The sequence below is a fragment of the Cydia splendana genome, chromosome 8, assembly GCF_910591565.1.
Source record: "Cydia splendana chromosome 8, ilCydSple1.2, whole genome shotgun sequence".
NCBI lineage: Eukaryota > Metazoa > Arthropoda > Insecta > Lepidoptera > Tortricidae > Cydia > Cydia splendana.
In genome coordinates, this window is record NC_085967.1 from 14,792,559 (window position 1) to 14,936,737 (window position 144,179).

A 144,179-nucleotide genomic window follows, 5' to 3' on the forward strand; every position below is an offset into this window, starting at 1 on the left:
AGCGACGGCGAACCTCGACGCTTGGTCGGGGTTCGGACACGCGAAGTAGATGCATTTGCGTCATCTATGGTATATTTAAGTCTGTGGTGCTAACCCGTTATACTTACTTGCGTATTTTTATATGCAATTACGTTTCCCACCCTCCCACCGCAAAATTAATACGCAAATAAATATAACAAAGCACCACCAACAGTACAAAACTCGACACGTGTTTCGCTAATCTACGAGGCATCTTCAGGAGATGTTGCCGAACGTCAGAGCATCTCCAGCATCTCAAGTTTCATTGACTTCTTAATTTTGAAAAATATCCTTCTTTTCCGTCTCCTAAGCAAAGCACATTTTGCCTAAACGTTAGGTATGTAACTTTTTATTCCCCAATCAACCCCGCACAGACTCTAAGTTGGCAGCGAGCTTGATAGCACAGACGGTGCCATTATTATTTTGAAGTTTGGCGTTTAAAATAATACTTGCACAGTCTGTGCTATCAAAATCACTGCCAACTTAGCTTGGTCAAATAGGACCTTGTTTGTCCACGACCACGAACTCATGTTTATCGACTCAAGACCAAATGAACAGCTTACATCAGTTCAGTCAATACCGTTGCAAAATCGAAGTGTCAAGCATATGGAGATTCACTCACAAGTGCCTTTAAGTTTTTCGCAACGTTTTTCGTTGGCGCGCCTCCTACCTGCACCAGTATTCGCGTACCGAGATTATTCGAGTGGTAAACTAGAGTAAATGTGACCTCTGAGGGCATATCGGGAAAATTGAAATTTCGTTGTCTGTCTGTCATATTCGAGTGAGGTATAGACACCGAAGTTCGAGTAGACACTCAGATTGCCCGAGTGCAGATCTACGTATCTTTGCTTCAAATTGCGCGCCTCATTCTAAGCTAGCATAAAGTACGCAATGTACCTACAGCGAGCTGCAACATTGCATGGACATATTTTGGACACAATCGAATTAATTCATAAAGTGCTATGCACTTTTACAGCTGGCTCTACAGCAAATTAGTGTGCGCACTCGCACAGAATAAATAATAGTACTACCGTACAGAAAGGAAACTTCCTACAAAACCGAAGTTTGACAGCGGTTCCGGGTCGAATCATGCTGACCCTTTCTAATATATGGCACTATCCCTTTCGGCTATTTAGGGCTGTCAAAATTCAAGCCATTATCTTATCTGTGTGTCTAATTGCTCGGAGCAATGCTGAGCCGAACGGAGCCGAGTTTGCCCGAAGGGAGGAATTTCGCACCCCTGCTCGCGGTTCGTTCGTTTGTTTTGGATGCACTTTTACGTATTTCAAAGTTCACACTTATACTGGTTCACCCGAACCAGTTGTTGTTACATTGGGTAGTGAGAGATGGTAATACAGAGCCGCTGCGTAAGCGCAGGTCGGGCTGTCGTTATACAACCGAGTTAGTCGGCGCATACGACGCTCCTCGTACAGACAACCGCGCAGCGTTCAAGCGAGAAATAGAGATCGCGGGTAAGTTTTAACTTTCCTCTAACTTGTGAATCGAGGTATAAACAAATATTTAATGTATTAAAATGTGGTCGTTGGTATTTGATTTTAAATCAGAATTGTAGTTTTATAACGAATTTAAGTGTTTTGAACTAGTTTTGTCGCGGTGTATGCATGTGATAGTTGAAATGTTTGTGTTGTGTTACGTATTGAACATTACCGATAGATGTGCAATTAACTGTAAACTACAGTATAGACCTATAAAACATGTTTATTTTAAATGTTTACCCCTTTTTTGAAAGAATGGATGATAGGTGAGCAGCAAGGTAGAGGATTACGAGTAGTAATACAATTAATAAAAATGATGCTTTATTCGATAGACTCCGCAAGACATCCGTATATTATTTATAGTTTGGTATGTTCGTTACTAATAGAAGATAAGGAGTCAGTTCATTAACTGACTAGCAGGTGCTTACAATATTTTCATAGATAGGTAACGAATCTCAGTGACAAAGTAGTGACTAACAAATCGCGTGACTGAAATCAGGCTGATTAGCAAATGACCAGGATATGACTCGCGAAAATGAAGAAAGTGCCTGCAATTACCAGTTTAACCGCCTGTCACCACACAGGTTTGTCATATCATCTCATTGTAGGGGCTTTAATATTAGTTACTTACTACTTTTGGGTCTTACTTATGTTTAAGTTTTGTCAGTAGTCAATTCGCCGTACGAGAACTTATAGCCAATATGAAACTTTAAAAATGACATCATTGATATGAAATTATTTGGCCTTTCTTGCGGGGAATCACCACCAGTTATCGGTCATGAGTATCATGACATTTATTAACAAAGCTTCACGTCTTCTATACGAGATGTATGCTATAATGAACCATTGAACTGTATAGGCTTAAATTCTAATCTAATCTATATCTCCAAAAACAATAATTAGTATATTTGTAACTAATAAGAGCAAGAGGTTGCAACAGAAGAAAGCCTCCAACGAGATTGATGGCTAATCTGTTTTAAATCGCATTGAACAATTAGATACGGGCAGCGCACTACCAGTCGTGGATGTCGTGTAGTGGAGTGGGATGTCGGTGGTGATCCTTGAGGAGATCTAGATTGACTCCAGCAGTGTAGGTTTTATGCTCAGCTAATATGACGATAATGATGAATTTTATCTGTGTGCTCTATTTGTTATTGTAGTCTGTCATTAACAGTGATCGTACATTTTCCAGTATTTTTGGTGCAGCAGAGTGGTGTTAACGGAATTGGTATAGATAATTTCAACTGAAATGGTAAATTAAGGTTAATATCAACGTAATAAACGCTAATTAATCATTAGGGTTGAAATTATTTATACCAATTCCGTTAACAACACTTTCTGCACCAAAAATGCTGGAAATTGTACGATCACTGGTCATTATAATCATCTGTAGAGTATAACTTTTTATTTACTTCTTCTGCAGAGTTCTTCCTATTGCAAAAAAATATTATACAACAAAAAAACAAAAGTGCACTTATAGTTTCCTGCTCAATGGCCAAAATGACCTTAATTCCGTTAGCCGCTTGCTTCACAGTTGATTATGCATTTTTAATTTGCATCCTTCAATTAGAAGTCAAATTACTGTATAATAACTATCGCAGTGTCTATCATTGACTGAAGATTTTCCTTGTTACATACCTACATTGTTACCTTTTATTGGAATTGTAACGTTTGTTGGCGTCTGACGGTTCGATTCGAACTTTAGGATACGTCAAATATTACGACTAGATTAAGGAATGCAAATCGGTTATTTTTTGTATGGAAATAACCGCGGTTTCGGTTAGAAACCGATTATTTCCATACAAAAAATAACCGATTTGCATTCCCTAGACTAGATACGATATGGATTATCAATATCATTATCATCAAATATCTTAAAGTTCGAATCGGGCTGTCAAACAATATTTTCAGAAGAACTTTTGCGCGGGCTACATCATTTATAACACTGTAATATTATAAAATAAGTTAGTTTAATGGGGTTCCTAAAAGATCAATTGCGATCGTCCAGCAGACGTCGACAATAACATAACATTTCAGCGGGCCTTGCCAAGATGCCAATCTTTTGCGCCGTAGCGAACGAAACGCTATCTCGCAAACGATTGGTGCCTTGTGTCTTGGCTAGACCGGGCGTGGGTTTAGCCAAGATGAATATCATTTGCAGAAAACGAAATGATTAGCCATTGTATCTCTATCACTCTTCCATATTAGTGCAATGGGATCCCTTTGTTTCCCATAAAGTTATTGTTTCGAATTTCGATAGTCAGAAATTGATATCCATATAATTTATGGACATAAACATCAAAAGTCATATTTTTTGTTAAGTATAACGTTTCATAGTTCTAATGTTAAACATCTATAATATTAAACGCTATAATCACCAAAGTTATAAAATTGATGAGTATAACATTCAAAGGTATATCAATAATTATTCAGAAATATTTTAAGGCATATATTTTATCGGACTAATGGTCGTTAATCATATCGTTTTAATGTCATCCCTTTGTTTCCCATAAACTTACTGTTTCGAATTTCAATAGTCAGAAAATGATATCCTCTAATATTCTAATATTTAGGAGCTATAATTAGCAGAGCATTATGACTTTCAATAATTATGTCAAACAAAGGGACCCCCATTTTTAATGACTAAAGTGAATTACGTCTAAGAAACCAAATCAATAACATCCTTCATATAAAGAAAAAAGAAATCTGTTTCCTCAGGTAGGTTTGTTAGTTACCTTGTGTCCCTCAGAGCGGAAATAGGAGCCCCGCGAAGCGGGGCTCCGTCGACTCTTTGGCGGGACGAAATGGCTTAATAAGCTACATGAAAAATAAGAAATGGCGGGGAAATCAGTAAGCCAAACAATAAAAAATCTGTTTCCTCAGGTAGGTTCGTTAGTTACCTTGTGTCCCTCAGAGCGGAAATAGGAGCCCCGCGAAGCGGGGCTCCGTCGACTCGTTGGCGGGACAAAATAGCTTAATAAGCTACATGAAAAATAAGAAATGACGGGGAAATCAGTAAGCCAAACATAAGAAATCTGTTTCCTCAGGTAGGTTCGTTAGTTACCTTGTGTCCCTCAGAGCGGAAATAGGAGCCCCGCGAAGCGGGGCTCCGTCGACTCGTTGGCGGGACGAAATGGCTTAATAAGCTACATGAAAAATAAGAAATGGCGGGGAAATCAGTAAGCCAAATTTAAAATAATCCCCAGGTAGGTAGGCAAGCATGCAATTTGTATTGTTTAATTTTATAACTATTGACAATATGACTAATAAAAATTATGATGGAAAACGTTATGGTCTAAAAAAATCGGAACTTGAAATTTAGGGAATGCAATAGAGGCCCTACTTATCATTATAACCTGCGATAAAAGACCTTACAACGATTATTGTAAGCAAGTTTATTGCCTTCAACATTATGTAATAGTATACCTTCTGGACTTTGAATATTATGAGTAACAGATTTTATGACTAACAATAATAATGACCTGCAAAAATCGGAACTGCAATTTATATTGTTTAAATTTATGATTATTGACAATATGACTAATAAAAATTATGAATGGACTGAAAAAATCGGAACAAAAAATTTATGGGAACCAATAGAGACCCTAGTGCAATAGATAAAGATAGCGTTTTACTATAGTTCGTTTTTTTTTGCATTAGAAAGAACTTGAAAGAAGGTAAGCGATCTTGACATCTCTTTTAATTGAAAAACACTTTTTAAAAACCAATAACTATTACTTATGAAAGCAGAAGAATATAAATGATTGTATTAGATTCATAATTGTTACATATTTGCCGTAACTTATTTTTAAAATGTGTTTTTCAATTAAAAGACACGTCAAGATTGATTACCTTATTTCTAATGCTAAAAAAAACTAACTATAGTTTTAGAAACAGAAATTAAAATGAGAATCGGGATTCATGTCCTTACAGTATTGACAAAAGTTTTTCTTACTACAAACTACGTTATTGGCAAAGCTTGAAGTACGATACTTATAGATGTAAATATTTGACAATCTTTTTAAATCGCGATTCACAACATTACGTGTTTAACAAGCGCGTATTATCTCTGGTGGATTGTTTAATTACCCCGAAAAGTAGATGTTATTATTTCAAACATTTGGTCTCCGAGTAACTCAAAGTCAAAATAGAGTCAGACCGTGAAAAGTCTGCAGCGATTTTGATAGTCCTCGCAGTGTAAGTGTCATTTTAAACGTCAAACTTCTATGAAATTATGACGTATAAATAACACTTGCATTGCGTGGGCTATTAAAATCGCTGCAGACTTTTCTTGGTGTAACTCTACTTACTTGGAGTTACTTGGTGTAACATTTACTTACCTATAATGTATGTATTACCTATGTAAAGGTTAGCTTAGGTTAGCCACAGTAAGTCACGGCCCTTCAGGTTTGACTGGCATTGTTTTGTAAAATGACGTATTTCGCAGTAAACGCTAAGATGGACTACGTAAGGTGGAGGTACTGGTGCTCGACGCGGTCCCAGTACATGTCATCTTGAAACTTAAGTCAGTGTCAATAGAGGTGACATCTATTGGGCGTTAGCATATCGAGTACTATAGTACCACCACCTTATGTGAAGAAATATTACGAACTTTTATGGCATTGCTTCATAGTTTTAAGGTCAATTGAGTAAAAGACCTTGGAATATAGGCACACTTTTCATTTATCTATTTACATTAATAGGCCCACTTGCACCATTCCACTAACCCGGGATTAAGAGGTTAAACCGTTAACCTAGTGTCAAATTGTACTGGTAACCATGGCAACGCCAGGTTTTACCGGTTAACCCCGGGCTAGTGGAATGGTGCAAGTGGGCCTAAGCTTTTAATATCGAACCTTTTAACAGATTTGCGAATAAAATAAAACCAAATAAAATAACCTTAACGGTTATGTTTAGGCAACTAAGGTCCATAGACATTAGACAGCTCACAGACTAACATACATACGATAATAATAATCTTAAAACTGAGTAGACTAAATTTAGTTACCTATCATCATATTATACGACGTCATCGGAGATTTGGAGAGGGTGGCATATTCATACGAGTATATTTAATATCAATACGTCTTGTCAATAAAATATGGAATTTAGATATTTCCAAATAGGCCCCTTTACGAGTACTTTACATTTTAGTACTATTCCCACGTATTAGGTGGAACAGTAGGTACACTAGGTAAAGTAATTACTTCGCAAAGTTGAAGTCGAAACTACTTAAATGTATATTACTTAGGTATAGGACCTACGGACTTAACACTGTAGAAACAGTCAATTGTGATCATCGTTGTCTATCTTAATCTATGATATGGTCTATGAGTGTCTATCTTAATTTAAAGCTTAAGCCTTGACCGTGAAAAATAATAATTATTGCATTATAAGAAGTCCTGATTTATAAACAATTCGTTTACGCTAGATTTTGGTCCGTAGCAGTAGGGCGGTGAGGTTTGCGCAACCGTGTCACGATTTACCAGTTTGTGTGGCAAGCCGCAGGCACGCAGCCGTGTTATGTTGGTAGGATTCGTGGCTAAGCTACCAGCAAAACTGGGCCTATTCCACATGTGCGAATATGGCCGCCTTACGCCATTCGTAGTCGTACGCGCTGATTGTAGCAATAGTATGAGATGGGAGGGTAATTAAAAATTGGTCGCGATGGTCAATTGCAATCAAATAATTCGTTCAAATATTTCCTAAGTCAAAACAAGATTTAAGTACATGTTTTGCCTATTTTACAGTTTATAAAAAGTCAAATTCAAATTTGATCTTGAGCGTTTCCAATCTGATAATGATAAGATGCCGATTTGAAACCGTTATTCCAGCGAACATGCGAAATTAATCTCCAAAACGAGTTTGAGATGAAGTACTAATAGGATTATACTGCAGGTTAATAATGACTTAACTGGGGAGACTGTGTGTCTTCCGAAATTTTTGGGCTCTAAGCAAATGCTTTTCGAAATACTAGAAGCTGCAGAACCAGATGAATCAGTGATCTTTGGCAAAGCATACGCTCCTGCTGGACGTAGTCCTAAGTATATGTGGTAGACCACATAACAAGCTAAACCTACAACGCAAATCGGCGTTAAACCGGCGAAGATCGCCTCACGCACGGCACGGCACAGATACCGGCGCGGCGGCGTTTGCGTCACTTGCGTTACAAAATGCCGCAGGAAATCGAATGCAACTTGCAACAACACTTCCCTATTTGCGTTGCGGTAACGTTACATCCGATTATTGGCGATTATTAATCTTGAACTAAATCATGCGCCAATTTTTAAGTGGTTACGTTTAACTTTTCATAAATTACCCAGTTGCATGAAACGCATAGCCCGCATAGGTAGTTAACGTATCACCAGGGTATAACTTATTTAAGACGACATTTTTTTAAATAGGCTATCTTTATTAATGGAGCTTCCCATGCCTAATAGCGTTCCTCGTGTATGGACCCTTGAGACATCACAAATAACTACAATTTAAAACTTACATATCCACAAATGTATCACCCGCAATCGTAGTTTCAAATTTTTATTTCCTCCACAGATAAAATATGACGTCGGACATCAACGAGTGGTACCGAGGCCGCAAGGTCCTGGTGACCGGAGCCTCCGGCCTCATGGGCAAGGTGCTGATAGAGAAGCTGCTGTACTCCGTGCCCGACGTGGGCTGTGTGTACGCACTGGTGCGGAGCAAGCGCGGCAAGACGCCCGAGTCGCGGATCGAGGACATGTGGAAACTACCCGTAAGTTAGACAAGTGGTACCGAGGCCGCAAGGTCCTGGTGATGGCCTCTGGCCTTGTGGGCAAGGTGCTGATGCATTTAGAAGTGAGCAGCAGATAACTATCTTACAGTATCTGTTGTACATATTTATTTAAACTCAATTTTGGGCTTTAGATTATCTATCTATGTACTCACCTATTACATAATGTCTTAGCCCCAAAATTAGCATAGCCAATTTTATTTCAAGACATTCAATTCTAAAAAGGTTTCTCTAGTAAAAGGATATAAAAAATAGGTACTACCTACCGGATAACTGCGTTCTCCGCGAATCGTACACGAACCATTAAGTATGTGATAGCGAAGTGATCACTTGGCATTGGCTATATAACTATTACACCATGCTTAAACTTGTATTATTATTGCAGTCACGTTATTACTAGGTATTCGTTTCAAATAACCTTTAACCTGTAGGTATCACCTGCACATCCTATGCAAAACAGATGAAATGCGTTACATACATATAAGTATGGTATCTAGTGGTAGTGGTTAGGATACACAGTAAATGTACATATACTGCTACCATTTGATAAGCTAATAAACTAGATTTATACTGAATATTTTATTGACGCCATCTTTTTCTAAATGAGCACGACTGATATAGTCACTTAGAGCATTTAAACTACTTATATAATTAATAGACGATCAGAATTTGTAAAAAAGAGATATTATAAAATGTATAAATTAGTGATTTGGTGTGTAATGTGTAAATTTTATTATACATTATATTCTTATTGCCGTAGAAGCTTGCTATAGTTATTCTTCTCGTAACATACAGCTGTACATAAATTAAAGCAAGTTTAGCTGTAATTACTATGTGAAGTTTATTTTCCGTTACAGTTATTCTCAAGGCTAAGAGAAGAGAAACCACATGTGATGAAGAAACTGATTCCCGTGACGGGAGACATCTGCTACGATAACCTCGGGATCGAAGATCAGATGCTGAACAAACTTTATAACGAGGTAATATATTGTTATTTAATTTGAATTATATTTCAGGTGACTTTATGAGGTATTGGCTTGTGCACAAATCACGCGAGGTTTTTTCGGCTAATTTTGACCCCACCAACCTTGGTGATATTTGGTGAGGTTCTTGGCTACCGAATTGAACCTCGCGTGATTTATGCACAAGCCCTAAAATCAGCTTGGATGATAGCAAAAATACCTTACGGTTCTTCCTTCTCGTGCTCATAAAGTTTGTCTTTATGGGTGACTGTATAAAATATGTTCAAGTACCCATATAAAATAGGTATCAAAAAGAAAATGTTTACTTTAAGACTTTTTGTATTAGCAATAGAGTCCACTCCACAGTCAACACTCAGCGTAAAGTGCTGGTTAATTAACGAAAATTAACCTGAAACCGCACTAGACTAGCATAGGACCTACCTTTTCGTATTACTTGGGAAGTCCCTATGTTGATATTAACCCTAAAACTTTGCCATCATGGTTTTTTTTTTTCATATACTATTTGCACTTTCAGGTATCAGTAGTATTCCACTTCGCAGCCAGCTTGCGTCTCGAGGCACCGCTGAAGGAAGGGCTGGAAATGAACACGAGGGGCACTCTGCGTGTCATCGAGATGGCCAGGAGAATGAAGAACCTGACGGCTTTTGTGCATCTTTCGACTGCGTTCTGTTATCCGGACTACGAGAGAATGGCTGAAAAGGTACGATGCTACATAGCTACATATTACAAATCTAGTAGGTAGTTACCTAGTATATTTTGGTGAGAGCATATTTTAGTTAAAAGAACTGGTACATCCAGGCAAGAAATGGTGGTGGTTAAGATCTATATAAACGCTATTACTAAAATAGTTAGTAAAATAGGATGATAACGATAAAAATGTTTTTAACGATCACCTTATTTTAGAACTGAATTTGGCTGTATTAATCTATTACTCATTATCTCGAAAAAATATTATAGTCAATGAGATATATTTTGGAACAGACAGTGACACTCCGACAATCAGCAAGACGTCAGTATAAAGTTATAAACTCACTCTTTTCATTTTCCCGTAAGAATGTAAATTGCTAATCCACTTCTAACTTTCTAGGTTCACGACCCACCCCACAATCCTCACGAAGTCCTTCGCGCCGCGCAATGGCTGACCGAGGACCAGCTGAACCTCTTAGCCCCTTCCATAATGAACATGCACCCCAACTCGTACCTGTACTCCAAACGGCTGGCCGAGGCGTTGGTGAGGGACGCTCATCCCAAACTACCGGCGTGTGTAGTTCGACCCAGTATAGGTGAGATATCAGACAAGACGACCCACCTCACGACCCAAAAGCGCTTACAATAGCTGACCGACGACCAGCTGAACCTCTTAGCCCCTTCCATAATGAGCATGCACCCCAACTCGTACCTGTACTCCAAACGGCTGGCCGAGGCGTTGGTGAGGGATGCTCATCCAGAACTACCGGCGTGTGTAGTTCGACCCAGTATAGGTGAGATATTAGACAAGACGACCCACCTCACGACCTACACGTGGTACCTACTGCTCACAGCGCAATGGCTGACCGACGACCAGCTGAACCTCTTAGCCCCTTCCATAGTGAACATGCATCCCAACTCGTACCTGTACTCCAAACGACTGGCCGAAGCGTTGGTGAGGGAGGCTCATCCGGAACTACTGGCGTGTGTAGTTCGACCCAGTATAGGTGAGATATTATAAAAAATGACCCACCTCATAACCCACACGTGGTACTGCTCACGGCGCAATGGCTGACCGACGACTAGCTGGACCACTTAGCTCCGTCCATCATGAACATGCACCCCAACTCGTACCTACTTGTACTCCAAACGGCTGGCCGAAGCGTTGGTGAGGGAGGCTAATCCTAAACTATCCGGTGTGTAGTTCGTGTAAGTGAGTGACTAGGTACTGAGTAGAAATAATAATAGAATACTTACCAGAACCATAGGAAATCCGAATTCATACGACAGAAGTCCCTATTCTGCAGGGGCCTACACATTACCAAATCCTAATAATTGGCTAGATGTGACAAGAAAATATGTTAAAACCAATTGCAACAGAAAACTTAAGAATGAGTTTGTATGGTTAGGGTATTGAAACTACATTTTGCGTGGGTAAGCTATTCGTATCTGTCCCTAATATCATGGTTGAAACATTACCGTTTTCTACCCTTCTGCTTCTCAAGCGAAACAACTGATGTCAAAGACAATAAGACAAATAAGCAGCAACTGACTTTTAGCGTTTAATTTACTAATTATATACGCGCTAAAAGATGCCTAAGCTGCTCAAAGAAAGCACCATATTGAAGTGATCATACGTCTGTCGACGCTGCTGAACCTAAGTACTCGTTGAAATATGCAGCCACCACAGGACAATAACCATTTCTAGATAACAATCGCTATAATGCACTTTATCACTTGTCATTTCAGTCACGCCCTCATACAAGGACCCGATACCAGGCTGGGTGGACAACCTCAACGGCCCCATCGGGCTCATGGTGGGCGCCGGCAAGGGCGTCATCCGCTCCATGCACTGCTACGGCCATTACCACTGCGAGGTCATCCCCGTGGACATCGCGATCAACGCCATCATTGTCATAGCTTACAAGATCGGCACGCAGACGGAACGGTAAGGACACTAAGGACAATTTACTCCGGCCACGGTCGTTACCACTGCAAGGTCATCGCGTACAACATCGGCACGCAGACGGAACGGTATTAAGGACACTAAGGACAATTTACTCCGGCTACGGTCGTTACCACTGCAAGGTCATCCCCGTGGACTTCGCGATCAACGCCATCATCGTCATCGCGTACAAGATCGGCACGCAGACGGAACGGTAAGGACACTAAGGAGTTACTCCGGCTACGGTCGTTACCACTGCAAGGACATCCCCGTGGAGATCGGGAACATCGCGATCATCGTCATGGCGTACAAGATCGGCACGCAGATGGAACGGTAAGTAACATCACTATTATTGAGAGGCCATTGTCATGGAGAAATAAAAAAAAATCCTTTCAAGAGACGTTATTGCCAAGTACCTAAGTAAAAAAGTACATCATCAACCCAACTTTATACAATTTTTCAGAATTCAAGTCATTAAGCTAAATCAGGGGTGCGAAACTCCTCCCTTCGGGCAAACTCGGCTCCGTTCGGCTCAGCATTGGTCCGACTGCTCCGAGCAATTATTAGGGTTGACACAACTGGACGTCCATTTGCGTGCACGACCACAGATAAGATAATGGCTTGAATTTTGACAACCCTAAATAGCCGAAAGGGATAGTGCCATATATTAGAAAGGTACAGCATGATTCGACCCTGAACCGCTGTCAAACTTCGGTGTTGCAGGAAGTTTCCTTTCAGTACAGTAGTACTATTATTTATTCTGTGGCCAAACCCAACCTTACGTCCTTGTAACACAGCAAACTTTCCATTCCAGGTCTCCAGAGCTCCCGGTCTACAACATAACGACCGGCGACGACAGAGACACAACCTGGAAGCAAGTGCTGGACAACGGCAAGGCGACCATCCGAAAGTACCCCTTCGAGGGCCCCCTGTGGTACCCCGATGGCAACATTCGGCACAACAAGTTCATACATAGCCTGTGTGTATTCTTTTACCATCTTGTGCCGGCTTATTTGATTGATTTCCTGATGCTGATATTTGGACAGAAACGATTGTAAGTATAATTAGCATTACCCAATCCAATTTTAATGTAAGTGGGTATACATTCATGAAATAATGGAAAAACTTCGCTACAGATGAAGCTCCTTTTGTTACTGCATAAACATAACTATAAATGCCAACTTTGACATCATAAAGAAACATTAAAGTCCTAACAATTACCTACTGCATCATGAAAGTTTATTTTAAATTCACAGACTGTTTTTGGAATGTTACGCCCAAGAAATTTTATTTATCCCATATCGTACGGACCCAACGGCCCCGAACATGATTTTCGCTATCATTATAGCTGCAAAAACATAGTACATACCTAATTATAATGCAATCAAATAGATACAATTATTTGCAACAAGTAGATTGGCTGCTCGCTCGTACCCTGGTTCCTGGGACGGCCCCTGGCGTGGGATGTAACATGTGTTGATACGCTGGCCCCATCCCACGTCCTGGGCTCTGCCAGGAGGCCGGGGACGGCAGCAGACGACGCCCAAATTACCAAGTGTCGCAAATACGCATTCTTGAAACCGAATTATGTATTTGCGGCACTTGCAATTGAAACTCTCGGTCCCTGGTCGTCAGACACCAAAAAACTAGTAAAAGAAATTTCTACCAAACTAGTCTGGGTGTCTGGCGACCTACGAGCTGCCCCTTTTTTTGCTCAAAAACTCAGCCTCACTGTGCAGAGGGGGAACGCGGCCAGCGTCCTGGGAACAATGCCACAGGCTAATTTAGGGCTAGATCTATGATTTATTTTGTTATTTAATCTCTGTTTTATTAATAAAATAATTACGACAAGTAGATACCTAAATCACTGAAACCCTTATAATTTTCTTCCAGCATGGTTAGAATCCAAAACAGAATATCCGTCGGCCTCGAAGTCCTCCAGTATTTCACAACCAGGGAATGGTGGTTCGACACCAACAACTTCAAGGCTCTACCGAAGTCACTGAACCCTGAGGACTTCAAACTGTTCCCTATGGATCTGACCATTATTAAAGACGAGCCGTATATCGAGAGTTGTATGATTGGCGGGAAATTGTACTGCTTGAAGGAGAAAATGGAAAATCTGCCCAAAGCGAGGCTGCAGAATAACATGTAAGTTCAACTTATTTTACATCTAGCGGTCCATCCCATCATATAAGAAATATTGGCAGTCTTTGGTTCAAAAGTATTGGAAAATAGAATAGAACTTGTTTTGTTTTAAAATACGAAAAAAAAAGCAACTCTGTTCCATTTAATAATAATTTAAATTTCTTTTCATTTAATAAAATTTTACATTAAGCACCTGTAATGTGTCTAAAGTTAATTGATTCCATTTTGTTATGACAGTTAAGCCATTTCTATTTAAGTTAGATGCATGAAAGTGTGTTAGAGTATGCTATAGACTTATATGTATACGAATTAAGTACAATAAATACAATACAATTTACATAGTTAATTTTCGTAACACAAATGAATCAATGAAGTTAAGACTAATCACATCTTAATTATTGCTTATTAGCTGCGCTTGATAAAATTACGTACATTTTTTTTTTGCAATTCACTCAGATCGTACTTATTAGGATCGTGGGACGCTAGAGGCACAGAATAACTAATAGTACTCACTACCGTACTAGAGGTTAAAAAAAAATACCTATTATATAGGGTCCCTACTCGAACCTAGGGTGCGGGATACCTCCATTTCGTTTCAGATAGGGACCCTAAAACAATAGTGTTTAATGTACGAAGCAATTATTTTATTACCTCATAGATATTGCAATAACGAACATCATTGAACCATTAACTTTAAACGGGATTTCCTCTTGCAAAATGCACAAACATTAATAAACTGCTGTTATTGTTAGCCTTATATATCGCTCATTTTATTTACTTATATAAGGAAAACAGTGTTTAATAACATCATATAAGGCAGTACTTAATAAGTTGAAATAATGCACTTTATAAAGTGTATATATAGGTAGTTACGAAATGAATACTTTAGAACGAGTTTAGAATATAAATCAAATAAGTACCTGCCCTTGTTTGACCGAATTTGGTACTCGGTCAGGCGTGGCTCACTCCGCGATTTCGTCGCTTTGCAACAGGTAGCTACAAGTACATCCATTCCCCACCAATTTTGGTGGCTAGCCATAAGCCGCGCGTGGCGCTGTCGCCACCTAGCGGCCATATCTGTCCTGATCGTAACAGACGCGTTTTGTTAGAGAGTGAGTCTTCTGTACCTAGTATATACTATTATTTATTCTGTGACTCGGTGTCTACGACTATTTAGTGCCGTCAAGTTCACAAACTTCTTTACAGGCCAATATTCCAAAAATATATTTACACGACCTAATTGTCAGGGTCTCAGAGGCATATGTACTTAATGTTTCGAGATATATTATGTCGTTTGACTCTATAACACCAAATTGTGACCCACCCCTCGCCCCTCGCACGATTGCCCTGTCTAGACGGCTTAGTTGAATGACTGTATTGTTTATGTACGAGTACCTATATCACTCACATAACGTGCTAAAGGTCACAGTGCAGCATGATTCACGCCCTTCATTTGTCAAACGATAATGGACCTTCTGTTTAAGTGTTATTATTTTGAACCCTTGATGTTCTACTAGTGTACATCTTAAGACATTAAATCGATCGTTACTGTTATTCCGATTATTGATAAAGACTTCCTTTTCCAGTCTATGGGTGTTAGACAAGCTGGTGTCCGTGTTCTTCTACCTGGTGATCGTGTACTGGATCGCGTCCTACTTCGAGCCTGCACGGGAGCTACTCTCCTATGTCCCGCTGGTGCGGTATCTGCCCCTCGTCGGGAAAGTCGTGTTTCCTCAGTAGATATTAAGACGAAATGGTACGACACAGACAAGACATCCACCAGACTGAGCATAGTAGCGCTACCCCCTCTGCCACAAATATACGGTAGTTTTACTCCATTTTCGAGTCAAGTGTCCTTGTGTGACGCCCGTGTCTTTGAACGGACCAATCACGTCACGGGACTCGCTCACCTCGTCCCCCGCACCCCTGTATTTTGGCAGCATCGGTTTCATGAAATAATTGCTCTAAGCTCCGTCTACAGGATTCCTAGTCTATGGGGTACGACGTCACGACGCTTCTCCAGTCCCTATTTTTCTCTCTGGATAACATTGCTTCCTAACTCTTATAATAAAATAAAAAAAGTCAATAAGTAGGTACCTACTATATATTTTCCATAATATCAATATGCAGGGAGAAAAATGAGGACTACGTTTGTATGGAGAAGTGGTTGTCCATTATCCTCTTAACCAATATTCATAAAACTTAACGCTTCTTATAGTGCGCATAATGGTTGTGTTTACCACGTGATAAAGGCAATATACAGTACTTACTTTACTTTTGTTACTCGATAAGTACTACTAGGTAACCTTTTATATTAAATCGGTGACTTTACTGACGCAAATGACTTTGATAACCGTTCATATCCGAACAACTAATATTGGTTTGTAACTAATGAAACTTAATTCCGAAATTACTTGAATGTATATTAATAGGTTTATCGGTTATCTATTTGGCATAATACAGTACCTATAATGAGTAACATAAAAAGATTAAAAACTAAAATAAAAACTACCTAAAATTAAAAACTAAACTAATCTAGACTAAAGTAAATCTAAAAAAGGCCCCCGCGGCATTGTGCCAAAGATGCTGGCAGCATTCCCTCGCTGAATGGCAATACTAATGCGTTGCGAGAGAAAGCTGCCAGCTCTCTGGTCACCGGTGGTAAAAGTCAGTTATCTTAGTGTCAAAAGTAGCCAAAATAATATTTTTATCCAATTGTTGGTAAATGGGTGAATCAAGTTTTTCTTGTCACTCGTTGCCATAGTTATGTTCTCCTGGGTAATTCTTTAAAACCTGATTTTTAGGCATTTAAATTCATCAAACACGCTTTTTTGTGACACATAAACCCTTTCCATTGAGGGTCGTCTATCAAGCGTGTCAGAAGAAGGTGGTGTACAATGTCTTCTAACAAACTATGCTACTATTGTCTCTTGGCTGACCGGACAGAATAACAACAAGAAATAGTTGATCCACTCAAATAATTGACTTGCAAAAAAAGTGTGCAGTAGGTATTACATAAATAATTATGGGTAACTACTGTTTATTTTAATATAGTTACCATTTATAATAATTTTATATCGAATGTAAATACTAACTACTTAATTTGTTTGTACATTTGCTAGTATACGTAATCGATGTAAGTATAAGTTAATTACAGTTAAAGTTCTTTGTTTTTCCACATATTTTGGTGTAGCACATATAATTGTGTGTTTAATTTGAAAACTCAAAGTTACTTTTATTACCAGCTTTAATTATTATATCGTACATATTCTGTAAGCGTAGTATTTTGCTAGAACGCTATATGTTACGTTTCTATATTTTGTAATAAAGTATTCAAGTTATTGTTTTGAACATTATTTCAAGGCAAACGTATGGTTCTACCTATACATGTTGATATTATAAGTACCTACTAAATATGTGCAATAGATAAATACGCTAAATAAAAAAATTCACATACCGATACATAAATGAACCCTGATAAGCAAGACTCCATTTTTTAGGCAGACGTAAAAAAGTGAACCGTTTCGTAGACAAAATAAGACCTTCTAGGTACTTATATCGTTGGAATAAAACATACAAAAGATTAATTGTAATAAACAAAGTTTATCATTAAAATTATGTACATTTGGTTTCTACGATTAGGTATATTTTTTATTTGATAAACAGAGGGTCACAGTCGCGGTGCAACCAGCTTTTCTGATTACACCAAATTACAAATAATGAGATGAATAGTAAAAAATAAATGGGTACCTACTACCTACATTCCTAATCTAGGTACATTTAGCACCAAACTAAGCTACTTTTTACCGGGCGATTCGAAACAACCATCTACCACAAACCACGTTCGACGTGTTGCCTCCCTGTCACACTTAGGTACGAGTTTACAAGAGCGACAGAGAGGCAACACGTCGAACGTGGTTTGCGGTAGGCCCTCAATTACTTTATCAATGGCAATGAACGACACAAGTTCGCAATGCAGATACAAAACTTGTAACTGCTTAGTATTGACTACATTAAATTCTGTTTTACATCCCGTTATGCTAAAGTGCCAGATTCAGTGTCGATATTTTTTGAAGTGAAAACTTCTTTAGCGGCGCTGTGCACTTTTTGTGATGGGGAAAAAATGTTAATCTCGTAACAGGTGTCACGTGACCGGAAGACGTAAGACTGTCATTGAGCTTTCACTTCTGCCGGCACTCCCGGAGTGCAACCCGTTGTTTTTTTTTAACTTCCCAACGATTTGCAGTAAAATGACAGATTCGATACTAAACTTGGCAATCCAACTGTCATTTAACTTTTATAATTAAACTTTTTAAGTCAATTTGTCAAGTAGATAACTGGGATATATAAACAGTGCTTAAATACAGTCGGAATAAGCTAACTCTTCACCAACTTTGACTTTTCAAAGTATCATAATCATAATAATCATATATCGTCATATTTTCATAAAAAGACTATTACCCCATTTTGTCATTCCAAAGTATTAGTACACTAAACGAACACCAAACATTGCCAATCGGGGGAAATTAATAACTAGTGTATAAGCCAATTTTGGCATGGTTGTAGGGAATGGTGTATTAAACAAGATACTAAAAGTACCGGCGGGTGGGGGTGAAGATTAACGGGTAGGGGGAGTTTTAAGGTCCCTTTTTATAAATAACTCTTAAATCACCTGTAGCAAAATACGACGGTGGCTTATTTATACACGAATTTCCTCTGTAATTTCTTCGTTTGGTGGCCTATATGTGCAGCGTTAACTGGTCTAATTCTGCACCTCAGTCCCCGAATCTCTCCTCTATAGCGCCAGTAAGCAAGCCTATATCGTGTTCGCATATGAAGAAGCACCGTTGGAAGCAGCCGAGGTCGTTCAGCCGACCGTTATAGAACATGGAGCCGCAGGTCTCGTTGTCGCCGCCGTCTGGTTGCTGGTTGCCCCAGCCCGTGTAGCCGCTGTCTTCTAGTGAGGTGCCTGGAAACAATTGTTACAATTCGTGTTTTATATCGGATGCCTTTGTTTGACATAATTATTTAAAGGCATATTTAATATAATGATTGTCAGATTATCATTAGTTACCTATATATTCTGAAACCGTTAACTTTTCAGGATTTTCGTCCTCGATACTATATCCTATAAATAGGTTAGGTTAGGTTTGTTTTATATGGCAAATTTAGTTTCTGAGAAAAATCAAATTAGGACTAACAAAAATGCGGACAAACAATACATTATGTTATGACTTAAAACTTTATTGGAAACAATAGAGACCCGTTTTATATGATACATTGAATGTTTTCGCTATTGGTTAGACTTTTCATCTACTTAGGTACCTCAGGGTTGTCAAACTGATGAGAAAAAATTACAACCGAATAGAAAAAAATACTAGTTTTAGGATGGTATTCCACTTATCCAATTTCTTTGTCCAGTGTGTATTGCGTCTCACATTTTGCTTAATGAAAGAGTGAGACGCAATGACATTGGACCCTTAGGAATATCAAAGAGTCGTAATTCATAAGTAGACTTGTCTAATATTGTTGCTGTTAGTAGTATTTGAGTAAATAACGCGGCGCATATACATACAATAACATAAGTAACATGATTAGACCTATATTTACCCAATGAAAAGAGTAATTAAGAGGAAAATATTGTAACACATATTTTGTAATAACACAGTCATTTACTAAGTGACTTCATGTCTACAAATAAATAAGTGCGTCACGTCTTACTTAGATTATTTTCAATTCTACTCAGGTTTATTACATTGATTCTGTTGAAGTCACACAAATGAAGAATAATATTCCAACCTTGGAATAGGTGATAAGATAAAAAGAAAGTAAAGAAATTCATGCCCAGTCGTAACTTAGCTGTTAAAGTTTTGTGTAAAAATTATTATTCTATGTTAATGGTCCGATTCGAAGGACCATGTGTCGGAGCGTTCAGATCTTGGCGTGTAAAAATTTTGCGTGCAAAATCATGAAGTTCCTGCGCAGGGGCGTATTTACCCTAGGGCCAAGGGGGCCATGGCCCGGGGCGGCAGGCCGCCTTTTATAATCAAACTTAGCTATATTTTTTATTATATTTTAATTGACATTTAAATTAATAAACAAACGAACGCTTCAAACCCTACCAATTGCTAAAAATATCTACCAACAAGTACCTAAATTAAGCAACATTTTCGTTCAAGAAGTACATATTAGTACGGCGCAGTGCCGGATTTACCACTAGGCTGAGTAGGCTGAAGCCTAGGGCAGCAGATTTTAGGGGGCGGCAAATTTGGGTCAAAAAAATAGTTTTATTTGCTGTTCAGATAGGGTCGACCAGAATTTTGTCGCTCCCCTATTTATTTGTAAAATTTAAATAACAAGCCTTGTCGATTTTGCCGCCCTCTGTCATGTCAAGACCCTTTATATTGAGACAGACAGATGGCCGGACGGACAACAAAGTGATCTTATATGGGTTCCGTTTTTTTCCTTTTGAAGTACGGAACCCTAAAAATTTACCTACTATTTTCTCAAAAAAATTTCGCGCTCGCTACGCTCGCGTTTTCACTTACGTACCTAACATTATTTGTGACCCATCTGACTATATACATACGGGCGGTTCTTGTGTCTTCGTGGTATTGAATCTCACTAAATTGTTCCGATCCCATGCCGAAACTCAGTACAGATAGAGTGCTCTCGATATCAGATACAAATACAATACTTTTCATGACTTTCCAGCACCACAGAATGAGGGATAATGGTACGGCCTGTGTAATACGCATCCCTAATACTGTCGTCTGCATAGCAATGATTATCATTGATATGCAGCACAGAACCTAGTGCAACGCCAGCGGTAATGTCCACACTATCGGAGCAGCTTCCGTCTACTATACGGCTCATGTGCATCTACCGGAAAAAAAGCTAGCGATCCATTTGTATAACATAGTCCCTCGAGCAGACTCGATGCCAGACCCGACCGAACTCCTTAGCTATATCCAGCCTGACTGCCAATGTCTCACCTTGATTCTCAATGGCCAAAACCCAGCAGTACCCACTGGTCACCGATCAGATCAGGCAAATATAACGAGGTCGCATCGTCATTGAGTGACAAAAACGGCCCATATAAATCTGTATCTAGAATAGTGACATTAGTGACGTCACCTTTCTGCACTCAAAAGAATAAAAAATTATCTACGTTCCACTATCAGCGAAGAGCGCCTGAATAGCTTAGCTCTTCTTAATATAGAAGCTGAGCTGAAAAACGTTTTAAATTACGACAGCGTTATTGATGATTTTGTCAACCAATTTGTACATGGGAAAACAATGTATTGCCTATGTGAGTAAATGGTAAATGTTTATTTTTTTTTTTATTTCACACCCCAAAGGTACTTGTTGCAGGTTTTTTTTTTCTTAAATAAAATACTTTATCGTCACTGATGAAGGGGGGCGGCAAATCAAAATGGCCCGGGGCGCCAAATTTGTAAATACGCCTCTGTAAGTAGGTACCTAGTTAGTGGTAGGCAATGTATCTAGGTACAACTACAACTACATAGCTAAATCAAGTTCTGAACTCTTTAATTTAAATTAAAGGATCAAAATTGAAAAGCCCAATATCGCACTGGATTTGTACGGTCAAAATATATTAGGTAGTTCTGGTCGTGGTCCTTTTGGAACAGTGGTATAAAAAAACTTACCTTTAATAGTTTTCCACCCATCGCTTTCCCTATTGTGAAAACCAAGATACACCGCTCCGCTCAAGAAATTCCCTTTGACCTTGCTCTTCGGGGCCTCCTCGGTGATCTTGACCAGATAGTCAGCCTCCGATTGGCTGTTGATGATGGCTAAATACGACTGTTCTGCGCTGCACACGGCGTGGGCGTCCGTCCAGTTCATTGGGGAGAGGTGGAACTTGTAGCATTTGCCAAAATCCTTATTGTAGTGGTAACCTGAAATTGGGATCGTTATAAAAAATTGGTCGATTTCAAGAAAAAAACGTGACTTCATGCACGGAGAGTAGCTTATGCGAGTTATGCGTGAGGTGATGAAATTTAAGGCCTTAACGAGTATCAGCTAACAGACAGGAAGTACGAGTACCTACAGTACCTACACCAACTTGTGGTTTGCTGTTGTATTGTATATTATTAATGCGCTGTCGGAAAGTTTCCATTTTTGCGAAATTTCCGCATGGAATTTCAGAAACTCCATATTTTTGCATGGGAATTGAAATTTTCCATTTCCATAATGAAAGATTCCCTTGAGAAAGCAAATCAGGCGACGGGAATAGGGCTGCCACTTATTTTGACAAGCGACAAGCTCCATCAATTTAGTAGTGCGTAGAAAGATTTCAACTTACTGGGATCAGGCATATCACAAAGCGTGTTCCAATCCAGATCGAGCAGGCTTTTCTTGCAGATGAAGGGGTATTTGTGGTCGCAACGGTCGTCGTTGAGCGAGTTGTCGCGCCGCCAGATCACGCAGTCTTCGACGTTGTTCGCGTCGTTCGGCTCGCCGGGACCCCAGTTGCTGAACACGTCTAGTATTGGACGACCTGGGAATGTTGATTATGGTTACGTGAACCTAGACTCATTATATCATTGACGTATCTAAGGACGGACCTTACGGGCACTAAGAATGGTGCTAGGTCAGCGGTGTCACTCACAAATTCGAGCCAATTGTGCAGTCTAACGCACAGACTACTACGGGGCCAAAGCGATATTTTGCGCTATTAATTTCATGGTGGACATAAGTTGTTGTGTCTGTGACTTAATATTAGAACCAAAACGTTTTTTCCTGTTCTAGAGGTATTATCGCGCGTAATGTTGCCCATATTGTTCATCGACAAATTCTTGTTTTGTGAAAGTGGACGTGGAAAGGTGCCGGTGAAAGGTTTCATAACGCAATCACTTGATCGAGTCGAACGTTGTAACTAATCTCGATTTTCAATCGTTTTCATAGAGTGTATCGCGAAAATCGCCAGAATTCTCCCTCTCTCTCTCTCTCAGAATTGGGATAGCGTAGGAGCGAGCTCGATAAGTTGATACCCAAGTTTTCGTGAATTATTATAAGTAATCAAATTAAATGTTAGCAGCTATCCGCTACTTACAAAATTAAAATCAATCAAAAACTTGTACTTGTACCTAATACGAAAGAAGCAGGTTATCCTTATCTAAAGGTCAATATTTTTTTTTAAGTTTATTTAAACTAAGGCCTATACATATAAATAGTATATTATGTTTACATCAAAAACCAGTTAACTGATTATGATTATAATGTGTATATGTATTAAGTACCTTCTTAATTTGTTTATCAAGAGTTAACTAGCCTGTGATCCTTTGGTTGGTCGATCGTTAGGTATGTCTAGTTTCGTTCAATTAAAATAGGTACGCTGTACTTCGATGGCTGAACTTTAGTTGGTTACCTTAGTTACCTATCGTAACCCTGACGTTTACTCTTTATTTGATTAAATTGGCAAATCAAGCAATGCCTTAATTTTATGGGTGTTTTTATATTAGAATTGACAACATGTTAGTAGGGCACTCACCGTCAATTGTTTCCCAAACTCCTTTCGCCAACAAATCCGAAATTCCAACATACACCCACGAAAACGGTTGTGTCCTATTCCACAAACCCATCACAGCGTCCGCCTCAACCTCATCTTCAGCGTAGAACAAACTGGCCCCCTCCATGGCGCATCTCTTCCTCGCATCTGGCCATGTCCTGTGTATCGTATGTATTTTATAAAATGCCTGGGACTCCTCTATGAAAGTGTAGTCTTTCCGGAAGAACTTTGGCTTCTGCTGCCCCTCTAAAACCGAAATAAGTAGGCGCTTAAAAGATATAATACGCACTCATCTGTTTTGACTCATTATTTTTAACACTTACGTGAGCACTGACATATTAATTGCACTAATAACAACACTGAGAGAGTCTTGAGCGAGCTCATGATGAAAATCACAGTTGTAAACAAAGCACAGGCACGGCTTAGTCATAAGTTACTGGTACATGCGTGCAATCCGATGATTCGTACCGCAATGAAGACGCTAAGACAGGGCCACTTGGCCTGTGATATCGTCGGCTAAACTCGCAAACCTCGTAACTCCTCCGATGGAGTTACGAGGTTTGCAACTTTAGGTATTGTTGGCTAAGGTAGCAAGTCCCTAATGTGCTTAAAATGGAGTTACGATATTTGCGAGTTTAGCCGACGATATGTCGTCGCGACCACAAACGAGCATAACAGGAAAAACGCCCAGATATTCGCTTTGGCGAACCGGTTGCAATTAAATATATTGTAACTTATGTAGGTTGCTCACAAGATTTTAACATGGAATATTAAATTTAATTGTCTTTTTTTGCTTGTTAGCCAGGTCATGCATAAATACCCGTGAATTTAATAGAGTCCGTCCAACCTAACTCTGCAACGACCTTGGAGTGACAGCGGCACTTCAACATTTTTTTTAAATAGTAAGTTTGACATTTATTTGGTCACTTCCACATTGCCGCTTGCCAAATCGGTGCTGAGGGCCTACCGCGAACCACGTTCGACGTGTTGCCTCCCTGTCACACTTACGTACGAAATTAAAAGTGCGACAGAGAGGCAACACGTCGAGCGTGCTGGTTCGTGGTAGGCCATCTGAGTTTGGGTTAAGCCGACTCCATTTTATTTACAATCGGGGCCACCCTTGCATGCCTTACAGCGATATTTTACATCAAGTCGTGCTTGATGTATTAACTCTTTCAGTGCCAAGCGCTCCATTTCCAATACAAAATGGACACACCTTGTGTGTTCTTGGCAGTGAGTGTGTTAGGTAAGTCGCGAGTTGCAGCATGATGTGCTGTACCTGTACGCACTGAAGTTGTCATGCTGTTCTGCAACGCGCTGACGAGATTTTTGTGCTAACTTATATACCTACATAATCAAATTCGAAAGTTTATTTGGCACATCGATATAAAATTATATCTAGGTATACGTTGATGTACTCAGACGACTTTGTTATAAAATGAACTAGAAACAAAACATTTGCTATGCAAAACGTTACAAATTTGTCAAATATTTAGATGTCTGCTCTAATACATACTACTTAAAAACCTATCTATTCGATTTTTTTAAATTAAATTGTTTAATGTAGGTATACATTGACACTTAATGTTATAATTATCAAATTATCATTCGTTACGTCGTTAATAAATTACTAACAAATACTAGGATTACGCAATGTTTAAAAAAAAATTACTTTTACTCAATTTTTTTATACCTAACATGTAAAGGAGTAAATAAAAGACAATAATATTTTTTATAATTTTTAATATATTTATCTTGAGGTGTAAGTTTATTCGCATAACAATGTTTCATACAAATTTCCTCATTTTGTACACACCTTTTCTTGGTTTGTTTTGTAGTTATTATCTTTTATAAAAGTTGACTCTCTAAAATTTAACATATCGTCATGTCTGTTCCCTATATCTAATTCGCTCCACCACTTCAGTTAAATCATACAAAACAGAGGGTAAACAATTACTAAGGCAAAGTAATAACGAGGAAAAGAGTAATTATTGCGGACAGTAAGATACGAAATAAAATACGAAATTGTGTTTCGATGAACACGGAATGGGCCCTTATCGTTTACTATCAGCCTTCACATATCGTTCGACGTGGCACTAGAAGTGTGTTGAAGAGTGGCCTTAGCTGCGGCGAGCGGCCGCGGTCGCGCGAGGACGCACTTTTGTCAGGGTAGGCCGAGTTGTTACACTCACCTAATTCGCTATTGGTCGACCGTGTCCGCCGGCCGAGGTACCATCGTCGACACAGTTAACTGACCATTCTTAAACCAAGGAGGTAAGGTTTACTCACGGTCGGCCAAGTGTGTTGCTGTTAGTACCCAATTGTTCTAAACGACATTGCACAATCACACTGGTATCAGTGGACTCGAGCCCGTCCACGAGGCTGCCAGTTACACCTAATAAGACAATTCGTTACTAAATAACAACTAAATCACTTTAAAATCAATTCAAAATGTACATTATTCATCTTATACAAGTAAACAAATCTAATCTGCTACCAAAAATTAGCAAATTTAAATACAAAGATCACCTAGTCCATCTATATAAAATTAATCACTTAAGTTAGACAAACACAACAGTGAGAGTTGCACATCGCACCCACTTGTGATAGGTAGTTTATTATGCGGCCCGTGGCATTCAATAATGCTCAGCGATATTGCGTTGACACATTAAAACTAAAAATTGACTGTACATTATATTTAACATGTAAATATTTGTACATATTGCACTCTGAAGTAACAAAAATTATTAAGAAAAAATCCGTCGAATTGGAAATTATAATTATTCACGTAGAACAAAAATATCGCCGTGGATACAAATTAAAAAAATTTGCAATCACAATGTTCGTAGCTCGTTCACTTATCTAAGTCCCTATGGCTTACAAAGCTTACAAAAGATAAATACAGAGGTCATTTACAAAAAATATACTTCTACCCAAATTATATAAAAATAACAACAGCCATCTGTACTTTCTTAGATGAATAAAATTAAACATATGTCAAACATATGACGATAGAATCTAAAGGTACCTATGTACAACATTTCAATGGAAAGGACGTAGACTCCCCAACATTATAGTCCTCACTTTGTAATAGACTGGATGTGCCAAGCTTGGTCACTGATACCTACTCATACATATTTACTGTCAAACTAAATAGATCCAGAAAGGCAATGAAGTGCAACAGGTTGAATAATCCATCCTGCTCCCTCGCCCAGTCTTGTCGTCCTCGTCTCCCAACCTACCCCCTGCACTGTAACCACCATGGTGGCAAACAGGTATGCGATCCGTCTGATGGTAAGCGGACATCGTCCATGGGCGCGTTTAACCCTCTATCTATAGGTACTGTACTTGCTGCGACTTTGTCGCTCGAAATGTATCCATGCTTGTGTTTCGTCTCACTTTTACATTATTATCCCAATAAGCGATACAAACTTATTTTCATACTTATATTTTTTACCAGCTAAGACACAAATTATATTAGGGTATCTCATTACTTATTACTTTTCATGTAACATTATTACATACTTAATAAATCTATTACAATTTAGAAATCGAATAATATGTATCAAATACGACCGGCTGTGCACCGACGAAGCCGCAAACTACGAAGCTATCAGTTATGTGACTACGCGTCGAATCGAACCATGTATGTATAACTATTACTTAACGAATGGCAGTTATATTTGTCACAAACTTAGCTCGAGGGCGAGCCGTCGCTTCACCTCAGAGGGCCTACCGCGAAAATCGAAATTTCGTTATCTGCCTCTCTATCAATATTGCAAATTCGAGCGATATAGAGGTAGATAAGGAAACTTCAAGCTGTTTCCCACTGACGTCCAGTTTTTTGCGGGTACGGTTTTTTGCAGGATCCAGTTTTCTGTAGTATGCATGCATGATCCCGCAAACAAAATCCTCGTGTGAAAGTTACTATAATAGCACCTATACCACTAAAACGGGTTCCTGCAAAAAACTGGACGTCAGTGGGAAAGCGGCCTTCGATATACGATTTTCGCGGTAGACTCTCAGGCTGCATCTAGACTGGAGATGCGGCGACCCGCCCGCGCCTTCATAAGGCATCGTATAGCGTAAAGGTAGTCAATGACTGTCTTTTATATAACATTTCACAACAACTGAAAATCCAATAGAAAACCTGCTAATGAACTCACGCATACAATACCGCACCAACATACGATTACAATGGCAGTGTGTTCGTTATCAATTACGCCTTAGAGACACCTAAGACACTCCAATAAACATTTGTGCTTCGTTTTTATTAGGAATCGCCTACTACTAGAACAGAAATCGAATGGAAGCGACTAGCGCTTGGCCCGCGGTGCAAGCCCGATCGTCATGCAACTTCACATCATACTCGTACGTATATTAGAAATGCTTTTCCAAATCCCAGGCATACGTGTAATGTAGACTCACGACACAGTGGCATACTCATTAGTAAAGAAGACACAATCAACACGCACCTAGAGACACTAACATTATTATAACGCATTATGTACTCGTTATGTTGTTTGGTGTTCGACGATGATATGAATGTTGTGTGAACACTATGAATGAAATCGAACTATACTAACACTTGCAAACATGTTAAGAGACGGACACTGTATTCAAAGAACATGTACATTCAGCTACCAAAAACCTGCACTAAACGATTATTATAGCATGATCGCATTTATGTCTCACTTAAAAAATTCGTCCTCACTTTTGCATACTCGTTAGTAAGGGACGTTTACTTTATGTGGGAAACAAAAGCGACCACGCTTGCCCCTCTGATAAAAATAAGAATGCCCAGAAAACGACGAGAAAATGCCTAAAGTATGAACAACGCTTATGTGTAATTGAGATCTATTACTTTTTTATTCTCTATATACTATGATTTCATTCATCAACAATGTAGGTACGCAATACAGGTACCGCAAAATAAGGCATTTCTTTTGGATGTAGCTAGAATACGGGCAGTATCTTGTTGATCGAGTACTTAGAACATGCTTCGGTGAAGTGATGACTGTACAGATGTTACATTAGTTCAGCTATAGTCTGTATCTTTAGGTATTTAAATAAAAGTAAACCAAAATTTACCCTCAAATGGCTCTTTAAGCCATTACATGATCAAATAATGTACGTTAAAGTCAGGTCGTTAAGTGACGGATCCAGGCGGTTTTGTATTTGGTTGGTTAACCAATAACTGTAATAACTACCCGAAAATTTACAAATTGCTTGTTTTCTTTTATTTAAATACCTAAAGATATAGAGTATAGATATAGAGGCAGGTTAGGTTGTATGTACTTCACGTATCGCTGCGTGCATGACGACATATCTCGTCTACCTTATATTGTTCCCATAGAGTAAGCTCGGCCAAAAGTTCACTTATTTTCAAACTAACATGTTAAATAAGCTGCCATTTTGTACTTTTTTGTGTTAGTGGTGAAGGAACGTAGCTAAGCGAACGTAATAATTTATTTTGGAGAACATTTAAGGGCGCTACCTTTCTATACTTTCTATACAATTTCGAACCTACATAACAGCTGCCTTTATGCATGCACGCAACGCCATGTGTCAACTAATAAGTAGAAGATAATTTATGTATTTATTTAAGTAAACAAAAAATTAAGAAAACTGGGAATCGATAGCCAAACCTGCCTCTATAATTCTAAATTTAAAATAAATACGACACATTATTTCGTTTTAGGCACTACAGATTTCTTAAGCAAAATAATTGTAAAATGCTTATCGCAGTGAAAATACTACATTAATAATGATGTTTTATCCCTAATTATTGAGGTGTTACGAGTGAGAACGTTGTACTGTGGTCTAGGCTCCGAAGGAAGCGACTAGCTTCGCAGTTCGGTGCTCGCTGCGAACATGAACCAAGTGTATATCGTTATTTATTACAAAAGTACCTAAACAGAGAGACGAGAGACTCTTAATGCTTTTAAGAAAGCAACCGACGGCAGTAGAATTTTTATATATGTAATAAGACACACTTATTTTCGCCTAAGTAAGTTTAACATGTTATAAATGTAATCACAGCAATAAATTATAATTACTCGTGTAGGGGACGCGGGACAGGACAACGGAACTCGAATCGGAACGAAACCGGACACGATAATGCGTCAGACGTATACTATGTACAACCGGGCCGAGGGCCCGTCCAGATATATATCGATCGAAAAGGTCAACCAACGCATCGTTAATTTTGGTAAATAAACATAATTATTTATCTTTTCATCCAATAGAAACATTCTTCATATATTACTTTTTTTCTCTATAAACTCTCGTAGTGTATGTACGTATGATTATTTTAGGAGGTGTACTTATTGACGTAGTCTTATCATACAGTCGTATCCGAGTGACCGACTCGCCCGGGCTCGGAACGACTCCGCCCAACGATCAACACTAAATATATATTCTCCAAACGTTCAACAACACATATATTCACTAATCTCCCGCACATGTTCGTCGTCGGTCACCGAATACGTACGAAATGGGGCGCTCGCGCCCTTCTTAAGTGTTAAAATTTGCACAATCCTTATAAATACAATCATCACGTCCGACTAAGTGTCCGTGTCACTTCACTAAAACTAGCCAGTCTATTAGCGTTCTCTCCGAGTGTTCGCCGGCCGCAGGCTGCAGGCAGGCTACAGGCAGGCTGCAGGCTACAGCAGGCCGCGGCCGGCCGGCGAGCGTGGCGAGGGTTGCTAGAGCGCCGACGACTCCAGGACGGGCGCCGCCTGCGTCGTGGACACGTCCGCCACGTCCCAGATCTCCTCGAGGAACGGCGGCAGCTTCCTGTTCTTGAGCTTCAGCGAGATGCACATGTTGGAGTTCTGCGTGCCCAGGGTGCGCAGCTCGGAGAGGATGGAGAGGATCTTGCCGTACACCACGGACGTGCGCGGGGAGCCGCCCGTCTGGTTCAGGATGTACATGCGCAGCGTGTTCAGGTAGTACCGCTGGATCTCCTCCACCAACTGCGGCTGCTCTAGACCGGGCCGGTCTGGAAACGAAACGAAATATGGGGTCGGTTTAAATATAATAGCTAAAGTAGCCGATGGCTAGCTGAATTATTAGAGATTTGACGTGACAAAAGTAATGAACAATTTATGGATTTGTTGGATTATTCCACAGTAGTGTGAGTAGACTACACGTTTTCGCTTCCAAGTCTCAACCTTAAAAACGTCGTGAGTAACGCGTAGTGCACAAATGCTTCGACAAAAATGCAGTAGACCGATGACGTACACCATGCCAGCATTTCTGTAGTAAGTCCACATGTTTTGCTTTCAACGCTCGTCTAGTTACCTGAGAATATGACGACCGCCGTAAGCAACGCGTAGTGGACGTTGTCCATCTGCATAGAGTACATGCACCGGCAGAAGTGGAGGAAGTCCTCCATGACGTACGCCATGCCAGCTTATCTATAGTAAGTCTACATGTTTTGCTTTCAACGCTCGTCTAGTTACCTGAGAATATGACGACCGCCGTAAGCAACGCGTAGTGGACGTTGTCCATCTGCATGGAGTACATGCACCGGCAGAAGTGAAGCAAGTCCTCGATGACGTACGCCTTGCCAGCTTTTCTGTAGTAAGTCTACATGTTTTGCTTTCAACGCTCGTCTAGTTACCTGAGAATATGACGACCGCCGTAAGCAACGCGTAGTGGACGTTGTCCATCTGCATGGAGTACATGCACCGGCAGAAGTGAAGCAAGTCCTCGATGACGTACGCCATGCCAGCTTTTCTGTAGTAAGTCTACATGTTTTGCTTTCAACGCTCGTCTAGTTACCTGAGAATATGACGACCGCCGTAAGCAACGCGTAGTGGACGTTGTCCATCTGCATGGAATACATGCACCGGCAGAAGTGAAGCAAGTCCTCGATGACGTACGCCATGCCAGCTTTTCTGTAGTAAGTCTACATGTTTTGCTTTCAACGCTCGTCTAGTTACCTGAGAATATGACGACCGCCGTAAGCAACGCGTAGTGGACGTTGTCCATCTGCATGGAATACATGCACCGGCAGAAGTGAAGCAAGTCCTCGATGACGTACGCCATGCCGGCCTTGCGGTAGTTGTCGCGGGTGTACGCCTGGTTGTTGGCGAACAGCACGCTGTCGGTGGCCGCGTCGTATCGCCGCGCCACTCGGAGCATCATCACCTCGCTTGAACAGGCCTGGGGAAAAGAACGGTTTCAACATTAATTTTACATAGCGATTGACAGCTGATCGCACTCTAAAGGTTACGTCACACAGGCGCGTTTTCCGGGCGGGGCGTGACCGCGGCGTGATCGTTTTATATGTAAAAGCGGCGCGCCCCGATCACGCGCTGCCCGCAGAACGCGCCTGTGTGACGGAGCCTTAACATGACACGCCTAATTGTCTTATTAATACTAGCCATTATTACGTTTTGATTCTGATCACACTTTTTTTAACACATTCACTGCCCCCGACGCACATGTGCGTCCACCGTCATACAAGTTTGTTCCTAGGCCACGGCGGCCCCTGGCAGTGAATGCGTTAAAGATGAAGCTACGCTAGGCTAAAGCTGTTTTCCTAGGATATCGGTGCCGTCATATAACGGCCGTCTCCATACAAAATATATAGATTGAGTAGTATTTTGTACGGAGACGGCTGCTATATGACGGCACCGCTATCCTAGGAAACCAGGAGCTTTACACTGTAAAATGTATAATAGAAACCCGACGTATAAGACGCGTCATTGCGTGCGTATCCGCGGCGTCAAGCTTTCGTGTGGTCGGTCTTTTATGGTTGCTATAAGACACACGTGTAGTCGTGTACACGCTTTTAATATCACGTCATAAAGCGTACCGTCATTCAGCAATATCTGTATAATTTAAAGCAATTCATATAAGATACGCTCGCAGTTCAAGGTAGATAATTGGCTTGGTACATTTTTAATTACTAGTTGGATCTCCTAGGGAGCCTTGCCCTTGCACATTACGTCATAGTTTGTAGCGTAATCATACGGATTGTGCGTGTATAGAGGCAGTTTGCCGATTAATAAATACCCTATGGTCAAAAGCAGACTTTATCTATAGACTTGCGTGTTTGGTACAACTGTTCTGCAGATTTTCTATTCTTAAAACATCATACATAAAATGGCATCTTTTTTAAAAAACGAAAAAATAAAATACATATATAGCGTCTTTAAACAAGTTTAAAGGTTAAATCAGTTTAAAAATGAAGCCAAGCTATATTTTTTTTTTCTCGCAGCAAGGACTTATAGTTTGTTTTCTTAAAATACTTCATAAACAGTCTTCGAAAATGTCTACTACAGTGGAAACTGGATAAGTGGAATCGCAAGGGACCGGCTGTTTAGTTCCGCTTATCCAGGTTTTCCATTTATCCAGTTTTCCACTTAACCAGGTTCAAATAAAACGTTTTCTCACTTACAGAGGTTGTGTATGCTAGTAATGTCGCTTATAGAGGTCACGTATAGTATGGTAAAATAAAAGATCAAGACTTAAATAATCATCTTATATTAAATATGTATGTATGTATTAACAAAAAATAGGTATTGTAATCCTGACTTAAAAAAGCAATACTGTAAATAATCCACAGTACTCGTATACAATTTTCAAAATTTCAAAAACAAAATCACTCCTAATATTTATTTATGCAAGAGAAACCAGTATGGTTAAGTAAATCAATGTACCGATTGTACTTTAATGAAAAAAAATCGTCATTTTGGTTTGTTGACCTGTACGGCTACCACCAGTTTTGACATTGACAGATTAACTCGCGTCTACGTAAATTACTTTCTATACATCTCGCTTGCACTAATATGCGAGTACGAGCGAGATGCATAGAAAGTAAGTTACTTAAACGTGAGTGAATATGTCAATGTTAAAACTGGTGGTAGTGCTTCTAAGTCACATTTTACCACATTTCTTTCAATATCGAGAATATTGTCGAACACATTTTTGTCTACGTTTGTGATCGAATATGAACGATCGATGTGAACGATGTGCGATCTCATACAAAATACGTAGTAAAAACACTAACCCTAATGTTAACGAAACAAACTACCCTCCTTGTGACGGTTTATTAAAAATACAAATTTTATAACGCCGAGCTATTCCACTCATAGAGGTTTCGGAGACGGCTGCTTCCAGTTACAGAGGTAAAAATAAGAAATTTTCGAATAAATGGATTCCGCTTATAGAGGTCCCAAAATTCCACTTATAGAGGTATTTCGTTACCAAGGGACTGGAACCGAGAACTTGGGTCCACTTAAAGAGGTTTTCCACTAACCCAGGTTCCACTTATCCAGTTTCCACTGTATATCACATTCACATTAACCAATAATTCTAATAACGGGCTGAAATTATCAAAAATTAAGTACCAGAATCTCCTATGATCACAGAATATTGTCTATGGTATGGTATGGTATGGTATGGACATATTCCGTAACCCTGGATTCAGATGATACATTTTGGTTGGTATCGTCTTGGGTCGTCCCATTCGTTTTTCGTCACGTTCTTAAATTAGTCCTATTCTGCTTTCGTCACTCATTCTACACTCGTCACAATCGTCGGTGGCTTTCAATGTAGAATGAGTGACGAAATCAGAATAGGACTAATTTAAGAACGTGACGAAAAACGAATGGGACGACCCAAGACGATACCGATAATTTTTGCACATGTACTAGATATGACTTAAATGTAATGTACTTACATTATTTTTTATTTTACTGAAGGCTAAAGGCTCCGTCTCACAGGCGCGTTTTGCAGGCGGCGCGTAAGCGGGGCGCGCCGCTTTTACATATAAAACGCTCACGCCGCGCTCACGCCCCGCCCGGAAAACGCGCCTGTGTGACGGAACCTTTAAATTAAAAATAAGATAGATATTTTAACAAGTCTCTTCCAGCTTACCTTTAGCAGCGTGATTTGATCAGGCTGCGAGATCTTGGCGAAGCCCGGGAGGCCCTTGGCGAACTCCACGATGAGCTGAACGGTGAGGATCGTCATCTCGGTGATCTGTCGGAACGGCGCGTCGTTCTCTTCCTCCTCGTCGTCTGCTTGCTGCCACGTCTGTCAACAAATTGGAATTTTAATTATTCTCTACACATTCAATTGTACAGCCGACGTCAAAAACATATTTACAGTCCGTTAACTCTGAGAATGACCTTCGTTTCCCGGGTAAAATCGGACGTAATCGCGTAATAGAAATGACAGTGTTTTACTGATTTAGTTGCAATCCAATACCCAAACAGTGCCGTCGTCTTTTCAGCCTTAAACTATATAGAGTAGTTAATACCACCATAGCTAGTAGGTAAATATTTAATTTCATACATAAAATGTATAATTCTACCATATGAATTGAAATATGTGACTGGTATTACAACCTTAGGTATATATTTTCCGCCAGAAGTAGTAAATGACGGTGTGAGTGTGACGTTAGCGATGCGAATTATTTTAAGTAATTGCGCAAAAATCTTTCCAATTATTAATATCTTCAAGCAATGTGGTAGCTGCCAAGTGCAAGTTATTAACATCTTGCTTTGAAGGTGTAATTAACAGATTATTCCGAGAATTTCACGTTTGCGGATATTACGCTTTGTACTTGTGGTACTAAAATAGGCGTCCGGAAATTAAAGGAATATTATGTTCTAAGAAAACCCTAAATAACAGAATTATGTAGAAAAAATATTACATCGCGATCCTTTCATTTGGCAATGGCAAGCTATTTATTAAGATTACTTAAATATTTCCGCGATTATTTATTTTTGTGGCATATGAGATTGACGTACACAACTGGATCTAAATACATTATTAAAGTCTACTTTTTCAATCGACATTTTAACTTAGGCTATTTAATGTTGTGTTGTTAATATGACCCGGTATCAGATTTAAATTTCATGTTATGAAACGGTTATATGATTTGCCAGCTGTCAACAGGACATTTCAGGATCCGAACAGATGCAGAATGAGCTTAATTCAGGGCTAAAACCGCGAAAATTGCGGGCATTTTTCTCTGTCACTCTAATTAGGCTTTCATTGGAGTAAAAGAGAAAGATCCCTGCAATTAACCAATTTCGGGTTTCGCGGTAGCCCCTCTGAATCGGGCCTGAGCCTGACTCTCTTGAGACTAACATTTAGATTTGCGCCATATCTACTAAAGATGTTCCGTACCTGCGTAACCCTCTTGAGATCCTCTTCAGAAGGCTGCTCGTACCCGTCCTGGTACCACACCAGCCTGGCGATGAGGAACTGCTGGTTGGGGGTGAGCGGGGGGATGTTCTTCAGCCGGTTCTGCTCCAGGAGCTTGTCGGACAGGAACCGCGGCACCACTTCGTGCTGCAAACATTCCAGCTTCACGTAGGAAACATTTGGTTGGTTAGCGCTTCTGATGGAAACGGTAATTCTTCTTAACTCTAAGTCTAACCTCCGTAGGGCTCATTTAGACGATGCGAAAACTCGCATGCAGGTTTTATTATATTATTTCAGCGGCGGTGCATCGGAATACTTATACTCGCCCCATTCTTTGGAATATTGGTAAGTAATATAATTATTAAGTTAAGGAGAAAAATCCGATTCTCTTCCGAACAGAACACGAGTTGTTTAAACTATATCTTCAAGGTCTTTAAAAGTGCAAAGACTTTAAAATGTGTCTATGTATTCCACAAGTCAGATTCTCTAAAGGAAATATACTGGGCAATCGAGAATCAGGTTTTTGTGGTTTTTATGTTATGTAAAATTTCAAGTTATAATTAATCGATTAGATATGGGAAATAAACCGCTTGCAAATATGTAAGCTATTCGCACTGATTCAGTAACCATCACATGCTACAAATAGTACAAATACATATTTTTTATATAAATGTAATCTGTATTTTATATTATGTATTATAATATTTAAAACTTTTTTGAACACATATTAACTCACATTTATAGACGTTTCGACACAGGTTCGGTCGGTAAATAAAGGTAATAAAATAAATTCGCGATAGGATAGAGTTAATACTATGTATTACTTTACCGATTATAAAATGAAACTCTGAATTGAAAGTCAAATGTAGGGTCAACATACATAAGTATTTGTTGAAAGGTATGTAAACATATAAATAATTGAAGTTTCACGTAGCCTCCACATGCAATTTGCATTCCAAATTGAATTTAAAAATGTCTAAAATATCGTCAGCAAAAAACAGAATAAGTAAATTCGATTATTTCAATATGAATATAAAGATGATATCGTTGTTTTATATTCAGGCGGCCACATGATCTCAGAAAATGAAATCTGATCTTCCATTTCGGTACGTAAGGCAGACTTATGTTGATTTATCAGGGTTGAAGATCAGTTAATCTCCAGCGCGGTTTAAGTGACCGCCTTGTGTTTAATCACGGAGTTATATCTAAACAGACGTCGTATGTATCGTGTATGTATTGTATCCTATCTAATACCATTGTATGAGTATATAGTGTTTGTATTTGTAATAGCTCTCGAAAACTTTTTAACGATGAATATAAAATTTACAATATATGAAACATTACGAAAACGATCAACATCGGTATGATTTACTTTTAAGAGATATCGTTTTCCAGAGTTGTCTTTGGTAAACGTGTAAATATCTCAGTGACTATATGTGATTCTATGTCATGAGGTCACTAGGGCCGTTAATTGTTTGCTAAAACAATTGTTTTTAAACCGATTTTGATATCTAAAATCCACACACAGAAAGCGTCATCCATCATTGTTCGACGTAAATTTGTGAATTACGCATTCTAGCTTAGTGGATATAACCAAACGGAGTAGCCATTAACAAGCGTTCCCCTCTGTCGAAAATAGGCGGCCAATAGTCGTACACATTGTGTGGACTGACGTTACATTTGACGAAAATCGGCAGACTGTTTTGTACCGAAAATTACAGACAAGGCGTCTCCATTTGGTTATATCCTCTAAGCTTTCTAGAGCAAATTATTATATAATTTCTAGCGTTCTATTAAATATGTCTGTGTTACTAATAAAGATACGAGATACTTACAATTCTAGCTGCCTCCGGCGGCGGGGGATCACACTGCATAATGGGCGGCATGTGGTCGTCAACCGTCGTCGTACTGACCGGCAGTTTATCCTTCTCTCTCTGAGCTTTCTTCTCTTTCCTTTTTATCGCGCACTGGTTCTCGGGCACCACGCACTCTGGCCTCATGCCGACTCCTAGGCACTTCTTTAGACGACACTCTTGGCATTTCCGTCGCATATACATGTCCATTTCACACGAGTGACCGAATTTGCAAATGTATACAGCGTTTTTGGTGACACTCCGCCTGAAGAAACCTGGAACATTGCGAATGTATCGTCATTTTCTTGGTGTAAAGAACTGGTCATAGGCTAGAACTTGTTACTACATATTACAGACTTTATTTAATGGATTTAATTATTTTATCATGAGTTGCTGACTATGGCCATTTAGATTACTATGTAAATCGCCATAGTAGTACCTATACATGTCTAGTCTACTGAACCTCAAAAACATAAAATTTCGGAATCTCTAAGATTCTACGTGTAACAACCTTCTTAACTTCAGCCTTTTTGCCGAATAATTGACTTTTTGCTTTAATTTGCTTTTGTTTTTTTTTTTGCTTTGCTTTGTTCTGTTTTTTTTTTGCCTGATGGTGTGCAGTTTCACCACATCATATCCAAAGCTCGAGTACTGACACAAAAATGGCGTAAAAAGTTATATGTTAACCATTGTTTTATTCTCTTTGTCTAACATAACGGTGAGTTTAATGATATGATATGACATGACAGTATTTTTTTGCTAACGTACCTATTGTGTTCGCGATAAGATAATGTATTGGTGCTTAGACACAAATACGCAAGGTTGACTGAAAGGCAAGGTTCATTGACAGCCGCTCGGCTCTGCTTTTGGAAGCAATCTTATTGCTACGTGCAATATTGAGACACCAATGTGATTTTCATACCAATTTGATCCGGTTTAAGACAAAGTTTGGCTTTATGTCTGCCTCTATTGAATTTTACGACCGAAATAGCGCTTAATAGTGTCAATTGGAAGTAATTAGTAATGCTAGTCATATTTAAGATGTAGTTGCTTCATAGCTTGTTTATATCAGATGAAATCGTCGAGGGTTGGTTGTACTAGTACGCTGACGCCGATGGACGATAGCGTCAGTGAATCAGGAGGCAGACGTGCTGCAGACAGCCATTGTGACGTCTCGTCTCGACTATATGAATACAAAATGCACGCGCATCCACCTCGACATAATGCGCCAATTCACCACTGAATTGGCACGATCGTGGGCGACCAGGGCAAGGACGTCTGGCTAGCAACAGGGGCAGTAATGAAGGTCACACCTACGTAAGGATACTTGGCGTACCATTTTAGGTTACGTACGCTTGTTGTCTTACCTTTACACCCTTCACATGTGAGCGCATTGTAGTGGTATCCGGAGGCTCTGTCTCCGCAAACCAAGCAAAGCTCTTCCTGCTGCCGCGGCGCCGGGCCCTTTTTCTGCCTTCGCGCATCCCCATCTGTACTGCACCCGTTTATACTGGACGCCGGCGACAGCTCCTCGCGACCTGCAACAATTTATAAAGGAATGTTAATTTTGTTTACGCTGCAACTGCGCAGAAAGATTCGAACGAGTCCGGTGGCCCAGCGGCATCTAAAATCGGACGCTATAAAATTTGCATACATTTCATGAGCCATTTGTCGAGTCGGCGGGCGAGTGAAGATCGTTTATTTTTTCATTTTTACATGCGGGGCGATGTTCCTTCGCCGAAGATGTTTGTGAGGCGAATTGCGCGTAAGTGATTTTCGGCAGTCGTTTCCTGTCCAAACAAAAGCTGGCTAGGACCATGCTGCGCATAGCAATAAGGGAGTACGACCATTTATGTATTCAAGGCATAGAAGAGTCGGGTGATGGAAATGTAATGGCAATTGTCACCCGGCAGTCGGAACTCCTTATAAAGTAAGTAAACGCAATTTAACGAGATTCTTAAGCCTTGGCCACCTACTCCCTAAATAAGATTCAGTTACCGATCAAAAACAAAACGAGGAAACTTAAAAGGGGTAGCATAAAAAATTGTCTTGAAAGCGTGGGTGTCCCATGAAATTTCGTAACGTAAACAAAAGGAAAAACGGAGATGATCAAACAGCCGACGGGACAATAAGCACATTTAAGAGGGAGGGGTCAATTTAAGCCTGTTGTCCCATTAGTTTTATTTGCTTTTTTATTGTGTCCATTAGACGTCTCGGGTCGGTGGCCGGTTGCCGTACCTGGTTGCGCAACGGCCAGAAATGGCCGCCGCCAAAAAACTAGTTCCACGTGGGATCCGAGCTCCGAGGCCACGGCTGTCTCGGTTCTTCATACCGATCTCATAACATTCACTCCCACAGTCGACGAAAACTGATTGCTAGACTCCAGTCATATTAAGTTTGCTCATTGCTCAGACATTAAAGACTGTTCTAGCGCTAATGGAATTGCTTTTTTATGAATGCGTCTTTAGATAATTTAAATGGAAGGCAGACTTGTTTGTTCAGCGATAAAAATACATACCTCAATAAAGAGGTCAAGTGCAGCGTTTATCGTTATTTGAGTGATGAGTGCCTACGCCTACCTCCTGCACTGACCTGCTCACAATAATACCTAGTCATGCTTTTGTCGGAGATAATTTCCAATAGGTATCGTTGGGTGGGGTTTGCAATCATAATCTATGAGTTCAAATAAACTAAAGCAAAATTTGGAAGGCACTTTGAGTCCGTAATAAAAAAACTTGGGATTCTTAAATTTCAAATTCACAATCAACAATACCTTAATGGCTCCCTGACTACTTCGTAGAATGATGATTTCTTGTAAACTTATAAAATATGAAGAAAAAGCTAGTCACGTCCGTTTGCACAATCTCGGATCAGATCCACTGTCAACTATCGAGGTCAGGTTGAATTTCACGACTCCCTTTATCAATAGCTACTGGCCAAAGTCAAGAGATCAATCGCGCTGATCGTGTTGGCGACTTGGTAGGTTTTTACTGTTTATTAATAATATTATAATAGAAATAGATAAGAGCGGTCGTCGTCCTCCTTCGAGAAGTGATTACGGATTGCGAACGTTAAATCATATTTTCGTGGACAATGACGCAATCGAGGAGGGCCGTCCGGTGAAAGTATAGGAGACAAGACCGACTGGTTTGGGCCAGCCAACCTGTCCGGTCCGAATGATAATTAGATTCTGTGAGCTATGTGTTCTAATTTGGGCAATTTAGTAAATAAAAATGTTATGAGCTGTTAGTTAGTTATACCTCTTAGTTTTTAAATATATAGCATCGGAGCTAAATAACGCACATGGCCTGAAATATTAATAACAAATTAATCAGATAAATAAGTTGTAGTAGGTTATTGTCAGATTCGTTCAAGAATAAAAATGTTACATATAATTAAGTAACTTACGTGGTAATTGTATGTATACTAGTAACCCAATAACAACAATGTTTTATCAAATCAGTGTTCGTGAAAAAGAAAGCTAATCAAAAGTTGAATGCACGGATGACCGAGTCAGTGTGTTATGTTATGCCTCAGCTGTTCAGTGTGTTGCGCTCGCGCATCGGATGGAAGGTCTAGTTCGTGGCGCGTCGGCGGCGTTCGGCCACGGTCGGGTCCTCGAGCGAGAGGCGGGAACGAGCGGCAAGTGGGGCGCGAGCGACGACCGGGGGCAGCGTGCGGCCTTGACTCTTAAGCCCCCCTCCCCCCGCTCGCTTCTCCGCGCCGCGCTTACCGCGCAGCCACATTATTTATGATAGCATCAGAGCTCGAAGCAAGCTCGCGATTCTCTACCAACTATATACTAATAATAACTCGTTTTTCCTCTCACGCGACTCGCCTTTTTGCTCGATTTACTTACTTCTTTAAACCACAATTCTATCGGAATTAAGTACCCATTAAAACACGACGCCATGTTTTATAATGGGAACGTAAGCCGCTCTGTGAGGCACGTAGGCAGAATTCGATTAAACAATACGCGAAACTTTCTACTGTGACCGACAGACAACGCAACCATTTCGCAGGCGGGTCGCGTCAGCGAATAGTGAAAGTTGCCCAAAATATTGCACAACGTTTCTGCACATAGCACACGTAATTCAAATTCGGGTGTGGCGAAAGTAAGCCTAGCGACCACGTGAGCTGTAATCGGGGACATCGAGTGAAAAGTAAAACTTTCCTTGCGTGCAAGACTTTAATCTTGTTCGAAATCATACGAGCATTAATTAAGTTTTTATTTTACACAGAATGACATCGAGATCTCGATCTAATTAATAATGATTGTGAAAATCGAGCTACATACCGATAGCTGTCCATCCACTGATGCACAATGGACGGAGAAAAACTGCAGAAAAAAGTGCACGTAAGATGCATCGGCTGGGCGGAGTTCGGCTCGCGTTCTTACTTTCTACGATACTTTCTAGCAAGAGATGTGGGCCGGAGCCGCGCAACTGGAGCGATCGGTTTCTCTACGCCGGGAAAATTGGATTGAAATAGAAATCGCGAGGTGAAAATGGCGATTTTCTCGCACGCTATCGTGGAAACTGTTTTCGTATAGTGATCGGGAAGCGTGGTAGTCGGAGGGATCTCTTAGGAGGGCGGACGCAGCACGTGAAAGTGTTTACATCCGGCAGTTGTCGGCGCGGCGTGTCCGGACATAGTGGGCGGCCTATTCCCGAACTACAAATTCACTACATTAAAGGCAGTATTATAATTGAAAACTAGATATGTAGTAGTATTTAGTACACATTTAGTAACAATATAAATAAATCAAGAGCACAAACGGATTAGCACGCCACTTAGTTAGGAATCGTGCTTAAACCATCGATTTATATGTTTATTGCTTCGTGCCGTAAATTTAAATTAGGCTATTGCCACCTAATATTCCAGTCATGGGCTCTACAAGAGCTTCAAATGATAAAGTTATTTAAGTCGTGGTGGGGTTTTATATTTGAACTTTCTTCTTCCATTTTAATGAAGGAATTAGGAGATAGCATAAAGCAGTTACATCAACGTGTCTCCATTAAAACTCTCCAAGTCTCCAGTACTTAAGCTGTGATTCGTGACGCGACTATCAAAATCAAAGACGACCAAGAATTCTTGGGATTCTTAGCTCAAGTAAAATAGAAAGCGGTTCGATCACTTAATATAACTAACGTAAACATATGATGCTTCAGTGTTATGGATAGAAACCCCAATAGATTTTTTTATTGGTCAATACTAGCACGCCCTCTCTTTTACCCATGGTGTTCTGATAGACGAAAGCGTGCTTTGTCTCTGTCTACCACCTAATTTAGTGAGCAGTCGTGGTGAACCCACGCCCGCCTTTTCGAATAAACATGGGAATGGTTAGGTAAATAGAAAACCGGGGGAGATATAATTAGAATGAGTACTGCAGGGTTGTTTACCACTGCAAGTTTCGAGCGGGGCTTTTAACGAACAAAGATAACTTAAAACATGCTTTTAAATTAATTATCGTACAGATGGCTCTTAAGAGTCCGTTAAGTTCTGTTCCATGTTATTCTGATAGGATAGAAAGTTAAAATTGTACCTGGTATTATAACTTTTTAATTTAATGTCAAGAAGCTCTTCCCAACTGACGTCTGAAAACTTTGTTTTGATTTAATTTTGCTACATTTTAGGTATCTCCATGTTCTATGCAAAAGTTAATTTAACAAGTAATAATTAAGTAACAAATTTTAGAAAAGTAACAAAGTGCTTATTATATATAGAGAAAAATTAGGCCCAATTTTATAAATCAAATCAATCTTTAAAACACAATCACTACATGCAGAAAACCAATGTCTATTTAGTGTTTCAATTCTAATAGAAAACAATGAATTGAGCTCAATGTACAGTAGTTTACATAAATCTCAATTAAAGCCCATTAAGGCTAGCACAATCTATTCTAGTACTAGTTGTCCTAGAGCACAGAATAAATAATAGTACTAAGTACCGTACAGAAAGGACACTTCCTACAAAACCGAAGTTTGACTGCGATTCGGGGTCGAATCATGATGTCCCTTTGTTTATTTAGGGTTGTCAAAATTCAAGTAATAAAGGACGTCAAGTGATGCCAACCCTAATAATTGATCAGGCAATCCTGAGCCGAACGGAGCCGAGTTTGCCCGAAGGCAGGAGTGTCTCCCCACTGCCTAGAGTTAAGTAAAGCTATCACAGTGACCTTGCCCCAGTCCGCGGACCTTCGCGAAAAGGTGAATTGGAAAGTAGAACGCGTAATGGAAATAGCACTGGTTTAGTTCCACTGACCTAGTTGACTCGATATAAAATCCTGACTATTCCTGACTCGGGAAAACATCTGGTTTCGTGTAGAAAAAAGCAGAGCAGAGCTTTGCAGATGCAGAAATAAGCAAGATCATGTTACAATTATTTTTGTTTTGCAATTTTGCTGGAAAGTATTATTAATTGAGAACATATGTTGGTTGAAGTTTGCTTTGTACTTAAAAAAAGCGGTTTTGATTTATTCACAGTATTAGTGGTGGTACTCGTAATTGCTTTAACTGTTCCAAATTTTACGTACATATTTACGTCGTATATTCTCTGAGAAAAACCGCATATAACCGATTTGCAAGATGGAAGTAATCCCACAAGAGCTCCGTCAACAAAGTTTTGAACGGAGCTCTAAAAAAAAGATACCTACCAATGATAAATAACACTTAAGGAAAAATCATGAGTCTATATAGGTAAAATTATAAACCTTGGTTGTGAAGTGACACTTGAAATTAAGGTACTTAGTGGTTACGGATTCCTCTGTGAAAAAAAAACTGTAGAGTTAAGTACGTAATACGTACGGTCGACTTAATTTAAAAGAGCTATAGAAATAAGTCTTAACTAACACGTGCCATTAATATATCTTCGTCAAAAATAACCTTACGTACTACCTAAATAAAATGAACTAAATACACGTATGAGTCAAGAATGGAAAGTGCGACTGCAGCAATTCTGAACGAATTACATTCGCGATTGTCTCATTAACCTAGTTCCACATACCGTGGATTTACTCTTCTAAACAGATTTCAATATTCCGCTTAAGCGGGCGATTCATTGGCCCGATTCTACGAAAAATACCACAAGTGGGCCAAGGCGGTGTGACGTTACGAGGCCGTAGTACTATGATACTAATTCGATCTTGGGTCAACGATCCTGTACGGCTGATAACACATTAAAAGCGAATTATGATACGGCAGTGCAGCATAAGTCACGTGCGGAACTACTAGGTTGCACTGTAATCTATAGCAAATAAGGGGCCCACTGATTAACAGTCCGCCGGACGGTATTGGCCTGTCAGTTAGAACAAAATTTTGACAGTTCCGAACAACTGACAGGCCGATACCGTCCGGCGGACTGTTAATCAGTGGGCCCCTTTAGACAGCGGTTATTTTCGTTGTAAAGGACGATTTATATTTGTCACAGAACGCCCATCGAAATGAGACAGCGGATATATACGAGTAGGCAAATGCTGATTTTTCTGGCATTGAAGTCTTGTAACGTCTGCCAAGCTTAAATGATGGAATGGAAAAATATCCATCATACTGGCACGGTCATACCTTGATGATGTATGTAATATTTCCTTGTCACATAAGAACAAGCTGTAAGGCTGAATTTTCACTGAGTTCATGAGGTTATGAGAGAAGTTCGAGAATCGACCAATAGCACTGAGGCCAGTGGAAATGCCGCATTACAATCTAAAAAAATATCTTAAAAGTAGACTGTAAAATAGAAACTGACATTGTATCTAAGATGAAATAAGAGGTCATGATGTTTTTTATTGTAGTAGATTAAGAAACAATTGCCGATCGTTGCTAGGTCTTTAATTCCCTCAGTCTCTAGCCTATTACGTGTAAGCTATTAAATCGACTGAATGTCACGCATCAGAGAAGCCTTAGTAGTCAACATGTAGGTACTTATTTATTATGCAAATAATAAAAAAAAGCCATTTACTGTCGCAACAAAAACTTACAGCAACAAATCGAACAAAGAGAAAATAAAAAAAAAGGTTACAGGTTACACAATAAGGTTAAAGTCCAATAGGGTTGTTGACTGTATATAAAATATAGAATATATGTAATATATTTAATTATAACGAGATATACACAGAGAAGGTAATTTTAACGTGACGTCGTGTCGTGTGTGCGTCCGTTATAGGCTAATATTGTAAAGAATGGTTTAACAAGAAGAATAAACTGAAGTACTTATCGGAGGATACAACTAGAAAAAAAGCTAAAATTAATCCTTTATAAAATGCAATGAATATTTCAATATTCCGACCCGAATTCCGGGGGTTCAATATTTGGGTGGCTTGACTGTCGAGTTTACTTCTATCATATTTGGAAACATTTATAGAAGTAAATTTGGCAGTCTAGCCACCATTGTACCGTTACAATTTTAAATAGAATTTTCATTTGGTACACTAATTATTTTATGGGAAGTTAAAGGTAATTTCTTACGTCCTTGCAAAGGGTCAAAAACGTTCAAGAAAATCTGCGTATTTTCTGTGGACATTATAAAAGTTAACTATTTGGATACATACCTTTTTATCATACAACTTGTAAGAAGTAAAAGGTTTTAAGATGCCTATAAAGATAAAGTAAAAACAAGTCCAGAGGTGAGTCCCATATCGTTTATTCATTCTAATAAAAGTATTTGACCCAGAATTTAACCTTATGTAGGGAAAATGTAGTCAAAGTCATAGGAAAAAACCTAGCCTGAAAACTACGTAAACAAGTCTGTTGTTCAGACTATAACCTATGTAGGTCATTAACACCGAGCTCCAGGAAAAAGGCCCAGTAAACAAGGATAATTCGGCACAACGCGGGGCGCGTAATGTAGGTCGAGAACGCCCTGAAATAACAATGATGGTGACTAAACATTACAACATTTGCTGTTATGAAACCGGAATCCTTAATTTCTCTGAGATTACAACGACACCTACGACTTGTACGAAAGTTAGGCAAGTCAGTTGGAAAGTAAATTAACTGGCGCGCCGATTGTAACATACTATTTTTAACTTCCTACCCAGAGGGGTTGTCTGTCGCTGCTAGCAGTGTACCCCCCTAACTCGGACGAACTTTTGTTTCAATAAACTTTTGTCTTTTTCAATCAACTTTTTTGGGTAATCTTAGCTATAAGTTTGCGTTTGTTTTATTTTGTCACATTGTTAATCCCTAACCATTCTAGTTTGAAACAATATTTGTTTCTACGTCCTTCTAAGACCTAGTACAGTACATGCAAGTACATAAATATCGATTTCATTCATGCTCGCTTCTCGCCGTGTTATCTTGGCCTTCATGCATATAAGGTTGGTATAATATTAACTAAAGCGGCGACGTGACAATTGCCTTAGTTATGGGTATTACGATACAGACACAGCTCACTTACTTACCTAATGGATATAGTTCTTATGTAAACTGTAAACCGCTGTATTTAAATTTAACCGACATATTTATGGTTAAAATAGGTTATAGGTTCTCGCGGGCTTGGTTTCTGCAACTCGACGTCATATTATTGCGCCTATTTTGCGTGGTGGGTTGGCGGCACTATTCTTGCCAACCCAACTCTACCAAGAAGCCTAGCATACCCTTGACGTTGCCGACGACTTCTGGGAGAGACCCCGGTGAGCCGAGGCGTTGTGCCCGGTATTCTTTCTGCCACCCCTGGGCATTCGAGAATGACGTGGGCGGCTGTCTCCTCTGCCTCCATGCATGCTCTGCAGAGGGGGCTTGTTTGTTCCATAAACAGTCGTACAATTTTGACATTATACCTAAGGACGTCTCACTAGAATATAATGAATATAGAAATATAATGGAAAAAAACCTTAAAACACATGCCAAAAATATAGCCTTCAATTTAGGCTTCGCATTGATCTATTTGACACCAAACTATATTGAATATGTATTTACTAACGCCAGTGCCACGTTCCCGTTAAAAGAATATTAATCGACATTAAACTTATCATAGGACAAAGTTCGAAGCGCAATTAAACTTGTGATTTATTTCATAGGCAACAGGGCATTATATTGCTTATCAGGTATTAAAAGGGTTAATTATTTTATTTGTTTTTAGGTCTGTAGTGCAGTAACAACGGCGGGCGCCGGGTCGCTGACCGGGTATCAGGGCAGATAAGTCGACGACGAAATGTTATCGCTCGAAGAATGCTTTGTTTTCGATTTATTCGGCGTCATACGCTCTGATTAGATTGATTATTACTGGAATTGAGTGATCGCTTCACCTACAACTATGAGGTCAGTGCTCGGTTTTACCTACTGTCCTCATCGGATCGAAACTGTAAACCTACTGAATGTGACCACACCCATAGTTACTTCATTCTCGGTGATGAATTGCGCAAGGAACATAAATTACAAAACGACTTCTGTTACACTAACGATAAGGTTTAAAATCAATTGATAACATCGAACATCAAGAGGCAAAGCTTATTGCGGTTAGTACCTAATAAAAAAAATTAAATACACAAGAAGTGTGGACGAAGTGGTCATACCGCGGGGCCTCTCCGTGACCAGATCGCGGTAACGAGCAAAAAACAAACGACATCCGAGTACGAGAAAAAACTTGCTGTATCACTCATACCAAACCGAAGTTAAAATGTAAACCTGGGCGTTGTTGGATAAATACTTCGTAAGGCTTATGCCGCGAAACTAGACTATTAGCCTATGTTTTTATTCAAAATGACTACCTTTTGAACAAATGTAGGAGAGTTAAGAGTAAAACGGTTTTCACATTTTCCAATCCAATATCGGATGTCGGAGATGTCGGAAATCATCAAGTCCTTTTATTGCATTAACGCTTATTTTGAACATCATACAATTTTACATAAGGCACTGTTTAACATTTTATTTCTTTATCATCGTATCCCCCATATCGGATCTGACATTCTGACAATGTAAAAACGCTCGAACACAGCAGATTTTCCTTGCTTTTATTCAAACTCGAGTAGGCGGCGTCAGTTCGATAATCTGCTATTATTAAGCACTTGAAATTAGCAAAATTAAAATCCTCTTAAGAGTACTTTAGGGAATTGCTAAATTATTACAAAGTAAAGAGTTAAGAGTTAAGTCCGGAAAGTTTCGCAAATGTGTTATTTAAGCATTTATCGGTCAAAAACCCGTTTAAAATGTAGTGGAGAGAGTGGCCGGTAATAAGGGTGTCCTGCAAATGGACTTTAAAACCAGAAAACCAAATTACATACATTAAATATAAAATTGCTTAATGCATTTTAAGTAATTCAACATTTAAAGTAAGTAAGTAATTATAATAAAAATATCGTTTCGAACGGAAACAATAAGAAATTGTGCAAGTTTCAAACTTTTAAGCTCTTTAACTTGGAAGTTTATTAATTTTCGCCTTCCTGATTGAAAAGTGCTTCTTAATTTTGTAGATGAATATTTTTTATGCTTAATTAAGTTGGAAAGGGTTGTATTATGAGTTTCCTAAATTAGCCAGTTTTTATACAAAACGAGTCGCATGAGCATGACATAGTATTTTTTACAAGGTAACAAAATGGTGTACGTATTCCGCTTATCATAGCGATGAAGACCTAAAAAATTACTAACTTATAACAAATATTCAACCGCCAATTACTTAAGGATAAGACACGTTACCTTAACTTAATATAAAAAAAATATTGATTAACCTTCATGCGGTTATCACACTGATGCGGATCGGCATACCGCTCCGTTGTTAAGCAAGACAGCGGTAGCTATGCATGTAGTACATATATTACGCTCGCACACCATATTCCCCGCGTTATTCATTTATCCCCAATTGCAGTGAATCGCATCGCAGACGGTTGAGTAACCACAGGACGCAGGGCCGACCTTTCGTGGGCGAGCCCATGACACAGTTCGGGACGCCGCGTATGGCGCGTATTTCGGTCCACGTGCGATACAGTGTTACCGGTGGGGACTGCCAGCTTCAATCATGGTCTGCTGGGAGCCATGCTTCAATGAATGAGCGATAAACATTGTTCATTTCATCAAAAACATTTTTTTAATAGCTAAAGTTAAACGTTTCTGGAATTTCGAGACGTATCTGCAAAATAGTGAAGGTCTGTCGCTGTTTGTTGAATTTTTCATTTTTAGTAGCATTCCGCACAAAACTTAGGTCGCGGAACACTTATGGGATCACTTCGGTCTTGCAAACCAGTTAAATGCGTTTTTCTCAGAGACCGTTTGACGTAGGTACCTATGCAACAGTTATAGCAATTACCACCACTAATATTGTTAATAAGTCAAAACAGCTTATTTATCTTTTCAGTTTTTTTAAATGAATATGCCTAAGCGTGCGGCGACTGCTGATTGTATTTTAAATATGATGAAAGTGATGAAGCTAATGAAGACGAATCCGACTGTTACTAGCTGCCATCAATCTGCCAGTTAAAACGATGACGTACTCGTAATAATGTGCTGTTGTGAACATTTCTCCGCTCATTGAGTCATTCGTGACCCCATTATTATTATCTCTCAGCAATCAGCCAATCATATATCAAAATAAGTACTAATTAAACATGTAAGTAAGCAGTTCCGATATATTGTTTAAAATACGAACGTATGAAAATGCTGATCGTTTATAAGAAACATATTATGTACATATTTAATAGGTAATTCACGTGAATTAATAAAACTTATTATATTATTAATAGACACATCGACGTCGTAATTTTAAATGTCACTGGGGTCATTGATTTCCTTGTCACTGCCGACATTGACATTATAAATCGACTTAAACGAAGGTCTTTTAACTTATTACCTCCGCCCCGCGCTTCCAACGATTATAATATTTATAATAGGTAACAGTTAGTAGCCTGAATCAATGTTATATTGTTGTACCATGCTTAGAAGTTTATTGAAGACAGCAAAAAAGCTAACCATATTTTCTTTTGTCTGAAAGGGTTATGAAAGTGTAGTGGGGTTTCGCTGAAACATTTCTGACGAATCGAATTAAAAACCCCACCTTCAGAATTTGATTACAGTCAGGGATTAAAACCCTGTTATATTTTAGTGAGAATCGCCCGTATAATCTTTTAGCTTCATGCCTGTAAATACTTAATACAGCTCTTGTCCCACTTTCTATAGCGTCACGTCAACATTAAATCGTTTTATAAAAGTACAGTCACAGTCCGTGGCATTTATTACAGCTTTGTTATAAAAGTCCGTGCAAGTGGACTTTATGATGATAAGCGACGTACACAAAGGGAGTGAATGGAAAATAAACTGATTTGTGGAAGATCATGGTCGCTCGAGCGTCGGGTGGGTTAATTTAGTGCCAGACCGCGTGCAGGATAGGTCGTAAACATGTGTGCTTGTATAGGCGCGCTAAATGAGTGCTATTGTGGTTGAGATTGCAGTGTTATTTTTTCATTGTTGTTGGAATAGGGGTTTTTTAAGCTAAAAATACTGGAACGCGATATTATCAAAGAGAGCTGGAAGAGATCTCTTACAGGGATAAGTTCGCCTTTGTACCTTTATTTCTGTAAATATTATGTAAACCTGTGTTGTGTGCAAAAAAGTGATTACTACTACTACTGATTTCAAAATTTGCCTACCCTTTATGTATAAATATACATATAAGGTAATATCTAGGGGCCTATGTTGCACCTAAGTGTAGGACATCAGTTATCAGCATATGATACTTATAGTATCAACTGTTACTTTATCAAATTATAAATGCGCGCTAGCCTTCACCCTTAAATCACGTAACGATCGATCAAACCTAAGTGCGATATGGGTTTAACAACCCCGGTTTAACCCTACAAATGTCGGTGAAAGGCTAGGGTATGTGGCTGGTAATAATCGGCACTGTCAGCTTGATGGATGGTCGGAGGATGACGTGGCTAACCTTCCCACCCATCCCGTTTGGCGCCATTAAGCTCTAACGAGGGCCCTAAAGCAGGGCACTGTCTATTGTATCTAAGTCTTAAGATATTCAATATGACTAGGTATTTGCTTGAGTTTCATTCACTTAAATTTTAGTCGATTCTGTTGGTACAAGATCTTTAACGAGATTATATCTTGCTGGGTTTTTTAGGTTAGAAGGTACAATAATTTACTTTACTTTAATTAAAAACGGTTCGACCAGAATAAATCTAATTAAAGTTATCAAACTTTAAAGTTTTTGGAGTAGGACTATCGGATTTAAATTGCGGGAAAGTTTTGAACTAACTTCCATTATTTAAAGTTTCCGTTTAATACTGCTTGGTTTATTTAAACTGGTCTGGATGCCTATTCAAAATGACTTTATATTGATTTCAACTATGTTCAAATTATTTTGAACGCTTCGCCCGCTTACCTACTTCTCTTATTAGCGTAGTATATTTCTAAAGATGTTGAGGAGCTACATGTCAGCACGTTTCTTTAAATAAATTTGTTCGAATGAAGAAATCTTGAGCGAGCAAAACCAATTGGAGACAAAGCAATTCAATTCTCGCTTCGCATTCGGTCCGCTCACTTCGTTCCGACACGTTTGACAATTTAAAACGAATGTTCCTCTAAATACATAGGTAATTTGGCTCAGCTGGCTCTTTGATGTAATATTTAAAGAATGTTTCCTCTAACTTAGGTCGCGCGAGTTCGTTCTTGAAAGAAAATATAAAGATAATAGCATAGATAATAGCCAGTTTAATTAGTTGGTACAAGAATATTAAGCAGATAGAGTCAAAGTCTAATGATCTTTAGAAAAATGAATAACATTAAGAATAGCCAATTGCTTCGAATAAAAAAAAAAATTATCAAAATCGAACATCTCTGTAAAAAGTTATGCGTGGTCATACATAAAAAAAAAAAAAATATACGCGTCGACTTGAGAACCTCCTCCGTTTTTTTTTTTCGTCGGTTGAAAAGAACATCTATTTGCGTTTTTAACAAAATATTCATCTTCGTTTATGCGATACCGCATAAACGAAGATGAATATTTTGTCATGCAAATATTACCTTGAATTTCCACTTCAGTTTGTAGAGTGAGATTTACTGAATCGTGAAATTTAACGATCAGATGCGTGTGGGAGTGAGACATAACACGGGACGTGCAACGTTATCACACCTATGTCCGACCCGACTCGACAATATCCTACACTATATCAGAAGCCTAAACATTTACGACGTTTTAGAAAACCGCGACGCTAGCCGACGAGGTGGGCAAATCGTGTTGACACCTATGTGACAAGTACACCGGGATATAAGGAAACATAGGATATTTCTGTCGACGTGTTTATGTTATTTACCGAACGCACGATGTTACACGAGAGCGCATAAGGCTAATGGATATGCTAAATTGGGAGGAATTTGTTTCAAACGCTAAAATATGTTACTAGATAAGGTTGATGTGGTTTTAAGCAGCAACTTCAATCAAGGGAGTGCCAAGACGTTAGAACTTCCTTCTGGAAGAAATAGGTTTGATGTGGTTTTTGGGCAACCGTGCATGGTAATCGCCAACTTCAATCAAGGAAGTTAGGCGTGCATGTCAGATCTTGTTTTACATATGCAGCTGAAAATATAGCAGTTTGTTAGCATGTGCGGTTGTTAGCGAGAGCAGAGCATTCCTCAGACCGGTTCCGGACGCGGGCCGTTTATGGCCTCAGCGCAAATATAAATAGATGCGCTCACTGCGAACCATTCGTCTTCGTGATGCTTTACTTCTAATGTTTCGGCGTGAGCACGCGTTTGTGAGTCTTTGTACATTTAATGTGTATGTCAGGAAGTAGACTGTCGATCGTTATAAACGCTTGATTTTCTGCGTCGGACGCTATTGTTACAGTAATAATTTTCAGATGTGTCTGTAGCTTATAGGTACACAGCCGCTAGCAGTTGTTTGTCATTGTGATTAATCCCTGGCGTCTGTCTTTGCGAATTCATTACATATGTCTTGATCACGATCGTTGAATTATTTTATATATTCTGACTTCATATGGCAAGCTAAAGATGAACACCAGTCGGTTAGAATTTTACTATCACCATTGAGTGGTCGATATACCAACTTTATGATCAAATGTGTCGTGGGTACGCTCATAATCTTGTTATCCGTTATACAGGACGCAATTTGCACAAATTGCCATGTCGTAGCGTGATAGATTGTGATGTCTTCAATTTATATGTCGACTATCTAGACAATAGTGCTCGTTAGAGCTGTAAAGACATAGTCATAAAACAGTCTAATCAATGCAACTTAAGCTGAAGGATCGCCGCGGGACAAACTATGCAAGAAACAAATGGCGGTTAACTGTAGATTCGTATCTCTGTACGTTACTCGAGTGTGAGTTGTTCATTGCTGACAGAAGTTGGAAATAATGGCGATAGCATCAGCGAATTCTTAGTTGGACACGACGGCTCGCACTCACGAAACGCGGTGTCCACTTTCTCTTCAGATTCAAACATTCAGTATCCGTGACCCAGTGACACTCGGAAAATTCTCATTGGCAAACCGTGTGCGTTGTGTAACGGCCACGTGGCATTAGGGGCAATGACACCGGGAAATGTCAAGTTGATATCCACTATCACGCACCTTTAGCGCAGATAACGCGTTTCGTTGAACGATAACGTAATTCGACACAAAAGAGCAAGCTATAAGACTTATATTATAAGACCGATTAATCAGCTCCTCTGCACGTCGGTGAAGTCGTTATGCAACTTTGCTTATGCGGAGTGGAACTGTGGCAATGTGTTGCATAAATGACCTCGTAATGTCAAAGGGGGTCATTGGCGCGTCAGGTACGGTGACCACGGCTTAGATATAATTACATCGATTGAACCCGGTCTCCTTCGCTGTGTCTGTGACCCCGATGTAAATAACCCGCGCCGGTAAACAACTGACGCTTGCGTCAATGCGGCCTCGCCTCGCCATCGATGTGATCTTTGACTAGCCGACACTTTTCTTCTATTTTAGGCCCATGATTGACGTTAAGCATGCCACAATTCCAACTCAAAATAGCTATACAATACTTTATTTATACATTCACAAATAATCTACTGATATAATAGCATTGTTATTTTGAAATGTTAAATCTATGAAATATAGAGCCACCGCTAAACACTTTAATGACTATTCATTAATGTTGTGGGTTTGTAATCTATTCAAAGCTTTGGGTTTTAGTCGAGCGTATAATGTAAATAGGATTTAAATTATATAAATGATGTAATTAAACTACCAAAAGTGAAGGCCGGACAAATTATAAGACGGTTTAAGCGAAAGTTGCCAAGAATATTACGCTATGAAATAAACGGTCGTGTAAATTCCACGATGAAAGTGCCAAGTATTCAGCAGTCAGTTATTTAATCGTGGTCGGGCTTCACTGGCGTGTTTAGATATTGTACCAGTCAACACAGCATAAATAAACAGATAAATGGTACTTAAAGCGAAATAGAAGCCGCGTGTAACTATGTCTCATAGGCTAATAGAGACATGATTTATGATGAAGCTTCAATAAAGATTCTCCAAGATGATGACAATACCTATCTATACACATGCAAACGCTGTAAATTCATATTAACGAACTGAACGATTAAAAATACTCTCAACTGGTTTCATTTCCTTCAAAACTCCTTTGAAAGTCGAGTGCAACGTCGCCTATGCAATGCATTATCTACAAAGTAAGGTGACCTATATGATAAGATTACTTCAATAGCTGCAGCTGCACACCAAGCCACTCGCACACACACAGACGCGGCGTATTTACATCGTAGGTACAATGACATTATCGACCTTGACTACTGGCTCGTACATCAGGCACACGAATACACCAGTTGGCGTAGGAATGTGTGCGTCACGTATAAATTCGTCTGAACATAATTCGTCAGATGTAGAGCTCCAGGTTTTCTATGGGTATATTTGGAACGGTTTATTCGTGGTGGATGAATTATAGCTAGTGATAGAAGTTCAACACACGATAAGAGCGACGCCAACGTGCCGAACAGATTGCACCAAGGCCAAGAGAATTGTTATCATTGGCTTTAAAACGCATATGAAACAAAGCAAATACCAATCTAGGAGCCATTCCGAGGAACAATGTGTTGTTACATTTACATGCATCAAGCGTAGTTTTTGCACTTGTTAAGTATGATGCGATATCTTGACAGCAAGTAACTACAAACATGAAACATTGTACCTAGTTACACCGCTGTAGCAAAACTGTTCGTTGGTATTCTAACTAATTATGAATTTTAATATTCTAGCTATGTGTTACGGGACTAAGATCAAGATTTTGTTAGTGTCTACTACATTATGAGAGTAATTGGTACTCATAATGTTAATAACATTAATAACTACAATTATTATAGCTTTAGGTACTAACCTCATGTTACCTAAGGAAGAGCAGAGGCTCCCAACACAAGCTATTTATTGCTTACAGGGAGGCTCCATCCCTTTGCTTACATTTATCGTGTAACTTACAAAAATAAAGAATTTTGTATTTGTATTTTGTATCTGTCTCAGGAGAATCCTCGGGTTCTTTGGGCACTTGGCCCGGCGGGAACCCGACAGTCTAGAGAAGTTGATGATCGGTGGCCAGGTTGAGGGCAGAAGAGGCAGAGGCAGAATACCCACACGCTGGTTTGATGCCATTGAGGCAGTCACACGCGTTAAGTTCCAGGGCTTTATGCGGAAGGCAGAAGATCGGCCAGGTTGGAGAGCAATCCAAGAAAACGCAACTTATGGCGGTCACAACCCTCAGTCATGAGGTTACGACGAAGAAGCGAAGAAGAGAGATTTTGTATTTGTATAAACCTCATTATTTGATCTGAAAACATATCTCCACAGTGGAGATAATGAATCATCTTTTGTGAACTTCTCATAATTTAACCTAAATCAAACACAGTGCTAAACGGCTAACATGATGTAGGCAATAGCTGAACAAAGTACAAACACTCTATCATTTTATAAATTAATTACGTTATACGAATGTCTTTGATCTTGTAAGCCCGGCACAGTCAAACGGTTTCTTGGTATTTTGAAATCTTAGGACCTACCGCGAACCACATATTGCCTCGCTGTCACACTTAAATACGAATTTACAAGTGCGACAGAGTGCCACACGTCGAACGTGGTTCGCGGCGGCCCTCTTATACGCATGAATTCGTATCGTTTTGATGAATTAACATTTATGCTTGAAAAAACACGTGACAGGTGTCTATTTGTAGTACTTTTTATACGAACGCTAATAAGTATTATAAGGTTGTTAACCTATTATAAGCAAACAATACTGTGACGTTTATACAATAAAAGTGCAATGCGAACTACCTGCAAGTGGACATTCTGTTGTCATCTGTCATGGCGTACAGGCGGGTCGCGGAGCACACCTGACTGACCAACTGAGTTTTATTTATCACCTTGTAATACAACAGAACCTAGACGTCACAATGGCGACGAGGATAAAACACGTAAGAAAAAACAAAAAATCGATGTAGTTGCTAAATAACCGACAAAAAGTTATCAGTTTGAAATTATTTTTTCAATAAAAGGGAGGGAGACGAATGACCCAAATAGCACAGGTATGATGGACCCATTGTGGACTTAATTTATAGCCCTGAGCACATAAACATCTTTATAAGGTACACTTCTGGTATTTAAACTATATTTTGATCGAGAAAAGAACTATTTTTACGCTAATATTATTACTATAGGGCACATTTCAACGTCTTATTCAGTTTAAATACTATTTAATGCTTTTACCTTTCCAAAACACGGGTCGGTGAACAGAAATGAAGCCAAATACAGTAAAATAAGTTATTATAAAATAGAAATAAAACTTTTATAGCGACTGTGTATTTAAGGAGGCGTGTAAAACTATAATTAAGTTATACGTATAATAAATAAACTGTCGCGCATATTGCTGTGTAGTGCTGAATATGTCTGTTCACCGGTAATTTACTACAGGTAACTAAGTATACCAACGTGGTGCTGTCTGCGTTAACGGTTGTTGAAACAATATCTGGGTGCGCTGTAGTTTATTATTAGCTCACAAATGTATCAAATTAACGACAAATGCTTAATAATAGTTCACATAATAGGGTTAACACTTTTAACCAGAAGTTATCTACCTAAATAAATAATAAGTGTACGCTTTATTTAGCGTCAGACTCAATAAAAATCAACAGATCATCTGCTATACAACATGGTGCTACTTAGCTTACGTGTGCTAGTTAGATATGCATTTAAATTATTTAACCAAATCAGCCTAATATTATCTGGGTCTTGTTTCTATAATGCAAAAGGAAAAATAAGTAAACAAACTGATACTGTCGGTGAAATTTGTCGTAAAGCTTAAGCTTAATACGAGTATTCTCCAAAAATGGAATACTTTTATGGTTGTAAATGTTGTTGTGTTAATATTGCACTCACCCTCCTAGGGCCCAGCCATAGAAGGAAAAAGTCTGAAATTTGCTATTGAAATTTGAATCTATAGTGTAGGATTCAGGGTTGATTTTGTTTTGTTTAAAATGGAACGAAGCAAAACAGATGCAACTCTGCTTCAATTAAACATTAGGTTGTGTCGCTAAGGAGCAAAATGTCATGGTTACGGCGACGGCGAACATTGAATCCTGAACGAAGCGAGGTATTAAAATGGAATACTGAGCGTAGTGAGGGATTCAAGTGTTAACGCCCAAAGTGAAAATAATTTTGCTACCATGTGACCCATACTGCTTTTCACATCACATAATATATGTATAAGGAAATAAAAAATAAAAATAAGTTAGATTAAAGAACCTAAAGAGTCTTATTAAGAGTTTAAACCTAAAGAGTCTTAAGAGGTTAAAGAGTTAAAGAGTGAAAAGAGTCTGAAAAGTCTAAAGAGTTAAAAGAGTAAAGAGTCTAAAGAGTCTAAAGAGTCTAAATAGTCTAGAGTCTAAAGAGTCTAAAGAGTCAAAAGAGTCTAAAGAGTCTAAAGAATCTAAAGAGTCTAAAGAGTCTAAATAGTCTAAAGAGTCTAAAGCGTTTAAAGAGTCTAAATAGTCTAAAAAGTCTAAAGAGTCTAAAGAGTCTCAAGAGATTAAAGAGTAAAGAGTCTAAATAGTCTAAAAAGTAAAGAGTCTAAATAGTCTTAATAGTCTAAATAGTCTAAAGAGTCTAAGGAGACTACAGAATCTAAGTTAGAGTCTAAAGATTGTAAGAGTTTAAATAGTCTAAAGAAGTCTAAAGGGTCTAAGAGTCTTGAGAGTCTGTAGAATCTAGAGTCGTACATGTGTGCAGTAAACAGATTTTGTTGAAAATAATTATAATAAAAAAAAACCATTTTCCGAATAAATGTAAAAAATTCTTCCACCGAACTTAGAAAGTACCTATTACAGCTGGTAGGACCGTGGGCCTTGGGAAGGTATGGCTATGCTTAATAATTCTGCCGCGCCAGCAATGATTGCGCGGTGATCGATTACATTTGGAAACTCATGAAATGCTTACCTTGTCCTCCTTAAATAAGTTCTTTATTTAATTATTTAAACGAGTTTTCAAATGCAAGTACCGCGGTTATGGTGGTGGGGCAGGGTTGCTGATGCCGACTATGGTGTATTTAAAATAACTAACTAGACATTGACACAACCTTGCCTATAAATATGAAAACTAGAAAAGTCGAGTTTCATAGGCTGAAAAGACAATGGTATTAATGTATAGTTTATGCAAGATACGAGTTCCGTATAAATAAATACCTACAATTGGAGTGAAGACTCCGTGAGTGGAACCTAAGTCCGAATAAGGAAATACCATTGGAGTGAAAACTCCGCGAGTGCTGCATGGGATATCGGCCCATGTAGTGCAAATGATAAGTTCTTCAGAATTAAAAATAAATATAGCTCAGGAAAAATTCCATAAAATTTAAATTGTTAGTAATATGTGACTATAATTAACGTTAAGGAGTGAAACTCAGGTTATTGTCACAAAGACTCGTTGAACTTTAATGTATGTCTTGGGGTCCAATCCTATGTTTATGTGTCTGTTCTGTTTGTTACACGTTAGGTTACTTCGATAACTCCTTAAGTACAGAAACTCGGTAGTTAGAAGGTACTTACCTAACGCACATGTTTCGTGCTTACTTACGGATAGTATTACAATGATGTCTTAATTGTCCGCTTTAGAATGTGCCTGAGTGTCGTGTGCCTGCTAACTGCGAGCACTCTTCCAAGTACGTACGGTGTTTCAGAAGCTAGCGAAATGGACATTTTTAAAGTTGCTGTCGACAAATTATAAGAATACTTTTCGCAAAAACAGAGTTTGTATGAACGATTCGTGTATCGACTGATGCAACAAGAATTGTACTTTGGAAATTTCTAATCTAATCTATTCCTAATGATTCTAAATGTGATTCAATGCGGAAAATTGAGCCTCCGCCGATCTAAGGCAAAATATTGAATCTAGGGGTTTCAGTTACAATAAACAAGTGATTATGGGAACAAATTTGATAAAATGTTAGGAGGCAACTGAAAGAGTTTTTGGGCAAACATAACAAACAGGTAGACAGGATTGCGATAATGGCGCCGCCTTCCCCCTAAAAGATTAAATGTGCCGGCATGTGATAAATGTGCCTACAAAGGCCAATTCAAAATGCAAAGCTGCACTAGGACTAAATGAGTACCGATAAAAGTCGACGGGCCGACTAAATTAAAGTCCAAAAATAAATAAATTACCTAAAGCCAATCAACTAATTTTAGTGCCAAAAGAACACAATAGTAATTCTATAAATTTACAATCAGGTCAAAGGTCAATTTAAGGTAAATAAATAGACGCTGGGTCCGTCACAATGCCACACATTGTGTAGGTATCTAAAGTAAATGCTGAAAAAATACAAAGTACCAATCAGTGACGATGCGTGAAACCTTGCACTCCCACTGCGCTACTTTATATATGACTTGTTCCTAATAGTGAAAACATACACATACGAACATAGTAACCAAATCCGTAAAATGGACGGCCAAGCGATGGCGTTAATATCGGACAGTTACCCAGATAGAGATGAGTTTTAATTAAGTGTAATAAAAAGGCACGTTAGTGGGAAATTTATAATGTGTACGTATAAAAACGTAAGGACCAAACGTGATCTTGATTGCACCAAATTGCAGTTTGCTTAGTTGAGGTTGAAACTAACAAATTCAAACAAACCTTGTAAATTGAGGTTGCAGATCGAGCCTCTATATTTGCAAGAGTACATATATATTATCAAAGAGTTATTTACTTAAGTCGTTGTTTAATTATCGTACAGGTACTAAGTACCAAGTATGAACTAAAACCCAAAATGGCCTAGGGTTTTATTAAAGCAACGGAATAATAATAAAGTAAATCTTCGAACAATGTACTCGGTGAAACCGTGTTCATGGTAATGAAATTCCATTGGTTCCTTGTAAAATATACATAATTAGAGTTAAACAATATATGCCACCATCAAAATCAACATACACAGGTGCTAGTTTTGCTCTATAATATATCTGTAAGTAATTGAACCTAAGGGAAGCAAAATGTCTATAAAAAAAAATATTAATGTGACTGTAACCATGGTCAAATTAAGGCTGTGTATATTGTAGTCAAGGGCTACTGTAGACTATAGTCAAGGCTAAAATCAACTTCCAATTGTAAGCAGGGATTAAAGTTGTTTTCATAACATAAATAATATCATTCATTGTATAAGTAACATTAAGTTGCTAGATTAACAGTAGGTCGATATACCATACTTGAATATAACTGAGGTCAATACTGTATTCAGCAAGTATTATAATTAAAAAACGGTAATAAAATAATGTATCCAATGCAATTTATAATAATAACGGTCAAATATGTAGGTACCTACATCATTTTACCCGAGTAATAGAAATCTATTTGTATAGATCATGGTTTGCGTAAATAACATACCAGTACACAAGTAAAACTAAATAGGTTGTGATATCTGGTATGACTTTTTACCTTACTTAACATTGGACCATTTACGTATATTATAAATTGCATTATATCTATATATTATACTATATTACCTATTAAACAGCCAAGTAAAACTGAGGAAATCAGTTGTTGCCAATAAATAATGTACATGTACGAGATGTTATTGGAAAGCGACCTGTGTGTTACAATTTTATTGGAAATTCACGAAATAGGTATTAATTGTGTGAAACGTGTATATAGCTTGAACGTTAATGAAAATACCTAGAAAAGTGTAAGCATCCAAAGAAAATATGTATCAATTAAGGTTAAACTCGTAAGATATTTAAACCTCGAGTTATTATCATTTTGAATAAAAGAAAGCAGACTCAAAATTCAAAACTGAAAAAAGGAGAAGGAGAGAGACTGATATTGTAAAAGTAAAACCATAATTGTATTAAAACACTTTATTACGCTAAACAAGTACATAACAATAAGAGAATAGAATAAATGTGTACAAAGGCGAACTCATCCCTTTAAAGGATCTCTTCCAGCTGACCGCTAAGCAACTGAGAGAGATACTAGGAATAGTGTAAATATTCCAAGGTTATATTGTTAAAAAATGTTTATTGTTGAACGGTAGAGAAATGAATATATCCACACCTCGCCGAGTTTCTTCCGCCGGTTCTTCTCGGGTCTGAGGTTAACGCTGTTTTCCGAACCGGTGGTAGTATGTCGGAATTAGAATCTAAATTAACCTAGCAGTTATAAGATAAACGGATGTGAGATGACTGAACTATTGTTGCATGGCTAACGCATAAAATAAAATAAATAAATCATTATAAAAAGGAAGAGATGTGACGTTTATACAATAAAAGTGCAATGCGAACTACCTGCAAGTGGACATTCTGTTGTCATCTGTCATGGCGTACAGGCGGGTCGCGGAGCACACCTGACTGACCAACTGAGTTTTATTTATCACCTTGTAATACAACAGAACCTAGACGTCACAAATACGTTAAACAGATTCTTGAAACATTTCTATTTAATTTAATACTATTACGCTTGGCTTCGGAAACCAATTTCTGAATATTATGGACTTATGTAATAAATAGCGACCCTTCCCGGCTTCGCACGGGGTAACAAATGTTCTAAACCTTCCTCAAGAATCACTCTATTGATAGGTGAAAACCGCTTGAAAATACAAACACACAAACAGACAGACGCGGCGGGCGACTTTGTTTTATAATGTGTAGTGATAAAAAATTGGCAAATCACAAAATACTTGATATTTTTCCTTCATCATAAACAATCAAGGTAATTCAAACAAAGAGTTCGTTCTAACACATCGTTAGAACGCTTATCGCTTAAAATTCCCACGCAAAAGCATCTAACTGTTTCTACCTCATAATAATTACACGATCACCATCACTTGTGAGCATGATAGTTTTCTTTTTTAACTCGAACATAATATAAGAAAATAGTTATTTGTACAACAAGAGATCAAAGTTTGATATTTCTTCGAGTGCTTATTTTGAGTCCCGTGCAAGCGAAAGATTCTATAATAGATTCACGAGCGTAGCGAGTGAATCTAATTTAGAATCTTGAGCGTAGTGAGGGATTCAAAAGCGCACGAGATGTAAATAACTTTGATCTCGTGTAGTACACAAAATTTTTCACCCTAAGCAGTGAGAACATACCTAGAGGGACAGAGATAATAGAACCCAAGTATATCGAAATTTTATTAGACCCCGCATGTTGAAATGACATTTGACTATAAAGGTCACTTGAATGACATTTTGTCTCACTCAGTGAGCAAAATGCGATTTTGCTCACTCATTTTGTTTCACTCAGTGAGCAAAATGCGATTTTGCTCACTGAGTGAGACAAAACGACTTAGTGAGCAAAATCGCATTTTGCTCACTGTTTTTAAGAAGCAAAGTAGCCTTGTTCGAGCTGCTGAGGTGAAAATATATTTACTTACATACCAATTCATCTGTTGGGCTAGCTAATTGAGATACCTACAATTATTTTTTGTGAGCATTTATTTACTCTTATCTATATGCATAGTTCGTTTTTTTAGCATTAGAAAGAAGGTAAGCAATATTGACATGTCTTTTTATTAAAAATCACTTTTGAAAAATAAGTCACAGCAAATATGTTAGAATTATAAATCATATACCTAATCTTTTACATTATTTTGAATAGAATAGAATTGATTTATTCGTAAGCACAAACAATCGGTACAATACATTATATAAAAGAAAACACTAAATAAGATTAAAGTGCCACGAAATGGCCCCATCTCAGCATGTTGCTTACAAAACAATTTTTTTAAAAGCGTTTTTCAATAATTTTCAATAAAAAACACGTCAAGATTTTTTACCTTTTTTCTAATGCTAAAAAAACGAAGTATAGAATGGAAGGTTTGCTGGCCCGGTTAATTTGTTATTAATTACAATGTCAAAATGACATAACGGTGTGGACACAGCTTAACAGTGCAAGAGATTTGACGATAATCGACGCAATGTTACGCTAATATTACAGTTCCAGAGTCACGTACGGCATGCGAGTTCCGCGTTAAACGCCATCGCCATTTCGTGCGTCGAGTCCAATGGAAATGGAACGAGTTTCAAATAAAAATAATAATAATTATATGTACCTACATGTATGCGACCGGCAGACAACCGTTCAATTCTTTCCGGCCAGTTGCAACAATGTGATGTGATCTGCGAGTCTGCTGCTGCACGAATTAAAAAAAAAAACCTTATCAACACCATCAGTGCTAAAATTACACTAAACTAGCGGATCTATGTAATCTTTCATGGTCCATGGTTTTAGAAAGAATGCCGGAATCCAATTCTTATCGGTATGAGAAATCGTTTGGGGCTAAGAAACGCTAAGGTGTAATTTTGATATAAACCTGACCCAGATAATGTGCAAATTGCAGTACAGTTAATTTCATGTCTGACAGGTTTTTTTCTCATCCATCTTCGATTTGAATATGGACCGGTTCAATAGCTTGAAATCATCCCGTTTCGGTTCGTGCTGCAGAAAGCAGAAAAGCAATTATTTGAATTCTTTATTTTGTAGAATAATTTACCGACTGGATTTAGATTCGCGATTTTTTATATAACGCCTTTTTGTAAATCTAGCAAAACTATTCTTAAGCCCATTTGCACCATTCCACTATCCCGGGGTTAAGCGGTTAAACCGTTAACCCAGTGTCAAATTGTACTGGTAACCATGGCAACTCCAGGTTTAAGCGGTTAACCCCAGGTTGGTGGAATGGTGCAAGTGGCGCTTAGAGAATTTTGATTTGATAGAAAACCGACAGGCTCATGGTATAATAATATACTCCGCCTGGTACTCCATTCCCGTCTTTTCTAGGTCACCTAACTGACACGGGCCTACGTCATCATGCGACAGCGCTATATGATAATATGCGATAGCGCTATATATAGCGGCCATGTTGTTGTGACGTAGGCCCGTGTCACTCTGGGAATGGAAGACCATGTTTTATTAGACTATGGACAGGCTAACCAATTTGTCAGTAGAAAATGGCACCAAATTTAAAATTTGTAGCGCCTACATTTTGTACCTGACAAAGTCGGCTCGCCAGACTGTATCTATTATGTTGTGATCATTAAGAACGTTTGACAATGCTTTTTTGTTAAGTCCGTTATGGCATTTACGATCGTAGATTACCCAAAGCAGGATGTAGCACAGTGCTAAGTTTGTTTGGTCGTGCTTAATGCCGATCCATTCCAGAGATTACGGTGTCCATTTGATGGTATTTTGCGATATTATAGAACAAATTAACTTTTATCTTTTCAATTACAATCAATATTAAGTAGGTAACTGATTATTTTTCCGAATAGTCGCTCTTTCATAGAAGGTACATAAGTATCAGTTCCCTTGATTAGATTCGATTAGAAAATCGAAGTTCGCAAATTGCGGGATCTTTCTCTGTCACTCTTTCGCCTTCATTGGAGTAAAAGAGAAAGATCCCCGTAATTTGCGAATTTCGGTTTTCGTGGTAACCCCTCACATCTGAATGATAAAGAAATTCACACGTTAAAAGCAAACAAAGTCAACGTCTCAAAATGTTACATACTTACTTATTTCAAAAATAACGTCACTCAAACATATTTATATTTAAATACACAAATACCTATTAGAAGTACGGGACTGAAAACTGGAGTACAAGTACCTAAACTAAATAAGTAGACTATCAATAGTACAAAAATAAGTAAATATTGCAAAAAATAAGTGTTAACGGACAATAAAGGTTTACTCTTTTTGGGACTGATTGTTGTACCGGTTCTTATAAATTTGTACCGATAAATGTTAGTTCGGTGGCGTAAGTGGTATTGTTTTACAATTAAATAAAAAACGGCGGTCGTGCCTTAGCTAAAAACTTATATACCTCAATATCGACAGTCGTGATCCAAAGAAGATTATCTAACCAGATTGCTTTGCAAGGAATTGAGACCCCGTGATTTGTCTCAAGATATTCGATCTCAAAGTGGTTACAGCGAGCAAGTCGGCTCAGATAATAGAACTAACAAGCGACGCGATGGCAGCGCGTGCGCAGCCGAGCGCGACGCGCACTCGACCGCATATCCGCTGCGATTCGTCTTCCTAGAGATCCTAGAGTAATTCACTACAATGTGAATGTGAAGGTGAAGATCCACGACTCTCAAGAGCGCAAAGAACTAATTTAATGAATCAATTTAATACTGCAGATACATTGATACCATTAAAATTTGACGATTTCCATAAAATCGCTATATGTCTTCATCTTTCGTGCGATTATTAAAGAGCTATGAAGCGAGTCGATGAACTTTAAATGTGAACACTGACGTCATTTGTTTTTGTTACATAACAGGTAGAGTTAAGATTTTACTTCACTCGCCTAATTAACGCTGCTAACTCAATGTAGGTAGCAGTAACATAAAACCAGACCTTTTAATAATTAATTAGCAATGCACGTGATTAGCATTTAAATCAATCTATACTTCAACAGCGCGCGTATAATGAAATAGAATGGCTTTTATAAAGTATAGTTATGAAATGAGGGGGTCAGACAGACCATTAGATTAGTCAAAGGGTTGCCAAATCTAAACGCTTTGGACCCTTGTGACTTAGCGTGGCAGCTGCTAGTTCAATGCAGATTATTACTTTAACACCGCCGTCAGCTTATGCACGAAGTTGTCGTTTAATAGTTGCGAAGCTGATCCGATTTGTATGCTAATTACGGGACTCCAAGTCTAACTGAAACGATCCTTAAATAGCCGCTAATGGCCTGAGTACGAGCAATAACAAGATAATCTTGTTACTAATTCTACAGCTGTATTGTATGGTTTCAACAGTGAATTGGTTAATTTTGTAACTGGTGATTGGTCTTTTAAGTTAGGTAATCAGTAAGAGATTGTTATATGTAATATAGTAATCGAAAGGGACGCCCATGTAGCAACATCCTGAAAGAGGTAAGCGACCTCGTTTGATCAAGAATAATCAATCATGATGAATCGCGACATGTAGACATGAAGGGTGGATCATATTTCACTATTTATAACGACATAGGTATGTGGAACATTTTTTTTGGCGATGGATATATTGCACGTTATAACACGTGTAAGTTGCGCTTGAATATCTAAATATTTGAGAAGGTAAGTAAAAAAAAGGTTCTAGAACAGACAGACAGATTTTAATAACTAGTCAAAAGGTAAACTAGCATAATTAACAGCTGTTTTCATTGTCACCATAGTAGTTAAGAGATATATAGTTAATAGAGGTCTATAACCCTGTCCGATTAGCTATTCATGACGAGAAACAAATAATTTCCGGCTAACTTAACCGGCAGCACACCATGAAGTAATTAGCAGTGGCCAACATGACTGCTATAGTTGGTTATTTATAAAGCCGAAGTGTCAAAAAACTGCGACGACCTTGGTGCCCCCGCGCGGACTCGTCGATACGTTCACCTCAGGTGGGGCCCGCGGAACGAGTTGTACCATTACTCACATATGGTCTATTTTACACTTGTACATTGCTAAATAGGTAGCTAGAATGACTGTGGAATTACGTACGGCAACAAAATGTGCTGCTACATAATAGTTAACCAAAGGAATCAATACATTTTATTATTGCTTGTTGAACTCGCATATAACTATAACCGCATTGTTTAGATGGATGGCTTTGGCTTACCTTGGCGCCTATAAGGAAATAGATTACAGCATTGTGGATGCCTATATACCTATGTATTAATGTTTTTGCAAAACGTCCGTAACCTCAAGGCAAATAATACATAAAACTAATTTAGGCACAGTCTGACAGCTTTTCAAGATTACATAGCACGCAAATAATAGTAATAGGAACCAACTAATTAATAAAGTGAAACAACAAGAATAATATAATTTTTGAATAAAAACAAAACTGTGACTTTGATGGATTGTGAACTTGTGTGAATAAATATACCTGATCAGTGTTGTGTAGGTATATCATTCTATCGGCTTTTTGAGCTTTAAAGAGAAGCCACATACATTTCCCTTTTAAGAAGTGTTGTTTATCCAAGATCAAATATCATTTTCTTGGAATATCAAAATGTTTATTCAATTCAAAAGAGAGCAACATACTCCCATGTACCTACCTACAGTCTACCAGCATTAAGTACCAACAACAATGTATTTTTTCCTTCTGCCGTAAATTTGAAACCCATTTTATTAACTTAATTCTGTCATAAACTTGCCCGCATGGCAGCTCATTTAAACGCCAATAGACCGTTTTCTAAGTCATGGCAAGCCAATGCAATGAGAGACAGAGAATTGAATGCGGGTAACATTTAATACTTAGCAGTATAGTATTAATAAAATGTAAAATAATACTACTGTATGGAAATCACGTTCTTTAAATTAAAGCATCAAACAAAAGTAAGGTCGCTTTATTTAACGCGAAACGAGCAATCCAAACGTTGTTTGACAAGGAAGCTAATGTGTGGCATTGAACAACGCGAACTCGGAAGCAGCCCTGAATCGTTAAAAGACTAAAGCATACATCTTTTGTGCCACCTACACACTAAACTGACGATAAATCAGAACTGAAAGGTTTTGTTCCACTGACTGAAAAGACTTAAGAAAACAAATAAACGCCGAGCGTATTAGCAACTAGCAAGATTGTAAGTAGTTCACAAATTTTAATGCTATGTTTAACGTTTGGGTGGATAGACAATTACAATTTAGTAATGGCCCTACTAAATTAAATGGGCAAACATTCAAACATGTCCCGAAATAGCGTCAATAAAAGCGGCTAGCTTCGTATTCGCTCCAATTTCAATAGCTCTTTAATGATAATGCGTGTTTCTAGTGTTTCTACGCTGCCAGATACAGGGCCTTGATTAAAGTTTTCACTGTCGCGTTTAATTAAAGCGATAGCTACGTTACTCGTTTTCTTATAAACAGTAGCTGCATGAGTGAAACGAAAGTTTACCGCATCAGCGCACATAGAAATCTGCAACATGCCATGGTGATGATTTTCTCATTTCTCGACAGGATGGAGCGATTTCTAACACGTTGCCTATGGGTACACTTTATGTTATTTAGAAAACATGTTAGGTACTTAGTAAATGTAGGAAGAAAAATACTAAAAATATTATTTACTAAACAGCCAATTAAGGGAAGCAACGAAGCAGATGGAGTGTTGTTACTTAGGTTGTTACGCTGTAAAGTACCTATAATAAGACGATAGTATTTCTAGTGAAAACAACCAGTACCTTACTCTCTGTCTGTATCTTAAAATAAAAGTAATAATCACAACATATTTCCTCACATTCAGTATTTTACTATTTTATTGTTGCGGTACTTTTTAGGATTTCGTACCCAAAGAGTAAAAACGGGACCCTATTACTAAGACTCTACTGTCCGTTTGTCCGTCCGTCTGTCTGTCACCAGGCTGTATCTCATGAACGGTGATAGCTAGACAGTTGAAATTTTGACAGATGATGTATTTCTGTTGCCGCTATAACAACAAATACTAAAAGCAAAATAAAATAAATATTTAAGTGGGGCTCCCATACAACAAACGTGATTTTTTTGCCGTTTTTTGCGTAATGGTACGGAACCTTTTGCGCGAGAGTCTCACTCGCACTTGGCCGGTTTCCTAATTTATTTAGTCAATAGTTACGATTAGTGTGAGCAAGTATACATATAAATACACATGCGTGTTTTGTCAGGCGATGCGATTTACCATCAGGAGTCAGGAGTGGTCTCTAAACCGGTCGGACCGGCCGCAGTCGCTTCGTCGAAACACCATCCAACTCACTTACTTAAATTGTTAAACTGTATTACTTGGCAAATTGAATGTGTCTCAAATGGAAGGAAATGACTTAAAACTGTTTCATGGCTTTAAGTACCGGTTTAATCTCACGCCATCTTGGCAGTGGTACTTGAATAGGTACCAAGTTGAATAATATGTTTAAATTTGTTTATACGGGTAGGCGCTTATGTAAAACAGACATGTAACTAATAATGTGACTAAAAAAGCAAAAAATATAAAAGTAACGCGTATAAATAGGTTGCGTAGTTAAAACCCAATAACGTTTAAAAAAAAACGTTTCTTACTTTCTTGCAAAAAAAAAAACTAATTATCCTACAGTCTTCGTTTTCTTTGGTTTTGTTGTGTAACCATATTGGATACTGAAATAGACTTCGTTTATAAACAGCTCATAGGTACCTCTTGTAAGGGGACGCAGCCCTTCCAATTGTCGCACTATCCCCTATCCCCTATTAAAGCTTCCTACTCATGATTAGATTACATATTTTATTGCTACGAACGTGACTGAGTAGACACAATTTTTGGTTAATTTATCATTGCTCTGGATAATTGATTACGTTATTAAAGTTTTTTTAACTGCGCAGCATCTAGTTGTCTATCGCAAATAATATCAAGTCGCTTCACGCATCTTAAAATAACAATATGCTATAATAAATTTTCCACAATAACCTTGCAGTGCTACACCTATACCGCGATAAGAATTAGTCATTCCATCCGTGGTGAGCCTCCCACACTTACCGGGTGGACGCTAATCAAACATGCTGTACTAGTACATCATAGACAAATACGTGTGAGGAGACTAGGAAGCTTGTGGGATGAGACGCTCCGGTCTTGTTCCGTTCAATTCAAAGGACTGCTATTATTAACCAGATCTAGGTATCACGCGTTTAAGTGCTATTTGAAAGTGGTCTCAAATTTCAAATAGGTATCACTATCGAAATCTATTACTCATATATGACGACGGATGATGTGTCTATTTTGATTAAGGAGTTCTGATTAAGAATTTAGTTTGCGTGCCAGATCTCAATTATTGAATAAATCAATAAATAGGTAGGTACTTTAACTTTATGATAATGAGTAAAAATGACGGTAACGGTAGGTACAAGCTCACAAATTGTATTTTTATAAACTGATCACTTTACCAGCGATTGATCCTAGTCTGATCTGATATAAAAAGGAGTGTCAACACGGCCAAATATTAAATAGAAATGAGGAATTAAGGAAATGGTAGGTATTAAAAACTGGTACCAATTGTACCAAAAATGTTATGATTCCGGTACGTGGTAGAGCACCAAGTGGAACAAACTTTTGGATAGGTAGATCGTGCAAACGGTAGTAGGTAGGTATGGCGTAAGTTATATGGTATTTATGGTACATGTCGACACCTACAGTGTACAGTTCTTACATATTGAAGCTATGTACTTATTTTTAAATGTTTCGCCCACATACAATCTGTCATCAGTGGTGATTAGTCACATCGCAAATGAGGCAGGTAGGTGTATTCCTATGTAAACTATTTTTTTAGGTTCTCAATTATTCAAAAGGAACTATTTTTAATGTTTTTCTTATTTAGTAAACCATGTTTAATTAAATATGGTACATAAGAGATAAAAATATGTCACATATGTACTTAAGTACCTTCTGTAGATATTAATATTTACAATGCAGCGAACTGCATATTCCAGAGCAATTGCGTTAATATTGTGGGAGCGGTTTAAGTTATCTAGCAATCAATAATAAACAGGTGCCTTTCTAGCTTCTATAAGGGCTGTAAGTGTAAAATAAATACTCTATTAGGTCACGCTCAATTTTGTGATTGGTGTCACTAAAAGATGCAAAGTGCAAACTACTGATAAAAACAGATGTTCGATCGAATGTGGGTAAACAAAACGCTTGTGACATTTTGTGACAGTCGCGGCAAGGCGGCCCAGAGAGCGCAGCGCCGGTCAAGGTATACGGGCCAAAGGTCGATGACAGCGCGACCGCGCCAAAAAACCATGCCATTGCCAACACAACTTTGCCGCGCAATTCTAACTAGAATATTCCAAATTCTAACCTGATGAAATGGATTCGTTCTCCGATTTTGGCGTCGTCGGCGGCATCGGCAGCGGCATCGAGGGAAGAGGCTGCGTCTGTTGCTGTTGCTGTATCGTACATGTGTTCCCAAGTAAAGATTGGGCCGTGTTGTATGTCATGCCATCGTCGTAACCCCATAGCTCGAGCCCGCCGTACTCGGGGGACGCGAGCGATTCCGGAGACATCACCATAGCCGGCGGCAGACCCAGAGCGGAAGACGACGTCACTTCGGACGAGCTCTCCTCGAGCATTCGCAGCGTCTGGAAGCCTCCGTTGTTGGACCAGCGGCGTCTCATGTCGACGAGCGCGTCACACGCTCCGAAATCCACGATCGCCGATGGACATCCTACGCGGGCTTTCACTTCACTTTTTCCTCGCACTAACTTTTAAAAACACGGCACTCCGCGCGTCTAACGTAACTAACGATCACTGTCAACCACTAGAACTTTTAAACGTCTCGATTTAATAACTTTCTCGTCACTACACAATCCGTACAACAGGTTAGAAAAACTAGTGAGTCTCACGAGCGAACGAATTTATTTTCTATGGTACGAAGTTTGAAAAAACGAGAGGAGTGCGTTGCGCTCGCGCGACCGTCGTCAACGGAGTACATAGAGCGAGCGAGCGACGCGGCCGAGCTCTCACTGCCACGGTCGAGTGTGACGTCACGTCACGGTCCCCGCGCCGCGCGCCCGCCCCGCGCGGGCCCGCGCAGCCGTGGCACAGAAAGTCGACTCACGGCGACATTATGTAGCGCGCGATAAAACACCCTCAATTTTAAGTGACTCTATCAACTTTGCTTGTTACGTAAGTTTGATGGCTTGGGAAAGCTATTTAGAAAATAAATATTTAAGTGGGCGTATAACTTCTATTACGTTAATTAGGTACCTTGGGTGACGTACGATTGGCGGACGATTTAGTTTAGCCTTTAGATATACCTAGGACCTAGGTACAATTACAATTAGCAGAAAATAAGAAAAATAAATCTGAATAAAATATACCAGTGGGTACCCAATTAGTTCCTACAGATATTATACTTAGGTGCCAAGTTACCAATAAACAGCTAAGGTGCCTAATTAATTACTATTAACCCTCTGCGACTGATGTGCGATCTATCAGACACCGCCAAATATTTTTTTTGTTGCTATGTCGGCGTACGGCACGATATAAGTAGTTCTGTCTCGCTCATTACCTTCCTCAAACGACTCGCGGCATCGGACAGTGATGCCCGAGCGGCAATGTGGTGCATCCATCGGGAGATATGAGCTGCGGGTGTCCCACAGACGTGAGCACAGCAATAAGTCCTGGGTCTGACAGACCTCACCTCATAAAAATATGTACTTGTTCATAGTAATTATGGGGTCTATCAGACGTCACCTCACAAAAATAGTAATGTTTCTATAGTGTCTGAGAGACCTCACCACATAAATAATTATATTTTACATAGTTGATCGACGAAAATCCTTTAAAATAAGTACCAATTTCAGGACTGATTAGTGCCTTATTCTGTCTTTAGATTTTATCTAATTTTTTTTAATGTATAAATATAATGTTCAAAAGAAGGAAAATTAATGAAGTTACATGAAGTTGTTGATTGTTAAGCTTTTTTTTTTAATTTTTTTGTTAGCCTAAGTACAAATTGTAAAAACTGTGATCTCATTATAATTTATTATATATTTCTTATGTATTTTATTTTAAATGTATTTTACAATTGAATTTATTAAATTATAAATGGATTGATTGTTATATAAAACAATAGTTACCATTTTGCCATTAGTTTATTTTGAATGAATTAACGAAAATGAGGTCTGATAGACACCACATCAGTAGAATCTCTCTAAAAAAGTCACCACAGTTGCAGAGGGTTAATTAGCGTATTAGTCCAAAAGAGAAAAATTATGTAAATCTTCTCGTACGTGTCTGATTTTATTATGTAGCATGAATTGATTTATTGCAAAACGAAAACTTATGAATAAAGCGCTAGACTATACCGACTAAGTGCCTGCGTTTTCTCTTGCAGGTAAATACGAGTAAATCCATATATACAGGCAGGTCCAGTAACTTCAAACTTCAAATACTTAGCCAAAGATTTTAGACACTTTCATATATAGAATTTTCCCTTACAACGGAACGTAACCCTAATCGGAAACCGGGGAGCCAAAGTCAACTAGGTCACCGCGGGATTCAGCAAAAGGTCAATGTTAAGAGGCCTATCGACCCCCCGACCTAGTTACCACCTTTCGACACAGATATCAACCCGGCTAACCTGACACATTTCAGAACCGTGTCACCAATACACCACAGATCGGCGATGCCCTCAAATTTGGAGCGATGACCTGAATTTCAGGTACTTATCGCACTTCAGCCAATATTCGAATTATCAGCGATAAAATCGGAATGTCCTCGGTCCATTTCGTTTCCAGAAACTCTGCTTATTCAACTAGATACAAAAAAACACGCGAAATACGTCAACGGTGGTGAAAATGTACCAAAATACCCTAGTAAACAGCCAAAAGCAATGCCGCAGCTCCATTTCTGGTTTTGTAAGCCGCGTTTCGTAATAGCATGCTTTTCGCACAGTCATGTATGCGTATGAGCCATGGCTTAGATTTAGAAGTTAGATAGTTCTGTGACGCGGCAGCCATGATTGATGTTGGCGTCATCAAATCACGTGCTAGGAGCGTTGACCGCCAGTGTTTTGGAAATACAGCATAAGAGGTATACTTCCTTACTCATGCTATAGACTTATATGTAGATCTTGCGAGAGTTCCGGAGTTATTACTCTGGTTTGATGCTATCGTGAAATATCGCTGTTAGAATATTGTAAATATGAGAATCTTTTTTTGTTGGAGCCACATTTTCGGAGGAAATTAGCTTTATATACTTCTTACCAACGAATACGAGCTCTCAGAGCTCTGTAGTCTGTAGTATACACTATACAGTGTGTATGCCACGTAACAAATGACACCAGAAAATAAACGTGAAAGATTAATTATAAAGGTTTTTATGAATTAAAGTGAAAATTCTGTTAAAAATATAAATCTTACAGATTCTAATTTTGTGTATCGTACAGAACTTGCGCCGTAAGATTTAACTATAGACAGGCGTGGCTCACTCCGCGATTTCGTCGCTTTGCTACATATAGCTAAAAGTACATCCGTTCCACACCAATTTTGGGGAAAGCCATAATCCGCGCGTGGCGCTGTCGCCACCTAGCGGCCATATCTGTGCTGATCGTAACAGACGCGTTTTGTTAGAGAGTGAGTCTTCTGTACCTAGTACTATTATTTATTCTGTGCTATAGATCACTAAAACCCCAACGTACCTAACTAATTAATAGATGAGAAAGCAATATGGAACACATATATGATTAATGAATATGAATCCATGTTCAAAGCTGGAAACTTGATTAGAGAGTTTCATGAATATTAAGATCTAACGAAGATTGCAGATTCATATTACCGCGGCTTTTAGGCTCCGAAATAATATACATACGTTTCATTATAATATTTATAATTATTACCCATGTTGAATGATATCTGCGAGTATGTTTCTACATACATATTATATTCTTTTAAGTCCTATAAATGACACTTGCCAGGTTAGATAACTACCCTACAGATACCACAATAATTGAAAAGACTGAGAGAGGAGTTCAGGGCTTCGATGCATCGCCTAAGAACTAAACAATTTTTACCTAATGATAAAAAATTGTAGTGGAATTCACTGCATATTGCTCCGTTTAAACCATTTTCGGAAAGTTCATCATCAAATTCTCATTCAGACATCACTTCAATTTCTTCGCATAGACCTATTCATAGAGAAACAATAGTAAATTTCGTTACTAAAACTAGTTCGTTACATTTGCATAAAAGCTCCAAAAGTCCATTATTTTGCCGGTAGATTCCATTAGGTAATTTGGTCATTCGTGCGTGCAGAGCATTACAGAGTGTATCTACCCCGCCCGCGCCTCTCTTTGCCGAATTACTTTGCATTTATCTGGCGATGTTTACACGTTCCGATTCTCGATTCTGATTCGATCTTTTAACGGATTCGGACATGTAACACCGACATGCGTTCTATTTACAAATGTGAGACTAGACTTTAAAAGTAGACACGTTTTAATTAGTTCCTCAATTAACTGAATTCGAATAGGGAAATGACAATTGCTAGCTACAGCTAATGAGGTATACTAGTACATATAAAGCCGGCAAATAGGTAATATGTATATCACAAATAATATTTGCCGGCATAATTGTAAGTATATTTCTGAGATTTTTGACAAGCGATATCTGGTGCATATGTAGGATGTTTTCACCGAGTTTATTATAAGCACGGTAATTGTCATAAGTAGTAAGTACAACTCCGCAAGAGACAAATTAACTTTAAACGAACGAAGTTTCCTGACGACCGGTAACCGATTCGGCCTCGATATTTTAAACGATCGTTACGATTGTCGCTTGCAACATGACAAACGGCAGAGTCTAAACGGCCTTTCCTGCACCGATTCGCCACAGCCTTGATCCCTACTAATGTCTATTAACTGATCGAGGAATCAACTCAACTTTTTGCTCGACTGGTTTCCATTAAATGTAAATTAGAGATAAAATTAATCGGCCAGTCGCCGGAGCCACATTATTATATACCAGGTTTGTGATGCAATTACAACTCTGCAGTAATCACTACCTGCCGAATTAAAGTTTGTTTATTGTTTCAGTTTCCACTGACAACTTCGTTGATGGCCATTATCTTGAGAGAGCTTTATGAATTAATTGCCTTTACCACTAATAACCTCTAAAAGCATTTCATTAAATCGCGAATTGCCAAGACGCGTTTCTGAGTTTGTTTTTTATTAATCGCCGCAGAATGAAAACCACTTGTCATGGCGATAGCGGTTGGTAGCTGAGCAAAGATTTATGTAGTACGGCGAATTCTACATACCGGAGAATGATTAATGTAATCGAATCTTGGCTGCTAGCCATCCAGCCTTTTGTTGGAGCTTTTAGGAAATAAGTAAGTAAACAAGGCGATTGAAACCACCCTGCTTTAACAATGGCGCTGAAAAGTCAATAAATTACCGTTCCGGGTCGTCAGCTACATAGCTCGCCTTACCTGTAACAAAAACAAAATAGATGAGAAAACTGATCGACCAACGAGACAACAACAGTCTAGTAGTTAAAATATTAATCATAACGAAACGCATGTTCACTGCCATTAGAGCCATTACTACAGGGGCATCAAGTTTTTCTTGTTTACATTGTTATTTGTAACTTATACCATTATGGGTTGATAAAAACAAGAAAATCTAAATTATCGAACGCGATCCGCAAAAGCATGACGAAGTGTAAGACGACGCTCACGAAGCTTTCTCGGTAGAGCGCACTCAATGTAAGCCGACGGTTTGCGGTGGTTATGGATTACCTAGAGCTTTCGCAGCTTATAAGTGCTTTTCAGTCGGCCGGTTATGCGTCGTTGTCGTGTTTTTACTAGCGATGTGCAGGCGCATAAAAAGTGGACGCGGCGGAGTGGTCTGCGCGAGCGCAATTAAGACCAAGGTCTCCGGGTTATCAAACCCGAGCCGGCGGTGCCGCGCCTCGCCGCCGTCGCAAAAAAATGTAGCGAATAATGAAGTCGATGGTATTAAAAGATAATAGCCGGACTAACACGCCGGCTGTGTCCTTACCGGCAGCACCGGTTGCGAGTCTAGGCGATCCATTGCAGGCGCTGGGAACCGATCGACTCGGGACGTTTTGCATGGCGCGGCGCCGAGTGCGTGGCACATGTCCTACCGGAGCCGGATAAAGCTTGTTTTTGCAAGAATTCCGTTGTTGCAGGTGGGAATTATGTACATTAAAACATTCACATCAGACCGAAAGGTCTCAGAGGCAAAGCATACTTTGAGAATTTGGATATGTCCACTTTTAGACACGAACTTTTCAACGTCTTAAATGTCGCGCCATCGCTGCCCGTTGCCCGGCTTAGTAATGCACAATACATATTATATACATACATATGTTATACTTCGCTTATATTATAAGAATGTGTGAAGGTTGTTTCCATATTTGTCAGTGAGACCTAATAAAAATATAGTGTTTATTATATGTACATATAAGATAAAATCCAATCGCGCGGCCTTCATGGGCTTGTCGGAACAACAATAACGTTAATCTTTGCCCTAGATTTGTTTAGGCTAACACCAGAAACGAGACGAACGACTCTTTCGAAATCACACAACAAATTCCTAGTAGGTCAGTGAATGGTTCTGGCCGGTAGCCATGACGTGAAGTCAAGGCTGAAGAGCATCTATTGCATACGCAACGAAATCCTGTTCGTTGACTCCTATGCACTTGACAGACTGATGTCATTCGCACTGCAATGTGACCTGCTAAGGAACCACGTTACCGTTCAGTCACATGAGCTTACATAATGCCTAGACAATGTAATCTGATGTCGAGTGAACGTAGTCTTACTGCAGTGTGCTTTGGTTGCACTTTCGCTTGGACACATTCGTACTCTTCAATCATTCGCAATCTCTATATCTGTGACTTAGAACGTCGGTTAAAATTGGACTTTAAACTTTAGCAGGTACGGTTCAAGTTGAGTTTGAAGCTTCGCTTTTGAGGCGTTTCGAAATGGTAGTTGCAAGTAGTATCATTTACGTGATGTAACTATCGAGTCCGAGTGATATGATTGTGAGCGCGGTAAGGGCTGCCGTGGGCATGGATTTTATTGAGGTGCTGGGAACGGCCGAGTGGTGCGTGCTTCGCACCAATTACCATCCATTGATGCTCTAATCATAGAAATAAACCCGGATAACTGTTCTTTAAGATTTACCACCCGCAGTACGGTATATTGTTTAGGTAAAGCTCAGAAGGGAAACTTCTAAAGTTGATTAAATTTGGAAGGATGTTTTTCTTCAGCGCCGCGGCATGCCGAACCGGAAATTAATCACGATTAAAGTCAGCAAAACGTTGTAATTGGACCGGCGGTGTTTTATGAGCTTATTTACGAGTTTTCTCGCAAGTTTTTTCGGTAGAAATCAAACTTAGTGAAAATTCTGCTTGTTTATTTAGGGCTTTATTACAGACCTGTCTAAACAGACCCTGAAATGAGTAACTTAATTAAGAACAGAAAAGAATAGAAGTAATAAATAATCCCGTGGCGAAAATATTGAGAATTGAGAATGTCATCGCATTTCTTTATTGAATTTTAGCAAAAGTATTGTATGTTTTCCATTGTTCAGACATACATTGTGCTTTACTGCATACATACAATATAAATTTCTGTAGACTTCTATCGACCGGGATATGGACCGTAATTCTGATTACCTTTTGTATTGTTTTCGAGCTCCCGATATTTCGATAAAATTTCTTTGTTTCAAAGTAACATCTTGTAAATAAAACCTATCTAGCATTCAAATCGATAAGAAATTCTAGCTTTGTATAGACTAACATATCACTTCCCTAGCCAATCAGTACGTAGAACTTATATTGCAAATAGGTCAGCACCGGACACGATGCGCCCGCGCCGACCGTTGGCTGCGCGTGAGCGGCTTACCGAATGCACTTGTCGTTGCGTAACACATTGTCCTCGCTATTGTGGGATACCCAATCAGTCGCTTATCCAAATAGACGTCGCACCGTTAGCAATGTTAATAATTGTTCTACATTACGGTCAAGGAATTTGATTTCCATTACGTACCATTACGTAACTTGTCACACATTAACAATTATATGTGATCTCTAAAGGCTTTCATATTGAAAAGGACTGATGTGACAAGATACGGAATGGCGCGGAAATAAAATTCATTTGTAGTTTTGCTATGCTATCCTAACGTATGTACCCGCTAGAATAGCGTATGTATAGTAATCTAAACGCGGAAATAAAGTGATGTCGCACCATTTCAGTGATCGTGATAGTGTTCAGAAAAACAAATGGCAGTATCGTGTTTAATCAAACTATAAAAACACAATTCTTCATTCGTCGATAAAAAAGATTTGTAACATAGTTAATGAATATAAGTGTGTTTTATTGTCCATATTAAATATACCCGATAAATTTTATCGGGTCGCAATAGTGCGGTTGAATGATCTATCTATATATGTCTGTGTAGGTTACCTTAACTCTAGGTGCGATGACACAACAATGCATGCAATTGGGTCGGCTGTTGCCAGGGAAGCTAATGCATTGTTAACTATTCACTATACTTACGCTACACCACTTACTGGACGCTTTTTCTTAGCATCATGTCATCACCAGTTTTTATGGCGTCGTCATTAGTAACTTAAGATATGGTTTAAATAATGGATGTTTCTAAAATAGAAGAGTAACATTATGCGCGGTGGGGTTGCGGTGAATTGTGTGGGGAGTTTTTTAAGCGTAAGGTAAAAATAAGCATCAGCACTTAAAAGATACGAACGAAAGGTATGGTGAACGTTGCTGTAGACATTGATATTTGCCACTAGCTTTTTGGTGAAGTAAAACATAGTCAGGAAATTTGCATACCTAATAGCCATACCATACCATACATATGTATATGGGAAGAAATTCAAAGGTATGTGAAGTCCTAAACCCGCACTGAGGCAGCTTTAGGAACCAATAGCTAAATCCCTATCGAGCATGACAAAAACTCTATGTTCAGTAGTGGGACGAATATAGGCTGATGCAGATGACAGTGATGACACAGCAGCACTGTAATTACACAAATATTTGAAACCTACGCTTTCTAGCTTTATTAATAGTTACAGCCATCTCCAGAGTAATTTCTCATGATCAGCCAGCCGTTGGACAATACGTCGACAAACATTATTTTACATTCGTACAGTTTTACACAGACGATTCGTTTCTTTGACGTGTCCCATGTCGAGTGTCAAAGGAAACGTTGACTTCTAGCACGCTTTGGCAAAAAACATGGAAAATTAAAATAGGAACGTCTGGCAGCCTATGTCGCCTCCCGCTTCCTTGCCAAGTTTGCAATTAGACAGAATAATACGTTTCTTATTTTATTAAAAAACAACCACATGTGCAGACCTCGTTATTTTGTATAGTTTTTTGCTTGGCTTATTTTAAGATCCACGTTATTCCGCCAGATGCGACTTAAGCGCTGAACCATAAGGAAGTCGCAATTTTGTTCGTGTCATAATTTGTTTTACGACGGGCAATTAAGTTTTGCTGAGAAATATATTTGCAAAGGAAATATTTAGTAAACATCACCAGATCGTAAACGCTAATGAGGTAGACAGAGAATTTCAAAAGTCACCATAATTGGGTGTTGGGGGAATCTGGGAAACTTATCCAGGTGGAAAAATTGAAATATCTATCAAAATTCAATGTAAATGTCTTTTAATACGACTGGATATCAAAGGGTTTCTTCGCCGCTACCGCTAGATTTCTTCGGTCACATTTTGCCTCAGTAACGTTTTGATGATACTTCCGGTTGCTTGGTAGAGGTCAAACAACCATATTATGTACCTACCTATAATTAAAATGTGGGGACTATACTTTATGAAGAACATGTTCAAATAAACAAATAGATGGTTGAAACGCTTTACTATCGCGACCCAACCAATCCCTGTACAGTAGGCAAAGGAATACTATTACTATACCCTTTACCTTGTCACGGTGAGAAATGACAATCATAATGAAAGCTGGAAATATGAAATCCCTAGGATCTCTTACTGTACCTATGTCATATAAAATGAGATTATAATTAAATCAGCACAAATTTAGATTGGATGTTGTAAAATGTCAAACTGTCCGAACGGTTCCAATTTGCCGGACTCCCTCTACGAAGAGTTATGAGTTAGTCCGACTACACCTTTGCGAATAACATTGGTAGCGCAAATTGAAGGTAATTACTACTAATTGCGTACCACGGTCATGGCCAATAAGCACCAATAAGCGATAACATGGGAACCGAGGAAGGTCCACTGCAGACATGTTCTATTCTTCTTTTGTTATTGCCTCGACCATATGTAATTTGTACTACGGCCAACGGATTTAATGAGTGCGCTAATAAATTCACAATGTGACCCTTCTTCTGGACATATCTGGAGTTATAGGTGTTTAAGTAGCGTATACATTTTAACTTCGACTTCTTTAGAGAAAGAACTAAAAAGAAACACTAGTCGTGAGCGGAGTTCTACCCAACACCCAAGAAGCTTTATCATTATAAATAATTCGCGAATTAAAGAGATGTTCGTTATATTCAGCGTTTTTAAAATATAACGACTCCCGTAACACTAATTTAGGTGGATTCTTCAAAATTTATGACAGAATCTTTATCATAGTTAATTCTGAGGTCTTACTGAGAAGGAAAAGGACGTGAAACCCGACAAAATAGAATCCGAAAATCTTATAAGCGCTGAGTCTATCAAACCTATCAAACCTAAATCGACTCCTTCAAAGTTAGACTCCATAACTCCAGCTTGAGTCTTTAACATTATTTCAAGAGCTGTAAACATTTACAAGAGCTTGCACGTTTCCAACATGTAAGTTTAGTAGAAATTCCACGTAACCTATTAAGGCTATTGCCAACAACGGTCCGTCGATAGACACCTACGGACGCTTGCCCTACTTGCGTTGGACTAACGCCAACGGCATTAGGTATTTCCAGATATCTATCTCGATTTGTTAGAGCTGATCCTTTAATGCTCCGAGATCTGGCCCCCTGAATATAAATGTTTGTTTCAATCCGCCTAACTTCCGATTGAATTGTTGTTGTTGTAGAATTTAGCCAATGTACTGTGGTATTTTGCAGAGCTACATAGTTGCATATTGAATGGGGATGATAGAAGTACTATAAATGTTAGACATAAATAAGGCGAAAGCCAAACAGACATCTTTGGCAATACAAGCAATTTATTATTTATAGTGAGTAAAATACCAGCCACATTTATAAGCGCGTAAAAGTAGGTACTGCTAATATATTAATAAAATTAGGTACCAACCTAATATCTGATTGATGCATTGATGAGACAAATGAATATTAGTGTTGTCCAGTGTTCTTTTTTGAAGTGAAAACTTCTTTAGCGGCGCTGTGCACTTTTTGTGATGGGGAAAAAAATGTTAAACTCGCGAGAGCGTAAGACGTAAGACGTGACGTCACGTGTGACGGACACTGTTACAATGTCATTGAATTTTTCTTTTTTGATTTAAATGCCATCTAGTGAGTTTCCCTCAAACTGGTACTAATATAACTCTAGTACTCACAGTGATGTGCTTAGGGGTTTCAAGTAATGCGACGAAATAACGCTAGATGGCGTTAACCTCAATTATACATAGTGCTACAGACATTTTGCACTAGATGGCGCTGTTATTAATATTTTGAGTTACAATGTCATTGAGTTTTCACTTCTGCCGGCACTCCCGCAGTGCAACCCGTTGTTTTTTTTTGCTTAAATACATTATATTAAATGTGTATTACAGTAATTCCTATTTTGACTGACGATGACGTATAACCACGTACTACGTAGTTTATTTCACAAATGCAATGATAGCATAATCAATCATAATTATTTGCTAATCATATGGATTCACTTGGTAACATACACGTTACACTATCTGAAACGCGTCACGAAACTGCAAACAGTACGGCTACCACCTATTTTGACATTGACATATTAGCTCGCGTCTACGTAACAACTTTCTATACCTAAATCTCGCTTGCACTAATATGCGAGTACGAGCGAGATGCATAGAAAGTAAGTTACTTAGACGTGAGTGAATACGTCAATGTCAAAACTGGTGGTAGTGGTACAGGTGCTAATGAGAGAAATTTTGAACCTTGGTTTACATAAATTATTAGTCTCAGAATAGATTCGAGCATTTATGCTTTAATGTATTTTCTTCGTTGTGTCCTAGTTATCATACTTTTACCTAAAAGGCTTTTGTTTTGTCTTGATATTTTGATTTAGAATGATATGTAAGCTGCCATTTATCTCTTTCTTATTATTTTTATATTCTATCAAATAATAAAGAATATTAATTCTCTTGACAACGTCTTTGAAATGTTAAAACTAAGTGCTTAATATTTCAGAGAGCTCGGTGATATTTCTCGAGTGAAGCATCCATTTTGGTTCTGCCCAATCTGGCTGACTCTCTTCAACGTGCACCTACTCCAGTCATTTTACTGACTTATCTTGTGTATTGTTGTATCCATGCATATTTATTGTGGTATTACATACAGTTAGAAGCAGAAGTTGCTAAGCGGGCGAGGTATTCAAAATAACACACGTTCTTATTATCTTAACAATCAAGTCGCGTCAAGATCATTTTGAACACCTGGCCCACTTAGCAACTTCTACTGCTGACTGTACAAAGCAGAAGCCAACAAAATTTGACAGGTATAAATATCAGTTGTTGTCGCTACGTATGTATTTCTAGAAGGTCGGTCGTGGGAGTTTCTAGCAAAAGTATTGGACCTTATTTTGGGAGTTCATTCTGTACCATATACATCACGTGGCATATTCATAATGTTTTTACTTACACAATAAGTTCAGTTGCATACACAATAGGAACTTCTACCAATCATAAAGAAACATAATCCCATACGCATAAAACCAATATGGCACTAAAAATTGTATGAAGTTATGCCCTAATGTTCTTGGTAGCTTGGTAAACCTACGTTTACCCAGTGTTGTGGAATACGTGTCGCGCGGGTCACGGGCACGTCTCGCGTATTTATAGGATCGTAACTTAGGCCTTGGGTTCCCAACGTGTACAGAGCGAAGGCTAAGTTTGCCTCTAGTCTAGCGAACTTAGTGCTAATCATCACATTGTATGAGAATTTTGCGACATTTCTTTAGAAACTGTAGAAAATGACCGCCTATGGCGTTAACCGGCGACCTGCAAGGTACGTTTAACGAAGTGAACTGACGCGGAGAGAGAGTGATATTAGATACTCAACGAAAAATATTATTTTTGTAAAAAACCAATCAGAGTATCACAATCGCTACCAGCCTTACTATAGTTGACTGCGCTTAGAACCACACCTTATCATACAGCATTTAGTGTAGTCCAACAACCATGAGTGGCTGAAATAGCGACACATAGCCACCCTGTTCGAAATTGCAATTAATGTGATTTGAAAATGCTTCAGGTTTAGAGGTCTCAGGTATATGGTTTTCCCGGAGACGAACACTAAATGCAATAGGAATAATAGTCCTGGAATGACGGAATGAACGCGTATTGCCCATTGTTCGCTAGGAATAAATGGCGGGCCGTCGATATGTGCACTTGTTTTAATTCCTTTCTTTGTTTTGCGGCTGGATTCGGGGTTTTATGCAAAGCGAAATAATATTTCGTATTCATTGTTTGTTTAAGTGCGATGGTTTTTTACTGAATTAAAAAAATATATTTAACCTTGTAGTGGTACAAATTACGAGTACCATTAAGTTTGCTACTGTAATTTAATTTTTATCTTTAGGAGTCTATTTAAAGCGCTTATAGAAGTAATGGTTAAATTGCCTCTAATGAGACCGCGTGAGGTATTGACAAAAAAAGAGTAATTTGAAGGCGTTGCGAAAATACGAACTCTTATTTGCTCGAGCGCGAAATTTGCCCTTTAAAGGGGAAAGTGTTAAAATCATTTGTAAAGATCACAGCTATGAGAAGCCTAAGTAATACTGTAAGATATTTTGTAAAATTACTGATTTTGTGAAATTAAGGCATCGTCCAGCAAAAACTATGAAACAGTTACTAGAGAAACCCTCCAAAAACTGCAACAGTTTTCCTACTTCTGCCACGATAGGTACATACTTAAATAAACGCCAATTAAAACACGGAACTACAGCGCAAAACTTTTACCAGGTTTCTGTGCAATCATACAAATTATTTATTTAATCGTATGGCATTATATTATATTTACAGATACAAATTATATTATATTATACAAATATAAACGTAGGAAGTCAAGCTACTGTACGGTTTAAAAACATGCTTTTAAACGGCAAATGAATGCGTGGTAGTGTTTTTACTTATTTACTTTTTTTTCCATATTCAGCACAATATTAAACGTAATAAGTATGCAAAATGCTTATTAAGAGGAATATCCATTAACCTTTAAGACGAAACAGGAGCTGAGTTTTAAATATTTTAGGTAAATATACCAGTCTCGCTAACGGAAGGGGCACCTAAAAGTAGTGCGATAAGGACAAGGCGAAAAATCCTGCGTAAACATCTCTAAAATCGAGGTTTCGTACTCCTCTGTTTCCTCCTCCAAAACTCAACCAATCGTAACCAAATTTGGAAATCTAAATGATTATAAAATTATCTGTGTCGGACCGTTTTGCTTTTTTGGCTAATTGATATCCGTTTTGAATGCCACGCCTCTCATTGCGGCATAGTCAATTAGGCCATTTTGGCCATTTTTGAAGGGCTGCCGCCTCAAAAAACAAAAATAAAAAAAGCAGAACGGTCCGACACAGATATTGACAAAATTAATCTGTGTTGAAAAAATCATTGCTCTAGCTTCAAAAACCACGGAGGAAAACGAGGAGTACGTTTGTATGGAGAAATGACCACTCCCGTTGGCTCTTAACTTCTCAAGGTTTCATTTCAAGCTCGGGGAGTGCTCGTTAATTATATTAATATAACAAATTTAAACGAGAAATTCTGAAATACCACAATACAATCAAGCTGAACCATAAACAAGAACCTTCGACTTTTAATTTTATTGAATGCAACATACAATACATACCCCATCTTAATACCTAAAGGTCTTAAATGCCAATAATTTTCCAAAGAAATAATGCCCTTTAATTTAATAAGCACAATAGCTCGGAACCGCTGCATGCCCTTTGATAAGACCTTAACTTAAAGTCAATTCAGAGAATCATACAGACATTCAAAACGATGTTAATTATAGTTTACAGATTGGATCTGACTCGGAATGCGATGTACTTAAGACTTGAGAGTATATGTGTACTTGCTGAGAATAAGTACTTACTGATAATTGGTAAATTTTGCAGAAATTGATACTTACTTCAGTTTTCAGAATAATGAGTCACTAATATGAATAGATGGATAAAGCAAATGGTTAATTATTTTAATTAATGTTTTTGATATCGTTTATGCAGCTAAAAGAGAATAATTAATGTCAAAGCCGTAATGTTGATTTTGAGATTTTTCTAAATTAAGGTGCTTTGGGGTATTAACTTCACTTTCAACAGTAGGCAAGATGCCTTGATAAGCGTTGCAGTAGCGTGAGTGTCGCCAAAGTATAAAGTGCGTCTAGTTTAGTAGATATTAATGATTTTGAATTTAGTACCTAGATAAAATTATCCCGTTGTCGAACTGATCCCAACGCACCTTCCATCTTTACCGGTTTGTGCTATTGAAACTATTATATTCTTCAGTCGTAGTTAAGCCGTTAATTTCAAATTACCGCGGTCACGTATACGATAAGGATTATGATATATCTACCAGCTCAAGGAAAATTATGTACTACGTCTATTCGAAGCCGGCATATATCATGAACGAGACATCGTAAACGGCTGGTACGGACAGGTCATCCATCCATAAAACCATAATAATATTAAAGAACATGTTGAGCTTGAAGTGCAACTCTGGTAAATCGATTCTTGCTCACGTAAAATATAATCTCGTAGTACAGACATAGGTAGGGAATGCAATCTCGATCTCGCAATTTCAAGATCTCGCGAGATCTCGCACGAATTTTCGAAAGTCAATCTCGTTGACAGGAAATCTCGATTTTAGCAATCTCGGTCGAGATCTTGATTAATATTTTCGAGATCTCGAACGAGATTAAAAGATTGATCCGTGTTAATTGCTTTGTTTTGAGTAATCTTTTTGACCTTATATTCATGTTGTTCGAGCAGTGCTATTGTAAGCGGCCGGCTTGAGCTGACGTTAAAAGCGCTGTGGCGCGCTCTGTGCGGAAAAATCAGACGAACTAACGTACCCTGTCTCCGCGTTTAATTTCCTACCCTTTTACTTGACGTTGGCTTTGCGCAACACCGCCCTCAAGTCCATAGAAGAAAAAAAAAAACGTACCCTGTCACAATTATTTATTTACAATTTTTGCTCGCTTACCCTACATTTTTTTGTAAGTTGCTGACTGCTTGTCAAAAATATCAAGTGAGCATGTTACTGCCTCTGCTTACAATTTTGAAAGATTAAAAATAATTAATACCACTTTTTCATAATTACATGCAAATTAGAGCAACATATATATTATTTGTTTTTTTTTTATAAAAGTAGTTTTTTTATTAAATGTTGATTAATTTGTTGATCTTGAAAATAAAACATGACGTACTCTAAATAAGTAGTAAGTATACACGGAATTCTTAGAGATTTTTGCTCAAAATAACTTATTTTTAATTACTCTGTCAAGTCTCGATCTCGTCGAGATTAATCTCGATCTCGAAAGTGTAACGGTCGAGATCTCGAAAGACCATATCTCGATTCAGATTTTTCGTGCGAGATCTCGAATCGCCAATCTTGGTGCGAGATTGCATTCCCTAGACATAGGAAAATAAAAGTTGTGACTCGAAATGATAAGGAATGGAAGCCTAATAAGGCGAATTAACCTAGATTTTGCACATTCTGGAACATGAAATTCAGGATTAGTAGGTGTAGGTATAGTTAGGTATACCGAATTTTCTTTATGATTATGACTAACTCGGGATACATTAGGTTGTGAAGTTACAAGACTTACAAACAACACACAACATCGGGATACAAGACTTAGACCAATGAAAACAGTCAGAAAATACTAAGCAAACTCTACCTCTACCCATATTTTATGTTCTTAAAGTAGATATCTCTGATATTCGGTAGAAGTGATATACAACATTTTATTACATCCTTGTAGACATCGCCGAGAACTATTTCAATGTCACTAATCTGGAACTTAAAAAAATAAATTGCCTGCAATTTACTTTTTTAGTAAAATGGTAACACAGCGCGCAATAACGTGGTCTTATCCATGTTCACAGTGTAACCGATCACGTAGAAGGCGCAAGCGTCGACTTTTTACAATCTTATACTGCACATTAAGTCTGACATTTCAACGGTCACCATCGGCTTAATTACAACCTTGCTCTTGCATCCCTTTCTGCACTGATATTAACTGTATCGCCTGTCTTTCTTTCGCATGAACACTAACGAACTGGCTGGATGATAAATAATAACAGAAGTGTGGTTAAGTACTACTTTATTATATTTCGCAGTCGTTACAGCGGGTTAAAACGGCTCGGCTATAGGTATTAAGTTGTAAATGCTGTCCGGTTTACTGTTAAGGAAACTGTTTTCATTTTACTTTAGTTACGAGGATCCTTAATAAAATCGTCCAATACGATATAAGTGAAGGCGATATCTGAGCAAGAAAGTTATGACACGGTGATTTTGTCGTCTATGTACCTTGTCCCATCCGATACCTGTACGGTTACCATCAGTTTGTCACTGACATAAACGCCGTCGAGAACGTAATTTACTTTCTATACATCTCGCTCGCACTCGCATATTAGTGCAAACGGGACGTATAGAAAGTAAATTACGTTCTCGACGGCGTTTACGTCAGTGACAAACTGATGGTAACCGTACTGTTATCGAAACCCATTAACCGATACGTGCCGTCGGTTCTACAATACATTAGCTATCAAACTATGCCTAACTTAAAAGCTTATTGTCAACGACAATTACCGATATCATTTTATTGTTACCGACTTACGACCTACGATTCGATTAATTAGCCTGTATTATGCAACAACATCTTTTCTTTCACGCATCACGCATCTTTGTCAATGGCAATATTCACCAATCCTTTCAGAAGAGGATACCAATATTACCAATACCTTGCCGAAATAATTTCAAACAGATTTTTCATATTTCAGACCGATACATAATTCTGTTATACCCATTCATAGGTGAAAATGGAATCGAAGTAAACAATCAATCTATTCACGCGGTTTCGCTCTCGTGAACAAGCAATTTTGCTCGTTCGGAAAATTGCATTATTCCAGATAAAATATTAGCCGACGCTCATCTTCGCAGCCTTTGCCTCTCACGCAGATTCATTTGGGTTTCTTTTCCGATATTTTTTATTCTGATATTTTTTGCACCCGTCATTTTGTGTAGCAATATTCCAATTACACGGATTTACTGAATATTATGAATTCCTGCTTTCACTTTCTAAAACACCTGGCGTTACAGTGGAAAACAAGCGTACTGCCTGCCTGACGGAAAGCGGCATTGTATATCTATAGACGCTTAAATTAACTTTGCAACTTAGATGTACATTTACTCTAAAGCGATAAAACGCTCAAAAATATTTGTCAATTTTATTGTAATTCTAGAAAACTTATGTCGGTCTAGATTTATTATAGGTTTTCATTTTGACAGATATATTTTGTAGCACAACCCAGCCTATTAATAATTAGAAATAAACCGATTATTTCTGACACCTTTCAAGATTCGGTAAGGATCGGTTCATTGCGAGTAATCCTCATTTGGGATCCTCAGCGGAGGCAAAACAATACAACAAAAAGGTGAAGAGCTCGCTGAAGTGCGAATCGACTTAGTATGGCTCGAAAGACGATGGAGAGGTGTTAGTTAGATGTGTTAACACACTCGATACCGCGCACTGCTTAGGGGTTGTTAAGAAAAAAAAAACAGAAGTCAGGTGTGGGTTACTTAGGTACGAGTATTTATATAAGCTTCAAACAAATAGATTATCTTCGAAAATTAAATCATGCCGTTACCTATCCGTAGGAAAGAAAGCAATAGCCACATCTAGTTAGGTACCTACAGTGACGATACTTTTGAATTTATTTATGATTCAAGGCTTTTACAAGGCAAGTCATCATTGAAGTCATGATTGTCGTTGTGGTTGGCTAAATGCTTCTGACACACAGAATTAAAAACAAACACATTTTTTCCTGGCATTTGTCGAGATCGTAGTCTTTAAATACTGTAATCCTCAGCCAAATTTTACTACCAAATCCCTAGTTTTACTGCCCGCGTCACGGATTAAAATGCCGCACTCGGAATGTGCCAGCTGCATTCTTTAGTTGCGTAATGCGACGACCACTTATCGCCGTTCAAGGGTAGATAGGTGCCAGGACTCGGTAATGACTTGAGCATGAACCGAACTAACGTCATGAGCCGACAATGCAATTAAAACACTGTAAAGATAAGAAATCGCGTTTACTTGTTTGTAACAACTAGTAAGTGACAAGTGACTCAGGAAAATCGGTGACACTACCAATGGTTACTTTAATACAAGGCTAGTTTAGCTTCCATTTATTGTATTTCTAGTGGTATTTTTTTCTACGTACTCGTATAATCACTATATCTTATAAAACAAAGTCCCCCGCCGCGTCTGTCTGTTTGTGTGTATGTATGTTCTCGATAAACTCAAAAACTACTGAACGGATATTCATGCGGTTTTCACCTATCGATAGAATGATTCTTGAGGAAGGTTCAAGTGTATAATTTGTTAACTAGTCGCTAGTAAATCATAAATAGGTCTAGTCTAGATACATTCGTGATAACTTCCGAGAATTTACTTGAAGGAACGTTAAATATTTTGACATCCGGTTATCCTGCTAATATAATTATGTAGTTCCAGTTGATTGACTCAGTCTTGTGGAGCGTAAATTTTCCTAGTAGGTCGAATTGATGACGCATCTGGCATCACCTTAAACTGCATTATTTACACATGTCAAATCATTACACAACTATTTGCAATACTTATTTCCTATAGCTGAAATCAGCAGATTTATTACTGGTTGCACTTTTATGTCTAAGTCCCATGATTACGTTTTTCGCTTCTGACATTATTTAAATTATTTGACAGACAGATTCTCTTCGGATATTATTTGATAGACAGTGATGAATTGTTTATGTATTTCCTCACGTGATAATCGCGATACGTCTACGTTAGTAAAGGTTTATTTAGGACGCCTATAACAAGTTGATGACTTAACAGGACTATGAACTTAGTTCGGTCAGTGACGCTTTCCAAGTCAGATGACACAATGTCTGTGTAACACTCACTGCGTCAATGGTCGCCAGTGTCGGTGTAGTTGAGTCAGAGGCGCGGGTCAAGGCTGCGCGGCGGAACACGGTCGTTCTGACCTGACCTGGTTCACAAAATTCAATAACTGCTGCCAATTGCACTTTGGTGTTTACTGCTTACTGACATGGATTAATAAGTGCATGCGAGCAGCTATTTGAAAAATAACAATAATAAATATCAGAAAAATAAAGCAAACAGAACTGAGCACGTTCTAGGTGACTCAAATGACTGCATTTTGGAAGGACAAAGCTAATTTACAGATTATGAATGATTTGTATAATGCGATTCCGATGTTATTTAAGGTAACAAATAGGGATGTACCGACTAGTCGCCGACTAGTCGGGAAAGCCGACTATCCGGCCACATTTGTAGTCGGCGATTAGTTGGCGACTAGTCGGCAAAAATGGCCGATTAGTCGGCACTTTATTAGTGAAAGAAAAACAGAAAAAAAAGAAATCAACAGTCAATATTTACCATATGTTTTATGTTTATTTTACTAAAATACCTATTCAGGGTGCAAACGAAAACTTTTGATCATATAATGGACCGTTTGATCGTTATCGTATGTTGGTGGGCTGGTGTTTTCCTCTACAGGTCGATCTCAACTGATTCTCGTGTAATTTCATGTGCAAATTCGGTAGTTAGGTATATATTTTTATTATTATTATTCAGTTTTTGTTTTTTTTTAATGGTGAAGCCATGAGGAACTATTAATGTTATTGCTAAATTTAGAGACTTAGTCAGGGCACGTTGCTCGTAAAAACGCTGACCACAGGGGATAGGTTCTTAACTGGCGACTACGTACGGGAAAGAGAGCCTTGGAAATACCTCCTACAAGCTGTACTGACCGTCTGCTCAGGATCGTAAAATAAAAGAACTAAAGACAGAAATTGAACGAGGATTCTTGTGATAGGTCTTTGAATTTGTAGAGAACACCTTTTAGCCAAGCTAAATTATGGTGAATAGCGCAACCAAAGGAGCAAAACTATTGTTTTTCACCTGAACTTATACAAAACTTATGATCTGGCCGACTAGCCGACTAGTCGGCCGACTAATCGGCCATTCGAGCGCCGATTAGTCGGCTAGTCGGCTAGTCGGCCAAATAAATAGTCGGTACATCACTAGTAACAAAGTACACCTAAAACGTACCTAAAATGTGTTAAACCCAACAATAAACCACAAAATGAATTCTGAATAAAAATGCAGACAATAAGGACCTAACAAAGCCGCGAACGCACAAATGATGTAGTCTGATGAGTCGTGGGCGTCGGTACGAATGGTAAATATAATAAATAACGTCCACCTTAACCCCGCGTAGGAAGCGCGGACTGATAACCTTCCGTATGATGTTTCATTTGATTTCAATAATCGTCAGTGATGTCACTGATTTCGTGATGTTGGTGTTGGGTTGTCACATAGTCATCGTAGGTAATTTCTCTCGAACTATACACACTGATGTCAAAAAGACGTCATATGAAAAGAAAGGTCGGGCGCGCTAGGAGCGTCCCACTTCCCAGATGTTACTAATTCTCTGTAGTTTTAATAGATTATTTTACCAGCCTACCGATGTTTATTTTATTATCTGTCCTTTGAAAAAAAATTGTAACATTATGTTCAATTGTTCATTTATTATACCCTCCTGACGATCCGCGTTCTACACTTTTGACTCTTGTAAACTTGATCAACTTCAATTTAAGTTGGCAAATTTTGAAACCCGGTCGTCAGGAGGATACTCACATAGCCAGAGTAGGTATACTAAAATCCAATAAATATACGAAAACAAAAACTAGTTTAAAGAGGACTCTAAAAAGCGTAATTGTAAGTAGGTACACCGTAAACCAGCCATAAAGATAATGCAAGCAAAAACCGATTTCAATAAACGCTTATAAAGTTGGTAGTTAGCTGTTCAAGGCACGCGTATGTTTAGAGCATCCTGCGGGCTACTGGGATGCAGAAGTAGGGCAAGGCTTGGCATTATTCTATTAGCCTGGGACCAGCTATTTCTGTTGCCCCGCGGGCGGTTGGAATAAGTTCCAAGTAATTACAGTAGGTACCTACTGCTTCGATTTAGCGGGAGCGAGGGTTTAGAGTACGTGCTGTAACTGTAGTTATTAGTTATATGAGGGACAGTTGAATAATTTTGGTATTCCAATAGCAAACTGTTTAAAAAAGTCTTTATAAATGATAAGTAAGCACTTGTTGCAGTTTTTAAGTCATAGGTACCTACATGGAAATGACCAATATTAAATAAAGAAACTAAAATCAATTTCTTTTATTTCCTTTCAAGTTGTGTTTTTAATGATATTTCAGTTTACAGAACCTCATATTATGTATATTTATATTTTTATCAAACATAATGAACATTAAAAGTGGTATCTCAAAGGTTGCCAAGATTGGTAATACATTTAACGCGAATTTGGCTTCTACACAACTGTGTGTCTAGAAAACCAACTTCATAATTCACTTTGTAACCATACAAAGTTGCATTCGCAATTATAATTCTGATTGAGATTTTCCCCGTGTCAACCAGTACCACCACTGATAAACCTAAAACAAGTTTTAAGATTTCCTCTTACGGACATGACTTGAATGTATTAAATGATGGATTACCTAATGCTTATTTCCCTATTTTGTACCTATCTGGGTGATTACTTTATCTGGGGGAACGATAGTGCCGGGCCAAAACGAGGGAAGCTCAAGGGCACTACCTACCTTTCTTAAAGCGCTTCGTCGTTTTTTTGAACTCTCATAACTTGGGTTTGGATTATGCCAGATAAACAAAATTCTCGGGATATGATGTCAATAGTGGATACTTATTATGTTCGTGATGGTTTCAATTTAAAATCATAATTTAAACAATAAGTGTACCTAGGTTTATTATTTACTTGATGGTTCTATACCAATCATGTTTTGTGTGTGTGAATTTACAGTAATGTTTCAAGCAATAGCTTGTATTCGTATCTTAAAAAAATATGGCAATATTTTACAAAACTCTTAACCATACTACCATTAGCTAAAACAGCTTGCTAAAATGAAGCTTTAAAATGATGAAAGGCTACCAACATAACATCGTTATTTAAATAGTAGGTACTAAGCTGGTCGTAAAGACTATTTTCCTATTTTCGTCCCGTGCTCAAGCCCTGAGGGCCCGCAAACCTCCGTGATGGAATAATGAATCAGGTTACAAAATAGACTTCGTAAACAAAGTTAAATTAAAAGAGTGAAGTACTGGGACCAAGCATGTGTTATATTCGAGGACGGCTGAATAAAAGTATGTCATCAATGTTTAAAACTTTAAACAGGTAAGTAATTATGAAAATAAGTACCTACCCATTTTTTGTATGTATACACATATAATATACGGTGCCCAAACTTGGTCACTCACAAAGAATCAGAAGTCCAAACTGAAGGTTTGCCAACGCGCTATGGAGCGCAGCATTTTAGGTGTTAAAAGGATCGATCGCGTCCGCCAAAACTCGCATTGCTGACGTTGGCAAAAAAACCGCCAGGGTCAAATGGGACTGGGCTGGCCACGTCTATCGCATGCATCCAGATAGGTGGGCTAACATAGCCACCAAGTGGATGCCGACGAAGAAGCGTGGGCGCCCAGGCCCAGGCGGAGATGGCGGGTTGACTTTGACGCCTTCCTTAACAACTGGCTGGAGGAAGCGCTAAATCGGGAGTCATGGAGAAGCAGGGGAGAGGCCTTTGCCCAGCAGTGGGACACACAAATAGGCTAAGAAAAAAAATACACATTTATAAAATATATTCCAAACCAAATTACTGGTATAAAGATTAAGACAATTTATGTCAAAATAAAATCATCAATCGATGCAGTTGTTTTTTGTAAACTTCAATCAGTAATCCTTTATCAAGCAGGTGGCAATCGACAGTGTCAATGATATTTGTCTTGTGTTCAAAAATAATTGGCTAAATTAGTGAACGTTTACGTTCACTAAGTTGGCTATTTACACCACAAAGCGAAAGTAATACGAGCCCCAAATTATCGCGCCTTATCTATTAGTTTAACCTTGAAGCTCCTCGCAGGCGACATATTTTTGGGACTGTAATTCATACAGCGCACTTTACGCATGTCCGTCGGGGCGTAATACCAGTTAAGTAGGATCTCTGACTATATAATTGATAAATATGTAGGAATCATAGCTTTATACTGGTAATACTGAGACGAGTACGCTAAACGATGAAAACAATAACCAAGTCGTTAAACTGACAAAGATGTGAGTCAGACGACACGAACGATTCAAACATGGCGAACTACATCTTTAATTTGGTACAATAATAACGATTCCTTCCGTATTGCCGAGGCCGCGATACGTTATCAGTTATGACCTTTACAAAATGAAAACAGAATGCACTCTTTTATCATTATCACGCGGCCTTCCGTTTCAGACTAATAAGTCAAGATTTGACGTGTTTTGTGTTGATGTTGGTTAAAACCTTCGTAGATTATACAACCAGAGTGTGTGATGTAGGATATTTTTAACACTTCCTGAAATACTTTCAAGTAGATAATCAAATCAGAGCCATCGATCAAGCGAGATTGGAGACCAATTGTAGGGACCGTGTAGGTAGAGGATCTGTTGAAGATGAAGTTAGCAGGAATATTCGAACAGAGACAGACGGGCCGCTGTGATCCGTGGGATGAGCCTTTATCCAGCATTTGAAGTTTTCGACCGATATAAAAAGTATAAGTAGGTATTCTTGTAGACAGATTTGCTGGTCAACAACAAGATCAATGCATTATTCCTGTGAAATATTTGACACAAAGGTGATAAAGTATTGGCAGGTACCGTAAATATGTTTAGTTGATCCAGTTGGTTCGAGCTAGGCCTTTTGTCTACCGTATTGTAAATATGTAATAATGGATACAATAGATTTACAAACACATAAACTACATACATTGTTGTCGCTATGTTTTAAAGTTGATTACACATACGCGATATCACATTTTAACAATCGAAAAATACCTACTGCAAGTATAATAAGTGTGGAAGTATGTAATGATGATATTACTAAACTTGTTTCGTTTTCATGTAGGTCATTGTACAGTCAGAAAACAGCTGGACCGTTATATTTGTATGTATAGTCTTCTCTTACAGAAAATTAAGTAGTAATATAGTATTAATAGTCTACTAATTGTGCCGTGAAAAAGTTTTCTGTAACTTTTGAAAACTACATATGTGAGTTCCATCTTCTCTACGTACCTAGATTAAAAAAGTACCTAGTCGTTGATTTTAAACTCGTACACCAAAGTGAATTTTACATAACATAACTATACCAATTTTCAACAGATCCTGTTTTGTTATTTCTGTTTCTGCCTGTACTTTTATAAGTTATAAGTCTGCAGTTTTATATTTCACTGTCCTCGTATAAACTTCAAAAATTTAATTGTTATTTGCAGTCTGTTGCAGCATTGTTTAAAACTTTACGATCTTTAATTTTTTTGCTGACTCACATAAAGTTAGTCACATTATGTCACAATAGGTAATTTTTCAAAACAAGCGTAACTTATGGACGTAAGCATAACCTATGGATGAATACCTATGTTTGCTTTTCTGACGCAACTCTTTCATACGTGACGTCGAATTGCTTTTTCTACATAGTTACATATATGTAGGTAGCTTTGATATCAATTCAATTTTCTTCTGAGTAGGTAGTATGTACTGTATGTATGTTTTAAGATCGCAACTTTATCCAAAAGTCGTAATGATTTATTACTTAAACAAGTGTCTCTCCTCTCTTGCTTCTGTTCGCCATGGCTGCATGCGTTTTCGCGTAACAAGTACAAGCGTCGCGTAATGGCGGCACAGTGCGACAACCTTGCGTTATCGGAGTTCTGCCCTTGGTCCACTTACCGCCAGCTATCTCGGGCACATCGTAGGCATCTGATAAAATGACACGGTTACTTATAAACCTTAATACAGAGCCATATGATCTATTTTAGATTGTAGTGTGCGAGTTGATGTCAGCAGATGTAAACGATATTGTACACAATTTTTAATGGTAGTCCATGTTTGGATCGCATTTGTTTCTTTATATTTCTTAGACCTTGAGTCTTCTGTTCTGTTTACGTCAAACGTCTGCGTACAGTATCACATAGAATGGAATCCTCGCAGCGTACTTTGTCAACAAGAGACCAAGGCCTATGAATGCTTATGATTACAAAAGAATCATTTCCACTTTAAAGTTCAGACAGAACAATACAAAATTGTTTCGGAAAATACAAGAAATTGTAGCCGGTGGTACTCTATGATTACAAAACCAATGGCTACGTGATTCGATTTTGTTTCTTGTTGATGTTTTTTCATCGGGAATTCTAGTTTGGCATTCAACACTGTCGAACATTAGCGACTCGCAAAAAGTTGCTTCAATAGTGCTTCAGCCACAGACTAAATCTAAATTGCTGGTCATTAGGATGCTATTTCATCGATGATCGAAAGGCAACCTGTCTTGTTTAGAAACTAACAATATCAATGATAACTGACAAAATATTTGCGATGAACGTGACATTTTTTAAAGCAAATTCCGATAATGAGTAGTGGTAATGGCTATATAATGGAAAATATAATTAAATAGAAGAAATCTCACCTCATTTCATAACTTTAGTTCGAATTAGGATTAGTATTAATCTACTAGCAGAACTTTTCCATACAAATTCTTAATTCTGTTTTGAAGTTCAACCTGTCAAAATCCGCCCCTCCCTTTACCAATGCATTAAACATAAGACTTAAGATATTTAAATATATAAATATACTCTTAAAGGACATTGTTGTAAATTATTTGTATAGGAAAATATTTTCAAGGCAATCTATTTTTATTCGAGTACATCTGTTAAGTTCACAAATGTAGGTAGCTATCATTGTAGCTCGTACCTACGTTAGAGGCGCAAAACCATGTTTTTATGCACAGTTCATAGTCGGACTATGTGACACCTGCGAGACTCCGACACCTGCACAGAATTCTTAAACAGCCTTTAGCAACGTACCTATAGGTAACTAGCCGGTTAGTACCAACACGAGAAAAATTAAAACCGTGTGTGACCGCAGCTGCCAAGCCAAAGTGCCATTAAACTTCATTTACATGAGAATTATTTGCAACTAAAACTAGCTGGATTGCCAGATGATAAACATTAATTATTGCGATCTTTACCAAGCGGTCTTATTACAAACTTTGTTATCGTGCTTGTGTGAGTTTGTATTCAAGTTGTTTACTAGTCGACAACCTAGGCAAAACAAAGACTTATGTTACTATAAACTTTGTAGCCCGATACGACCTTGTTTGATCCAAGTATGCGTATTGATTACTCGGTCAGCCAAGGGTTGCCGCCATCGTCTATCGCCCAGACTTTTCCATTATTGATTAACAGAGTTCACTGAATGCAGTAATTATAGTTTAGCTCTCCAATCAGTTGCAAATGAAGTTCAGAGTCCTACATGTTATTCCGCGGCTTATAATCATCGGAATGGTGCACCTAATGACTGCGAGCGGCTAATGAACAAAGAAATAACGACCGGGAAACGTGCTGTTACATGGATCAAAGCGTAATGTAATCAAGATTAATTTACTTTCTGATGAATGTGTACAGTTATGTTTTGAGAGGATTTTTTCGGAATTTACTGTTGATAGACGATATGACTATGACGTAGCCGTAAAACTCAAACATCGTGCTCTAATACTCATATTTATCATATAGCAGTAGCCGAAATTAAAAGATTTCGGCTACATCTTTTTAATCGAGTACCAACGTGTCCTTTTATGAGCATCACATTCAGAAATAGTACAATAAAATCTACGTCATATATGAATCTGTGCGACATTCAACTTCTAAGCGTGTGTAGGCAGGTGATGTGTCATAAAACTCATAAATATCATTGACCAAGGACAGTACACATTATTAAATATTGTGTAATGTTTTTTTGAGAACTGTCTTTTTCTCGATTCCTCAAATGATGCAACTCAATTAAATATATTTTTACAGAGAGTAAAACTATTGAAATGTAAGGAAAGTATTTTACGGAAAGAAAAACTTATGTTATGGTCTGATAAGAGCATATTAGGTATATTTCTGAAATTAATTATTATTATTATATAACTTATCACACACATATTTCAAAACGATGGGACAGCCACAAGAGTCACAGTTCAAATGATAATCAATTTGAAAACAGGTTTACGACTGTACAGAGCGATAAAATGAGTGGATTCCAAGCAAAATGGTATGTTTATAATACATCATTACGATGATTTATAGGAATCTTATCACAACTCTTATACTCCTACTTAAATAACTTAAGGAAACGGAACGTTGAAGAATTTTGAACTTTGGATCAAGAATTTTTACTTACGATTTAAAATTTGAATTAGTTTGAATTGTAATATTTTCCACATTTGCATTTGCACCCGTGCTCTATTGCAATCGCTGTAATATGATAACATGAATCGATATTGACCTAGTAAGGAACGAGTGAATGACTCGTATCCCAATGGCCCCGACCCGGCTGTGTTCCCGGGGGACTGAAATTAATTTAAAAATCCAATTCCCGATGTAATTATCCATAAATTTTTAAATTATCAGTGGATTGTGCTAACAAATCTATTGTTGTCCCACACAGGATTAAAATGGGCATAATTTTTGCTGTGCCATTTACTTGGATTCATGGCTGGCACGGCGATTAGTTCTATCGCAATCTAACAATTTTCAGTTTTGTTACACACGAAAACAATATCCTCAAAATTGTTACAATACCAAAATTTTCCATTATAATATAAGTAAGTACCCCATTTCTCACGTCTACGTCGCCGATCTTGGAATTTGATCGATGACTACATCGACACCCTTAGTTTCACATCGCAATATGACGCCCACTTTTTAAGGAACACGAATTAAGTTTGCTTCAATCCTTATACATAATGTATAAACTAACATGCCTTGGTTCAAAATGTCGCAAATTCTAGGCTTATTTAACAACCATAAGTGGTATTCCATGCATGTGCTTAAGCTGGCCATGTTTGGAACACGAGAGTCATGCCCCAATAGGCCAATGTGTCACAAGACCTCTCTAAATATTTACAAAACTGTTTTACGGCGTTTCCATTAACGTCAAATATTTCAAAAGATTTACGGTAAAATTACAACATGCGTATACATATGTACCGAATTTCATCAGATAACGGTAGTATTGATAGAGTAACGGGGGCAGGTCTAAACTTACCGGACTGGAGCGATTCAAAATGGTTGCGTGGCTGTGTTTGCGAAATGATAACAAATTTGAAGTTCATCTTATAAATTGTAACACGCCTATCAAAAATTTCGGTTAAGCAATGCTCGTAAAGTTACCGAGAACTAAATTGAGTTATTAAATCCTTGGCATGTATTGAAATTCGTAAGATTTGGAGGTGGTCTTTGATCTTGCTTCAGTGATTTTTGTTAAATGTTGGTTAACAAAGTGTATATATCAGACGTTTGTAGAACTCAACCCATTAGCATGTCGCGCATGACTTTGACGTTTAATCATAAAAGTCACGAATACTTAAAACCCTGAAAATATCACACGATATATTTGTATTTCTAATTTATAACGCAAGGAGAAAACGAGCGATTTGCCGGACAAGAGCGGTTTTTATACAAATGTAAATAATCGTTCGTTAGGTAAGTATGCCAACTCCCAATAGATGACACACTGCGGCGGTCCGTCAGCTTCTTTCGATTCTACCTATTATTATGCACTTTCGCAGCTCGCTTTACGTACTGGGACAGAGACGAGCACTCGGATTTTACTTTCTGCGCCAAGAACGTTACTACAGGATGGTAAAATGCCGCAGGGGTCACACGAATACCAGCATTTGTATATAGAATGTAGTTGTAGAATATGGAAGCTGAGGTCCTACCGTTATTATCTAAAGTCCATGATAGTCTAGCGTCTCTCTCAAATACTTCAAGAGCAGTAGAGATGGATGAACTTCGAATTACGATGTTCTCGGCAGCCTAAAGCTAACTATTACAAGTTCAGCTTGCGCAAGCGCCGGGTGACCCAATAACGCGCCGGCGCATCCCGTCACGGTCCGGCGCGGCACGTGGCGAGAACTAAGTACGGATTTACCAAATTGTTTATGAAGACACGTAGTAACAATAGACTTCACTTTTTAAGGGCTGGTATTTAAAAGATCAGCAAAAATATAAAAACCGGCCAAGTGCGAGTTAGACTCGCGCACGAAGGGTTCCGTACCATTACGCAAAAAACGCCAAACAAATCACGTTTGTTGTATGGGAGCCCCACTTATTTTTTTCTGTTTTTAGTATTTGTTGATATAGCGAAAATTTCAACTGCCTAGGTGCATGATAGCTAGATATGTTCAAGAGATACAGCTTGGTGACAGACAGACGGACAGACAGAAAAAGACGCAAAAGAAATCATATAACGTTGAATAGATTAAAAAATAACGTTTAAGAATGGGCGCGCGCAATCGCTCATATATAATATACATGACTATATATGTTAGCGTTTATGTGTGAGTACATATTTACGTGTGTGATTAATGTGAATGTATATGTATGTTTACAGATATCACGTCCGTTGCCCTCTCAACAACTCGGTGACATTGACGGAACACAAATAAAGAGATAGCGGTATAAATATGTATTTAAACGTATATGAGCATTTTATATGTCAGTGATTAAATGCAACACTTGTTGAAAGTGGCTTGGTTCTTAGTGGGTTTAATATTGAGCAGGATATGATTATATATTTATAGTCAGATAATTCATTCCTGGAGATAGTAGTTTTTGAAAATAGGCCTTACAGGTTGAGACTACTAGAGTGAGATAAGAGAAAACAGTTTTTGGGACTAGGACGTCTATTTTCAGTTGCAATAAAATTATTTTCAACCCAAAACAGGTTAAACTCTCCTCTGAACTTGACAAACACGTGGCAATTTGTTCACCACTAATGTTTATTATACTAGGTAAGAACACTCATGCCGATGAAAATGTTAATTAACCAATAATTAATCAATTAATTATGCAATTAGGTGGTGTTAGTCAAAACTCCGGTTGAGGAATCGACGCAGGCAATGAATTCATTAAAGGCAATAAACTCAAAAAGTCAAGGGTCGAACAACACATAAAACAACTTCGAATGAATGGAAAAGTTGCTTAGCGAAATATTACTTTACAAACAACCGCCATTTTCATTATAACCACGGCTTACTCAGCAATTTCTTTCAGTAGAAAAAATACGTCATGAAATTACATTTTCTTTTTGATCAATACTCGTACATTAACTGATTGTAGGTATTTATACCTGCACCTGAATAGTTTTTCATTTAAGCCTGCTACGATGTGGATTGATAGGTAGGTACCGAGAATAAGCAAACCAGTGTGAAGAAACGGAAACTGCCATAAGCGGTACTTCGTCATAAAATACGTCAATACCCTTTGAGAACTAGTCTTAAAAGAGACGAGTTGCCACGTATACCTAAGTAGTTGAGTTGCGTTTCTCGGGATATTAGCCCAATTAGAGTCTGGGCGGAAAGAGAAGGGTCTTTTCTCTTCTCGCACAAACTCTAAATGTCTGAATGGTACTAATTGTGGAATCTTCTGGAATCTGTCATCTGTCTTATTGACACTCAGAGAACTGGCAAATTTGAGTCTAACGGGCACGGCTGCAGCAAAAGAACCCAAACATCACAATCAACAAACAGAGGGCGTACCGCGAACCACGTTCGACATGTTGCCTCTCTGTCACACTTGTAAATTCGTACTTAAGTGTGACAGCGAGGCTACACGTCGAATGTGGTTCGCGGTAGGCCTTTAGTTCGAGTTGCGACGTTTGTCTCGCTCATTTTTGTGCTCACGGAGGAGTTCGTGATCGCCTCATGACTAATGTATTTTGCCATGGTGGTGCAATGATCTCACGGTACGTCGAATCCCGGCCATCATCATTATGTTTTTAGGTAACGTAACGTTAGCACGTCCAAATTGTCTGCTTTTGCCTACAGTTGTTTCCCATTTGAGCTCGATCGTTTCACGGTCTATGGCAATTCCCGCTTCCTGCTTTCACGTCTTTTTTGTTTTATTAGATTTTTGAAATTAAGATTTTTGTTCTTTGTAAACTATAACCTAATTATCAGACATCTTAAATTTTACAGCATTTTCGGTGCATCGGAGTGGTGTTAACGGAATCGGTATAAACAATTTCAACCCTAAAGATTAATTAGCGTTAATTACGTTAATAATATTAACCTTAATTTACCATTTCAGTTGGAATTACCTATAAGTACCAATTCCGTTAACACTAACTACTCCGCTGCACCAAAAATGCTATAAAATTTACGATGTCTGCTGATTATTGCAATAATCTATCAGTTCACTATTAAAAAAAAAAAAACATTATATTTATATTGATTAGATCGTTTAGCTTGATCGAAAACGTCTGTTCCTTGATAAATAAAGTATAGTATTACGGACATAGATCGGAGGCTATTCATCTAAGCGTTCCAAACAAAAAGGTGACGTAATCTCAAAGTTTAGTGAACGCACGCCACCGAAAAGTGCGCGAGCGCAGAACGTCGCAGGTTAAGGATACGTCTTAGAATCCAAGGACCAAGCGAAATCTTAATAATTAAAACAATAGGTACCTAGTTATGTTTTAAATCACATTGATTAAAACAAATTTGAAAGAAACCAACTATGGAAAAAAGCCGGAGGAAGAGAAAATACAAAATCATGTGGCGAATTATGAACGACGCGAAAATATTACAAAGACTTTACAACTAATCTGTGAACACCAATTTTCGTCTTTGATATCATACATAATAAGAAACCTAAACACTTAAAATACCTCAAAACAAGCTTGCCAGTTTAAGTTCCTGCAGCCAATTTTTTTATAACGAATATCTTAAGGATTGTTGCTTTGTACAAGGTGTTATCTCCGCTAGACGCTCCGTCAAACACGCGGCTCAAGCTGGCAATGCTGGCATCAAGGTCCGGCCGATCAAGGCCACGGCAGCCGGGAAGTCATGGACTGTGTTTGTACAGTTTATTTGCCCCGCGGTTTTTTGTGCGCGATCGTTAAAACCTCATTCTAAATCAATGACCGAAGATCGGGCTTGGTGAACGAATTTTCCCTACTTTAAGTTGCCCTTAACTTGGTTAAATAATTTGTAAAATGATTTAATTACGTTGCTACATGAGTACCGTAAAACCGTCCGATGCTACCCTGAAGGAGTAGTAGATAGTGTGGATGCATATCAAACATGTACAATGGGACAGTGTATACTGTTGTTAGTAAATGATAATAAAACCATGAATGAATAGGTATTGAATATACGTATCCCAGAAATGTACATTACTGTACAGTGAGTTTACAATGATCATGTTTGCCCTCTAGGGCAAAAAATAACAGTTGCATGATATGCAACGTGTAAATATCTAGCAATTATCTTAACTATATTTACTACCCGATTCATGTAAATTCTACATTTAATTTTAAAAGACCATCGACACTTATAAACCGGTTCGAGGTTGAGCGAATTGCAAAAAAATACTGACGTATTTGCGCAATATCTGTGAGAACATAATAGTAAGTATAGTTTTAATTGTATAGGTAGGTTAGGTACGTTAGATTTATTAAGGTATTATGTAAATCAATCAAGGTATTATAACAAGTGATCAATAAGGCTTTTTGCGTTTCGGCTCACGTTGCATTGCGTCATGTAGATTCTAAAAGGACTGGTGAGTGGAAAAAAAAATATTTATTCAAATGAAGTGCCAAAACTCCCGTGGAATGTTGTTTACCAGTACTTTGACTCCGAGTTTATGAAGGAAAAAACTAAAAACGTGTTTGCAATTGAATCTTGGCGACAATGGTTTAATTAAAAGCTGAAATTCAGTGGGTGGAGCGATTTGGGATCCAATTACAGGGCAGAATGGCTCGATTAACAGAAATGTTGATTGCCTCTGATATCTCAATCACGGTCGGGTTATAGAATTTCGTTTTGCCCTTAAAAAGCAATTGATAGGGGACAAAACTAATGAATTTCGTAAAACCAATTATCCTTCAATTGTCACTAATATGTTTACACAAAAGAGTGATTCGAAGAAGGTTTCAGTACAAAGACAAAGGGATCCAGTTCAAATATAACATTATCATAAGTATAGATAATACCAAAAGCTTATTTCTGAAAGTGTCATTGATTCTTTTGAAGTGTTGTCAAAAGAAGTCGTAGTATATCGGGTCTTAATGCATAAAACCGACCAAGAGTCGTGTAACTAAGTGCACTTTAATGTTCCAGTAAAAAATGAACGTCAACATTTATCCAAAATAAATAATTATCATTCCACAAACTAGACCCAATGACTTTAATGATTAATTAAAAGCAACGTTAAATGATAATAGCTGGTAATTAATGCAGTCATGGGAAATGGGTTTGTATATAGTCGCGGATTTACACTGGGGCTAGTTTTTTGTTTCGAGTTCTTCTCTGGAACGATGAACAATCAACACTATATCTAGTAGTCAAAGAAAAAAAGCTTTTATTACCTAACAATACTTAAACATCTTTAAAGCTTGACTATCTATTATTTATTTAATTAAATTCCAGTCAAAAGTATTTTAAGGTTGTATATATATCCATTATCCTGCTCGCATTAATTATGGATTTAATTAAACAATATCTACCTAAACTATTAGACTTTAATCAGTAATTTAACTATCGCTGACTCGCTCAATCAAGCCATACATTGAAATCTGATCATTAGTTTAGTAGAATCCTTGCGCAGGATTACATTAACGCGTCCGAGCGGATATACTCTCGCGCATGATATTAATGTTAACGATCAATGCTTCTAACTTACAAGAATAATGTCACATGTTACTGTAAAATATGTATCCACTTACAACTTTAATTTCCGAATGCATCTCCGACTTATGCACAGCCTTGAATGATACTGATATCAAATATAAAGTCGGGAATCATAGATAACTTTTAGTGCTTATGCTAATGAATGACGACATTTTAAAAGGCTCTTGAACGTTCACGCAATCTTGACTGATGGTATTTTTATCTCAAGGAATGCTACAATTTTAAAAGCGACTAAACAGTTTTGAGGCAGAATTTCAAGGTGAATTTTTGTACCCGCAAATGTGTCGTGGGGACAGTTTTAAAACACTTTACAGATGTTATCGCAAAGTAAAAATAAGGCTGAAGTTGTGGGCATTATTTAACAAAAATGAACAAAATGAAAAGCTATGGTTTATCTCGTACGCCCACGGCGTCTGGCTGGTTGGGTCAGATCCTTATTTGGCAAGAAATTGTTGCAAGGGTGAGATGATTTTCGGCTCTGCAGAGGTGTGACTTCCGAAACGATAAACTTGATGATAACGATCTCGAGAAGCTTTAATTATATTACGACTAAGACAATAAGGATAAAAAGCACAATATTTAGTACGTTCGTATATATGTATAGTCTCATGACTCTAAGCGCCACTTGCACCATCCCACTAACTCAGGGTTACCCTTAAACCGTTAACCAAGTGTCAGATTGTCAGCAAGGGTGAAGCCACTAACCCGGGATTAACCGGTTCAACCTGGAGTTACCATGGTTATCAATACAATTTAACACTGGGTTAGCGGCCCAAGTGGCCCTAATACGTTTCTGAATATTACTAGCACAGAATAAATAATAAAACTACCGTACAGAAACGACACTTCCTACAAAACCGAAGTTTGACAGCAATTCAGGGACGAATCATGCTATCCCTTTCTAATGTATGGCACTATCCCTTTCGGCTATTTAGGGTTGTCAAAATTCAAGTACATAATTATTTTATCTGTGGTCGTGCACGCAAAAGGAAGTCAAGTGGTGTCAACCCTAATAATTGCTCGGAGCAATGCTGAGCCGAACGGAGCCGAGTTTGCCCGAAGTGAGGAGTGTCTCCCTACCCCACTGATACTATCTAAAGAGAAGGCGATGCATCGTCATCATCGTCGTGAATATTCGTGTATTTTCACACAAACTTAGATACTAGGTAGGTACAATATTGCGGTTCGGCCAAAGAACTGACAAAAGTGCAAGTGCCCGGTATTATTTTAAAACAGCTAAGAATACGTTTTTAAAAGCGCTTAAAACTAATATGACATCGCCAGCTTCATTTTTACTCACCGCGAGCGTTGGTGGCCGGTGAAAATATACGCCAAGAAGAAGAAAGCTTACAGTAGGTATCTTTAAATTGGCTACAAATTTAGTGCTTTAGTTTTCATGTAAACCTACCGAACAACTATGTAGATGCACCAAAAATATGGTACCTTAAAATATCCAAGCTATATTTGGAACTGGAAGCGATTTTGCATTAAAAGTTACTTCAAATGTTTTATTTTACAATACAATACAATAAGAATTTAAAACCTGAATGGTTTTTTCATTTAAGTTAATATAGTCTGGCAAACCAAATTTGTTAGTAAATAAGAACAAAGGGCACTATACTTATCCCTTTTTATTGGGTGATAGTACTAGCGTAAGACAAAGACAGTATGATTTTCTCTCTGACCAAACTATACAATGCATGAAAAATATAAAACAGAAACAATCAGGAATTAGAAAAAGAAACTCGAATCAGTCTTTAATTGAATCATCCATCTCTGTCTTTCTCAGAAAAGGAAGACGAAACGAGACGAGGATATTAAATCCAGGTCGCAAATATTTCGCAACAGGTTTTACTGGTGTCCGACGTTTTATTTTATCGTCTGCTAGCTCTCCAAATAATACAAAACAAATGCTTTTGATTCAGTTTAAAGTATTATAAAATTCCTCAACTCTCTTATTAAAAGGAGCCTCTATTGTTTCCCATAAAGTTTTAAGTCATAATGTATTGTTTGACCACATTTTCGTTAGTCATAATTTGGTTTTTCTCAGAAACGCGTAACTTTTCAGGATTGCCATAAAACAAACTTAGCCTAACCTAACCTAACTATAGGATAAGCCTACGAAAATCCTGAAAAAATAACGATTTCAGAATTATGACTAAGGGGTCATCCATTAATTACGTCACACGTTTAGGGGGAGGGAGGGGTCAAGAAAATGTGACATGTTGTGACATGGGGGAGGGGGGAGTCACAAACATTGTGACGTCACTTTAACTTCATCAGTAACCGAAAATTAATTTATATTTTTTTATTCGATGTACAGTTAAATAATGAGTTTTTGGAAGTAATTTTCGTTCCTAATTGGTTTTGTGTTATAAAATTACTAATATCCCTTTTACCAAAAATATTTATTCATTAAAAAAAATAATGCCGAGTTACTATTACCGATTTCGTTGAAAACAAAATTGCCTTAAATGTGACGTCACACCAGGTGGGGAGGGATTTGCAATATGTGACCAAGTGTGACAAGGAGGGGGGGAGGGGTCAAAAAACCTAGAAATTCGTGTGACGTAATTAATGGATGATCCCTAATGATAATCTGACAAACAGTATATTATGACTTTCAATAATTATGTCAAACAAAGGGACCCCTATTAAAAGTGTTGCAATTCTGCCATGTTCTAAATATTGTTTCATGTAGGTATTTATACGTACATACAACAAGAGCACAGTTATTTAAAAAAACCGGCCAAGTGCGAGTCGAACTCGCGAACGAAGGGTTCCGTACCATTACGCAAAAAACGGCAAACAATCACGTTTGTTGCATGGGAGCCCCACTTAAATATTTATTACATTCTGTTTTTAGTATTTGTTGTTATAGCGGCAACAGAAATACAACAGGTGACAGACAGACGGACAGCAGAGTCTTAGTAATAGGGTCCCGTTTTACCCTTTGGGTACGGAACCCTAAAAAAGTAAAACGAAATGAAATAATACTGTTACCGATTTTGAATTGAAGTTAATATGTTACAAATTTTATGTTTCGAAATTGCTCTTGAAACTTTAAACCGCAACCGATGCATATGTTACGGTTGTAATAACAACCTTTGGCAGCGATGTATTGACCGATAATATTTTTGGTACGCCCTTTGCTCTGTATCCCGTTAGGCGTATATCTTTGAATCGGTCCAGACCGTTAGTTTCATATTACCTTAGGCGATCGCATTTCTGAAATATGTGCCAAATAATACCAGAAGTAACCACAACTTGGGTTCAACACATAGTTCCGTATCTATTTGTAATACCGTCTTTACCATAAGGACATACAGGGCCCGTGCCCAGGGCCCCGTCCTCAGGGGGCCCCGAAGGACAGACAGTAACAGTATATTTGATTACCCATAATAAATAGAAGATCATAGTAGATTTTTCTTTTATTTATACTTAATTCGCTTTCTTTACTTTCCAAGAGGGCCCCAAATTCTTGAGTGCCCAAGGGCCCCAGCATAGTTTACGAACTTTAAGACGGCCTTGCCTGTTTGGTAACCCAGTGGAACTCGACGAAGTCAATTAGACGAAAACTGATGCAATAATATATTAATATTTAAAACTTTCGCGTTATGAACACATATTAAGTCACATTTATCGGGAATTTATTTTATTACTTACCTTTATTGACCTGTGTTGAGAATGTGAGTTAATATGATGCAATAATTATCAAGGGCAATAAACGTGTCAGGTAAAGTTGAAGGAATTCTTAAAATAAGGATACTATTGAGCTTTAAATTATATAAATTACTATAATACAGCGTCCGATGTAAAGATTATGAAGATCAAGATAAAGATTGTCCTCAACCTTGATTCGAATCCATAGTAATGCGCATATAACACGACTTTCGGAATCAAAACTCCGATATTATAAGTAAATAAATCTTTTGCCTTTAGCGTGGCTGTATTACTGTTAACCTAAATGGTATGCTTTTGACTTGCCTCTTGTTTAAATTGAAATTTAGTTTTTATAATTTTCTATTATTCAGAGCGTAAGCATTGATTTCCTCAATATGCAATGCATTCAAAGAAATTAACGTAAAAATTATTCACAACTTTACCAAACGTTGTGTTGTGTCTGGCTTAATCGTTAGCCTTTCCCCGTTCTAAGAACGGCTCCCTTTCTTGTAACGGCAAAAAGTTGAATTTCCGATGAATCACACAAGCTCTATCTACTCATATGAAGAATGTAAAATGCTAACAATTCTAGACGTGAACCCTAGTTTTTGAACATTATGTCTATAATAAGAATCGCTTATTATTAACCGGGCAACTAAAATATTAAACAGGAACTTTCATTGGGCATATAATAATATAATTTGGCTGTGCATTAATATTTTAGCGCCAAAATAGTAGATTGTACAACAAGGGCATAAAGTGACCCATTTTTACCCGAGGCAATTTTTGGTCTGAGCGAAGCGAAGACCAAAATAGTAGACGAGGGTAAAAATGGACATTTACGCCCTTGTTGTACACTCTGCTTTTCACTTCGATTTCGAGGAAAATAAAATTATATTTTTCACGGCAATTTACACCACGAAATTGTCGTAAAGCGAAAGAACATAATACATAACCAATTCCCGCCACCTAACTTTTTAATTTTTTTTTTAATTTTCAACATGTGATCAGAGTTTCAGATGCTTGGTTTTCTGCCAACTCAAACATTTCGGAGCATTTTTGAACGATAATCGACTCCTATTTTATGTGATTTACTAAATTTAATGACAGAAAATACGGATTTCTAATAAATTGTAGCAAAAATAAAATAATATAACAAGTTTTGTCATCTACACAATTTTATTGTTCAGTAAAATTGTGCAATATGTTTTAACTGTTTGGCTGTTGAGACCGATTACCTTAGTCTTAGAAGAAAATTTTACTTTTATGCTCTAGAGCATAACATGTGATTTTATGTCGTCTACGCACGACATAAAGGTGCACTTTTTGAGCATGAGAAGTGAAAAAAATATTTTAGCCTCAAATATAAGCATCATATTATTAAAAAAAGTGGCAGCAAAATCAAGCCACCTAAAAAAATTATAGGGAACTTAAAGTGATAAGTTGGCGTCTAAAATAATAAATTGGCAACTAATATTGTAAAGCGATCATAAAATTTAGTTGTCATCTAGTTGTTCACACCTAAGTAATCAACTAATCATAACTGAGCATATCGTTTCAGCTAGGTAGATTTTAACACGAAAGCAGTTAAATTTAATGAATATTGGTCACTTTTTACACAAAACACCTCAAATTAATTTACCAAAACGCAATGGTCAGTATACTTATAGTCGAAATTTCTAATCATGAAACGCCTAATGGCCATTATACCATTAGAACTTTAAATTTTTAATTACTAATTTCAATAGTTACCGCCATGTTCTGCTAGAGTCAACAGATAGGTGCGACGACGAGCGAAGCGAGGAGGAGCGTGTTAGTTTGACCGTGTAATGACCAAACAAAATATTTTAAAAGAACTTCATTTTTTAGAATAGAATAGAATAGAAATACATTTATTTATGACAAACAAACACAGATGACAAAAACATGTTGACAAATTTTAATTTTAATTAATAGATAGCCATTTTCTTTTTAAATGTGCTTCATAAATGGTCTCCAATATATTAATTCAGTTGCCAAATAAATACTTGGTACCTGCCTAAAAATAATCATAAGCTGTAACGGCATTAAAATACAACTCATATTGATATATTTTAAGGCTCCGTTTTAGTTGCCAAACTATTAATTTTAGTAGCCATTTCTATTTTTTTAAACTACCCAAATTCGATTAATTAGTTGACCGGTTAAATACGTGCCAATAAGAATTGTACCAGATTGTAAATTGTAACAACATTGTACCAGAGATATAAAACGCCATCAGGCATACCTTATCCCCTGCCACTATCATCGCTGACTTCAGAAAGAATCCAGACATACCTGAAACAAAAAACATTAAGGTTAACTTTTAAATATAAAATGCTTTCCGAGATCAGTTCGCACGTTACTCGGGCATCAATATTTTAATGTGCGAGCTGTCAAGCTGTTTACAACGGAGCCTTCTTAGCTGCTATTCCGAATCTATGTAATCAATACGAGAAATATAATTTCAAAATACATAATTCGAGTTTTTAAAGAACCAAGAGAATTACAATATAAGAATATTTTATAACACCGTATTTGTTCAAATTAAAGCATTGGTAAAAAACATTCTTAGGATATATAGGATATATCGAATTAGATTCTATTTTTTTGTAGGGCTTAGGAGTAACAGATAGTATTATCAAAATGGTACTAACAAAGTTTATATCAACGTAACATGTGATGAACGATGATTAGATACCTAAAATTTCGTATTCCCATGCCCCAAAAACCAGAAGCCTTACAAACAAAATTTGATACCTCAGAAATAGGATAGGATTTTCATGGTCAAATGAATATAGTCCTTGGAAGTTTTAGTAGGTATACTTTTAGTTCTGGCATCCTTTACGAGCACCTGATTAAACATGTGGGGCGATAAGGGACACTTGATGTGAGACTTACAGATAACGTCGCCTTCCTGGATGTAACAACGCACATTGCTCCTTTTAAATTAAAATAAAATTAACATACTTCAAAGCAAGTAGAAGGAGTCATAACCAAAGAAAAGGAAGGCAACATTAACATAGGAAGAATAAGCAAAAGAAAACTCCGAGCAAGTAATTCTGCGTAAACGAAACGCGAAGTAAAGACCACAAAGGAGCACAAAGCCAAAGTAGCTTCCAGATCATGGACATGAGTAAAAATCAAAACATTGAAGCGTCTTCCGTTTCATATGCAAATGGACGACGCTTTGTGAGACACACACGCAACTCGAATAGAAGATGCTTAAAAGAAAACAGTTCACAAAAGGACACTGTAGACGATACAGTAGATCACTTGCGTCTTAACTTGACATGCGTTTGCCGCTTTTTGCTATTAGAAATTGAAATACTTAGCAGTTCATTTTACTTCAGTAGCGGTCTTAAAATGTCAATGATAATTCAAATTTTTAGGTAATTAATTACATTTATATTTTAAATCTTAAATAACTTCATTTCATTTATGTTTTTTTCTACTTCATACTTTATGTAACAAGATAAATCTTTACTATCAGCGCATTTAAATCAGATTCCTCTAAGCTTCAGGTTTTTAAATTATGGTAGAGCAGGTATTATATATAGTGTTCCTACGATGCTGTTGTTTCGAATCGGGAGAGTTGTTTGCAATACCTTGTATTTTTATGGACATGTTCGTTGTTCTTTTTGCCTATGAGTGCGTCGCGTCAGGACCAACTGCTTTTTATAGCAGCTATTGTGAAGCTGCTTAGTATGCGCAGTGTCCATCGGCAGAGCGGAGCAATGATACAATGTGGACACGTAAAGTATACGACCGAGATAGTTAAATGTAAGTATGTCGGCAAATTCAAGAAGCGAATGTTTTAGCGCACACGTAAAGTGGGTACAACTAATATATGTTTGAACGGTATCTTTGTCTGCGTTCCCTTCGTCTGCGAATGATACCCCTCTCTAAATTTGTTTCACGTCGCCAGTTTCGCCGCAAAACAGCCATTATTAAATTGCGTTTTCGGATCGACGTTCCTGTCCCTTTAATTCAGTTCGCCGAGTTGGATTGATGTCCTATTATATGCAAGTCAGGCTGCCGGCCCATGGTCAAAATTTCAATAGCCCAGAGCGATTGAACTGGCAAGTGTAACTTTTTTTTGCAAAATTCCTTGGAATTCTTTTATATTACTGAGGAATCGGAGGTCGAGTCGTTATTATGCAACATTGTTATGGGGTCTGGACCAATTTAAAATTTTATACGATTTGGATTACATGTTTGGTTTTATAGCGCCATTCTTAGATTTTGGTAAATATATTGCGTGATAATCGGTTTACAAATATGTGGCCTTGTGCTTTTGAAGCTTAAGGGTACAGAATTACTACAATACTCAATGGTTCGAGTAGCGATGTCTCCTACAGCGGAGGCGGTAAACTGGCAGTGCCGGCTGCCGGCTACTTTCTACGCGACCTCGAAATGCTGCATTCACTTTCCTCACGACTTACACCGGTTACGCAACCAACGCGACCGACATATCGCGTCGCTCCTCCGTCACGTCCGACTATTTACTCCAACGACATCAAAGTTGTCCGACATCGTCATTAAACCTCTTCTTCAAATATTGTCCCTCACAAACTTTCTAAAATATTTTATTACATCACACTAAAATGCACATAAAGGACCTCCGCCGACACAGTCATCGCGAACGGATGGAAGACTTGAAAAATATGTTCGCGGATTATTTGAAGGTCAGATAAAAACGCCAGGTGCCTTTGCCTCTTGTGTCCAAGGCCAGTGTTTCCTAGAGCTGCATTTAGGTTTCGTTTTATTCTTTATTCGTTGCATGTCCCTTCGGAGCCGCTTGCGTGCGGCCCAAACCAGTTTGAGAGCTATTCTCCACACCGATCGTAAAGCAGTGTGCCCATTACAATCTAAATTTTTATTTCTTTGCTCTGATGGAATTGTTGTCGTAATTGATCTAACCATACTTTATTACAACCGCGCACGTAAATAATAATAGAATAGGCGATCACTGCGTGATTGTTGAGATTTTTATAGCAAGAGAAAATACCATACAAGAATTTATGTAGGTACAAAGATTAGTACTTTCGAATAATCCTAAAAAATATGATTACTGCACTGTATTTAAAAGTTGTGAATGACCATGTGTATGTGGCTTTAGACGGCAAAAGTGGAAAAGCAAGAGCAAAACATCAGGGGCGGGCTGCAAATTCGGCTTTTTCTTAGAAGCCTCCGACAACTGCGAAGCGCGGCAACAGGAAGTGGGGACGGACTTAGTTTATGTAACCTAATCACCTGCCGAGCTCGAGGCCAGCACGGGCGCAGCGATTTGGAGGAATCAAGGCCACGACGCACAAAATGCGAGCTCAACCCATACATATTATAACTATCCCTCGCCTCCTATAGCAGGATGTTGCATAAGCTTTGTTGTTTTGTTATCCTCCAAGTCCACGTCGCATTTTAGATTAGTTTTTTGTGCATCCCGCATTTTATTTCTTATTCTTATGTAGGGCATACAAAATTGAACGTTAATAATGAATACGGTGGTTCTAAACCGTGGACGTGTCTCATATTATCTTGGAGGAGTGACTTAAATATTCACATCGAAGTTGTTTGCGACGGTGGAAGTTTGTTGAGAGCATCAAACTATACTCGTTCCCACGTCGTCGCTTTACACCTCCGATATACGAACGCGGTCTTAAAAGTGTGGAAGTGAATCATTTTTCACCTAAAGTTTTCCGATTCCCAGCGAGTCATTTTGAATTTTTACTCGTTTTCAGCTTGCATCGCGGAGCACGGGAAGGAAACTTTTAGACTAAATGGGCTGGAGAGAAATTGAGACACCGCAAGATGAGTGGGTATCTGACGGTACTCTAAGTAAACACGCTGGATTTTTGCTACAGCTCAGCGTTTCCAAGAATATACTCTTCGATTTTTAGCTGAAAATCTTCGGTACAAAATAAAGGTAATACCTATACGAGAGCATTTTATGTTTCGACACCCTTGTAATTTATTTAGATACCTATCATTCAGAAATATCAATTTAACAACACAAAATAAATATCCCAATGCATTCATACACAGGCGTATGAGGCGATACGATCAGAAAAAAGTTCACCGGGGGAATTCCGCCGCGAGAAATTTCGTGGGTGATCCCAAAAGGGCACCATCCCCTGATGCTTTGAGACACGTTGCTAGTGGCAACGCGTGTCTGTCCCGGCCCTACTGTGTGTAGCACACATTGTGTAATAGAGAATAGATTTAAACAGACAATATCTAACTGCGTTTTAATTGTGCTAGCTGTTGACATCGCATGAATTATTCGGGGTTCAAGACAGATTTATGGGAGCGAGAATAAAAAATAAAAATATCCATCATTACCTTCATATTAAGGTAGAATAAAACTAAAAGGAGCGTGGATGAAACATGACTGCATACGAGCAGTTATTTATTCAAATGTTCAGTTTTACGAGACGGATTTTAACGTCCTGGTTTATTTAAGGCATCATAAACATGAAAGGCAATTTTATGGAAACTAATGTATGTGTGTGAGTTAGCGTTAAGCACTTTAAAATATTTTGATTGCTTGGCAAACGTGATAATAATCCATTCAGACCAATACATTAATGCTACATCGATTATTGTTAAGCATAATGCTTTGTAGTCATTTTTAACATGTACTACTAAGTACAATTTTTTATTTATTGATCAAATAAGTAACACAGCATTACAGTAAAACCAAGGCACTGTGAAACTACAAATTAAAAAAACAAGGAGACAAAGATAACAATAGACACAAAATAATATGCTTCCCGCCATACTCTTACATTCATGTACCTACATAAATGATAAATGACTTGGTTACAGAAACAAGCTATTTGACCTTTTACTAACTGACAACATAGCGGCTGCAGACACCTTTTTACTTCAAAAGATAAACATCCTAACTGTTCAAAAGTATTTCAATAATTGTAGCGTTTTTCCTTTGGGTGACTGATCGCAACAAATGCGCAGGTGCTAATCAAAACAACAGTTTTATTTGAAATGTTAACGCAATTAAATGAATTGAAATGCGAAGTTATTCCATTTATACGACGGTACATATTTTGCTTTTGTACTTATGCTAGGTACTATAACAAAAACAATGGCATTTGCCTGGAATTTACTAGCAGTTATAAAGCAGTTTAAACTTCATGACCGAGCGTTTTTAATAGTATATTTATGTACAGATAATGCATTAGTATTTTAAGTATTTATTCATAAGGTATGGTATGGTGAGGCATCTGTTAATAATTTCGAATCTATATATGGAATGCTAGTAGTTATCAATAGAACTGTATCCTTATATGGTACTAGTTTTTTTTACTGCAAATCGATTCAGTGACAGCTGCAAAAATCGGGTGGAATCTCCATAAATATACCGTGTATTTATTGGTATTTAAAACACTAGGAAAGTCAAAGTTAAATATTTTATCTACACACATATCATAAACTCTCTATGATGCCTTCAAAATCCGTAAATAATGGCCCACGTTACGATAAACTGTTTTGTTACAGCAAATTTCTTATCTGTGAAAATGTGGTAATAGCTTCATTACTATATCAAAATCGATTTGGTAATGACATTCAAATTTCGAACATCTCTGAAAAAAAAAGCAATTTGATTTGACCCCTATTCTAATATCAGTCGGATGACGTTTTATTCGAAATCAAATGACAATTGCATACAATATTGACAAATCTCGCTTGTAAGTTGGTATCGGACGATATGGTAATCGACCCCGACTCTAGTTTGTCTTTGAATTAAAAAAAACTACGGATGCGTGACATGCGTGAAAAAAGTTTTCATTTGCCGCCATTTGACGTACAGTTTATCTTTTAATTAGTTTTCAAGTAAAAAATAATTTGTTTTGTTGTTTTTAAAGTAACTATAACAAAAGTTTCGTGTAAAATGTACGATAAAGATATTTCGGAGACGCCATCTCATATCCGCGAGTTCCGCCAGAGAGGAAAGTGCCCCAATGTCGGCTGTAATATGAGGTTAGTGAATATATCATAGAAAGTTTATAATATGTGTGTAGATAAAGCAGTGTATGTAACTGTACATAATTAGGCATTAAAACACTCGTGTGATACTATTATGAAACTCATTTCATTCGTTTCATAAACCCACACTCGTATTTTAATGCCTTTCATTATGTAGCAGTCACATAAACTACTATAAGCATTAGAATAATTATTTTTACAAAAACTGTTTTCCAGAAAATATGGACAATATATTACAATTACGGATGATAAGGGATGACAAGTCGGCCTTAACCCGACGTGAAAAAAAACCTAACGGTTAACCCTTTTACATCTATTTTAAACCCCAAATAGGTGTAAGCCCTGACCTCCCTTAGTTATAATTTTGTCAAAAACATTGCTAGTAACACAATTCACCAGTTCACCACCACAATACATAGCTGGCAACGTTTACATCAAATCTAAAAGTATAATGCCCCGCGTAGACCATGATATTTTTCAAAAGATCTCTATGAATTATTTATTTCTCACGTAGACACACCATTACAATTATTTCTTTTTCTACAGAAACGAGTCATGAATAATAAGTGGCCGGACTCGGAACCGTCGAATGCGGCGAAATAAGTTCAGTTCTAATTTGAATCATGTATTGAACTCTCAACGCCCAATATAGCCGACGATAGCAGTTGGAGAAGGTAACTGGTCTACTGGCGCCTCGCTCGAAACCGCAGTCGCCCCAGCCTACTAGATGCCCATGTGCGAAGCCCTCGACGAATATCTTCAACCGCCTCGCGATAAAGAATAAACTACACGATTTAAAAAAAACTGACTTTTATTACGCGGTACAAATATAAAAATACTCCTACAACGATTAGGCGGTACAGCTTCGGATCCCTCAGGTCTTCCTTGGTTTTCTTCCTTTGGTTTTCTTCCTTTTGGTTTTTCCTTTTCGGCTGCTCCTGGTGTACTGTACGATCCGAAGCGGTTCCGTCTTACTTTTATACGAAAAATCAAGAAAGAGAGTCACCTACGATAGGGAGATAAAATCATGTCTTAATTCGCGGAATTAATCGGCCTGTGATTGGTCGCTTACGTCATACGGTCATTTTCGGGTGAATTTTCATTATCCCGCTATCGTTCTGCGACTCATATTATATACATCCGATTAATTACTGACTTAAAACTATTACAAATAGTTAACTACGTTCATTAGTTATAAAAACAAACGATAACAAGTTCACTAGTCCTTACGACTTGGCTTACAATAGATAGGAAAGCGGCCGAAATGAATACAATGGATGGTTTATGGCCCTTTTGCCGACTCGCAGGCCTTTGTCTACCTGTGACTGCCTTATGATTCTTATCTAACTAGGTGACTAGGCTAACGACCTATAATATCTACAAATATTGTTATGATGTAACTTTAACAGGTTACGAATTAATTAATGAAACGTGTATGTTTCTAAGTGAAAATTACGCTGTATCGGAGCGCTGAGCTCGAATTTGGCCGACCAATGAGAAGCGGTCATTCTGTCCCTTTCATATTGAGACTTCCTTGTCTTGATCCGCCTTTCTTTGGTTAACCAATGACAGAGCCTACATTATTTTACTAAGTTTATAGTGATTACTTGGGAATTGGGAAATAGGTTTAACCATGTTTTTTCCTAACTTACTGGGTGACCTAAAACTTATTACGAACCTACGAGTTAAATAACGGATATTTTGAATACTTATGACTACTGACAATCTAATCGCGGTTTTCCCTACCTATCAAATAAATCTTTATTGAGAATACAGTCTTAATCGAATTTGATCTTAATCTAACTTATAATTATCCGCGTCTTGTCGTAGCGTCGCTAACATTTTGTCCCCGCAGTCGAAGACTCCTGGTGCATGGGTTGCGACGCGATGACCGCCAGCTTGCAGCTCGGCCTGCGTAGCGTCCCGTGCCTCGTTCTGACGTCTGCGGAGCGAACCCTCCCGTCGGGTCCATGATAGACGGTCTCGACGACTCCTTTAGGCCACACGCTGCGTGGTCCGTTGGGTTCAGAAATGATGACAACATCTCCCGGCTGGATCTGTCGCCCTCCGTCGTCGGATGATTTGCGTGGTGCCAGCAGTGGAAAGTACTCCTTGGTCCAGCGCCGCCAGAAGTGGTCTGCTAGCGCCTGGGCAGCCCTCCATTGTCGCTTGTCGTTTTCCTCGTAAGCGCCAATCATAGGTAAGTTAGCGTTATGAAGTAGAAGAAAGTGCGCAGGTGTGAGACTTTCTTCGCTCTCTGGGTCGACGTTCACGTGTGTTAACGGCCTTCTGTTAACGATATTCTCGATCTCTGCCAGTAGAGTCTCGAACACTTCGGTTTTCGGTGCTCTAGTGTTGAAGGTATAGAGCATCGCTGTCTTCACGGTGCGTACCATTCGCTCCCAAGCTCCGCCTGCAGATGGGTTGCCGGGGGGAATGAATTTCCAATCCATTCGTCGCTGCACGCCGTAGTGTTGCAATTGCGGAAGCCATTGCCTGTAGGCCTCGCGCAGCTCGTTCGATGCCGCCTTGAAGCAGGTTGCGTTATCGCTATACATAACGCTCGGCCATCCTCTTCGTGCGGCGAAGCGCCTTAGCGCCAGTAGAGCGCTATCCGTAGACAGGCTATGTACAGTTTCGAGGTGAATAGCCCGAGTTACTAGGCATGTGTACAGACACACCCAGCGTTTCTCTCGTCGTCGTCCTATGGTCACGTACATAGGCCCGAGGTAGTCTTGCGCGGTGTAGGTGAATGGCCTCTGGTAAGCCTGTAGCCGCTCGGGTGGTAGATCGCCAAGGGGCTGCGCTCGCGGTGAAGCTCGACGTAGCTTACACAGCGCGCAGTCTCGCGCTACAGCTTTCACAGTAGGTCGCAGTTGTAATATCCAGTAATGTTGTCGTAGCTGATTTACCACTGCCTCGTTATGAATGTGCGCCATTCGCCTGTGTGCGCGTTGGACCATTAGTCTGGTAAATGAGTCCTTGCCGTCCAATATTACGGGTCGTACCGATGTGTACAACACTGGAGCGTTTCCTAACCTCGTCTTCATTCGCAGCACGCCGTCGTCGCACAGCTCGGGTGCTAGATTGTATATTCGCGATTTCTTGTCCAAATCGCGTCCTGCGCTTAGAGTGCGCAGCTCGTCCGGGAAACTTCTTCGTTGGCTATTCTGTAGCCACATATGCTCGGCTCGCTTTATGTGGTTCACTTGCAGCTGCAGCGTCTTGTTCTTATTTTTCATCTTATCTATGAAAAGTAGAACGTAGGCCGTCGAATTCATTAGCCTATCGTAATTACTGAAGCGTCGTATGTCAGGTAGCACGCTCGACGGATCTGACTTTGACGTAGTAGTAGATAACGTAGTCTCTACTGTGACTCCGCTTTTCCTTTCAGGAAGGTCTTCAGTCGGTCTGCCTATTTCTTGACTCGGCCACTCCACTTCTGGTCGGTGAAGAAATGACGGTCCTTTGTACCATTCGTCGTGAGCGGTGATTTTCCTCGCCGGCTTCCCTCTCGTAGCGTGGTCTGCGGGGTTCACGTCGGTTGGCACGTACATCCACGCCCGCCGGTCCGATTTTTCAGCTATTTCAGCCAAACGGTGTGACACGAACGGCTTGTAGTTTCTTGCGTCGTCTTTGATCCATCCTAGCAATACTCGAGAGTCCGTCCAGTAGATAATTTTCTTGACGTTGTATCGTTGCTCCTTTTTAATCGTCTCGGCCAATCGAACTCCGATTACTGCGGCTGTAAGCTCTAGTCGTGGTACTGACAATACTTTCAGGGGGCAAACTCTGCTTTTGCCCGCTGCTAGGCTGACTCGTACATCTTCTTTGTTCTCGATACGCCAATACGCCACGGCGCAATAGGCTTCAGTTGACGCGTCGGTAAAAACGTGTAACGTGTATCTCGTAGCTCCGCCCGGTGACTCATACCTTCTAGGTATGCGTAGCGCCGCTACGTGTTTCAGTGCGTTCTGCCACTGAAAAAAGTCTTCAGCTTCTTTATCTGGTAGCGGTGCGTCCCACGTAGTGCCTTTTGTCCAAACTCGCTGAAATATCATTTTAGCGCTGATGACGTAGTGAGCGATAAGTCCCATGGGGTCGTATATGGACATTATCGCGCTGAGAAGTTCCCTTTTTGTCGGCGGCCGTTCTTGCGTCTTCACAGCCTCGGGAACTCGCAGCATTTTCGTGTTGTAGCCCAGAGTGTCCGTCCTAGGGTCCCACGTCATGCCTAGAACTGTGGGTTGACCTTCGCCCAGATGCGTCGGTCCTTGCGCTGCGTGTAGTTCGTGCTCGACGCTTGCCAGCATTCGCGTACTGTTGCTCGCGTAGCCTCGTAGATGAAAACTGCCCTCCGCGTGCGAGTCTCGCACTTGTTGTGATACTCGTAGCAGCTCATCCTCGGTCTCGTACGATGCCACGTAATCGTCCATATAATGATTATTGTGGATGTCGTAGACCGCGTCCGGATATTTGTCCTGGTTGTCGAGCGCGTTCCTATTACGCACCGAATGCGCGAGGAAAGGCGATGACACGTTGCCAAAACAAACTCTGTTTAGTTTGTACACCTGGGGCTCCATATCTCTTCTAGTGCCGCGCCACAGGAAGAGTTGGCTCTGTTGATCTTCTTCTCGCATTTGAATTTGCAGGAACATTTCTTGTATGTCCGCGACCACCGCGAAATTCCATTCGCGGAATCGTAGCAAAATTCCTAATAGGCTTCGTAGTAGGTCTGGCCCCGATAAAATATAGTCATTCAGACTATTTCCTTGACTTTTTGCCGCGCAGTCAAAAACGGCTCTTCCTTTGCCTTTATTTAAATTAAATACATTAAAGTGCGGCAAAAACCAGGTTCGGTCGGTCTGCGGCGGCTCCATGATACGTTCCGCGTATCCTTTCTGTAGTAACTTCTGAATTTGGGCTTCGTAGTCTTCAGCGAAGTCCTTGTTGCGCCGCATTTTCATCTCCAAGTTGTGTAGCCTCGACCGCGCCATTACGTAGCTCGGTGGTAGCTTCACGTTGTCCGACGCCCACAGTTGACCGACCTCGTACCGGCCCCCTGCAGTCTTGCGTACCGTAGCGTTGAAAATGTCGATGGCTCGCTGATCGCTCGGACTGACGTTTTCTTTATTCGTTACTCCTAACGCTTCGATCGACCAATGCTTCTTAACTTGATCGATTAATTCGTCGTCCTCTGTGCGGCAATGAAGTACGGTTTGCTCGATCGTGCGAATGATGCGCGGCATTCGCCCAAAAAATACCCAACCCAAGGGTGTCTTCATTGCGCAAGGCTCGTCCTCTCCGCCCTGCCTGATCTCGATGGGAGTCTTCAGGTGGCAGAAATCGCCTCCAATCAGCATCTGCGGTACTCCTGTACCCACGTAGCATTCGTCGCCCAAATCTTCTAAGTGTTTGTGCTTCATCAATTCGGCCTTGTTGAGTGATTGCGATCGTATGCCAAGTCCTTCTACGGTCTTCATGACGATCTCGTGCACGGTGCCTCCTCGCAGCGGTCCCACTTGCGCCTTTACAGTTTGCGTGATAGATGTGTGCTTCAGGTTTCTTATCCCACGTAGACAGAGAGGTTCGTCTTCGCCTACTGCTCCGATTTCATCTGCGACGTCTTGATCTATCATGGAAAGCGTTGACCCGTCGTCGAGGAAAGCGAATATTTGAGCCGTACCCTTCGGCCCCGTGACTGTTACAGGCAGCACCTTCAGTAGCACGTTGAAGTTTGGGGTTGACGACACGTAGACGCGCGGATCGTTGTCCTCTCGTTCTGTAGGCCGCGACTCCGTTTCGGCCGCTGCCGCAAACGATGACGTCACTCTCGGTGAGGCGACCGCTCGATGCGTCGACTGAGCTACCGCTATTGTAGCCCCACTGCTGTTGTTCGCCTGTGTAGGCTCGGTGTGCAGCAAACGGTGATGCGTGTGCGGGCAGCCTGTCACGCCGCACCCTTTCGCGTTGCATTGCGACTTCAAATGTTTCGCGTCCATACATCTGAAGCATATACGATTGAGTCTTGCCCATTCCCATCTAGCGCCTATACTCTGTGCGGCCAGCTTGCGACAATCTGTAGTAATGTGATTGCCACCGCAGTACAAACACGTGCTCTTCGCTGTGATTTGTCGAGCCGCATACGTCGCCTTCTGCCCTCCGCTGCATCGATTTGCGGCCGGAGCTGGAGTGGGGATGGGATAGCGCGGCGCGGGCGCGTTCACCGCCGCATCGTGAGAGTCATCGCTTCATTCCTGACAGACCGACGCTTCCACGTTCAAGTGGAAGGCGCACTGTCACAGGAACGCCCGATACAGGCAGGCGTCCCTCAGGGGAGCTGCCTATCGCCCGCATGCTACGTGCGCTACACCGACGACATTCCAGTCGTAGGACAAGCGCAACTAGCCTTATTCGCAGATGACGCCGCTTACTTTGCTTCCTCATTCCAGATGCCGCACGCAGTCTCCAAGATCCAGCCGACGCTTGACGCCCTCCCTGACTGGCTCTCCAAATGGAGACTATCAGTCAACGTGGGCAAGACGCAAGCGCTTATCACAGGGGCAGCCAGGGTCCTGCCCCCACCTCCCTCTCTTCTAGGACAGCCGCTGTCATGGTCACCCACAGTGAAATACCTGGGGGTGACCATAGACAGGAGGCTCAACATGAAGAAGCACGCCGCGGAGACGGTCATACGAGCGAAAACCGCTCGTATGAACCTCCGCCCGGTCTTCCGCAGTAAGCTCCCTGTACGGACCAAACTCGGTCTGTACAAAGCTTACGTCCGATCGCGACTAACTTACGCTTCACCAGCCTGGTATTCTTTCTGTTGCAGGACCACCAGGACCAACTTGAGGCGTCAGGAGACCCTCTCGCTACGGACCATCGTCGGGGCAACGCAGTACGTCAGCAACGCAGCCATCGCCGAGCACCTGAAGTGGAGCAGCAACCTGGAAGACTTCATCATCGAGCGCCTCGCGCGGGGCATGTTCGACCGCGCGGACAACACCGACCACGATCACCTGCGCGGGATTGCGCCCCACTACACGCGCCCGCCGGACCAACACGGGGCTCGGCATCTCCCCCGAGCCCTCCTACACACCACACAAGAAGACGACGAAGAAGAAGACACGCACACACCACACCGGATGTCGCCTACATAGGCACGATGCACACGCCAGCCTAAGCTGCCGGTCGCCTTCTCTGCGTCCCCGATGCCTGGCCCCGCTCAAACGGTATCACCAGGCTAGGGGTCGCGGGGTTGGATAAACGGCCGGTGGCGAGAAAGCTGGCCCCCACGGATACACAGCCGTCCCCAAAATGACGAGCGACCGACCGCCCCACAAGGTGGGGCGCGACCCGAGACAGCCTCCGCAGCCGGAAGGCGGAAGAGGCCACTCGCACCCCTTCAAAAGGGTGCCGAAGGATTTCACAGGCAGGGCGCGTTCAGTCTAGCGCCAGGCGCGCGCGCGTACGGTGCTGTCATCGGTCCCTGCGCGCGCTTCGCTGGTGCGCGCGCGTGACAGAATGACATCTCTAGCTCGCTCTCTTCCATCAGAAAATCAGCCAACTGCAGGATCTCGGGGTCGTCAGTATCGCGATGTCTGTTGGCGTAGTCGCACCATCTGCTTCGTAGATGAGGCGATAATCGATCGGTTACTTCCCGTATCAGCATCGGGTTGTCGGCGTAGTGTCTTCTATCTATGTCCATGATAGTAGATACGACGTTCATAATCTTGATCGCAAACGTATTGAGGTCGTTCGCGCTCGGCCCCAACGGTGGCAGTCTTCGTAGGTCCTCGATTGCTTTATCCAAAAGCACCTCGCTTCGGCCAAACTGCTTCTTCAAAATACGTATAACCATGTCTGGACGAGTAGCTGTAGACAGGACATGTGACACGCACATCTTAGCGTCCCCGCGTAACGCCATACGCAGTCTTGCAACGTTCTCGTAGTCGGTGAACTTGTAGCGCTTCGATGTCTCGATGTAGGTATTGTAAAAGCTTCGCCATTCGCTCACATCTCCATAGAAGTGAGGTAGCTCGAAGATATCTTTAGGTGCCGGACGAGCCGCCATCTGCATCTTCTCGAACAAATGCAGCATAGACTCCGCAACTGTGCCTTCTTGCGTGTGTTGCGTACGCGCCGTGTGCGGCGTACGGGGCTCCTCCGGTGGCGATTCCGATCGCCGTTGACGTTCCACGCGGCTCGGTGAGCGGCGTCGCATATGTCGCTCGTCCCGCAGAGGCCGTCTAGGAGTCTCGTAGTCCGGTGGTGGCTCGTTGGCTAACCTCTTCTTAACTGGCTCGGTTATAGTCTTGTCATCCTGAGAGTCGTCCATCCACTTCAGGATTCGTTTCTGTTGTGGCTCGATGTCACCCGCATCTGAGACTGCGCCCGTGCTTCCTTCCGCTATAATCTGTGATTTCTGCGCCTCTAGCCTCTTCTTTATTAAGTCGGCTTCGATCCGCAACTCTTTTCGCTGAATTTCTGCTAGACGTTCGCTCGCCTCAAGCTCCACTTGAGATAGCCTTGCCTCGATGACCGTACTAGCGCATGAGTGCACGGACTGAGTAGGGGCAGGTGCATACGGAGTGCTCGACTCCATAGTGCCTCCCTGCTGCGTAGCTGCGACGTCCTTAAGTTTCGTTCTCGCCCGTCGCAGTGGTAACGGTGTGGGCCTCGCAAGTCGTCGTAACCGCTTGCGGAGCTCTCTGCTCCACAGCAGTGTATTTACTTGCGAGGGAGACCCCGGTGGCCTCGTGAAGTCGTCCGCCCTGAGGGAGTGCTGTGGTGCGGCCGCTACGCCAAACGGCTCGGCGCTAGCCGCGCGCGGACGCTCGCTGAGCGCGTCGGACGACGTTACAGGGGTGAGGAGGGGGCGCGCCGCCTCGGCGCCCTCTGACCTCTCGGCGTCCGCGCGGGCAGCCCTCTGAGCCGCTGCCGCGCCCTCCGCTAGGTAACGCCGCCTATCTTCGTCGCTCTGCATCGACGCAGCCTTTCGCGAACGCGTACCGACCATTTTATCGGTCATTTGTGACGTTTCTTCGCAGCAAGTGTAGACTTGAGCACGACGTCCCGGTGCGCTGACAGTAGATCCGGCTCGAAGGACCAGAAAATATTGAACTCTCAACGCCCAATATAGCCGACGATAGCAGTTGGAGAAGGTAACTGGTCTACTGGCGCCTCGCTCGAAACCGCAGTCGCCCCAGCCTACTAGATGCCCATGTGCGAAGCCCTCGACGAATATCTTCAACCGCCTCGCGATAAAGAATAAACTACACGATTTAAAAAAACTGACTTTTATTACGCGGTACAAATATAAAAATACTCCTACAACGATTAGGCGGTACAGCTTCGGATCCCTCAGGTCTTCCTTGGTTTTCTTCCTTTTGGTTTTTCCTTTTCGGCTGCTCCTGGTGTACTGTACGATCCGAAGCGGTTCCGTCTTACTTTTATACGAAAAATCAAGAAAGAGAGTCACCTACGATAGGGAGATAAAATCATGTCTTAATTCGCGGAATTAATCGGCCTGTGATTGGTCGCTTACGTCATACGGTCATTTTCGGGTGAATTTTCATTATCCCGCTATCGTTCTGCGACTCATATTACATACATCCGATTAATTACTGACTTAAAACTATTACAAATAGTTAACTACGTTCATTAGTTATAAAAACAAACGATAACAAGTTCACTAGTCCTTACGACTTGGCTTACAATAGATAGGAAAGCGGCCGAAATGAATACAATGGATGGTTTATGGCCCTTTTGCCGACTCGCAGGCCTTTGTCTACCTGTGACTGCCTTATGATTCTTATCTAACTAGGTGACTAGGCTAACGACCTATAATATCTACAAATATTGTTATGATGTAACTTTAACAGGTTACGAATTAATTAATGAAACGTGTATGTTTCTAAGTGAAAATTACGCTGTATCGGAGCGCTGAGCTCGAATTTGGCCGACCAATGAGAAGCGGTCATTCTGTCCCTTTCATATTGAGACTTCCTTGTCTTGATCCGCCTTTCTTTGGTTAACCAATGACAGAGCCTACATTATTTTACTAAGTTTATAGTGATTACTTGGGAATTGGGAAATAGGTTTAACCATGTTTTTTCCTAACTTACTGGGTGACCTAAAACTTATTACGAACCTACGAGTTAAATAACGGATATTTTGAATACTTATGACTACTGACAATCTAATCGCGGTTTTCCCTACCTATCAAATAAATCTTTATTGAGAATACAGTCTTAATCGAATTTGATCTTAATCTAACTTATAATTATCCGCGTCTTGTCGTAGCGTCGCTAACATCATGCTTGAATCGTCTGGCAGACTTGAGATCAGCGAAGCCTGACGGAAATGTTTTCGTTCTAGAATAGTACATACCTACGACGTATGTAGTTGCGAATGATAAGGCATAGCAAAATTGTACAGACTTAGGAATAAAATAATGTTCAATTAAAATTAAATATTTTAGTAAAGCAGTCATGATGTACTTAGGTCATTCAATGTATGAATTCACAGAGAAAGACACGAGTATAATCAAGCCAGAATAATTGGTTCGCTTTCATAAGACGGATATTATAAACTTCACATAAAAGTTACTAGAACGTTATTACAAATCATACCTTGATGTGAGAAAGAATTCTCGTGAAAGAATAAATGGAAGAAAATAATTTACTTCACAATTTCTTTAAACAAGACTATATTATGAGCATTTTGACGAATGTACATTGTAGAGATCTTTCCACAAATTATCAATAGATTCGAACTCGAACGCGCGCTAAGCACCTTTACCGTCGCTTCGTATCTATTTCATAACGATCGTAAATTGCTTCATCACGTCGCATTCTCAGCAGCCAAAGATCGATTCCAACCTGCCTACCTGCAAGTTCAAACCTTCCAACCGCACAACGCAGCGAAGAATCGGAACGTAAACACGGGAGGTTAACGACCGGAGTTCAACTTGACACATTTCTGGGCGGCCCAATTGTGCGGGATGGTGGCGGCTTGCACAACGGGAAGACGCTTGCGTTGCGAAGGGCTTACTCGAATACTCGGCGGCGAATTCACTTTTTAAAAGTAATAAATGCCACAGCCCTGTTTACGACCAAATGCGGTACGGCGGCTTTACTCACACATGGTTGACATGTAATGGTGTTGGTCTTTAAAAATTGTTTAAGAAAATAACTAGCGCCGTACTTCACGACTTTCATATCTATAATTGTTGTTCTTGTGGAACTACTTTCCAATTACATTTTTAAATGGAAAACTAACTATATCAGAATCGAAACCTAGAAGTCATGTGGAAATAAACATTTTTTGTCTTCTGCTACTAGTAGATAGAAATAGCAATTTTCACAGACAGTTTTAGGGCGTTCATGATTCTCTTTTTAGAGCACCGTACAAAACTTTGGGATGGGTTCACTTCGGTCTTTTTAAATAGGATGTTACCCTATGAACGTAATTGCAATATCCTGGCCTTTCTACCACAAGTGTTTGATAAATTTCCGATCAAATTGTTACAGGGTCCGTTGCGCGTAATACGGACAACCCTTTGACGCTTTGATCTTTGTAGAAACGTTGATGATGAGATTTCTGATACATTGTCATGTTCTAATACATTACATTATAGTCTCAGTTATGCTAGTTAAGCGGGTTGGCTAACTAACCTTTTCAAGTAATTTCTAAATAAAATACCTAAATGGTATTTATAATAACAAAAAAAGTATAGACGGTCACAAGATAGTTAACGGGGTAAAGGGTTTGGCTATCGGAATGCTGAGGATAGAATTGGAATGGATACAGTTTCTTTTGGATTCTGCTTGCGTCACAGGGGGATGCAACAAAAAATGCAGGTAGGGGCCCGATCAACGACCCCTAGGATTTCAATGGTGACGTCATCAAACAAAGATGGCTCCGCGTCGTGGGACTTCAAATTCAACTATGTGAACTATGATACATATAGGTTTATCTAGTGTGTGAGATAAAGCAGGTTTTCCCAATATAACTTTAGTAAGTCGTTGGTTTTTCTTGTGGTTTTAACTTAATATAACTTACGGAACTGACAAGGATAAACCAACCAATTTTGAGACATTCGCGGTTTTGAATTTCCGCTACGTTCCAAGAATCCTTCTGACTGAGCACGCATGCGCGTCCAAATTTGATGTTATTTTTTGCTTTCCTTTAAGTGTAACTATACAATTTGCACTAGCTCGGAGTCATTGACCTCTCGCCAGCTGTTTACTATTGTAAGTCGCATGCGCATTGGTAAGACGAGTTACTAAGGCATCATACCGGTACACTCTTATATTCGATCCGTAACAAAAGAGCCGTGAATAATGACATCATTATTTTCTACACAAGCAGTCGCGATAATGAGGACGACGAACAAACGATAGTTGTAAAAGTCGACATAGTCGCGCGAGAGAGTCAAGATCAAGCATCTATCACTGCCAAATAAAAGCTTCATGCTTATAGGCACAACTATGCTTGATCAAATGGAGCTTTAAAGAACACGTAGCTTTATTCAAGATTATTATTATACGAATGTTTCCATAGCATATTAAGCAGTTTTAGCCCGCGTATTGAATTCTAGTTGTATAGTTAAAGAAAGGGCGTGGGCCATGAGGAAGAATAAATTTAGAAGTGTATAGTAGCTTCACAAACCCACAACAGCTGTGCATGGGCCCAACACATGCGTGCACCCCTGTGACACACACACATGTAGGGAAATAAACGTAGACCCAACGTAAACACGCGCAGGTTATGCGTACCAGATGCCCCTATAGAGAGAGATGAACATATAAACGAATGATGGGATAGACAAGATAAGGTAACCACGCTAGTCGTGTTTCGGTTTGACAACGTGTAGGGAGCTATTAATTAAGCATTGTCGAATGAAGGTCGAGAAATAATAGGATGTTATAGAAATTATCATTATAAAACATCGTGTGTATAATCTTTAGGTACATATCTAACATGGTGCTAGTATTCAGGGCAATGATGCTATTGACGTAGCGTACATTGCTCCTAAGCGTAGAAAAACAGTTGTAAGAAAGATAAACACAGGCCAGTCGAGGCCGTTTGTTAATTAACATACAGATAGTTTAATAAAAGGCAGGAAGCAGGCAACGAGGGGAGGAGGCGATGAAGCGGTAAAAATAGACGGGGGCGACACGACTCACGACAGACGCGGGATCGATCGCCGATGCGACTGCACCGGCCGACAATCAATAATAGATGCCACGGACGTTCCCGCACGCCATTTCACTTTTCAAATTAGGAATCAATTTTGGATTAGTCTGACTAGGCGTGCAAGTCACATGCAGACTGGCTAAATTATACTCTTCCCTTTTTGGACAATGGTGGGGTTCGTAAGAAAAACCTAAAACATTCATAGATGGTAGATTTATTTTGTGCGACTTATTTGTTTTACATCCTAAATACAATAAATACAAATACAAAAGAAATAATGTTATCCCCTATTTTCTTGAAATATGTAGTTCAAATAATGCAACTAAATATAAGAACTACAATACTTCAAAATTGTTTTAACCATCATTTGGTATATAATAAAAAATTTAAAGACCACTTGGTGGTTTTATGTATCGACATCGACACATATTTAGTAGACTACAAATAAATAACTTGTAACCAGAACCCTTTGTTACCTTGATAAGACAAGTAGGTAATGGAAACCTTCAAGAAACTTAAACTCAGATGCAAGTAAAGTTATAGTCATTGGCTTCGAAATAACTCTCTTATCGGATCAGATAATGTCAATATAAAGAGTCTCGTGTCATGTTTATGGTATGAACCTAGAGATCCGGTTGTGTTTTGTTTCGAAAAGTAAAGGATGAAACTATCTCCATATACAACATCAGAGTTTTCTTTTTGTTTCTTTCGGTGTTCTATTACCTTGGGATTTCGTGGGAAACAATAACATCGGTCCTTAAGATAAAATATTTGGGTCACCCCAAGACCTTTCTGACACAAATACTGATTTCCTTGACCCGAGAAACATTTAAGTGAAGGAGTTTCACGTAAACAGGAAAATTAAAATAAAATTTTTAAATTAAAATGGAAGCCGTAAGTAATTGCGGATGTGGCTTGGCGTCCCGTGGGGACATTCGGCGCAGCTGATATTTTTAACGCAACCAGACGGCATTGGGGCAGGTCAGGCACAGGCACTCCACCGTAAACCCTAAAGCACTAGGGGAGTATGTAGGTCATGAAGGGAACAACGAACGGCCGCGCCAGCCGGAAAGCAAATTCTCTTTTTACTTTTTTTATTGCACTCAAAGTCAGTGCAGCGTGAAGCGTTATCGGTGAAAATTGTCTGGGGTCAGTTAAGTGCAGTGCACCTGCTGATAAGACTGCTTATTAACATGGATGTACTTTTTGCGCAATAATATTTATGGCCGTCTGGAAAGAGCGAAGATAAATTAATAAAGTTGATACCTTCACATAACTTAAGTACCCGATCGATCCGTAAATATTAAAACACGGCGATATGTTATTTGATCGGTGGATTCCTTTTCTAATGCCATGGGATCTTGATTACAGAAAGTAAAAAAAAGTTTTTTTTGTAATCGACGGGTTGGAATCGGTGGGAACGCCGCAGGAGTCCCACCGCAAGCATTATGGCGCATCTCACTTCGCTCAAGCAAAACCACGTCTAGACGCCGTTCCGTATAATTTAACACTTCCATTATAAACGAACTTGGGTATTCATTTTACTTTCGTTTTATTAATAATCGAATAAATAAACATTCAATGGATCCGCGCGCTTTTGTTCATAATTCTTTCATACCTATCGTGTCGCGCCACGGGTGGTCCCTAAAATCGATGATCGAATCGGGGGAATTTACTATTTTCAGAGCTGCAATTGGTGTTGCAAATGATTCACCAACTCTTTGCTTTTCCAATTCTCGAATATGTTTTACAGTTTCGTTTTGGTCAGCGTCGGCTGTTGGTTGAGTGTTGGTGAGTCAGCGGTAGGTATTCGAGGCAGCCACCCTTTGTTATCGCAGTGTAAACGACCACGGCGGACGGTCGGCGCGTCCTTCAGCCGATGAGACCTTGGGTGGATTTAGACGGGGTTCGACGGACTCGTCGCTGCTCATTTGTTTCGCTATCGTAGACTGCGTTATCCACTGAGAATACTAAAGCTAATTGATGCCTCGCGTTCGTTTTTCAAATTTCAGCGAGGTTTGAAATGCCATTCTTATTTTGAGTTTCGGGAACACGATTCGGGAGGTCGTCCACCGCAGGAACCTTGGCCGATTTTAAACACAAGTTCAACGATCGATGTCCGATTCACCATCGTTTTATAACTTTCCCCGGCGATAAAGTTTACGTCTGAACTTTGTTTCTTCATGACCTGACGTAGATATAAATACACTGGCCAGATGCTCTGTGAAATGTAACGGTATATCTTTTATAGTGTAAAAATACTTCTCCAGCTTGCTTTAGTGCCAGTAATAATTAAGTGTTTATTATTTAAAAAAAGGTTAATTATCAAGTTTTTTTTTGCAGTAATTATTTAAGTGAAAAATGTCCTTAACCACGGTAATTTCTGAAGTTTGTGTGGGAATGTTGAGTGACGTATGGAATTTATGTGACACCGCCAGACCTTGGCCGAATTTAGTAGGGTCAACGGCATAGCATCGCTTTCTCCGCTGCGCGCGTGCATCGCACTCGACTATTTGTTTTGATAATTATTATTACTTGTGTTTACATCACATTTTTTGCAAAAAAATAGTTTATTTCAATGATTTAAGACGCTTTTTACAAGCTTTTATTTAGTTTCACCTGACCGTTGTCAGTCTGTAATTAAATCTTGCAAGTTAAATTTGATCCACTTCCCGGTTTCCGATTGAGCTGAAATTTTGCATGCATGTATAAATCGGGTGACAATGCAATATTATGGTACTATCGAGCTGATCTGATGATGGAGATAGGAGGTGGCCATAGGAACTCTGTGATGAAAAAACGCAACCTAATTGTGTGAGGGGTTTTTAGTTGTCTGTCGTAAGAAAAGTACAGTCAGCGATAAAAGCTTGTACCAAAAATTCAATTTTTGCCAAAAACTTATTTAAATTGCATTCTGTTATTGCACGCAAGTTTCATGAAAGAGCTAAAACTACCACTTCAAAAGAGTCTTGTAAATAAGTTTCTTAAATGTAACTTAGTTCTAGAGAACATCAAAATACCTACTTGCTATAAAAAAAACCTATTTGACGCTGATATAGTAAAAAAAAGTATGTTAGGTTTAATTCCGTCATGAGACCGCCTGTTGTCTGCCTCTATAATTATTCAATTGTTTTTTTTTCAGCTGTATCTTTTACTGAGGTGTGCCAATTAAGAGTATTCTATCTATCTACCCTTTATATCAACGTTAACGTTTAATAGTTAAATATATGCACAGTTAATCCAAGTTTGATCTAAATTGACCCCTACATGTAGGTAAGTATGTATTATAAGTCTGGCGATAATATAGTTGGAAGTTAGTTCGAGTATGCAAACAAACACTCGATATATCTCGGCCACAAGTACTGCATATTTGCTCAGCGCAATTGATACGGCAAATAACGCTAAAAATATATACACACATGCTTTACATGTACAGTGATGCTTTTTCGAGGAAATGGAGGGAAATCGAGGCAATGAACTCTAAAAAAACATACGTAGGTAGTGGTAACATGCGTATGCATGAAGCGAGAAGTTACATATACAATTTGTAGTCTTTGGCGAATTTGTTTGTAGAAAATATATAAACATATTATGTACATAAATAACGCTCTCTCATTTCTGAAAAGAATATATTAGGGATTATACTTTCTAATGATTCATGTACAGTATTCGCAGAAATCTAAAAATGGAGTGAGGAATAGTAGGTAAGTCAAAGAATCCGTTGGTTATTCAGAACTGCTTTGATATACCACCAAACATTGAGTAAAGGAACTTACTGTACCTACGAATTTACTTATTAGACTTATCTGGTACGGGTATGATGATCGTATACTACTTACGTGTCCGCGTGATAATGACAACAGTGTCCATCTTTTTACAACGTGTGGTGCTAAAAAGTGACAATTACCTTTTTTATCACGTGAGTAAAGCCATCCATAATAAGTACATCTGTTACAGGAGCATAATAGTTTACGAGTATTTTACACTCTAAAATTTATTTTTCGGAAGATTAAAAGCTGCTCACATCCCAATCTATCTCATCCTTAGCCATTCCACTTACCAAGGTTACTTTATCAGGGGTTATCACCGCTCTGCATATTTGACTAAGTAACTGCGGTTCCCTTGGACCCTTTTATCATTATAAAAACACGATAACGCGGAAGGAGTGCCCTTCATATACTATCTGGGGGCCTACCGCGAACCAGGTTCAACGTGTTGCCTCCCTATCACATTTACGTAAGAATTTACAAGTGCGACAGAGAGGCATCACGTCGAACGTGGTTCGCGGTAGGTCCCCTGTTACGTTACGTTGATTCCGTCTAAATAGCGGTTAAACATGCGTAAGCCCGTTTTTGCTTCGGTTGAACATATAATATTAGGCAACTCTTGAAGGATTTTTAACTTAGTTTTTTTTCCTTTATTAATAAACGAACTTATAATATCGTAAGAAACCGCGGGTTAATCCAAATCCAATAAAGCGGACATTTTCTCTTGTGAGAGTAGCCGAGCGTAAAGATAATATTAGTGATGATGATGATGAATAAATTAACTTAAGGTCTCTATACTCAGTTAGCTACAAATTGGGGGTGATTTTTGATAAATACACCGTGTTTTTATTGAATTCCGTTAACTTCGGGGTATAGTTAAGTACGTTTATAAGAACCAAATGGCATAGTTAATTTTCAAAAAAAAAATTTTTTGTTTTCTTTTTTGTTTTTTTTTTTGTTTAAAAAGTAATTAAATGTAGCATATAGCGTTGTTGTAACACGGGCATTACATTTAACTCAACCAAACAATTGAAATCTGTGACATATCAATGTCATTTCGTACATCAATCGACCGAGATTGTACTTAAGTTTAGTAGCAAATGTATGAACTCATTCTAAGCACTAATCAATATGTAAGCCGGCCCTAAGGCAAGTGTACACGCTTGTAGAGGCCTTATAGGAAAAAAATAAATTATGGATTATCTCCGAAATGGACTTAATTAGAACATCGGTGTCTTTGAGAAAGTTACTTGATTTAAGCTCAGGAATGCACCCTTGAAATTAACGGAAATAAAAAAAAACACGGTGTATATTGCGGCTTTTCATAGATTAACTAAATTCGTTGAACCTACTTACTCGGCAATGTCGCTAAAATCGCATACAATTTGTGGCAGGGGCCTTTATAACTATGTAATTAGTTTGAACACTGTTACCCACCCACAGTGAAATTCATCACCACATAACGAGAAGGTATCTGTCATCAATCTTGGGCTTAATAATGCAGAAGCAAATATTTGGAAGGGTAAAATGACATTAGACGCAGCAAATTCATTCAATATCCAAATATTTACTTTGACAATAGGATTTTCCATCAAAACGTGAAGTGAATGAAAGTGGATATTAAATTACCACATATAATTTTGTAGTTTAACAGGACGTTCAAGGATAACCTTTAGTATCTTGTTGGCTTGCTTTAAAAGTCTGAGATTATACCTATGTATATGCTATTATAATACATACATTATTTGTATAATCAAAGAGTTATTGTAAGTACATGTTTATTACAGAACAGAATGAACATTTTTATAACAAACCAAATAAATACAGAACAAAGTCGTGTGATGGAATGCCAGTGGAAAAGGACAGATTCATAGCCGCGCTATATATGTTTCATTGTGTTTTTATTGCCTTGGAAGATTACATCAATGTGGGATGGACGTAAATGTCAAGGATTCCTTACCAGTTCTGAACTGAATGCTAAATCCATGGGGTAAAGCCAAGTTAAATTATTTTAAATTAACCTTTTATGCTGACGAGGAATAAGGCGATATATCAATACGTTAATGATACGAAAACCTTATTGAGTTGTGAAATCAACGAAAAAAAGGTAAAGCATGCGACGCCGGCGCGTAGTCGGGCATACAAATGTCCGAGTAAATGTCATTTAACAAGTAACGAGCTGAAAGCATTGTGGAGTACTTTACCGGGAAAAAACCGCTCAGACTCGTAATGACGATGTTAAAACTCCCAATTCAAAGGGAGCTTTTTTCTCTTATTTTTACCAAATGATTAAGTACATGTTTATACCCGGCATATAGATCGATTGTAAATTAAATTAAGACAATTATGTAGTTGAAATTGAGAAAAAACAGTGACATTATTCTTCATTTGGTTGCGTGGTAAACAAATGTCAAAGAACACATTTCAATTCAAGTGACCTTCAAGAAACGCAAAAGATACAATATAAGTTAGGTATGTTAATGTTAACACCTTAACCAAAACCCTATAAAGGTTATCATGTCTTGACGTGAATCTTGCCATTGAATCTTTGATGTTCAGAATAAAGTTCATAAATAATTAAGCCAATGTCCTCGATATGGTTATAATTATTACATGCCAGCTCTCGAAGTTTTCCTGTTTTTGCTACGTGAGAAAACTGTGACCTATATCGGATATTTTGTATTCTCATGAACGTAAGACATTTAAAGAATAGGGCTACTTTTATAAGCTAAGCATCATACGACATCTGGATTTGACGCAATTTAACGTAATGTCTATGTCTTTTTCTTCGGCTTGCATGCTTAAATGGCTTGACGAGACAGATTTTGCATCATGAACTTCCGTTAGCACGTCTATAAGTTTGGGGTGGTTACTTTTTTATTTCTTAAAATTTTCTTGTGTGCTTTTTATTTCGTTAGGGTCTTATTCAAGATAGCAATATAGTAACAATAACCCCCCATAAATGTAACTCTAACTACGAATCGTCACTACTTAAATATTTCTTACGGTGAACAACAAGAACGGACATTACAAAGTGCTTAAAACAGGTTGGATGTAGTAATTTACATAATCTTCCCACATAAAATATATTATACGTAGTATTTTTATTTTAAACAACATACTTTTTAGGATTCCATATTTCAATTACTTATTCGTTTTTTCTCGACACGTTTTTAAAATCGATTTTTATTATTTAGTAAGGACTAAGATAAAATAAATACAATCAGAAAAGAGAATCGTACACAAGCCGTGAGTATAGTTCGACAGATTAATACTTAAATACAAAGATGTTCATACAAGTTTCAGAGTCACAAAAACTAAAAATTTAAGCAAAAGCTGTCAATAAGGGATTTCCACTTGTATTACAAGTTACAAGCTTTTGATCAACAGGGCACTGGACTTACTTGGTAGGCGCGTAATATTATCGCACTGGTACGGAACCCTCAGCTCCAACGAGTTTGACTCACTTAAGATTTTTCTAATACCTCGAGCCTACGTGTTCGAGACTCAACGCAATTCTCCGTAGTTTCTGTAGTTAGTGCGACATTAAATTGAATGTTTCATTTTATGGAGGTTTTATTTTGGTTTACGTGACTTTATGGTGCCCATGTAAGGCAGATCAAAGCGGACTACACCGGAAGTTTTGGAGGTCGAATGATTGAGCTTTTGTTTACTTCCCGTTTTGTGTAAAACTGTAAACAATCATTAGTTTTAATTTAAAGAAGAATATACGTTTAATTTCGCTTGATTAACAAGATTTTACGTAAGTTTAGTGTGTCATCTTGTAACGTACGAATTACATCGACGCATATTTAGGTTGAGTTCGTCCAATATGATCATCATAATCGATAAAATTACATTTATAAAGAAAAGTGTTACAAAACTTCTCAGCATGTTTCATTTTGCTCAAGGTGCATTAAATGCACCTTGCATTGGGATAACTTTGATAGCGGGATAATTTTGAAAATGGCAAATATCTGTAAAGCCCAATGCCAGAGCCACAAACGTTACTGCAACGCTTACCAATTGAGGCATCTTGTTAATCTTCACTGAAGTAGAAAGAGCTTCTACTTTAGTAGATATTTGCCATTTTAAAATTATCCCGCCACCTATGTTACCCAAATGCAAAAACTGCAACAAAGCCACTGCCCAATACACACCACAGCACATAAAATAAACGTATACTTCCATTTCCTAGAATATATGCGTTTGTTTGTCGGCGAACTGAAAGCAGAAAGGAAAACAGATTTTGCATAACCTAGGGCATAAAAATATAAGCTGTCCGGAGCATGCGCTATTCCATTATTCTCTAAGCCGTAATGCCAACGTAACAAAAGGCCATTGTTACTTTCAATTCGTTTTATTCGATTTTCAGTTTCAGTTTTACAATTATGTTGGTCAGTAGGTACATAAGGTATATGGTTCGGGTATGAAAACACATTTGTAACAGTTTGTTTTGCGTTATTAGTGTTATTATTACATATATTTCTTGACATCAGTGTCTTAAACAAAATTTCTAGTTTTTTTAAATAAGATTCTTAATAATTGTCGTTGTTTCTTATAAATTGTAAAATTTCTGATGATTTTAAATTGTAGTTAGTCGTTTAGTAGAACATTTTATTGGTAGCAATTAAAATTCATTTCAATGCACTGTCCTTTGTCTGTCATCTTTAACTTTTGCCACTGATCAATATTCATCAGTGCATTTAAATACAAATGAAAACAAATGAGGTTCTATTTTCAAACTTAACACTACCGCTAAAATCACTACTTAAATTATTTTCTTTTGTTTTACAAAATTATTTCTTGTTAATTTTGTTTTTCTTACTGCATATAACTAGGTTGACTTTCATAATTTCATTTCATAGGTGCTCAAAGGTACGTATCTACCATTCACACACCAGCATACTTCTGTAAACACTAAACAGCTATACGAGTGACGCTTTTAAATTTGATTATAGTGTCTTAGATTCTCGATTGTTTACTTATTATTTAAATAAAATTCGTCTACTATACAGTGTTCTATATTTTTACATGACTAGAATTGCAGCTGCCATCTTAGTGTCTAGATGTTTAAATTTCAGAGTTACACATGACACTGAGATGACATCTGCCATTCTGTTTATTAAATGGGGTTCTGTTTGTGGTTTTACTAGAATTATTCTTAAAAAAAACCGACCAAGTGCGAGTCGGACTCACACAAAAATATCACCAGTTTATAAGTTAAGTTTAAAAATAAAGAAAAACTCACTCTTGTAATCTACTTGGCAATCCCCTCGTTTCTTTTCAAAAACATATCCCTGTTGTGGCTGTTGTCATCTGTTGGATGCCAACCTTGTCAACATGGAGATATTGGATGATTGGAGACCCCTTAAGCAGGCCACTGACGAGCCTTCCAAATGGATGCCGTTACAATGGATTAATCCAAATGGACGGCATCCTAATATTAAACATTGTACGTTTTTCACATTCACGGACCGATTTTGGATTGCAGCCACGCTATTTGGACTGTTGGAATGCTCGTCAGTGGCCACCTTTAGACCCAGCTCCGTTTAATTTAAGGTGCATCCACACTGCAATTAACTTTTGTGGGCAACACTGTGCGACATGGTATCGTTAGGTACCTTTTGTCGCTACAGATAGTAACATAATGTACAGTAGCACCTGTAAACGTTGTTCTACAAAGAGTAACTGCGGTGTGGATGCAAACTATTCTAAATTCGAAAGTCTAAATTCTAGCTTTAATATTTGGTAGGATGGCGATCATCTAGATAGATCATCTTACCGTTTATATAATTGAGTTCAATAAGAGTATTCGAAAGAAGTGACACATGTAAAGTGGAAATGTAGTACTTATTTCATGCAGGAGGGAATAGTGGCGCACCTGTTATCGATTTGGGCGGTAACACCTCACCCCTAGCTAGTTAATTTGATTTAGAGTTTTTCCTACCTACTTGGCATGTTAATGGTATCCATATGTGAAAATTTACGTAAAACAAGTGCCTGTTTAAGTATGAATGTACACACAGCTGCAAAAGTGCATTGTTTACGAATGAAGTTCATATATAAAGTGGATATTCACTATTGCAGCTAGCTGTACCTCATCTGTCGTATCAACTTTTTCTGTCACGTTTTCGTTTAGTTATGGGATGTCAAACCTATCCCATTCTTTTTGTGTTGTTAAGAAAATAGCCTTAAAATATTATTGACTAAATTACATAGGAGAGTTAATGTGATACTTTAAAAACCCGGAAAAGTGCGAGTCGGACTCGTTCACCGAGGGTTTCGTACTTTTTAGTATTTTTTGTTATAGCCGCAGCAGAAATACATCATCTGTGAAAATTTCAACTGTCTAGCTATCACGATTCATGAGATACAGCCTGGTGACAGACAGACGGACAGTGGAGTCTAGTAATAGGGTCCCGTTTTCACCCTTTGGGTACGGAACCCTAAAAAGGGGGCGGTAAAGTAAGGTGTAGGTATCGTCAAATGATTTCCCAAAGGATTGATATTAGTCATAGTCATAGCCGCGGCATCACAATAATCAACTAATTACGTACGTTATACTTGAAGGAGTTTTAATAACATGGTTGTCATGGCACCGGTCATTAGTCGCATCGACAGCTTAATGATGCCCAGCCCAGTCTCGCAGGATGAGATCATTCGCGCGCATCGAGGAACGTTCTAGAATTGCTGAGAATATTTAGATGAAGGATATCAAGGTTTAGCAAAAGTTCCAAAAAGTGGCAAGGTTCAATTTCATCAGTTTGTAACACACATATTATGTGTATGTATTACAAATTTTAGGATTGATCATTTCATGATGTGGCAATCATTTCATGATATGATCGGTTGGCCACATCATAAAAGTTAAACATAACCTGATCATGTTTGTGATCAATTCTAAAATGAAATAATCAAGTTTTGTGATCTGACTACAAACAGTGACTTTACGTTATATTAGACTATTTGTCTTCAGTGAGAACTCTTTGAAGTAACAAATCTCTCTCTTAATTCTATGTACAATAATGAGTAGGTGGAAGCGAATTTTTTCCAGTGTGCCGGAAACGACCCAATATATATGTGGGTTATGCCGGTTTCGCTTTTCAAGATAATTTTGTATTCAATACAATTCAGCTTGCTTTATAGCTGGTCTCATACACAATTGGATCTCGGCAAAACAGTTTATTCCTACGTAGGTACGTGTAGTCAGAACAAATGATTATTCACAAACATTTGTCTATTTTCAACATCGAATTCGATTGCTATGTAATATACATTTTACGAAATCAATTGCCCTTCGATATAGTCAAAGTCATCAATTAATCTTTATGATATAAGTAAGTTTTTGCGCTTTTTGTGTCTGTGTGTCCGAGTGATCTCACTCGGGACATTGTGATTAACTTCGCTTACAAATTACGCGACGCTATCCGTCGATCTCTAATTGAAGGAATTACTTCAATAAGCTACGTTGTGCTACTGAGGAGAACCAAGAAAAGGACATTTTTAGGGTTCCGTTTCCAAAGGGTAAAAACGGGACCCTATTACTAAGACTCTACTGTCCGTCTATCTGTCTTCTTTCTGTCACCAGGCTGTATGGTATCTCATGAACCGAATACGTATTTGAGAGTAATTGAGCTAGACAGTTGAAATTTTCACAGATGATGTATTTCTGTTGCAGCTACAATAACAAATACTAAAAAGTACGGAACCCTCGGTACCTAGTAGATTCTACACGGATCAAGTGCGCAAAATTATTTAAAATAGTTTATAAAACAAAACTTACGGTAAAAACCGCTTTAATTTAAAATAAATGTGGAAAATAAGTCAATATGGCCAAATTCGTCTAGGGATAATCCTATAAACGAGTATACGAGCGTCAAAGGGTAGAAAAAGCCAAGTCGATTGATAAAGCAGCGATTTAGTACCACCATTCAAAAGCAGATGGCACTGTTCAACATTGACAGATAAAAATATGATTGTGCAATAGGTTATTTGACTACTAGTCAAATCAGTTACTTTTCGAACTGTCAAAACGATTTGCTACAATGGAATTTATATGAAACACTAGCATGTGACGTCACGATCAAATTATGTACCTACTTTTTATAGTTTCGCTAATGATCTTTTGGTGCTTTATTTCTTGCATGGTGTAAAATTATTTATTTTAAATACAGTCATACATACCCTATGATGATGTAATGATTTTCACAAAATTTCCTTAAATAAGGTATTGAAATACAAATTTTGATTAATATTTCATTTTCCTATTATATTTGGAAACGTAAGAAGTTAATAGTTAAAAATCCAACAGCATTTACTAAGTTTTGGTCCCTCGCGGTCTTTCGAGCCAATGAATTGAGTAATTAGTGGCATGGCAATTTTCCTCTCAAATAACAGGGTGCAATGTTGAGCCATTCGTTTGATTGCTTTCTTGAACTTGGCTGTAGTTGATAAAGTAAAACGAATGACTCCGTGATTGGATAATAAGCGTCTGAAAGGGGCAAATTAATAACGATAAATATTATGTTATCACCATTAAAATAATCCACAACAGTTTAAACAATTAGGTACTTGCCGTATTCCTGAGATTTCCTATATTCATGAATACATCATAAATCAGTAAGATAAGCATTTTTATAAGTAACCATGTATGATATGTAGTAATGATCATAATAATTTCAAGAGCTATTACTTCTTATGATCATCATGTTAATATTAATGAC

The 144,179-nt window shown here is 38.8% G+C and overlaps 3 protein-coding genes across 3 annotated transcripts; 1 reads left to right on the forward strand and 2 right to left on the reverse strand.

Moving 5' to 3' along the window:
- The first annotated feature begins 1,373 nt into the window (after positions 1-1,373).
- LOC134793179 (putative fatty acyl-CoA reductase CG5065) lies at positions 1,374-17,418 on the forward strand. The gene is made up of 9 exons (XM_063764767.1): positions 1,374-1,490; positions 8,067-8,265; positions 9,141-9,263; positions 9,781-9,966; positions 10,354-10,549; positions 11,703-11,901; positions 12,713-12,952; positions 13,792-14,049; positions 15,633-17,418. The coding sequence occupies exons 2-9, from the start codon at positions 8,074-8,076 to the stop codon at positions 15,784-15,786; spliced, it is 1,548 nt and encodes a 515-aa protein (XP_063620837.1). The 5' UTR covers positions 1,374-1,490; positions 8,067-8,073; the 3' UTR covers positions 15,787-17,418.
- A 211-nt stretch (positions 17,419-17,629) lies between these two features.
- LOC134793160 (uncharacterized) lies at positions 17,630-24,041 on the reverse strand. Its single transcript, XM_063764744.1, has 5 exons — positions 23,905-24,041; positions 23,564-23,827; positions 22,376-22,570; positions 21,717-21,968; positions 17,630-19,015 (listed from the first exon to the last, which is right to left on the reverse strand). Exons 1-5 carry the CDS (start codon positions 23,963-23,965, stop codon positions 18,822-18,824), a joined length of 966 nt encoding a protein of 321 aa, XP_063620814.1. The 5' UTR covers positions 23,966-24,041; the 3' UTR covers positions 17,630-18,821.
- Positions 24,042-25,307: 1,266 nt separating this feature from the next.
- Positions 25,308-72,251, reverse strand: LOC134793178 (ecdysone receptor). Its single transcript, XM_063764766.1, has 7 exons — positions 71,849-72,251; positions 38,976-39,146; positions 37,591-37,883; positions 35,738-35,902; positions 34,478-34,636; positions 31,534-31,756; positions 25,308-30,587 (listed from the first exon to the last, which is right to left on the reverse strand). Exons 1-7 carry the CDS (start codon positions 72,162-72,164, stop codon positions 30,292-30,294), a joined length of 1,623 nt encoding a protein of 540 aa, XP_063620836.1. The 5' UTR covers positions 72,165-72,251; the 3' UTR covers positions 25,308-30,291.
- Between the last annotated feature and the right edge of the window lie 71,928 nt (positions 72,252-144,179).

Excerpts from the sequence above, each read along its gene's own strand:
- LOC134793179 (XM_063764767.1), top strand. The coding sequence starts at position 8,074 with ATGACGTCGGACATCAACGAGTGGTACCGAGGCCGCAAGGTCCTGGTG. Across the intron at positions 8,266-9,140 it reads AGGACATGTGGAAACTACCC|TTATTCTCAAGGCTAAGAGA; the intron begins GTAAGTTAGACA and ends TTTCCGTTACAG. Across the intron at positions 11,902-12,712 it reads ATCGGCACGCAGACGGAACG|GTCTCCAGAGCTCCCGGTCT; the intron begins GTAAGGACACTA and ends TTTCCATTCCAG.
- LOC134793160 (XM_063764744.1), bottom strand. The coding sequence starts at position 23,965 with ATGAGCTCGCTCAAGACTCTCTCAGTGTTGTTATTAGTGCAATTAATA. Across the intron at positions 23,828-23,904 it reads ATTAATATGTCAGTGCTCAC|AGGGGCAGCAGAAGCCAAAG; the intron begins GTAAGTGTTAAA and ends TTTCGGTTTTAG. Across the intron at positions 22,571-23,563 it reads AGTTTGGGAAACAATTGACG|GTCGTCCAATACTAGACGTG; the intron begins GTGAGTGCCCTA and ends CAACATTCCCAG.
- LOC134793178 (XM_063764766.1), bottom strand. The coding sequence starts at position 72,164 with ATGAGACGCCGCTGGTCCAACAACGGAGGCTTCCAGACGCTGCGAATG. Across the intron at positions 39,147-71,848 it reads GAACGAATCCATTTCATCAG|GTCGCGAGGAGCTGTCGCCG; the intron begins GTTAGAATTTGG and ends AAATTGTTGCAG. Across the intron at positions 34,637-35,737 it reads ATCTCAAGAGGGTTACGCAG|ACGTGGCAGCAAGCAGACGA; the intron begins GTACGGAACATC and ends ATTTGTTGACAG.